Source organism: Prionailurus bengalensis, chromosome B1 (genome assembly GCF_016509475.1).
Source record: "Prionailurus bengalensis isolate Pbe53 chromosome B1, Fcat_Pben_1.1_paternal_pri, whole genome shotgun sequence".
NCBI classification, from domain to species: domain Eukaryota; kingdom Metazoa; phylum Chordata; class Mammalia; order Carnivora; family Felidae; genus Prionailurus; species Prionailurus bengalensis.
In genome coordinates, this window is record NC_057344.1 from 34,661,218 (window position 1) to 34,798,446 (window position 137,229).

The 137,229-nt window shown below is 46.7% G+C and overlaps 1 protein-coding gene and 1 pseudogene across 5 annotated transcripts; one reads left to right on the plus strand and one right to left on the minus strand.

Moving 5' to 3' along the window:
- Positions 1-20,885: 20,885 nt before the first annotated feature.
- Positions 20,886-29,160, plus strand: LOC122468674 (annotated as a pseudogene).
- Positions 29,161-47,335: 18,175 nt separating this feature from the next.
- Positions 47,336-87,500, minus strand: SLC25A37 (solute carrier family 25 member 37). 5 transcript variants are annotated; one of them, XM_043561479.1, is made up of 5 exons: positions 86,736-86,838; positions 61,654-61,779; positions 52,696-52,924; positions 50,592-50,648; positions 47,336-48,513 (listed from the first exon to the last, which is right to left on the minus strand). In XM_043561479.1, the coding sequence occupies exons 3-5, from the start codon at positions 52,916-52,918 to the stop codon at positions 47,993-47,995; spliced, it is 801 nt and encodes a 266-aa protein (XP_043417414.1). In that variant the 5' UTR covers positions 52,919-52,924; positions 61,654-61,779; positions 86,736-86,838; the 3' UTR covers positions 47,336-47,992. The 5 variants fall into 5 exon arrangements, with proteins under 5 accessions (XP_043417414.1, XP_043417393.1, XP_043417405.1 ...); XM_043561458.1 differs by lacking the exon at positions 61,654-61,779 and having other exon boundaries at positions 86,736-87,500; XM_043561470.1 differs by lacking the exons at positions 61,654-61,779; positions 86,736-86,838 and adding an exon at positions 80,192-80,312.
- Between the last annotated feature and the right edge of the window lie 49,729 nt (positions 87,501-137,229).

The window sequence follows — 137,229 nt, forward strand, 5'->3', positions numbered from 1 at the left end:
TTGTACACTCGTTAGTCTGAGAAGCACTGCCTTTAAAGCACAAGAGAACATGTTTCACTTTGCAGCAGGGGAAACAGACACACAGGAAAGTGTTGTGTTTAGAGAAGAGGCGGGGTCGCACTCAGGCCTCCTGAGCTCCAGCCCTCTACTGGCTTTTCCAGTAACCTTTTATTAACTCTGATCTGTTTGATCATCGTAGCACAGCACAGGGACACATGGCCTGAGTCCCTCATTACTTTTAGAGTTCTAAGCCTCCCGGAATCCTCAAGACTTGCAACATCTTTTTTTTTTTTTTTTCAAGACTCCCTGCTCACTTGGGAATGGGGATCCTCAGATGATATCTGACCCAGAGCAGTGGAGGCTCCGGCCCTGGTCCTGCTGAGAGATCCTTCCTGGATTCTAGCTGGCACCCAGGTCTAAGAGCATGAGGACAGGAGGGGTCTCCAGGGCAGACAGAGTCACACGGCATGCACATACATCCTGCTCTTCCATTAGACTTTTTTCTTTACTTGTCTTATTATTATTATTATTACTTTAAGAGAGCACAAGCAGGGCTAGGGGCGGAAAGACAGGGACAGAGGATCCGAAGCGGGCTCTGCGCTGACAGGCTGACAGCAGTGAGCCTAACGCAGGGCTCGAACTCCCAAACCGCGAGATCATGATCTGAGCTGAAGTCAGACACTCAGCCGAGCCACCCAGGTGCTCCTTTACTTATCTTTTTACTTAGGGTTTTAGTATTCTTCTAAGGGCCTCGGCCACCCACTTGGCCTGTCACACAGTCCCCAAGAACTTAACTGTTCTTTGCACTCCTGGTCCCTGCAGACAGATTGTACCATGGAAGGTCTTTCAACTGAAGCTGTTCCGTTATCGTTGGTATCATTTCTCTCAATTACTTTCTATTTCTCTCTTTCCCTCTCTGTCAGATTAAGTACCTTATTAGTACTGCTAGGTGACGTCTAGCCTCCAGGAACAGAGAGGAAGTCTTGAGCCAGAAGTATTGAAGAGGGATCCAGAATTTTTTTTTTTTAATTCAGATGTGCTGTAAAAATCAATGCATCTGTAAAATTCTGGTTATAATGCATCCATTTGAAGTAGCAAGCATCGTCTCACGGTTAACCTGTTCTGCTAGCCGCTTCTCAGAGAAGAGCTGTTCTGTTTTTCTCCTTAGGTTTTCTCATTATCGCTTACTTTCTGACCTCTTTCTCCTCTCCCCTCTCCCCTGCCCACTCTCTCCTTTCCCTCTCCTTCTCTCCCCTCCCCTTCCCACCAGAGGGGACCTCTTTCATTTTCTGTAAGCCGATTATGACTTCCCAAGCTCTCCTTTGTGAGTCCCGGGAAAGAAAGGAAGACAGTGGAAACAGGTGTCCACAGCAGGCTTTCCCAGTGTGAGAGCCCATTCCCAATCAGGGGTTCCTCCATCTACACCCTCCGTCCCTCTGTTCCAGGGGCTGGAGCCCGGGGACCCTGACACTTGGGCACACAGGGGCTGCCGTCTCTCCAGCGGCTGCGTCTCCTTGCTCAGGAAGCCATTGATTTCTGTCCCTGCTCACAGACCGCCCTTCCTGCCCTCCCCACTTCTAGCCGTTTGTCAGGTGGGCAGAAAGACAGAGAAGGAGTTTCTACCCGATACTTTCTATTAGGACAAAAGCCAGGGAAGGAGCAGCGGTCTTGGCCTGAGAGAATAGGGGGTGGTGTCAGAAATGTAAGGAAAGTGTAGACTTTACATTTTTGTGTGACCACCGATCGAGGACACAGAAGGATGCTTGGGTGGCCCCGTGACTTTCTTACAGCCTGCTGGTGCTGGTGAAGAGGAGGATTTAGACTCATATGCGTTTTCTTCTCTCTCTCCTCTCACTTGCTTGGCCTTCCCAGCAAGGAGGGTGTTTTTCCAGAGGAGTCTCAACTCACTGACAATCACGTTACGGGGAATGAGGAGACAGAGGAGACATTCCAAGCCACAGATCTCATTAATTGGATCTGGTGCTTCACCTCTCTGACCCTGAATTCTATTGGACATAAAATTGGGATAATGCCAGTGATCCAATCTGTTGCACAGGGATATTTTCTATGTGTGTGAAAGAATTTTGAGAAGTATAAACTTGCTCGAGGAGTGGAAGGAGCTGCTAACCTCAACTCACCGCTTCGGTGCTCTGTGGATATAAGGTTGGGGATGAATTCTTTACCAGTCAAAGAGTTTACAAATACAATCAGGGAGGTAAGATATAGAGCAATCAATAAAAGCTGATAATACGAGACAGCGTGGAGTAAGGAACGGAGATTTGGTACAGTACAAACGAGTAGCTAGAGACCTACGAGTTGTAAAAAGAAACAAAAACAAAAACACAAAAACACAGATCAAAGAGTGACTTAGGAAGTCCCCTTGAAGAGACAGGAGCTATTAGGGGTTGAATTCTGTCCCCCAAAAAGATACGCTGAAGTCCTACCCCCAAGACATCACATGTGATCTGATCTGGAAAGAGAGCCTTTGCAGAGGTAATTAGTTAAAATAAGGTCACACTGGGTGGGTTCTTTTAATCCACCGTGATCACTATCCTCATAAGGAGGGCAGAGAGAGGGGTGCCTGGGTGGCTCAGTGGCCAACTCTTGGTCTCAGCTCAGGTCATGATCTCACGGTTCATGAGTTTGAGCCCCAGGTAGGTTCTGCACTGAGAGTGTGGAGCCTGCCTGGAATTCTTCCCCCTTCTGTCTCTGCCCCTATCCCACTTGTGCTCTGTCTCTCTCTCTCTCAAAATAAATAAATAAACTTAAAAAAACATTTTTTTACAAAGAAGGGCAGAGAGAAACACAGGGAGAATGCTACTTGAAGACAATACACACACACACACACACACACACACGAACAGAAAGACCATGAGATGAGGAAGACTGCTGGCAACCATGAAGCTAGGAAGAGGCAAGGAAGGGTCCTCCCCCACAGATTTCACAGGGAGCACCGCCAGCCGACACCTTAATCTTAGAGCTCTGGCCTCCGGAACCGTGAGGCTGATTTCTATTGTCTTAATCCACCCAGTGTGGGCGCTTTGTTCAAGCAGCCCTTGGAAACTAAAACAGGAGCTGAACAGGGTCTCGCAAGCTTTGCTGAATTGCCACAGGCAAAGCAGACGAGCAGGAGATTCTTTGTATGACATCGGATCACAGAGGAGTGTTTACCGGTCAAGTTAATCATTTCTCAACATGCTGTCATATACTGGAATACTATCTGTGTTCCACCTGGATAAGATCAGCAAGTTCTATTTTACTATCTAGTAACCCGTATTATCAGAACTTTGCTACCCAATGTATTGGGCTTGGCTGCACAAACCCTCTTTTAAATACTTCTCCTTGCCCTTTATCTATTTATTGTCCATGAAGAGTCACGCTGACCCTGTTTTCATTTTTAAAAAATCAGTGTTTGGCTTTCATGTTGATTGATGCGCAGATCTTAGCGGTACCCAAATTTCCTGATAAATCTTGACATTCAGCTCTAAGGAAAGCAGCATGAGAGCCGCAATAAGAAAGCCCTAAAGCACTCGGAGCACGGTCTGGTACTCAACAGATTTTGCTTCAAGGAAATCCTGTTCTCTGAAGAAGCTGCTACGGTCTGCTGGACCAGTATCCTACCTTGAGAAAGATCTAAGAGCCATATTTACACGTGCAGCTGTCATAGGTCCAAAGTAGCCATTAGTAATGATTCGGTAAATAGAATAACTTCAAATGTCCCTGAATACATATTTGCAGGATAACAGACCATTGGATGAGATGTTCCTCTTTTAAATAAGCCCAGGGGCGCCTGGGTGGCGCAGTCGGTTAAGCGTCCGACTTCAGCCAGGTCACGATCTCACGGTCCGTGAGTTCGAGCCCCGCGTCGGGCTCTGGGCTGATGGCTCAGAGCCTGGAACCTGCTTCCGATTCTGTGTCTCCCTCTCTCTCTGCCCCTCCCCCGTTCATGCTCTGTCTCTCTCTGTCCCAAAAAATAAATAAATGTTGAAAAAAAAAATTAAAAAAAAAATAAGCCCAGTTTTTAAAAAGGAGACTCTGGTTAGGTTACAAGCACACTGGGGAAGGCTGCCCTCATTTCTGTGTGTTACCGGGTAACTTATCGTGGTTGTGTCTGACCACGTCTTGGCATCCTTTGGGCTCTCTAAGGGTGATGTGGACTGGGCAACATTTATTTAATGCAAAGTTCAGGATACTAACCAGTGTTCTAAGCTTAGAGCAGCGGCTTTTGCTTACATGTCCCCAGAGTTAGTAATAGATGTCTATGTGCTACTTGCCTTGTTTCATAAAATCTAACAGAAATCACCCATTTATTTTTTTTTTCAATGTTTATTTATTTTGGGGACAGAGAGAGACAGAGCATGAACGGGGGAGGGGCAGAGAGAGAGGGAGACACAGAATCGGGAAGCAGGCTCCAGGCCCCGAGCCATCAGCCCAGAGCCCCACGCGGGGCTCGAACTCCCGGACCGCGAGATCGTGACCTGAGCTGAAGTCGGACGCTCAATCGACGGCGCCACCCAGGCGCCCCCAGAAATCATCCATTTAAAATACTCAAGTAACCAATGGTCTAATTCAAGCATCACCTATGCATCCTGAAGATTAAGATTTTATAGCCTGGAGCCAGACTGCCTGCAATTCAGCATGCTTGCTCTGAAACCTTGTCCAATTTATTCAACCTTTCTGAACCTCAGTTTCTTCATCAGTAAAATAAGGATGACAGCAGTACGTACCTCCTAGGACTGTTGCGAGGCTTACCTGAGTTGCTGCAGGGTAGGCCTTTAGGGCAGGGTCTGGCATACGGTAAACGCTCAGTGAGTGCTTCTTATGATTTCTTGCTTTTAGCTAAATTATATGAAGTCCAATAAAATATTTTACACTAATCAGAAATTCTACTTGGCAATGGTATGTGTCTCAAACTAATTCTTAGTCATTATTAGTTTATTTCTGAGATGTCTTTTTTTTTAAATGTTTATTTATTATTGAGAGGCAGAGAGAGACAGAGCATGAGCAGGGGAGGGGCAGAGAGAGAGGGAGACACAGAATCGGAAGCAGGCTCCAGGCTCGGAGCTGTCAGTACAGAGCCCGACGTGGGGCTCAAACTCACAAACCGTGAGATCATGACCTGAGCAGAAGTTGGACGCCTAACCAACTGAGCCACTCAGGCGCCCCTTATTTCTGAGATGTCTCTTAACACCTGGTTTATACAAGGGAGAAAAAATAAAAGGGGTCATTGGTGGTAAAAAAAATATTGGAAATCACTGTGTTTGGGTTTTGTTTTTTTTTTTAATTTACATCCAAATTAGTTAGCATATAGTGAAACAATGATTTCAGGAGTAGATTCCTTAATGCCCCTTACCCATTTAGCCCATACCCCCTCCCACAACCCCTCCAGCAACCCTTGGGGTTTTTTTTTTTTAAAGACTATTTTGTTTACATTGTGTTGACACGGCATCCAAAATCATAAAGGGCACGCCCACTCAGAAAACCCAGTCCTTAGAAGCATAATCCTAGTACAATGATAGTGATTTAGTAATCGGACACAGTATCTAATTCTGTCAATTTCCCATTAACATATCCAAAGAGATTCAGAAAACTAAAAATGAAAATGGACACTTAGTAACACTCTAATACTAAAATCTGGGAGGAATCTCCACTAGATTCAGGTTTTTCCTGAAGACAAGGAGAAACTTCCTCATGATGATAAGTGCAAACTGCAAAGCACCAATATCTTTGCATTTTGGATGCAGCATTGAAGGTGCAGACACTGTCCTCATCATTGAAGACTAGAACGCTTTCCTGTCCGCCCCCCAAGCTGAGCCAGGTGTCTCTTTGTTCACTGAGTTCCCAAGACAGCCTCTGCGTTCTTCTATCATATCACTTGCCACATCATACCAATACTATCTGTTTATAGGTCTACGTTTGAATCTAAATTGTAGGAACCGTCTACTAGTCATATCTGCATCTCCAATACCTGGAAGGGAGCTGAACAAAGAGAGAGAGTGAAGAAAGCTCTGGGATACCCAGAGGACTTTCCCTGAGTCGTTGGCTGAATACCTAGCTGCACGTGTGTGAACCGCGATGCCACGTGGATGAGAAAAGAATCGCCAGAAAGCAGCTGACAGAAACACTTTCTAGAGTATAGGCAAAGCTAGAGATAGTTCCTGCTTTGACCAGTCCGGGGCGGGGAGAGACCTCCTAATATGCGAGCATCAGCAGTGCTGTGCTACCCTGGGCTTGTACAAACTTGAGACAGCTGATTGTTACATCTCAGGGATTTTGAGAGCTGTTTGGTGTCACATTGGCAGATTGAAGCTGGCTGTAATAGGAAGTAAACAAACACTGTCAATTGGGTTTTTATTTTTCTTAGAGAACCAGTTGGTAAATATTCACCAGCACATCACTGATCCCGGAGTAGGGTCTTTAGAAAGAACCGTGCTTTAGTAGTTTAGTAAATTTGTCCTAGGAAAAATCTACCCTAGGAAGAAACAAAGACAAAAACAAAAACAAAAACAAAAAAAGGCAAACCTCAAAAGGATCAAACAGACCTACAAGTAACTTCACATTAATGTAACCTCAGTTAAGGTCAGACACTCTTGAAAGTAATAAAACAAAATCCAGCTCTTAACATAATAACATTCATAATAATATGAATAGCCTACATCCATTAAATAAATTTAATTCATTATCAAAAACAGTTTCACAAAGAAAACTCCAGGCCCAAAGGATTTCACTGAATTCTATGAAACAGTTAAGGAGGAAATAAAACCAAGTCTATACAGACTTTTCTAAAAAATAGAATTCAAAATGCTATGAGGCCAACATCACCTTGCTATCAAGATAAGGCAAGAACATCACAAGACATTACGTCACATTACATTACATTATATTACATGACATGACATGACATGACAAGGACACTGTAGACCAATATCCCTCATGAACAGAGATACAAAATGCTCAGCAAAATATTAACAAGTCAAATCCATCAGTCAGTAAGGATAATAATAAATGATAAGCAAGTATTGTTTATCCCAGGAATGTGATGTCAGTCTAACATTTGAAAAATCAATCCATATAATTCACCACATTAACACATTAATGTAAGACTCTGCACCATATGATTCCATTTATATGAAACTCTAGAAAAGACAAACTTGGAATGGCAGGAAGCAGATCAGTGATTGGGATTGGGATGGAAGGAGGGGATAGACTGCAAAGGGGCACAAGGGGGTATAATGGAAATGTTACATTTCTTTTTTTTTTAATTGAAGTATAATTAACACTTAACGTTATATTAGTTGCTGGCGTACAAAATAGTGATGGGAGAAATGTGAAATTCCTTAATAATGGAAGTCATTATGTGACATTGCCAAAATTCATCAAACTGTACATTTAGAATGGAGGGGGTTCGGGGCACCTGGGTGGCTCAGTCAGTTAGGCGTCCACTTTGACTCAGGTCATAATCTTGCAGTTTGTGGGTTTGAGCCCTGCATCGGGCTCTGTGCTGACAGCTCAGAGCCTGGAACCTGCTTTGGATTCTGTGTCTCCTCCTCTCTCTGCCCCTCCCATGCTCATGGTCTGTCTCTCAATAATAAACAAATGTTAAAAAAACTTTAATGGAGGGGTTTCATTTAATGTAAATTGTCCCTCAAAAAAGCTGATATAAACATTTTTTTGGCCCAAATCAGCTTCTATGACCATCTCATTTCCCCAGGTCTCCTCTTTCCCTTCCTTGTTTAGCCCTAGTAATACCTTCGCACACGTCAGCTCTGAATGGTTGGTCCCAATGCCCTGCCACCACCAGAAATGGCAGTCATGGGTTCTCTCAATGGAGAGTGTCCAAGAAAAGGCAAAGCATGGACTTCCAGGCTTTTCTTTCCTCTCCTTCTTCTGTCAAGTGAGTGAAGGCTTGAGGCTGGAACTCTTGATAGACTCTCTTTGGTTCAATTGGAAGCATTCATTTATCCAGTGACATTAAATATGTCAAGGACTGGACTTAGGAGTCAAATGACCAGATTTTAGAACTGGTTCTGTGTGAGCTTGAAGAAGGGAACAAATTGCTTACCATCCTTGGCTGTAATATCATCCTTCAAAAAAGTAAAGATTGATAATTCTTAAAGTGTTTCCAGTAAAATCTGAGTCATTACTTTCCAGAGGCAAGACTTCTACGCATTTACTACTCCCTTTTTACACCATTACTTAGAACCGGTCATCTGCCTTCTATTCATCACTTCAAAAATCATGTCTGTAATATTTTAATGCTCAATTATACTCAGTTTAGTAGCCTTAATATACAATAATACCTCATCCATCTAGCACTCAGAGCTCTCTATTTCTCAATTCTCCAGAATAAAATCAAGGATCAGATAAAAAGCTTTGAAATAGGGAGAAGGACAGGGGCTCTGAGCAGTCTATTCAAAGACTGGAGAATTTTTCTAAAAGAAGAAATCCGTATGTTTACTTAGGGTTAACTCATCGGGTACTTTATATCCAAACCTAGTAAGATTGATTAATTTGTTCTCAAGCCCATGCTAGATAATCATCAGCAAATTAAAAGATACTGACAAGCCAATTACAAGGGAAGGGGTAGAAAAACCATAAAATACAGGTACAATAAAATACAAAGGATTTTATTGTAGAAAGTAAACTGTCCCACACATACTTCCAATAGGTCCCCAGGGAACTACTGGTATTTTGGAGCAAAGTATGATTGCTAATCTCATTAATGCTACTGTCTTATGTTTTAAGAGACAACCTCCCACATGTCCAGAAAACTGGATGGATTTCTCCAGAATGACTCAACCTTGGACAGTTTTGGAAAGTTGATGTTTACTATAGTGTATTTTATTTAGCAGCTGCTTCATACGTGTAAATGTTGTGTTCTTAACCGTACCGAAGATACCTGAGGGGAAGACCAGGTCATATATGTCTCTGTGCCTCCCATACAATCATCTTCATCTATATGGTGAGACCAGTGACACCACCTTCACATGGGTGTCATTTAGGGGAGGGACCCAAATGTCTAGACAGAGCCTGGCACATAGCTGGTCTTCGATTAATGTTGGCGGAATGAATGACGTTAGTGTGTGGTGTGGTTCCAGAAGTACTTGAATTACTATTGATTTAGGGATCCCTGTGCTTTCTTCAAAGCTGCATTACATGCCCGGGAGTGCCATCCTTTGTCTCTAAAAAATTTACCATCTTCCCTACACAAATAATATCTGAAATCCCACAAATTTCCGAAGATTTTCCTGAAAACGTCTGATGGTTTCTCTTCAATCCCATGAGGAGTGGATCGCAAACTCCCATGGCCTTTGATCCTATGCTTTTTTCAAAATGTCCTTGCTCTGGGGAAAAAAACTCAGAATTTCTCTGATCTCTGACTCATATTTGATGGGAATAGTTTATAGATTGGGTTTAAGATCTATATTTTATTTTCTCTTTTCTCTTTCTATGTTCCCATCATATGGTTGTCTTATATTACATGTTTTTAGTGTCCTGGTGAAACGTACCTTCATAATGACTTTTTACAGTTTCCTGTAGCCAATTAGGTGCTTAAAAATAGCTTAAGAAATAGGAATTAGGGGGTCAAGGATCCAAGCACCTCCAAAACAATATTTTCATTGGATGCTTTCTGAAAACAAAATATTTTAGAATGAAAAAAGAGTATTAATTTATGATGGACTCTTCTGTAAAATTCTGGAACAGGTCAACAAGTCTGTTGTGTGTCTCTTATAAAGCTAACGTAGGGCTGTGTGAGGGAGAGGATACCAAAGTGATAGAACCCGACAGAATAATCCAACTTGGGTATTTCATATATTTGTCTTTGTATACATGTGACAATAAAACACATTTTAACCTTGACAAATGCAAGAAAAAAAATACCTCATACAAGACTATGTGTATCAACTTTAGAAATGCTGTGAGTACAGTACCTATGTAGAAAACCCATTTCTTGTCCTGGAGGAGTTGTAGATCTCGGTGGTAAGAGACAAGAGCTACCCAGCTGATGGAGTTTCAAACGAGGTGAAACCATGTGTCGTTTCCAAGTACTAAATGGAGTATTTGCCAAGGAACAAAAAATAGGGCCTATAGAATTTTTCCCTCCAAAAGTGCTTCAAGGTACCCAAAGTATGAGAAAACATCCAAAACCCAAAACCGTCTCTTCCAGGGACCCACTGGTTGAATAACAAGCATTGAAGGAATGTTCCTGGCACCAATAACACCCACCAAGCAGGTGGGAGATAAGGATTCTTAGCCCATCCACTGTGACACAACCACACCACCAAATAAGTTGGGTTATGAGAGATTTTTCAAAGCTTTGTTCCTATTACATCCTTACTTGGATATCGCTTAACACCTCTGTAGAGTCACGGCAGAAACAAACTCAAAGTTAGGCCTGAACATTTGGGCAGATACTGAAACACACTGCAGCTGGAGGATGTTAAATCTGCCATTCTCCCAGAACAAACGACAGCAAGAGATAAGCAAGCAGTCGTGCATATTTATGCTGGAAAATTCTTTTTTTTTTAATATGAAATTTATTGTCAAATTGGTTTCCATACAACACCCAGTGCCCATCCCAACCGGTGCCCTCCGCAGTGCCCAGCACCCACCCTCCCCTCCCTCCCACCCCCTATCAACCCTCAATTTGTTCTCAGTTTTTAAGAGTCTCTTCCGATTTGCCTCCCTCCCTCTCTAACTTTTTTTTCCCCTTCCCCTCCCCCATGGTCTTCTGTTAAGTTTCTCAGGATCCACATAAGAGTGAAAACATCTGGTATCTGTCTTTCTCTGTATGACTTATTTCACTTAGCGTCACACTCTCCAGTTCCATCTACGTTGCTACAAAAGGCCACATTTCATTCTTTCTCATTGCCACTTAGCATTCCATTGTGTATATAAACCACAATTTCTTTATCCATTCATCAGTGGATGGACATTTAGACTCTTTCCATAATTTGGCTATCGTTGTAAGTGTTGCTACAAACATTGGGGTACAAGTGCCCCTATGCATCAGCACTCCTGTATCCCTTGGGTCAATTCCTAGCAGTGCTATTGCTGAGTCATAGGGTAGATCTATTTTTAATTTTTTTGAGGAACCTCCACACTGTTTTCCAGAGCGGCTGCACCAGTTTGCATTCCCACCAACAGTGTAAGAGGGTTCCCGTTTCTCCACATCCTCTGCTGGAAAATTCTTAAAATGTGCACTTATAGGGGGACCTGGGTGGCTCAGTTGGTTGAGCATCTGGCTCTTGATTTCATCTCAGGTCATGGGATGGAGCCCCACATCAGGGTCTGCGCTGAGCATGGAGCCTGCTTGGGATTCTCCCTCCCTCCCTCTCTCTCTCTAAAAAAACAAAACAAAACAAAACAATGTGCACTTATATGTCAGGATATGTGCCAAATTTTCCTACTCAGTGAAAAGCACAGCCACCTTGATATTGGGCAGCATTCTCTTTTCAAGAACTGGTGTGAGATCGGTTTTCACTCTAGGCACAAGAATTTGCAATTAATTAGGATCCTCCAATTTGTACCTGCGGTTTCTGGTTTTAAAAATCAAATTCCAGGACACCTTGGTGGCTCAGTCCGTTGAGCATCTGACTCTTGACTTTGGCTCAGGTCACGATCTAAGGGTTGCGGGATCGAGCTCCACACTGGGCACAGCACTGAAACATGGAGCCTGCTTGGGATTCTCTCTCTCTCCCTCTGCCTCTCTCCCCGACCCACACTCTCTCTCTAAAAGAAAAAAATATATATACTTTTTTTAAAAGAAAATAAAATTCCATGCAGTTTAAATATTATTTGCTTCTCTCAAATCAAGTTTAAAAAACAATAAACACATTAATAAGTGTTCACTCTAATGCTACTAATTCATTGGCCTGCTAATATTTCTAAGATTTCAAATAACAAAAATTATGACTTACCCTGGGATCCCAGAAAATTTGGTAAAAAGTGATTCTCTCTAACTATTACCTTGGAGAGAATAGAATCATAGAATATTAGAGCTCTACATAAGTACTGGGGATTATCAAGTCCCATTTCTTCCTTTTACAGTGGAGATTTTGAGAGATCAGAAGATTATCAAGAAAAAGTCATAGCTAATTAGTGGAAGAATCCCCACGGATGCTTCTACCTTAGTGAACATTCGATGAAACTTTGTTGAATGTCTTGTCTATGCTAAGAACTTGCATGTTCTTGCCTCTGGATTTATCGAGATGGAAACAATTCTTAAGGAGTTTACATTCACATGTACATTCAAGATTGCTTATAGTTGGATCTTAGAAAAATATTTATATTTAATACTTTCTTGGGTTTAAAAAAAAAAGATCTTTCTTAACCACCTTAACTTATGGAGGATGGCAGTAATGTACTTCAGATCCTAGGAACTAAAGAGGATCCTCATTATCCCAATGTGAATTATCCAGGTGTCTGAGCTCTGATGCTGCATAAGGGAGCAAAAGCGGCTTTAAAAGGAAGTTTGGGGGGCACCTGGGTGGCTCAGTCGGTCAAGCATCCAATTCTTGTTTTCAGCTCAGGTCACGATCTCACAGCTCATGGGTTCGAACCCTGCGGTAGGTTCTGCGCTGACAGTGTGGAGCCTGCTTGGGATTCTCTCTCTCTCTCTCTCTCTCTCTCTCTCTCTCTCTCTCTCTCAAAAATAAACAAACTTTAAAAAAAAAAGAAAAGGTTCACTAAATGAATTTCCACTTAAAAATTAGTGCCCACTCAAACATCCCTTCTCACTCAGCACAGTGTTCACCTTCATCCTTTGGGTTACCATTTTTGTTGGCCAGTCTTTGTCTGACTGACCAACACAATGCCGACGGGTTGCAAAATAAAATTGGATCTCTTCCCGAAAGAATTCGTAAAATAAACCAAGTTTATGTTGGAGCACTGCTGAACCACACCCAAAGCTGTCGATCAATGAAGTGCTGCTAGAAACACAATGGTTAATGGAAGAAGAGAAAATAGAATGATGACAAAAGCTACTCCGAAAAAGAACGGTCTGAGTATCCTTGAATTGAGAGAAGACCCTGAGAAAATTAATAACATTCTTGAATATTTTCTCAAAAGCGTTCTTCTTTATAATTGTAGGATGAGACTGAAACAGGAAGTGGAGGCCATTGAATTCTGCTAGCATACCCATCTTTCAGAAAACTCACTCCAAGAGAGAATGAATACTCTGTCATTCTTTGTTCATGCTAAGAATAAAACACTGTTTTCATTTAAATACATGTTTTATATACAAAATAAGATAAACTTGGGGCGCCTGGGTGGCTCAGTCGGTTGAGCGTCCGACTTCGGCTCGGGTCATGACCTCACATTCCGTGAGTTCGAGCCCCACATCAGGCTCTGAGCCCACAGCTCAGAGCCTGGAGCCTGCTTTGGATTCTGTGTCTCCCTCTCTCTCTGCTCCTCCCCTGCTCACTCTCTGTGTGTCTCTCTCTCTCTCTCTCAAACATAAATAAACATTTTAAAAATTATAAAAAGAAAAAAAAGAAACAATACAAGATAAACTTATTTTTAAGAGTTTTAGTTTGATTCTTAGCAACCTACTTCCTGCCACTCTTTGGGAAATTTTCAAGTAGACTCTGCAGCCATGGTTTTCAGTAACGGAGATGAACTGTAATTGTAGAGATGGAGAGAACGTAGAGATTGTAGAGAAAGTGTAGCAACTTTTCTAGGGTCTCACCTCTAGTACTGGCAGCACTGAGCCCATCGATCACCTAACGCTCCCATCGCCCAGAGATTGCTAATCTCTGTGCAAAGAGGTAAAGAATTTGCCTTGCATTGAACATGGCTTTTCAATCAAGGTAAGAATTTGATGGCAGGAGAAGAAGTAAAAGACGCCGAGGAAAGATCTTATGGAAGATCAAGTAAAATTTGTTTTCACTTTACTTTAGCTAAAGAAATGACATGTCTAAAATTGATCCTAATCCTAAACGTACATTCCAGGGATAAGACTTGCCCATTTTAAAGCGTGTTCTGGTGCAATTAAGAGACACACTTAAGATAGGGATTAATCTTGATGGTACTGTTTAGGGTTCTTTTTTAAAGAGAGAGTATACAGGAGGAACCGTGACACTCCCCAGCACCATCGCACCTGCTGCTTTGCTCTTGGAGGAAGTGACAATATAAGGCTTAAAAGGAGGTCACAGGTGTTATGGACTGAATGTTTGTGTCCCCCCAAATTCATATGCTGAAGCCCTAGCCGCCAATGTGATGGTGTTTGGAAGGGGGACCCAAGGGAAGTAATGAGGGTTAGATGAGGTCATGAGGGTGGGGCCTCCATGATGGGATTAGTGCCCTTGTAAGAAGCAGAAGGGGCCCTCAGGCAATCCTGTGCCAGTGCGCTCTTCTGTGTGCACATGTGCGCTCTTGCTCTCTCTCTCTCTCTCTCTCTCTCTCTCTGTCTGAACCGTGAGGACACAGAGGGAAGGCAGCCATCTGCAAGCCAGGAAGTGGGCCATACCAGGAACTGAATCTGCCACCACCTTCCTCTTGGACTTCCCACCCTCCAGAACTTTGGGAAAATAGATGTTTACTGTTTAAGCCACCCGGCTGATGGCATTTGGTTATGGCAGCCTGAACTAAGACGCAAGGTCTCCACACCAGGTTTGGGTTCTCAGTTGGTAGTTTTCCGGAGACCACAATTCCCTTTCTCGTAGATCGAAGGAGACATCAGCATCTGGAGCATCAGGCTAGGAATGTGCTGTCTCTCTCAGAAGGACAGGGACCGGCCTGGCTCTGTATCTCAGAGAATAAGGCACCCCCTGTACCACCTCTGGACTGTGCCCTTGGCACTAGTTGTGTTACTTTAGCCTGCCCGGTAGCCCTTGGACCAGGCCAGTGGCAGCCAGTCTAAACAATAAATACCGAGGCCTCTGCTCTGCCCTTGGGAACACAGAGGTCTCACCTTTGATCATTTTAGGGACTAGCTCCCCAGCTAGGCATCTAGGCAGCCAGGGCATCTGTGGGCTATCAGGCCAGGCTCAGACCTACACAGCGCCCAGGCCTCCAACCCACCAGATCTGCTTGCTCCTCAGCATAGAGCATAAGGGAAATGCAACAATCCGCTCTTGACGATGAAGACTTTGGTGGCTGTGTCATGGTGATAGAGGGAGCCCAGACTGGGTGGATGGAAGGTGACGTTCCTCAGCAGTCCCTGGTGGCTGTTCCATGGAGCTCTGTCAGCTGCAGCCCTTCCCAGGTGTTCGGCCACCTCCCTGTGACGCTGTGCGCAGACGCAGTGCCCGGGGCCAGCAGCAACTCCTAGCAACAGGGCGCGTTCTCCCGATGGTCCTTCCATGCATCCTCATGCCAGTGGTTTCTAGAACCACCGAAGGCCCCGGGACTAGGCTGCACTGCTCTCTCTTAGCATGCCACCAGAGGGTAGCTCCCAAAGGGCCCCTCCCACCCTCACCCCCTCAAACCCCGGGATGGCAGTGGGGCAGCTGGTCTCTGTCTCTGCACAGAAGACACCACCAGCACCACCAAGTTCAGCATACCTAACACGGAGTGCTAGCTCACCCCTCCGTCAGCCGAAACGACCCAATCCTCCAATGCTCATCGCTTTGACCAACGGCAGCGCTAAGGTCATCCACCAGGCCAGAGATCTCTCCCCTCTTTCCTCATAGTCAACTGAGCCAAGACTTCTAGGCTAGAACTCTGTGCTCTTCGCATTCCCTGCTTGGATCTCTAGTCCAACCGGCTTCGTGGATGGCAGCCTTCAACTTGTCTAATTCATTCCCTCCCCAGCCTTATTGATCCATTCCCGCTCATGCTCACTAGTCTCTGGCAGGTCCCCTCTCTTGAAAGTTTTAAATCCAAACACCTCGTAAGACCTTCAGGACACTACACCACCAGAATCTGACCCGGCTCTCCTGAGCCACCTGTCCCATCCCTACCTCACACCTTGCATTCAGGTCTTTTTGGAATATTCCATCTACGTATTCCTGGGATTCACCCTAAATGTCCCTGCTGTGTCCGCTTCCCAGGAAAGGCCCACACTTGCTGCCATGAGCATATCTATTCCAATTCCAGCTGAAAAGCTATAGTGCTTTAGTGAGGTTTTCTGCCATCTTCTCAATCTGAATTTGTATGCTGTTTTCCAAGTTCATGTGTCACTTCGTGAATGACAAGGATGACCCTACATTCCAGGCTTGGGACAGTCCTGGGTTATGTATGATGTTCCTCATTATTTGTTAATAATCCTCTCTTTTTGTTCTCAAAAATTCCCAGATTAGGACACTACATGGTGTGGTCACTCCACATATATAATTCTTATATTCTAAAACTTTGTATTCTAACTATTTACCTATGTATTTATGTCCTTTCCCTCCCTATCCCTAGGTTCAAGGTCAGGAATGGCACCTCTCTCCAGGTTGCCCTTCCCCAGGGCCCAGTCAGTGCCACATAGGAGATAGCCGGTATTATTTATTTTAAGTGCACTTTTTTGGGACTCAAGGGATGAGTGTGATTGGACAAGGCAGAGAGTAGACACATTTTGAAGATTATTATAGTGATAATAGGTATCCAGTAAGATATTCCACGGCAGAAAATATACTTAATTCCCAGTGCATCCCAGACTTAACATGAGGCTTTCCTGATCTGCTGAAGACAGAGCACATGTGAGGTTTCCGAACGTGAATTTCGGACTCTAACTACATGCTAAACACTTAAAGAATAAAGGTTTAAAGGGATGTCCATTTACTGGCCTGCTTTGGATGCCCACATGTCTCAATCCAGTGCTAAATCTAAAGATAAGCAGGAAAAAGAAAAGGAGGAAAAGATGAGACAGTTATTTTAGATGTTAGTGATATGTCATGCATTAATGCATATAAACGCTATTGGAAACTGCACTTTTGTGAATACATAAGTGAGTGTATAACTGTTGAATTCTTGTGTGTGTGTGTGTGTGTGTGTGCACGCGCCTGCATGCACGTGTGTCAGACACACAGTGGGAAGGCCAAAGTCTTGCTCCCACTGTAAGTCCAGTGATCTCCAGTCTTTGTCCTGAGTCTGATTGCAGCCCTCCGGACAAAGATTCTTAAACCTCCTGTAACAAGAACTGCCCTTTGACTCACCTGGAAGGCAATGGATAAAGAAGAAAATCATCAGGGCAGGGGCATGGTGAGGCAAGGATCACAGCACTCTCTGGGGGAAGTGGCTGGTGCTGGGGAAAGGACAACTTTAAGTACAGCAGGGCATGTGTTGGAATTGTTCTCTTGACCAGTCTCTAGGGGTTGACGCTGGGGGCCTAGGGTCATCAGTCTTGGTATTCACATGGAGCAGAGAGCTTTGCAGTCCCATCAAGTTCAAGGTTGTAAAGGTAGAAGGTGGGTTCCACGCTTGCATTCCCCTGTTGGAGCACTGAATGAAAGTGCAGCAAGGCCACGAGAATGCGGAGACCGTTGGTGGCCCCTCGAGATCTGGGGACCCAGCATCACCACAGGACTTTGGGGTAGGTATTCTGGCAGAGAGGATGAAAGCTGCTCTATGAGGTCAGGGCTACTGACAAGGAGGATAAGATGAGCAAATCCAGATGGCCATTCTTGAACCGTTTAAAATCCTAGGAATTCTGAAGGACCAAAGGAAGGCATGAGGGGTTAGAATACCCAAAGTTTTGGGGCGCCTGGGTGGCTCAGTCGGTTAAGCGTCCAACTTCGGCTCAGGTCATGATCTTACAGTTCATGGGCTCGAGCCCCACATCGGGCTCTGTGCTGACAGTGCAGACCCTGGAGCCTGCTTCAGATTCTGTGTTTCCCTCTCTCTCTGCTCCTCCCCCACTTATGCTCTGTCTCTCTCTGTGTCTCAAAAATAAATACATGTTAAAAAAAAAATTTAAAAAAGAATACCCAAAGTTTTGAGGAGGAGATTAAGTTAATGAAATATTGATTTGTTGCAAATATGATGCCTCTGCTGGACACCCCCAACACCAGCTGGTCATTCTTGGGAAACACTGGTGTGTGTGTATAAGACTGGATTTACTGAGTTTATAAGGAGGACACATTCACATCTGGACAGCTGGAAATCCCACTCCTGACTGCTTACATCTTGAGTGTTTTTTAGACAGTGGAGAGAGACGTAGACAGTTTGCTCATCATAGGAACACTCATCAGCTACATTTGGAGAGAAGTTTCACTGATGGAGGAAGTTTCACATCCTGGGGGTTCTGGTCCTGATGACATCCAGAAGAATACCCAGCTTGATGCAGAAGTGACATGAGAACCTTCAGGAAGGCAGAGTAAATGGGTGTTGACGTGATCAGAGGTTCCGAGTTCTAAGGGAGCATCCCAGGATTTAGAAACATTTCTTTCATGTACACCCCTGACAGAGGTATCTGGGGTCTGAAATCCTGCCGTTACAGCCACACTCTATGGGTCTTCAACGCTGTTTGTGACATTTTAGAGTCTTTTTCTGGGTGGAGATTGTTTCTAACAGGTATTGCGTCCGCATGGCTGGGAGACTATAGATGTAACCTCTTAATTGATACACATGAAAGTCTCCCTCCCTCCCCCGACTCCGCACCCCACCCCAGTTGTTGTTGGTTCACGCCACCACCACAGTTGTCCCTCATATTCTGTGTATCTTTCTACCTTCTCTTTTCACACAAACAAGCCATATAAATGCGCATTCTCACCTCCCTCCTATACTCAAAAGTAACATATTGTAGCACTTTGTTTTATTGTTGTGTATTAGTGTGGTTTTTTAAATTAAAACATCTTTTTTCTTAAAAATGGGTGTCTGACCCACTTCCGTATCAGAAGTTTCCCTATTATCAAACAGCTAGATGATATTCCATTGTATGAATGTACCACGATTTTTAAAAGTTTCCTATAACTGTCATTTAGGTTGTATAAAATATCTTGCTGTTACAAATAACTTGCAGGGCACCTGGGCGGTACAGTCGGTTAAGCAACCAACTCTTGATCTCAGCTCAGGTCATGATCTCGCAGTTCGTGAGTTCAAGCCCCGCATCGGGCTCTGTGCTGTCAGTGTGGAGCCTGCTTGGGGTTCTCTCTCTCCCTCTCTTTCTGCGCCTCCCCTGTCCACATCCCATCTCTCTCTAAATAAATAAATAAACTTAAAAAAATTAAAAAATAATAACTGGGCAAGAATGAGTCCAGGAGAAGCTTGTCACAATGGTCATCCTGCATGTAGATCTGAAAAGCAAATTCTCAGAAGTAGATTTGTAATTCTGATAGATATTGTGTGTCTGTGGTGACTTTTTATTTTGTAATCACTTTAGATTTCTAGAGAAGTTACAAAGATAACAGAGTTCCCCTGTTCCTAACAATACTCCATATTTTTTACATACAGACATTGAAAATTTTTTATGTAGTCAACTCTATCCATCTTTGGCTTGTTGTACCAACTTTTGCAGAAAAAAAAAGCTATCTTGTTGAGTTATTTTTCAGTTGCCTCTTTTACACTGAATTCTTTAATTCATCTCAATTTATTTTGGTATATGATATGGAGAGTGATACCTCACTATTTAAGAATTTAATTTTTTCTTTTTTATGAGCATTTCCAAATATCCTAGCATCTTTCATTGGCTAATTCTTCCCTTAATCTTGGGATGCAATTCTGCTCTTATTATATATGAAATTTTTATTCATACTTGGGTTTATTTGTGGGCTTTCTATTCTGTTACACTGATCTGCTTTTAAGCATTGGTACTTTGGGGACAATTTCATATTTAACAATTTTTTTCCACTGGTGTTTTTAGCTGATATTCTTGGGTTTCTAGGGAAGCCATTATGTTTGCTTTGTGTTTCTTTTTTTTTTTTAATTTTTTTTTTCAACGTTTATTTATTTTTGGGACAGAGAGAGACAGAGCATGAACAGGGGAGGGGCAGAGAGAGAGGGAGACACAGAATCAGAAACAGGCTCCAGGCTCTGAGCCATCAGCCTAGAGACTGACGCGGGGCTCGAACTCACGGACCGCGAGATCGTGACCTGGCTGAAGTCGGACGGCCAACCGACTGCGCCACCCAGGCGCCCCATTGCTTTGTGTTTCTTAATAGTGGTAATTTTGTCTCCTTTTTAAAGAATATTTGTTGTGGTGCCTGGCTGGCTCAGTCGGTGGACCATGCAACTCTTGATCTTGGAGTTGTAAGTTTGAGTCCCATGTTGGGTGTAGAGATTACTTAAAAAATAAAATATTTAAAAAGAAAGAAAGAGGGGCGCCTGGGTGGCTCAGTTGGTTGGGCATCCGACTTCAGCTCAGGTCATGATCTCACGGTCCGTGAGTTCGAGCCCCGCATCGGGCTCTGTGCTGATAGCTCAGAGCCTGGAGCCTGTTTCAGATTCTGTGTCTCCCTCTCTCTCTGACCTTCCCTCATTCATACTCTCTCTCTGTCTCAAAAATAAATAAACGTTAAAAAAAAAAAGAAAGAGTATTTATTGCTCTTACTTTCATCCTTTGTTTTATTCCATTGGCCAGAAATGAGAAGGTAGAAAAAACATGGAATCAAGTGTACAAACACCGGGGCTTCACCTCAGAATGAAAGAAGGCCCTTTTCCTTGGGGGCAACAAGGAAGGACAAATAGGTTCAGAGAAGTAGCAAATGAGAAGGCAGGGAGTTGAAGGCCTTCTCCTATGATGGTTCATATCTCTGTGGAGTGGGAGGCAAGACTGTCTTCTTAGAGAGTGTGGATGGTGAGGTAAAGGAAGAGGATGATTGAACATTCTGGGGAGGATGGCAGGGGCATAAGTGTTCTCAGGTTAAGAGCCAGGTTTTAGTTAAAGATGAGATGATAAAAGCAACGATGTGAGAAGAGACGGGACATAAGAGCATGTGTTCTAAACGGGCACTGTAGAAATCTTTAGGAGTGAGAGATGCTATAGAAGTTTGGGGCATGGAAAAGAGGCTCCCACCACTATGGGCATGAGAGCATCGGAGAGGGTAAGTGGTCAGGGAAGTCTCCAACTGGGACCCGGCCAAGGATGACAGGGCTATGCGACATGGACATGTTAGTTGGTGCAAAGTTTCCAAAAGGAGCAAGGTCAGAGTCCCAAGGTGTACAGGCAAGTGTGGAGCTGGAGAGGAGTTGCCACAACAGGAATTGGTTATTCTTCTAAGGGGGTCCCCATCCAGGAGGCTCACAAGCAATAAGTCCCTCTTTGTGTGTTAAAATTCAGCAACCCAAGGACTTCCAGTGCTGGCCAAAACGCAGTGTGCTCACTACAGTCTTTCTACTCTACTGATTACAACAAAAATTCTAGACAAAATAGAAAAAGCAAATACCTGAGGGCTCTGAAAAGGAAATCGTATCAGGCAGATTGGGGAGGGAAGTCCAGACTTAAATGACAGTGACTTTACTGGGTTTTTGTTTGCTCTGTTTTGTTTTCTCCTTCGTCCCCTGGCTTTGACCTGAGGGTGGTCAGAGTTGCTTAAGCTGTACAGCAGGTACAGTTAGCAGAAGTTCTGAGAGAAATCCCTTTTCTGGCCATCAGACCAGGTAAAAGGGCCCCGTGGCCCAGAAAGGGTGGAAGAAACTCTCATTGCTTTCCCTTTCTTTCCTACCCTCATTGCAGAGACAGGACTGGTATGGACAAGAAAACTGGAGAAAGAAGCTTTTCTGATCCTAAGATTGGGACCAAAAAAAGTAGGGACAATCCCTACTATTATCTCCTCTCTTTTCTCTTGCCACGTTTCCCTTACGGTGGCCCCATGACATAGAACTGTGAGCCAGCACAGACGCATTGGGAAGGGGTGTACTAAAACTCTTAGAGACACCTATATTTCTGAGCTACACATGTCTGGAACAGACCAAAAGAAACAGAAAAAGCTTTTAGAACTGAACTATGACATAGACACTAAGTACCAGACTAAACTCTGAGGAGCATATGCATGGGGAAGAGTCACATAGCACAGCAAAGGCTTTGAATAGCAAACTAACATTGGACCCATCACCTGAAGTAGTTGAAAGTGAACTTACGGTCTGAACATAATCAGGTTGATTACCCGTTGAAACAAAATAAATGTTCTTCAGGGGATTTTAATAGGACTCAGAGTCTCACAATGTAATATTTAAAGTGTTCACAATACAATCTGAAATTACCCAACATGCCAGCAATCAGGAAAATATGGCAAATTCTTTTTTTTTTTTTAATTTTTTTTTTCAACGTTTATTTATTTTTGGGACAGAGAGAGACAGAGCATGAATGGGGGAGGGGCAAAGAGAGAGGGAGACACAGAATCGGAAGCAGGCTCCAGGCTCTGAGCCATCAGCCCAGAGCCTGACGCGGGGCTCGAACTCATGGACCGCGAGATCGTGACCTGGCTGAAGTCGGACGCTTAACCGACTACGCCACCCAGGCGCCCCTGCTTTCAAGTTTTTGTCTGATCATTCTAACATTTCAATCATTTGAGGATTGGCATCCATTAATTATATTTTCTTAAGAATTTGCCATATTTGGGGCCCCACAAAGCAGTCTAATAACTATACTTCATGAGATACAGGTATACAGGTTTGAAAAGAACATAAGATAGACATTCTGTCAGAGGAAAAAACCCACTTTTTTAAGAGCCGGAAAGTTTTAGTGTAGGACTAAAAGAAAATAATATCTGAAACAAAGAATTCACTGGATGGGCTCAATAGCAGAATAAAGATGACAAAGGAAAAAGTGAGTGAACGTGAAAATAAATCAATAGTAATTTTCTGATCTTAACAGAAAACATTGTAAAACAAACAAATTGAACTTTAGGTACTTATGGGATATTAAAAGTTCTACATGTAAATCATTGGAATCTCAGAATGAGGGGAGATCAATGCAGAAACAATATTTGAAGAAATAAGGGTGAAAATTTTCTAGATTTTGTAAAGATATATATTTACACATTCAAAAACATCAGTGGGGGCGCCTGGGTGGCTCAGTCGGTAAAGCGTCCAACTTTGGCTCAGGTCATGATCTCACAGTTTGTGAGTTCGAGCCCCGCGTCGGGCTCTGTGCTGACAGCTCAGGGCCTGGAGTCTACTTTGGATTCTGTGTCTCCCTCTCTCTGCCCCTCCCCAACTCATGATCTGTTTCTCTCTCTCCCTCTCTCTCTCTCTCTCTCTCTCAAAAATAAACATTAAAAAATTTCTTAAAAAAAAAATCAGTGAATCCCAAGCAAGACGAAGACGAACTCGATGAAAACCAACAAATCATAATCAAACGGACAAAAACAAAATACCAAAAAAAAAAAAAAAATCTTGAAAACAGCCAGAGAAAATGACATATTGTGTATATGAGACACGAGTCAATGACTGCAAATATCTCACTAGGAACCATGGAGGCCAGAAGACAAGGGAACAGAGAAATGTTCAAAGAGAAGAATTGTCAACCAGGCTTTATGTACATTGAATATATCCCTCAAAGCAAAATAGAGACATTTTCAAATGAAGGAAAACTAAGAATTTGTCACCAGAGGATCTGCTCCACAAGAAATGCTAAAGGAAGTTCTTCCAACTGAAGGGAAATGATAGTGGGGCGCTTGGGTGGCTCTGTCAGTTGAGCTTCCGACTTTGGCTCAGGTCATGATCTTGTGGTCCATGAGTTCGAGCCCCGCGTCAGGCTCTGTGCTGACAGCTCGGACCCTGGAGCCTGTTTCGGGTTGTGTGTCTCCCTCTCTCTCTGCCCATCCCCCACTCACACTCTGTCTTCTCTGTCTCTCTCTTTCAAAACATAAATAAACATAAAAAAAAATGTGAAGGGAAATGATATTAAAGGGAAACCTAGAACTTTGGAAATGAAAAAAAGACGAAGAGCCACAGAAGTTCTAAAAATCTAGATAAACAGACTATTTTTCTTGTCTTAAGTTCTTAAAAATATGTATGATCATTGACAGCAAAAACCATTTCATATTGTTTAGTGCAACTGGAATTGGTGGGGATAGAAATGATGCAGCTCTTTGAGAGAACCATCCAACAGTTTCTTTGAAAGTCAACCAAATGTGTACCACAAACCCCAGCAATCCTGTTCCAAAATATTTACCCTAAGGAAATGAAAACTGTTGAGTATGTAAAAATAATGTGTTGAGTGGTTTTATTTCTAATCACCAAAAACTAAAAGCAATCCAAATGTCCTTCAATTGGCAAGTGGATACAGGAAGCACAGTACATCCATACGGTAGACAATAGTCTACAATTTATATGACATTCTGGAAAACGCAAAACTGTAGAGATGAAGAAGTGTGTCAAGGGTTAGGGGTGGAGGGAGAGGTCGAATGACAAAAGGGCAGCACAAGGGAATTTGGGGGAGTGATGGAACTATTCTGTATCTTGATCATGATGGTGATTACAGGACTCTATGCGTTTCTCAAAACTCGGAACGGAACACCAAGACATTTCATTATCCTTTACGTAAAGCTCTAAATACATTAAAAAAAATTTAGCAGTCTGTTAATGCCTTCTATTTCTAAGGTCTCTCCCTTAAGTCAACATACATATTTCTAAAAGCTGAATGCAGATTGGACTCTTGTAAATTTAAATATGTAAAAATTCACTAAGGGAGCTCCCTTTCAATAAGAATCTTAGTGTGAAATCTTCTGCAAAGTAAACTTGGTAATCTGATACTCAGGATTATCTATGGGAACCAAAGTTCTGAGTTTCATCATCTGATTAAAGGGAGGTAAGTGTGTAACACCAAGTCCATCAACAGATGAATGGATAAAGAAGATGTGGTATATACATACAATGGAGTATTACTCAGCAATCAAAAAGAATGAAATCTTGCCATTTGCAACTACATGGATGGAACTGGAGGGTATTCTGCTAAGCAAAATTAGTCAGAGAAAGACAAAAATCATATGACTTCACTCATATGAGGACTTTAAGATACAAAACAGATGAACATAAGGGAAGGTGAAGCAAAAATAATATAAAAGCAGGGAGGGGGACAAAACAGAAGAGACTCATAAATATGGAGAACAAACTGAGGGTGGCTGGAGGGGTTGTGGGAGGGGGAATGGGCTAAATGGGTAAGGGGCACTAAGGAATCCAGTCCTGAAATCATTGTTGCACTATATGCTAACTAACTTGGATGTAAATTAAAAAAATAAATAAGTTTTTAAGAAATATGTAACACCAAGATTTTTCAGGATCTTCTTTCTTTCTCTATAGTTCTGACCAAGAGTGGGTTGGGTGAGTTATTCTCATAGCCTTTCCCAATGTCACGACTGGAAGAAAGAGTCAGAGCGCACTCAGGCAGTTCATATTCCCCCAGGACCTGCCACTGGAGAAACCCATGCTGTTAACTTATGAAAGAGGACACCAGAAGGAGGGGCCCAGGGGGCCCAGGGGGCCAGGACTCGTCCTTTGTCAAACGGTGCTTGCAGCCAAAGGTCACTGGGGCCTGAGCCCCATTGAGCCGGATCACGGCCACATCCCTGCTCTCACTGTGCCAGCTTCAGAACGCCCAGATATCAAGTGCAAACAGCAACACCATGAGAAGGAGGAAGTCCCCTTTGTCTCAGCTTGGTGGTTAGTGATGTATGTCAGAGATGACACCTGTTCAACAAACCAGGTAAACTTTGCGCACCTTGTTCTGGCTGCCTTCGAGCCTCACAGTTAGCTCAGGTGCTCTGCCCTCCCATTGCACATCCTGGTCACATTTGCTCGGGTCTCACTTTCCCAAGCTGTGTTTCAGGTTCAGTGGTCTTTCAAAAAACTCGGACAGCTCTGCCGTTGCCCCCACTTGGAAAGTGTTCCTCGCTTGGCTCAACAACTTCCTGAAAAAACAAAGGATGCAAATCTCATTGTTACCAATCATGGAGCACGAGAAATGCCTAGGGGAGTTCCCTATAGAGCAAGCCCAGTGTGGCTCCTTCTACAAATTGAAGTCTCCTTTTGTAAAGGAGCGAATCCACCCCTCTACACACACACACACACACACACACACACACCAATTTCTCTAGCTACTAAATCCTTACTGGCACCAAGTGGGGTTTTTATCTGGTGGGGAGTCTCATGGTCACTCTCCTGGCTTCTTAAACTTACCTATGATTTAATACAGTGATTCTGGGAGGCATAAGCCTGAACTGAACTGCTGGATATGAAAACCACTCCCGGGAGCTCCAAGCTCCCGGCAGAAGTATCTCTTCTTCTCTCTGCAGCACACAGCTGCTGCTGCTGGTCTCCTGGCCCCGTCCAGCAGCGCCCACTTCCACAGAAGAAGGTAGTGGCATAACGAAGGGGGGCATACTAAGTAATGCGTGCAGTTAGTAAATAAGAAGACACCGATTGTAATATAAATGCCCTCTCATTGAACCAAAACACAACTAGAGTTTATTTTCTTTTTCTGGGGCTCTCACTCCAACTGGAAGGGATAAATGAACACAACTAAAACGTTAAAATAAAGTCCAGTGTAAGTCCAATTTAATTCGTTAATCATCTTATTATTGGCAAGCCAAAGAGTATCCGCTACAAAGGAAGGTCCAACCCATTCTTCATCTTGTTCCGGGCTCACCCTATGCTATCTGATCTACCCATTGAAGGGGTGTAACAGGTCAGAAGGGCTCATTAACATCCGCAGACCCTGCTTCATCTGGCTGCCCAGCCAGGCTCATCCTTAAGGACCCCGTGACTGGGGCGCCTGGGTGGCGCAGTCGGTTAAGCGTCCGACTTCAGCCAGGTCACGATCTCGCGGTCCGGGAGTTCGAGCCCCGCGTCGGGCTCTGGGTTGATGGCTCAGAGCCTGGAGCCTGTTTCCGATTCTGTGTCTCCCTCTCTCTCTGCCCCTCCCCCGTTCATGCTCTGTCTCTCTCTGTCCCAAAAAAAATAAATAAACGTTGAAAAAAAAATAAAAAAAAAAGACCCCGTGACTGCACCAGCCGTAGGAGCAGACCGGCTTGAACACCTTTATAGGCCGGACTTCCTGTGTCCTCATCCTACATCGAATCGAACATTTTAAATTTACCCACATCCCACACTATATAGGACTTCCACATGGTCACACAAGAACTAGAAGCAGTTAACTCATTGATACAATGTTTTATAGACATGTAATGAAGCAGCCACTTTTGAGTTGGTGTTTTTCTGTTCACAGTTTGAAACGAACACATTTCTTTTTGGGTTCCAAACATTCCCACTGTCCCCTACAAAGCCGGTCCTCTGAACGCAGTGTGTTTAATGCCGACAATGGCCTTGCACAGAGGAACACAGAAATGGCAACGCTGGGCCAAATATGTGTTATGTCCAGCTCAAGATGTCTTCACCAACCATGGGCCAAAATGTTTGAAATGAGGAAGACATCAGATTTCTAACACCTACTGGCCGTCAGTTTAATTTATATTATCTATTCCGTTTTCACAACACTCTTTTGTGTTTAGAATTATCATCCTCCTGTAAAGAGAGGGAAAATAAAGCCCAAAGGTTCTTAGTGACTTGTCCAAGGTCCCAAGGCCACAGAGCAGACTTTTGAACCCAGGGCGCATGGCCCCCAAATCCAGTTTCTGAGTCCCATCTCCTGCAGAAAGTCACAGCTTGTCCTTCCTGACATTTAAAGTTAGAGAAGTGTTGCCAATTTTAAAGATTACTTAATACTCTGTCCTTCGGAGGTCTGCTTACATTTAAAAGCTAAGTCATTCATCTTTTTCCTGTCTTTATCTTTTTGTCCAAAATGACTTTGTTAAGCTCTAAAAGGTACTCCTAATACAAGTGTTGTTTGTTTTTGTTTTGTTTTGTTTTGTTTTGTTTTGTTTTGTTTTGTTTTGTTTTGTTTTAAGGGGCTGGATTCTAATCACCTTCTCTTCTGTCTCTCAGCCTTACCTCTTATGAGGAATTTCTCCACTGGATGCTTACATCACACACCATCTGTTGAACTCATTTGTCACTTGGACCCCAGGGGTCTTATGCTTCTTGCTGTCTCCCTTAGCAGGGGGTCTAGTGGTAAGTTAGCCCTGGTTTCCAATTCCCTCTGCAAAGCTAACCAGTTATGTCACCTTGGGAAAGTCACCCAACTTCAAAGTCTGTTTATAACATGGAAACAATACTTACCCTGTTTAGCTAAAGATGAGAAAGCAAGCTGATGCATACGTAAGTGCTTTGCAATCTAGAAAGACCTACGCACGCATGCAGGGTGGGTGATTAGCCAAAAGTATTGCTGACTGACGCTGACAGGAAACGCAGGTTCCTGGGGTCGTTTGCCAAACTGAGAAAGTTCCTAGACTGTAACAATTTGACTACTACTGTGCTGGGCTTCCCAAGATCACAGCAGGTGAGTGAGCCAATGGATCAGCTATGATGCGACAGCCAGGTCAGTAATTGGGTCCCAGGAGAGCAAGGAAAAAATGTCAGGCGGTTGCACCCTTGTGAGACCCTTGTGAGCCTCCTGGCCCTCTCAAGAAATGAGATTGGAACTCAACCCCTGAGTGGTACTGTCTGATTGCCAAGCACCTAGAATGTTCTGAGAGGTATTGCCAGCACTCAGGCACCTTGCCCTCAGCGCTTACCTTAAGAAGGCATCACAGGTGCAAACACAGATGCCAATACACTAAGAGGGCATTTTGCCGAATCCTTTCTGAAAGCCCCACATTGTCTGAATGAAGAAAGGACTAACGCACGATGAAAACTGGAGGAAATTGAGACAGGGGAACCTGACAGGGAAGGAAGCTCCTCGGCCAGAAGGAAGGGACAGGAAGGGAAAAATCAGATTCTCCAACTAGTAAATCTGGGCTTAACAATTCACCAGGAAAAGGTGACAGTGGGGCGGGGCTGAGAGGCTGTTCACAGAGCAAGTTGAAGATAAATGCCAGAGGACTTGGATCTCAGCTAAAGGACAGTATTCCAGTCACTGAACTCTCAGCAAGTGGACCTTTGGAAAAGTCATGATCATCTTCGAAAAGGTCTTCCTTGTGTGAAAAGTGAACTTTTGCCTCGTCATCCTCTTGAATGATCAGGAAAAGAAATTTCCAGTTCAACCAAGATAAAATGAATTTTTCCACCCTGAGGATCATCCAGGGTCTGTTTGCTCTGCTCGAATTACACACGGAATTCAGGCCACGCAGCAGGTTCAGCGTCTTTCATTTCCTCCAAGCTCACACCTTTCAACTGGATATTTTGAGGGGTAATGATGAGACTATCAGATTTGAAGATATTCTTAATGACCCGTCACAAGGTGAACTAATGGGAGAGCCACACTTGATGGTGGAATCTAAACTGGGTTTACTGTAACCTGTTGGGCTGTGCATGAAAATAAAGGGACAGCACCTTGTTTGTAGTCATCTTGTTACTATGATTTGATGCACACAACATTAAAAGTACTGACACACGAGAAAAAAAAATTCACCAGGAAAATGTTTGCAATGGAAAAAGAATTCCCTCCACAGCCTGACTCCAAATAAAAGCATTGCCACCACCTGTAATAGAATCGCGAGCAAAGAAAGCCACCTGCGCTCAAGGCCCAACACAGCCACACCCCAGTCTGCCCCCCAGTCTAAAACCCACCTCTTTGGGGCGCCTGGGTGGCTCAGTCGGTTGAGCGTCTGACTTCGGCTCGGGTCATGATCTCACAGCTCTGTGGGTTCGAGCCCCACATCGGACTCTGTGCTGACGGTTCGGAACCTGGAGCCTGCTTCGGATTCTGTGTCTCCCTCTCTCTCTGCCCCTAGCCCACTCGCATTCTGTCTCTGTCTCTCTCAAAAATAAATAAACATTAAAAAAAAATTAAAAAATAAATAAATAAAATAAATAAAACCCATCTCCTTGCCCTAGTCTACCTTCTACTCCAGCCAAGCAGCCCTCTTTCGGCTCTTTTCCAAACCTGCAGCTCCAGCTCACCATGGTCCCAGGTCTCCTAGAATGGCCTTCCCTTGACCCGCCCCCCTCAAAGCCAGTGTGCCCCCCAGTGGACAGTGGAAGAAAGAAAAGCAGCCAAGGACGCATTATAAACCTCACACCCACGGGGACCCTCTGAGGAACCATGGAGTGCGTGCCGAGCATTGTCCTAATAAAGAGGAGAGGCCGGGGCCTGTGGCCAAGGAGTCCTGTCTCCTTGGAGGCTTCAACTCCCCCACCTTTGTCCTCCAGGCCATACCTGTCACAGCCGAGTGACTTTCTTCGGCTTCAGAGAAAGCCCCGAGGTAGCTAAGGGTTGTCTCTTTTTCGGTACCATGCATCCCAGGTCATAAGATCTGCCACAATGAGCATGAGTGTGCTTTCCCTATGCAACTAGACTGCAAGCTCCTTGAGTGCAAAGATCCTAAAAGGGGAATAAAAATGATGTAAATGGTTCCGACTGTAAATTAACATGCTCTTGACTAAAAACCTTTGAGATCGTTTCCTCTTTGTTGTTTTAACTTGATGGCATTTTACCAGTTTTTTACGCCTATGCTCTCATTGAAAAATAAAACCCTTGGACCATGTATGGCAAAAACATCAGGGCAAAAACATCATGCATGTGTCTATGACTGCCTTTGGGCTGTAATAAGACAGAAAGAGAAGTGGGGAAATCTTACTTTGGTCTGTCAGATTCTTGCTAACTCTCACTTTGCCCCTCCTTCAATACGCAGGGTGAGAGCAGAGGGCCAAGTGACCTTGGGCAAGTCATTTCACCTCTCTGAGCCTCAACTTCCCCATCTGTAAAGCAGAGATACTAACTGCACTGACATCACAGGGATATTGTCAGTGTTAAACGTGCTGGTGTTTGAAAAGACGCTTGGTAAACTGGAAAAGGCTATTCAAATATCGACCATGATTGGAGCAGGCCTTACTAAGGGACCCTGGTGTGATCAGCCAGGTGGATGGCTTCCTGCTCTGAAAGACCCAGTCAGGCTCTATACCACCTAAGTAAGGCCAGGTGTCCCATATTGCCTGGTATTGTTATCTACATAGGCACCAGGGGTCTTTCTCGGTGTCCTCTCCATGTCCCGCCGTGTACTTTACATTTTGATAGTCCATTAAAAATGGTTCTCAACATCCCCCTGGAGAAGACACAGCCCTCAGCAGGGCCCCAGTGGTCGTGCTGACTCCCCAAGTCGCAACACACATCCCCACCTTGACTTTCTCCATCCGACCTATGCCATAGTTTAGAGTCAGCTTCACTCCAACTCTTCCATGAAACACTTTTCGAGCTTCTTCACCCACGCATTCCATAAGTTTTGTTGTTGTGTTTTGTTGGTTGGTTGGTTTTGAGCACCTACTAAGCGTTAGTACTGTGAGAGGTAAAGGGGGAGTAATGGTGAACCTATCAGGCTTGATCCCTCCCCTCGTGGATCTAGAGACCTTACTCATAATAATGGTCTGGAACGTAGACAGTTGGTCTTGTGAGTTTTTCCCTTACGGTTATTTCTTGCATGTACCTTGTATAGACCCAGCTTGAAAGGTAGATTTAAGTAGGCCTTTTTCATACCCTCCTTCTCATAAGCAAAACGGTATATGTGTGGCACATAGGTCAAAATACTTCGTGCCTCCTCTCTTGGCTGAAAGGCAAAGAAAGACATGGGGAAAGTTCCCAATCTACAATAGGTACTCAACCCAATGATCAATTGCAAAACTTTTAAATGCACGAGCACACCTTGATTCAGATACGACTTACCAGATAAAAAAAGGTTTGCTTCGAGGCCCCTAGACAAACATAAGTTAATGCAATTTCCTTTAGAGATGCTGCCATTTGAAAAATGTTCTGGTACAATAAGCTTCCAGAAGCTGAGCCAGAGGCGGGTTTCCAGTGTGAGGGGTGAGAGGAGATGTGGGATTCCTGCATTAATGAAAATCAGATGCCACCTTGTGGCCAGAAATAAAAATTCAAGAATTCCGTTGGGCAAAAGAACGGATTGCTCTGGGAATCAAATACAGAATTGCATTCTCCAAGAAATCTGCTCTGTCCCAGTAGGGCTAGTGTGTTCCCCCACATTAACCCACAAAGCAATTCTTTGCTCTAATCTATGATGTCTTACAGCCACAGTGCTTAACCATACACATCTGACAACTGCAAGCCTCCTAAAGCCCTCCTGCTGGGCTGTTATTTATTTTCTATTATTATCATTATTTTTTAATCCAGCTGGCTGTCACCTCACCCAAACTCCAGTGTTGGTTAACCCCTGAAAAACTCTCAGGGAAATTCTGGGATCTGAGGAGTAAAGATGACACAGAAGATATCTTCAAGGATATTAGGTGAAAGACAATTTTGTGAGCAAATAAAATTTCAGTAACAAGGGAATGAACGCTTTGCCAAAACTTGTCTACATAGGAAGCAATTTTTAAATATTTTATAATTTATAATATTTATTTTTTGTGATGCTTTATAAATTAAATGTGTACATTTTGTGACATTATTTTAACTTATTTTTCTTTTGTAAAATTGATCGTTTGTGATGGTCTTTAGCCACATATAAGTGACCGATTGTGACAGCATTGCAAAGTTCAGAATTTCTCTAAACTAAGAATTATTCAATAGAAAAAATCAATATAAAATAATCATGCCTTGTGGCAAATATCATTTGGACGACTTTTTTAAGTTTAGAAATGTGTCAATTACAGGGGCACCTGAGTGGCTCAGTCAGTTAAGCGTCCGACTTCGCCTCAGGTCATGAGCTCCTAGTTTGTGAGTTTGAGCCTCATGTTGGGCTCAGTGCTAACGGCTCAGAGCCTGGAGCCCGCTTCGGATTCTGTGTCTCCCTCTCTCTCTGCCCCTTTCCCACTCACACTGTGTCTCTGTTTCTCTGTCTGTCTGTCTGTCTCTCTCAAAAATAAAGAAACATTTAAAAAATTGAAAAAGAAATGCACCAATTACAAAACAGAGACTGTCAGAGTAGATCAAAAACAAGACTCAATTGTATGTTGTCTACAAGCAACCCACTTTACATATACACATATAGATTAAAAGCAAACAGATGGAGAAAGATATACTGTGCAAAATTAATCAAAAGAATAAAGAAATAGCTATGTTAATTTCAGGCAGACAGGACTTCAGAGCAAGGAAAGTTATCAGTCATAAAGAGGGGCATTACAAAATGATTAAGGGATCAGTTTTCCAAGAAGAGAAAACAATCCTTAATGTATGTGTACCTAAAAACAGAGCATCAAAGTACATAAGGCAAAAACTGAAAACGAGAGGAGAGATAGATAAATCCCCTACTACAGTTCGCGGCTTCAATACCCCTCTACCAGAAATAGATCTAGCAAGCAGAAAATCAGTACGGACATAGTTGAACTCAACAACACCATCAACTGGATATAATGTACATCTATAGACTAGTTCAGTCAACAACAGAATGCAAATTCTTCTCAAGCTCACATAGAACATTTACCTAAAGTAGAACACATCCTGGGCCATAAAGCACATTTTCACAGAACTGTAAGAACAGAAATCACACAATGTCTGCTCTCAGACCATAGTGGAATTACCTTAGAAATCAATGACAGAAAGGTAGCTGGAAAATACTTGGAGGTTAGACAACACATTTCTAAATAGCACATGGGCCAAAGAAGAAATCCAAGAGAAATTTTAAAATATTTTGAACTAAATGAAAATTAATTAAAACAATTTATCAAAATTTGTGAGATGGAGTTACAAGAGATCTTATTATACAACATCTGATAAAAGTCTCCATTCAGATAGAGCTGAAAGAAAGTTAGAAGAAACTTCTCTTCCTCATGGCTCTGGGAGGCCCTGCCTGCCAGATCTTAGCTATAGCAGGAGTTGGCACCCTTCACAAGCTGGCTGATTCTCACAAAGGGCATCATGAGCAGGATGATGCTGGGGCTTTTCCAAGGGGCTCTGCAGACCAGAGAGCAGGAGCAGAACAGATAGAAACAGGACACACCACACCATGGACCTCTCTGATGCAGGACAGAAACTCCACAAAGGCAATGTGCTTCCAAAAGACTTCTACAATGACCACCACACCCCAATCAGGCACTACTCACTACCTATGATGCAAAAGTTCTCATCACAACCACTGAGCCTCTGATAACACTAAATCATTACTGAGTGCTTAATAAGTATTCCAAACTTGAAACTCCTAATTTCCCATTGCATCACATTTTCCTCCCTTTTCCCCAGCTTTATCGAGGTATGTTCAGCAAATAAAAATTGTATATATTTAAGGTGAAAAAAAGTGATGGGATGCAGCAAAAGCAGTGTCTAGGGGGAAATTTATAGCACTGGATGCATCTATTAGAAATGAAGAAACTTCTGGGGCACCTGGGTGGTTCAGTCAGTTAAGCGTCCGACTTCAGCTCAGGTCACGATCTTGTGGTCCGTGAGTTCGAGCCCCGCGTCGGGCTCTGGGTTGATGGCTCGGAGCCTGGAGTCTGCTTCCGATTCTGTGTCTCCCTCTCTCTCTGACCCTCCCCCGTCATGGTCTGTCTCTCTCTGTCTCAAAAATAAATAAACGTTAAAAAATAAAATAAAATAAAGCCATCAATTCCACTCTCTGTCATCACTTTAAAAAAAAAAAAAGAAATGAAGAAACTTCTAAAACCAATCATCTAAGTTTCTACCTTAGGAAACTAAAAAAATAAGAGCAAATTAAATCCAAAGTAAGCAGAAGAAAAGAAATAATAAAAATTAAAGCATAATTCAATGAAATAAACTAATCAATAAATAAGAATAGATGAAACTAAAAGCTAGTTCTTTGGAAATTAAGTCTCTAACCAGGTCAACTAAGAAAAAGAGAGAGGACATAGATGACTAATATCGTAAAAAAAAAGAGGAAACATCACTACAGATCCCATGGACATTAAAAGAATAATAAAGCATTACTATGAAAAACTGCATCTCCATAAATTTGATAACCTAGATAAAATGGGCCATTTCCTTGAAAGACACAATCTACCAAAACCCACACAAGAAGAAATAGACTATTGGAATAGACCAAATCTACAAAGAAATTAAATCAATAATTAATAACTTTCCAAAACAGAAAATGCCAGATCCAGGTGGGTTTGCTAGTGAATGTAACCAAACATTTAAGGAATAAATTAAACCAGTTCTCTACCATCTCTCCTAGAAGATAGAAGCAGAGGGAATTCTTCCTAATTCATTCTGTGAGGCCAGTAGTACCCTAATACTAAAACCAGACAAAGATATCACAAGAAAAGGAAACTACAGATTAATGTCTCTCATGAACATAGATGCAAAAATCCTCAACAAAAGTTTAGAAAATAAAATCCAACAATGTATAAAAATAATTATAAACCATGACCAAGCTGGTTCAACATGTGAAAATCAATTAATGTAATATATCACATTACCAGGCTAAAAAAGAAAAATCCCACTGATCATATCAATAGATGCAGAAAAAGCATTTGACAAAATCCAACATTCATTTGTAATAAAAACTCTCAGTTAACAAGGAATAGAGGGGAACTTCCTCCACTAATGAAGAATATCTACAAAAAACCTCCAGCTAATCTCATAATTAATGGTGAGAAACCTGAAGCTTTCCCAATAAGATCAGGATCAAGGCAAAGATGTCTCCTACCACCACTCCTTTATAATATTGTGCTGGAAGCCCTAGCTAATGCAATAAGAGAAGAAAAAGAAATAAAAGCTACACTGATTGGGAAGGAAGGAATAAAAGTGTCTATGTTCACAGATGATGTTACTGCTTGTGCAAAAAACCTGAAAGAATTGATTTTTTAAAACTCCTGGAACTAATAAGTGAGAGAAAGTTTGCAGGGATACATGGTTAATATACAAAAGTCCATCACCTCCCTGTATACCAGCAATGAAAAAAAAGGAATCTGAAATTCAAAACACAATATCATTTACATTAGCAACCCCCAAAATGAAATACTTAGGCCTAAATCTAACAAAATATGTACAAGACCTATCTGAGTTAAACTACAAAACTCTGATGAAGGAAATCAGAGAATTGAATAAGTGGAAGGATATTCTATGTTCATGGATAGGAGGATTCAATACTGTTAAGATGTCAGCTTTTCCCAATGTGATCTATAGATTCAATGCAGTTTCAATCGAAATCCCAAAAAGTTATTTTGTGATATCAACATACTAATTCTGAAGTTCATAGAGACAGGCAAAACCCCAGAATAGCCAATTCAGTATTGAAGGAGAAGAAAGAACAAAGCCAAATGATTGACATGACAAGATTTACTGTAAAGCTACAGTAATCAAGACAGTGTAGTATTGATGAAAGAATACGCAAGTAGGTCAATGAAATGGAATAGGGAGCCCAGAAACAAAACCACTTAAATATAGTCACCTGATCTTTGGCAAAAGCACAAAGGCAGTACAATGGGAAAAAAAAGACAGTCTGTTCAACAATGGTACTAGAACAACTGGACATCCATATGCCCCAAAAGTTATCTAGACACAGACTATACACCCCACCCTTCACAAAAATTAACTCAAAATGGACCATAGGCCTAAATATAAAATGCAAAACTTGGAAAACTCCTCCAAGGTTACATAGGAGAAAACCTAGATGACACTGGGTTTGATGATGACTTTTCAGATGTGACACCAAAGGCACAATCCATGAAAGAAATAGTCAATAAACTGGACTTTATTAAAATTAAAAACTTCTGGAGCACCTGGGTGGCGCAGTCGGTTAAGCATCCGACTTCAGCCAGGTCACGATCTCGCGGTCCGGGAGTTGGAGCCCCGTGTCGGGCTCTGGGCTGATGGCTCAGAGCCTGGAGCCTGTTTCCGATTCTGTGTCTCCCTCTCTCTCTGCCCCTCCCCCGTTCATGCTCTGTCTCTCTCTGTCCCAAAAATAAATAAATGTTGAAAAAAGGAAAATTAAAAATTTCTGCTCTGAGAAGGATGCTTTCAAGAGAATGAAAAGACTAGTCATTGACTGGGAGAAAATATTTCAAAAGACATATCTGACAAATGACTGTTATTCAAAATATACAAAGAGCCCACACAATTCAACAATGAGAAAATAAACAGACCAGTTAAGAAATAGCCCTCAGACCTTAACAGCTCATCAAAAAAAAAAAAAAAAAAAAGATATACAGATAGCAAACAAGTGTATGAAGAGACGCTCCAGATCATGCCATCAGAGAAGTGCAAATTAAGACGAGGTACAAATACACACCCATTAAAATGGCCAAGATCCAGAACACTGACAAGGATGTAAAGCAGCAGCAACTCTCCTTCACTGGTGGGAATGCAAAATGGTACAGCTGGGCGGTTCTTTTGGAGGAACCTTTGGAGGACAGCTGGGCTGTTCCTCACAAAACGAAACATACTCTTACCAAACAATCCAGCAGTCACGTTCTTTTCAAACCAAAAGAGTGAAAAACTATTTCTTTTATTTTTTCAGTTTATTTATTTATTTTGAGAGAGAAAGCGTGAGTGGGGGAGGGGCAGAGAGAGAAACTAGGGAGGGGGGAGAGAGAATCCCAAGCAGGCTCCATGGTGCCAGCACAGTGAGATCATGACCTGAGCTGAAACCAAGAATCAGACGTTTAACCGACTGAGCCAATCAGGTGCCCGTGAAGTTATTTCTACACAGAACACTGCACACGATGTTTATAGCGGCTTTATTTGGAAGCAGCCCAGATGTCTTTCAGTTGGTGAATGGATACATAAACTGTGGTACGTCCAGACAATGGAGTATTATTCAGCATTAAAAAGAATGAGACATCAAAGCCATGCAAATAAATGGAGGAAACTTACATGTATATGAACTAAGTGAAAGAAGCCTCTCTGAAAAGACTACACACTTGACTCCAAGTTATAGGACATTGTAAAAAACGGCAAACTATGGGAACAGTAAATAGATCGGTAGTTGCCAGGGGTTAGGGGAAGGGAGGGGTAAACAGGCAGATCACACCAGATTTTAGACCAACAAAACTACCCCACATGATACTATAACAATGGACACACGTCATTATGTCTGTCCAAACCCATGCGCAACCGCCAAACACAAACCCTGATGTAAATAAACTAAAGTCTTTGGGAGATATTGATGTGTCAGTGTAGGTTCATCAATTGTAACAAATGCACCACTCTGGTGGGATGTTAATAATGAGGGAGGCTGTGCATGGGCAGGGGCAGGTGGTAGATGAAACTCTGTCCTTTCCTCACAGTTTCACTGTGAACCTAAAACTATTCTAAAAAATTAAGTATATAGATACATAAAATTTTAAGCTTAAACGTATAGTCTCTGCAATAAAAAAGAAGCCACAGAAAACCCACATGGTGCCTTCCTAGTCATACACTAGGTGAAAACAAGGGTATTACTACTATTACATTCCCCAAGCTGCAGGCGCTTGATACATTATGACCTATTTTGTTTCAAGCATTGTGCTGAGAGTTCAACACACAGCAACTGGTCCTCAGAATTTAGGTAGACATATAGGCAATTAAATTATTTAATTCCAGTTGTCCAGAGATGTAGCCATTGAAAGCATATGAAAGGGGCGCCTGGGTGGCGCAGTCAGTTAAGCGTCCAACTTCAGCCAGGTCACGATCTCGCGGTCCGAGTTCGAGCCCCGCGTCGGGCTCTGGGCTGATGGCTCAGAGCCTGGAGCCTGTTTCCGATTCTGTGTCTCCCTCTCTCTGCCCCTCCCCCGTTCATGCTCTGTCTCTCTCTGTCCCAAAAATAAATAAACGTTGAAAAAAAAAATTAAAAAAAAAAAAAGAAAGCATATGAAAGAGAAGGATGCAAAGTACACTTACATCCATCCTTTTCCGACACCAAGTTCCTGGATTTCTGTATTTTATTTGTACAGGAAATGAGAAGCAAATGGTGGTAAAGAAAAATGATAATGAATGATTCTTTGTGGCAGGTGGGCTAAAAGGTCGGTGAAGATCCTCTTTCCAATCTCATATAAAAAGCATGTAATCATACTTTAATTACAGACTTAGAGACTGCTTAGAGCCTATATGATATGAATATAAGCTGTTGCAGCTTAAGGAACTATTACAGGACATCTGGCCCAACCCTTTCATTTTGCAGATGAGGAAACTGTAGACCGGAGAGATTAAATGATTTGCCCAAAGCCCCTCAAGATTGCCCAACCAGTCAGCGACCTGCAGGACTGGTGTCCAGGCCTTTACACATGCTGACCCATCTACTGTGTGCGCAATGGTTAAAATGCACCAGACCAAATAAATTACTTCATTATAGCAACAAATAAAATTAACCGCGTATTAGCATTCACTACAAGATAATTGTATGCTTTTCACATATGTTTTTTCTAACTTGCTGATCTTAAAAACAAAAGAGTTCTAGAGGCCAAGGTGGAAACTCAAGACAGCTTCATAAACACAAAGGTTTTGATCTAAGTCATACCAGCAAAAAGTAATCTCTTCAAAATAGGAAGCTGGATCAGATGAAGCATGACGGTAAGACTCTAAGAACATTTGCATATGAGTGCTCTTGGCAACCCTCCCTCATTGGAACACCACCATGAGGCTTAGAACCTCAGCCTCCATTCTGTGTGAAGGAAGTTTTTCTACCATGCAAATAATGGGCTCAGGGTCTGGTATAGTCTTTCCATCTAGAACATTCTTTTTTCCTGGCTGCTCCTCTCAGTATGATTGCTGTTTCAGTACCATGAACCATGAACCCCTTAATGTATAATTTAACCAGATTAAGAGATGAGGTCATACACATACAACTGCCTGGAGATTGTGAATTGACCATAAAGTTTCACTATTATGGACGTAAACTAAACCATGAATAGGATCATTGGAAATGCTAGAACATAAGCAAGTACCAAAGGAAGCTGTTGGCACTTGGGTCTTACCAGCTTTTAGGCTGGTGATGTTTTTTCAGTCTTGGGCCCAAGGTAATTGAACAAAAAGGACATTGCCTTCAATCCTTGGGTATTTTTGTTGCCTGGGACTCTCATGATTGGAAGCACGTACCATAAAGCGGTACTCCTTAAAACCTCGTGAAGCCCAGTGCTACACAAAATTAGGGCATTATGGGTTTTTCAGTAAAGTTTGCACATTATTTTATTACAAATATTACACAGTTACAATTAGGGAAAGGGAGAGAATTTGCCGAAATATTTCACTCACGTGGTTACATTAAGCTCAGAATATGAATCTTGGGATAATATTTGTCGCCTGCCAACCTAAGCTAAAGGCATCCACCAAGAAAATATTCTCACTATTCAGCAGAAAGCCAGAATCCACTTCCACAAATCCATAGACAGATGAGAGCATATGTTCACAGTATTACTCTTCATTTCTTCTTCTTAAGCTACCTCTTCCCTTAAAGGCAGCCACCACAAGGGCCAGTATGACAATAATGAGGAACCCAGATATCCACGGTGCCTCCCTCTGTGGCTCTGGGCCTCATGAAGCTTCGGCTACGTTCTGCTTCATTCAGGAAGAGCTTTCAGCTGTGAGTCCTTCACAACAACAGAAATTCATGAGGACTCGAAAGCAATGACAGGCTTCAATGGCCATGGGTCAAGGACAAAAAACACTGCCAGTATCATCTGGATTTATATTTTTTCTTCGCATAGAGGAGTTTCAGTAAACAGTGAACACAGGCTGGGCTGTCCCTCCTACCATGGCACGTGTGTTCTCTTAGCCCATGGTTCCCCCCAGGTTCCCCACCAACAATGGAAAATACAAGGTCATGACTGCCACGGGTAAATAAGAACATAAGCAAAGAGCTTCCTTACGAAGCTTTGTCAACAGAAACCTGGAATTCTCAAGTGTCACCTCATATCCACATGTTCACCAAAGAAAGCACACATGTTCCCCCAAATAATACTACTTTTAGGAGGCAAGGCTAGAAAAGTAAGCTTGGAATTATTCTCAAATTGTATACACATACTGGGGGTCCGAATTTTAAGTGTCTGGCTGGAGACCCTTCATGAATTTTCCTTCCTTCCCACTAAACTACTAGGATAGCCCGAATGTTCTGCAAATCATTTAACTTCTTGATAGATAGATATCCAGTTTGTTTCCAGCTTTTGACTTTCATGAATAATCCTGGGAAGTGCAGAAGAGAAGTCCTTCTCTGCTTATCACCTTGGGAGGCTACTGGAATTTTTTTTTTTTTTTTTACATTTACTCATTTTTGAGAGATGGAGACAAAGCATGAGTTGGGGAGGGGCAGAGAGAGAGGGAGACACAGAATACGATGCAGCCTCCAGGCTCTGAGCTGTCAGTACAAACTGACTCGAGGCTCGAACTCATGATATGAGATCATGACTGGAGCTGAAGTCGGATGCTCAGCTGACTGAGCCACCCAGGTGCCCCATGGCTACTGGAATATTATGTCAGATACATTAGGAACGGCGGTGGGAGGGAAAGCAGCTGAACTGCAAAGGTGGGGTTTAGAAGGGAACCAGAAAAGGCAAAAGTAAGGAGTGGAAAACAAACCAAGGACAAAGAGGACAAGAGCAAGGAGAAAAATCTGGGAATTTTTAAAAATGGCTTCAGCTATTTTTACATTACAAAGAAGCAGGTAGAACCGATGACCCCTCCCCCGTCGTGGAAGCCTCACCTCTTGGCAACCTTCATCATGTTCTGACCACTCCAGTGTCTCCCAGTTCCTATTTCTCTCATGATTACATTTATTTTTTTTTAATGTTTTATTTTTGAGAAAAAGAGTGCAAGCCGGGGAGGGGCAGAGACGGGGGAGGGACAGAGGATCTAAAATGGGCCCTGTGCTGACAGCAGTGAGCATGATGTGGGGCTCAAACTCCCAAACCGTGAGATCATGACCTGAACCAAAGTCGGACGCTCAACCAATGGAGCCACCCAGGTGCCCCTATTTCTCTCATCATTAAATATGAGCATTCCACAAGGTTCTTGTTCTCTCTCCGGGCTCTCATCTGTGTGCATGGCTTCTTCAGCCATCATACCCCTTCAGGTAATGGTCGAATCCTTAGCCCGGGTTCCAGTTTTTCTCCTGAGCACTGTAATTAATTCTGGGTAGGTATCTCCACCTCCGATGTCCCACAGGCCTTCCAAACGCAACAGGACTTCAGAAGCTTGCTAAATACAATTAACAACGATGGTTGCTCTTATGCAGAATGGGGGAAATGTTAGTTTGGGGGGCTATGGAGACAAGAGTGAATGAACAGCAGTCTCAGTTCTCATGGGGCACCCATTCCGGACAGACGGTAACAAAAGTGCAAAGTGCAAAGTGAGGTAGGCCCCAGCGCTCTAGGCCAGGTGCTGATGACAAAGAGAGAGATCACATTTGATACAAGAATCAGGATGGACCGCAATGGGGTAGTAAGTGCCATCTTCAGGGCACCTTAAAGATAGGACTTGGACGGGCAGAGAAGGGAAGTGGGGAAGAAGCAGGAGAGGGAGGAGGACATTCCAATGAGAAGAAAGTTCTGGAAACACTGACCTGTTCAGGATCTCAAACATCCATCCTGCTATCCTATCCCGTTTCTCTTTATTCCTTTACACAGGAAGCTAAATCGGACACTGGCATATGTTGGGGAGCCTATTCTTAAGTTCAACAGAACCAGAGATGGTAGTAAAGGTGGGTGGCCGGGAGGAAGGCAGGGAAACAGAAGCCAAGAGAGGGAAGCCAAAGAAGCAGCTGTTAGCCAAGAGCTCGGAGCCATGGGCTCGCGCATGCCCAAGGAGAACCAGGACTAGGAGAGCCGGATGGATGTTGAGACAAGGCACCAGCTCGGCCACCACCTGATATTTCTCCCAGCCAGTTCTCCCTCTCGACACCACCCCTGCTCTCAGACAGCAAGTCCTCGTTCTCATCTTGCCCTACAGTCATGCACCTCCCAAGCCCCGCTGATTCCACACTTACCCTCTCATCAGCTGCGCACACTCTGTCCCAGTCGCCCTTGCCTCTTCCCTTCACTATCCCTCTTCTGGGCAATTTCACGGTGGCACCAAAGCGACCGTCTCCTGGCCTCCCCAGTATTCCTTCTCCACTCCATCCTCTCTACTTCCTCCAGATGACTCTTCCTAGAGCCGAGCTCACGGTGTCCTCTGCTCCAAGACCCTTCGTGGCTCCCCGTTACCTACTGACGAAAGGTCAAAGCTGACGGCAGTCAAAGCACCTATTTGCAATTTACCACTAGGGCACCCTGCACAATGCTCAGATGGCTGCAAACTCAGCTGTTTTCCCTACTTGTCCTCATGATTCTTAAGCCACTCACCGCATTCTGCAATCGACTGAAGACAACTCATTTCCCTGCGAGCAGTACTAGCACTCCCTGCTCCCAGAGGTTGTGTCTCTCTCTTGTACAACTCTGGGCTTGCGACATTCTTCTCTGTTTGTTCATTAAGGTCCCTCTTGTGGGTAGTACTGGCGTCTCTCCCGGAAGGGGCAGCTGACCAACTGGAGGCCACGGGAACTCAGACGGAAAGGAGACATAGGCCCAGCAGGAAAGGGAACCCCCTTCCCTTCGTGGCTTTTCTTGGGCTGGAGTGTGAGGAGCGTGGAGGTGCTGGAGAGGACTCCTGAGTGGTGAAGACGGCCTCTGCCACAGGAGGAACCGAGGGGGCCAGCACTAGAAGGCACGCAGGCTGAGCATGACAAGTTTATCTCCTTCCCTTCTCTCGGCACACGTTTACTAAAACACCTGCCACGTGCCAAGAGCTGCGTGCCAGCTGTGGTGGGCTGGGAAGAAAAAGCCCTGATTCATAGCATTTGCCTATTTCTGTGGCTAAACATTCCTACCATTGCCGATTTCAAGCTAGCAATGTGCCAGTACCGAAGGCGAAGCTGGGAAGAAACGCACTGTACGTCACTGGTGGGGACACAGCCGTGAGTAAGAGGCTCAAGTAAGCCGCGGTCGTGGAGTCTGGTCTAACGGCATCTCGTTTCTGTTTTACTTCCACGTCTTCCCTTCTATTCTATGAGCTCAGGCCGGAGAGGGCGGAAGCCACATCTCACGCTTGGCTATTTTCCCCACAGCACCAGGCACGGTGCCCTGCTCGAGGGACACACTGCAGACTGGCGGCAGATGGATGTCGTGGGGGCAGGGATAGGATTGTCTGCCGAATGGATCTGCATGAGCTGCAAACGCATACCGGCCATACCTGCCCCCCATCCCAGCGGAGTACAATCACCCACCAGCCACGGGTGAACTTCGAGTTGGCCTTCGGTAAGATTACACAGCTGCAAGTTTATCTCACGCCTTCTGCGCCCTGTGGCCCCTCTTCCCAGCTCCCGCACCCTTGGCCATGGCTGGTTCTCAGGCCTGCCCTCAGTTGGGACTCTCCTCCCTCGCCAAGGCCTTCGGTGGTGAGGCTGCGAGTAGGTTCCTTGACCTTGAAACCGTGTGAACAGTCAAGACGCGTCCCTGGCTTTTCAAAGGGGTCTGAGACCTCTCTCCACCCTCTCCTACCTCCAGAAAGGGTTTAGTTCTCCGGCTTAACCTATGATGTGTAGGAACTACGTGTGGATTCTGGTCACTTTTGGGTGTTCCAGGAAGACGGGAGGTGGGGAGGTGCATGTATCAGGTACCTGGGCTGAGAGAGAGAGACAAAGAGAGACACACACATACCAGGTACAAGGGCAGAGAGAGAAATAGGCACATGCCAGGTACCAAGGCGGTGCATACCATGTTCTTGCAGCCTGTCACCCTCACACTCCCACACCAGGAAAGAAAACTGCCACCCTCTCCAGCATGGAGAGCAAAGCCAGAGGCAGCTCTTCGCCCTGGCCCCGACATCATAATGTGACCATCCCTGGGCCAGCCAACATGGTAATCTGTTTGCATTTCTCTTCTATTGCGATGTTTATTTATTTTTGAGAAAGAGACCCAAGATCCAAAGCAGGCTCCAGGATCTGAGCTGTCAGCACAAGAGCCTGACGTGGGGCTTGAACCCACAAGCAGCGAGATCATGACCTGAGCTGAAGTTGGACGTTTAACCGACTGAGCCACCCAGCGCCCCCGATCTGCTTCCATTTCTAAGCGAGCGGAAATGGCACTTTCTCTCACAGCCACGGGTCCGGTTTTTAATGAGCGGGGCTGGACAAGGCACCAGCCCCATGGATTAGGCTCCTTCTCTCCGTCCATTCTCCTCTTTTTTCAATATTCCCACCACAGAGCCCACAACACTTCAAAGATCAAGACTTTTATTTTCTCTAGCTCCAGTGTCACCACCGTAGCAGCAAGCCCGAAATATCCCCACGCATGAACGTACATTTGTCCCTGCTCCGAGGAGCTGGCAACACGTGCCGGCAGAAACTCTGCTATTTCCTTCAGGCATTTAGGAAACGACACCTGCTCACTCTCACACATGGTCAGAAGCAGCAGTACCTTCGCCCTCAACAGACACGACCATCCTTAAGTGAAGCTAAATAAAACCTTCCTAGCATAACAATGGGTTGGAGATGCAGCGTTAGGGGGACGGACGTTGGAGGACAGGGCTTGGAGTAAGGCATCATCGTTAAAAAAAAAAAAAAAAAAAAAAAAAACAGAAACAGAAGACACACAGAAGGATGTAGGCCAGTCAGTCGCTAGATTCGATCCAAAGGTAAGAAGACGTAGTCCTGGATTGAAGCTTTATAGCATCTGAAAAGAATCAACTTTTTAATTCTAAGATAATGCTCTGGTCTACAAATGATTGCATCGCAAGTCACGGTCTGGGCTTTAGCGTTCACACCCGTGTGCACGCACAGTTATCGAGCACTGTACTCAAGTGGCATTGCCTGAGTACAATGTCCAAGCACATGCCGTGATCACGCGAAGGTGGTCGTCACTGGGGTGCAGCAAGAACATTTTCCTATTTACTTCTCAATGTCAAAGTCACAGTCTGCACGGGGCAACAATACAAACTCTGGAGCCCAGGGCAAGGAGGAAAGTCAGTTCCCGCAAAACGCAGCCCACTTATATTTGTTTAGTGCTTCACAACCTTCAAAACTCAGAAACATGGCTTATCCAGCCTCACAAAGACACAGTGGGGAAGGCACCATCTCCTAGTCAATCCACGTGTACGGTGAGAGGACAGCCACAGGCCGACTTTCCAGCTCAGCCCCCAGAGCGCTCAAACTCCCTTCCTGCCTCTCCTTGCATCCCAAGGAGATCTCCTAGTGAGGGGAACAGTTTCTTTTCTGAATAACATCGAAAACAAAATCCTGCAAGAGATTAAAGAATATTTTGCAGCCTATCTTACGTGGACAAAAAGTGGTTGGATAATTTAGAATTCTCTCTAGTTTTCTTCCTTTTGCAGAACTTAACAGTAATGCACAGCATGTTCACAGAGGATGTGAACACTTCCCACAGCACCGTGGTCTCCGTGGGCTTTTTGCACCCACAGTGGGGCACAGGCTTGCTGCAGCTGGTTTCCAACTGGTGTGTGTGTGGGGGGGGGGGGGCGGCTAACTCCAAAGTGGACAGGTCAGCAGCGGAGCCCTCCCAGGCCGGGAACACGGTCCTGTTCATGGGGCACAAGTGGGAGCTCCCTGACAGGGCACTCCCCTATCCCTGACCTCAAAATTACCCCTGGAGGCAGTGTGCAGCGTCTCCAGAGGAAAACTGTCCCTGACTTCTTGGCAGGAATAAGAGCCTCCAAAGGGGCCTGGGTCTGAGCCTCAGGGAGCGAGATGCACTACATCGACCGTGCGGAAGGTGAGGGGCAACAGCGTGAAGGCTGAAAATACACGTGCCTCCTGCTCCTTTTTAAAGGGCTCTACAAGGCAATTGCCTCTTCCCTTGGAGAGGGCTGGCAAAGGGCAGTGGGTGCAGGAAACAAAGTTGCACTTTCTTAGTGATAATCTGGCTCAGATGCACCATTTCAGAAAACAAGGCAGTGAGGCCTCCAGTTCTCAGCTGATGCAGACTAAGTGAGGCTGAAGATAGTTCTAGAGAGGCATCTTGACATGTGCATTAGAGTCCGGGCCTCACTTCAGCAGCTGGGTTCAGCCCGAGCGCCTGGCCTCTGTCACTGTGAGGTGAGAGGCTCTGTGACAGGTGAACTAAGGGTGGCAGAGGGATGAACAAATACCATAGACATACTTGCAATGTTTTTAAAAATCCCTAAAATGGCACCAGGAAGCAGATTTAGCCAACACACACACAGACAAGAGTATCTGAAGTGCCAGTTAAAGGCTGAAGCAGAAAGAAGTCCCAGGAATATGGGGTAGGATTTATCCCAGCTGCCCGCCCAACAAGTAAAACGTTGGCATTTCAAGAGCTACCGAGTGCTGGACCAGAGAGAGGCGTTCCCCGTCACTCACCACAAGGAAGGGAATGGTCTCAGTAGGCGTAAGACTAGTCATCCTAACCCTACTGGGGACCACGGTCCTCCAGTGTGACCGTGCCACATTATATATGTGCCACCATTATATACGCATGCGTGCGTGCATACAGCAAGACAAAGTGCCCCAGGGCCAGATCTTTGGTCCTGGAATTTTTAGCACAAAGGTGACTGACTGAACAAAAGGAGAAAAAAACAAAAAGTAGCTGGAAGTAATAGCTCATGATTTCATTTTCCACGTACCTTTTTCCCCCATGAAAAGAGAAATTCAAAATATAAACTTTATTATTTTACATTCAAGTGAAACTTCCATCTGGGGGGCTCCGCACAATTTTAGGCCGCATTCAGCAATTTACCACTTCGGTGCCTTTTTAACTTAACCCGATGGAAGCCTTCAGCCCTCTATTTTTTTTAAAAACAGCTTCATAGTCCCAGCTGTAACACCTATCTGTACACACGCACAGGCACACACACAAATCCAAAAACGTCTACGTAGAAAAATAAAGGATAAACATTATCCATCTATTTTATACTGTGTGCTGGAACTTTTATATACAGAACTCTTTTTTTTCTTTAATGTTTTCAGTCACTGCACATTTTCTCCCCTCTCGTGCGAACTGCGAGCCTAGGGCAGGAGACTGCTACAGTGAGGCAGAAAAGCTACATTCTTGCCAGAGGAAGGGAGACAAAAAGCCATTTCTCGCTTCCCTTCCAGTCTTTCCCCACCTACCACCTCGGATGTCCCTGCGGACGGCCTTCCGGTAAGCGGCTGTCCCCTCCCTCTAAGGCAACAGGGGAGCGGAGGGTCCATCCTGCAAACACCCCGCCAAAATCACCTCGGTGCGAGGACAAGGGAACGGAGGCAGGCAGGGAAAGCCTTTTAAAAATAAAAGATTCTGGAACCACTGCCCACAGCCCATTCCTTTAGTATGGAGTTCGATTCTCCAGCTTGTGCTTGGTGAGGAAGTACTTGAAGAACTCATAGACGGACCAGGAAATGGCAGTGGAGGGCATCTGGTAGATGACGCGGGCCTGCATGCCCTTGAAGTAGCCGGGCAGGCCATTGAGCTGGTACACCATCCGGAAGGCGTTGGCCATGCCCGACAGCCGGCCGCTGATGTTGGCCAGGTTGAGGGCCATGTTCTCCTGCGTGTTGAGGAGGGTCTTGCACACGTCCAGGGGGGTGGTGGCGGCTGCGGCGAGGGCCCCGGCCAGCCCGCCTGAGATGATGTGGGACTGCGGGTTGTAGCCCCGGTGAGGGTTGACTTGCTCCTGCAGGAACTCGTAGGTGATGAAGTGGATGGACTGGAAGGGAATGTTCATGGTCAGCTGAGTGGTGTAGCTCCGGTAGAAGGCCCCCAAGCCCTCGGTCCTCCACACCGTCCAGACGCAGCTGAGGGCCGACCGGTGTGGCGAGTTGTACATCTGCATGCGCTGCTTCACGACTGTGGTCGGGCCGCGGGCAGGCAATGGGTTGGGATCGGCCCCACCCCAGGTCGCAGTGAAATGGGAAGCCAGGCCATAAAGAGAAACAAGCAAGTTTAGACACACTGGTAACAGGTCACGGAGAGCTAGCACACACGCAGCCCCCAGCCTGAGGACCCAGAGCCAGCTCCGGGCACTCCCCGTTTCCAAAGGTGGCCCCAGGCCCCAGCGCCTGGTTTCTCCCGCCTGAATCCTGTTCAGGGTGGTCCCCAAACGAGGCAGCCACTTCAGACTAGATTCACTGATCTGATCCCCCCAGAGCCCGCGGGCCTCCAGCATCACACCCACCACAAAACCGAATCCTGCCCCCCGGTCTCTCCACCCTCCTCCCTCCCGGCTGCTCCCGCATCCTGTCCTTTATTCTCTGTATGTGGTCCGGACTCAGCGTTTCTAGCTTCTGTGTGTCACAGCGCTCTTGGAAGACACACTGGAATTATGTCAGCCCAAATTCAATGACAAAGTCCAATGAAGACCCGGGCAGCTGCTGGTTCAAAGGATGAAGCCAATGAGGGCCAGCTGTGGTCCCTCAGGCCTAAGGGTCTGAATAGCCCCCCACGCACCACCAAATGAACACATACAGTGTGCTGGCTTTACTTTGAAAGAAATGAAGTCCTTAAACCATTATGTCAAAGAGGAGAGAGGGTGCTGAACCTCACTTGTTCCTCCTTTAAAAGTAGAAACAAAATTCTTGCCGGGATGACATGGTCTAGTTAACCGGTCACTCACCAGGTCCCTGTCCACACTGCTTTAAACACATAAAAACAGAAGCCCACCTCCCAGTCTGACCCATCAAGTCCCTGAAGGTCAGAACAAGGAGTCCCTGTCTGCCCGGGCATGGGAGGCAGCAGAGAGCAAATAAGAAATTTCAACCTTAAGAGACAAAAACAGACAAACTCGGAACACAAGACGTGAAAGGCTGACATTTTACCTCTGATTTTTCCCTTCTGGCGAGGGACCATTTTCAGATGGGGGGAAAGGTGGAGAGACTCATACATGTCACACAGAGAACAGCCCAGCTGAGAAGTGGCCCAATACCAGGTCCCAAATCTCCTTGCTGTGTGGACCCGAGTCGGCTAAGGGCTCAAGTCCCCACAGCTGACAACTGTTTCATAGTTTTATAGTGCTCCCAAAATTCAAAATAAAAAAAAAAAGATAATGTGGGAGGAGTTGGCTAAGACGAGATGGCCAAAGGTTAATTCACAAGTAGAGTGATGTGCACGTGGTCGTTCCTAACACTCTTCTCTCTACACTTGTGTTACGTTTCAAAGTGTCCCTAATAATTCCAAATCTCTTTTAAAAAAGTAAATTGAACCAAAGCCCGCATGATGGCCTTTGACGGGTTCCCCTTAAATTTGCCTAGGGTTAATAAAGGTTAACAAGGGCCAGAGGGCGTGTGTGTGTGTGTGCGTGTGTGCGCCCACATGCACCTGTGCGCACGTGCACACATACCCGTACACACAGGTTTTAGAGGAGTGCAAAAGGATCGCCCAGGGAGCTCGTTAAGACAGATTCTCTGGGGCGCCTGGGTGGCTCAGTCGGTTGAGGGCTTGACTTCAGCTCAGGTCATGATCTCACGGTTTGTGGGTTTGGGCCCCATGTCGGGCTCCGTGCTGACAGCTCAGAGCAGCAGCCTGGAGCCTGCTTCAGATTCTGTGTCTCCCCCCCTCTCTCTCCTCCTCCCCACCTCATGCTCTGTCGCTCTCTCTCAAACAAAAATTTTTAACTTAAGAAATTGAAAAAACAGACTCTGTCTATACCCCCAGAGGTTCGGATTTAGCAGGTCTGAGATGGGACTAGAATTGGCATTCCTAACATGGTCCATGGATCACAGTCCCAGTAGCTCTGTGTAAGAGGAACACCATAAGCTCAAATGCTTGCCTCTTTTCAAGGCCTTTGCTAACATGGTAAAGAATTCTCCTACTTATTCTGACTGGAGGCTGGAAGTCCCCTTGCCCGACCTTCTGTCCCCGCCACCACCTTTTTTTCCTGCCCCTTTGCACATCCCCTTCTGCCATTCCCTGGGACCATGAAGCATTACCTTCTGCTGGATTCATTACCGCATCGTGGAGCAGGGTGGCCATACTCCCAGCTATCCCTGCAAAACAAACTCCAGAAAATTACCCTCAGGGACCGGGTGTTCTGAGGAAGTTCCTGGAACCTAAAATCAGATGGAACCCTGCACCGCTTTCTAAGAAGCAAAATCTACAACCAGCTCCACCCAGGTGAGCACAGACTCTTAAAGACATAAAGTGACGATCGAACTGTTGGGGGAAATGGGGAGAAGGTAACACAGGCACAGGTACCCACATTTTCATCTTGCAGATCTGTAGTCAATGCTCGGAAAGGCTAGACCCGCCGATGTTGGATGGTACCCGGAAACCACACTTCGTGGCTTTCTCCAGCAGAAAACTGTCCAGCTTTTAATGCTCCCCTGTCCCTCACCTTTGTCTACAGACTAACTCCCTCTGCCCTTGAGCCAGAGCAATCAAACGGAATGGTATTATGTACACAGCTAAGAGGGGAGAAGAAGTCAGAAAAGACATTTTTAAAAAAAATCCTTAATCAAATCCGGGTGCTTTCAAGAAAACAGGCAGGGGAAGCAGGCATCAGGAAGATCTGCATGCGGCAGATTTCCAGGGTTAGTTGGCAAAGCTAGGATTTGTCTCAGGGACGACAGACCCCATCCGAGGCTCCCATCTGGCCTGGCTTCAAGAACCAGGCACTTCCCAAGTCTGATTGGGGCCTGGAACTTTGCTTTTGGCTCTGGGTTTCCTCCCCAGGCAGGTGCCACTGCCCAGCCAATTAAGACGAGCACCCAAAGGTGGGAGGAATGAGAAATAGCGGGATAACGCTTCAGAAATGCATACACAGCCCCCTTCCCCCTCCGCCCACACTTACGATCACCACCAGAAAGGTCAAAATGCAACCACGGCATACGTCGCAGCGAAGCCGTAACAGCACTGGGCAGAACTGTGTTGCATCAAACCACCGCCACGGGGCTCAGTGACCAAGGGACTAAACGTTACACAAGGCAGTTGCAGCAGAAGTCGAACCCCAAGGCCACGGACTCAGGGACGGCATCAGAGCGTGGCCCGCAGCGCCTGTCTTAATAAATGCAACCAGGGGCCCGTTTTTAAAAAGCGAAACGAATGTCTGCAAACCAGCCGGGGGGGGGGGGGGGTTGTTATTACCAGGGTTTGCTGATGGGGCACTCTCAGTAGAACAAAACGAGAAGGGGAAAGGTTGGCCGCTGGTCACTCTACCTGTCCACTGTCGAAACACGAATTTTGTTAAAGTACACCTTAGGCTGCTCTCCGCAGTCCCCTTCCCCACCCAAACGAAACCCGACAAAAGCCAAACCCACAGGAGAGGTGAAAAGAGCCGCTGAGCTGGGCCCGGGAAAACACGGCTGTGTAGGAGCCCCATGCCAACTCGAGCCCCCGCCCGCCTCTTGCCCTCAAAACAACAAAAGAAAACTCCTCCTCCACAGAGATGCCACTGAGACCAACGGAAGAGAATGGGGGTGAAATTCCCAAATCCCCAGAAGCTTAAGGTGGGAAAGGTCGCCTGTGCTGCCGCAAATCCTTTGTCAGCCATAAAACTTCTTGACCTTTTAAAGCTTAGTTAGATCTTGACGTTGTAGAGACCTGTTGAACCAGTTTTTTAAATAGTCTCAAAGAAGCTGTCCAGATAACTTTTTTTTTTTTTTTTTTTTTTTTTTTGGAATCCAGTATTGAAAAGTTTTGTTTCTAGTCAGGGTTTTTTTTTTTTTTCCTAGATCTGATCATTAAGTGCTTTTGCGTGTTTAAAAAAAAAAAAAAAACACCAAAACAAAACAAACAAAAAAAACCAAAACAAAATGGAAAAACCCACACAACAATGAAAACTGAAACACCTCTGTCACCGACTGTCCCCAGGCTTTAGAAAGCGAAGGAGGGGAACAGAAAAAGCGTGTGCGTGTGTGTGTGTGTGTGTGCATGTGTCTGGGTGTGTGCGCACACACGACTCTAGAGTTCTTTATTCATAAGCAAGCATGGCGGAGATGAGGCGTCAGGCTGCTGGGTCACAGGGAGGAGAGCCCTGGGGAAGGGTCTGTTGAAGGAGAGAGCTCTCTAACTTCCAGACAAACGCTTTCAAAATACCGTTGGCTAGGTGGCTGTTTCCTTGGTGGTGGAAAACGGCATTTAAAGTCCTTTTCATGTTTTCGTAGCAGGCAAAATACAAGGCGTGGGCCGGCCCCGCACCCATCACCATCACGTTGAGGCCTCGCAGGGGCCTCCAGAAGCCTTCAGTCCGAATGATTTTCTTGAGGGCTCCGTAGACGCTGGTGTACTGTGCTTTGGGATCTGGATTCAAACTCTGCATTCGTGTCTAGGGGAGGGCGAGAAAACAAAACGGTGGAAGTTAACAAGGACGGTGAAGAGGAAAAAGAAGACCCGGGGCGGGGAGAAGGAGAGGAAATGGCCCATTTTCAGAGTTCCATAGGATTTCTCGGCAAAGAACACATTTATTCCCTCCTTCCGCCTTCACGTACACACGTGGATTTCGTTATGCCCAGCAAAGGGGGGAAATGGTTGGGGGGGGGCAGGATTGGGAAGAGGCAGATGGCAAGCTGTGTGACCCCTGAGGAATCCCTTAACCTCTCTGGACCTCGGGACCCCCAATTAAAAACAAAAACAAAAACAAAAAACAGGATTCTGGCTAACGTCAAATGAAATCATGTATATGAAACCCTTAACTCAGAGACCTAGTCAAATGGAAGTATTATTATCCTGTGGTTCCCACTCTGGTCCTAAAGCCTGTGTCCTCACTTATCTGGGACCTCCATGGTCTGAATGCTCCTGCTGTTCAGCCCCAAACAGGAATCTCCCAGGGGCCCTCTGGGCTTCATCCCACATCTCCTCTAAATGCACTTCACATTTTGTCTTCTGAAGTTAGCACGTAAATATAAATGGTCTTGTTCATAATTTCTTCCTGTGTATAGCCTTGCCTCCGTGAAGCAGAAGCTCGGCTTTCCCCCATCTTTGTTATCCCTTCAGATTTCCTGGGCACTTGCGTAGGTGTGACAATTAATTACACGTCCATGTAGCAAGACCACAGTACCCACGCTGGCTCCAACTATAGCAAACAGTACTCTAGATGTCGCTATGGAGGCATTTCTTAGGTGTGATTAACATTGAAACCATTAAATCAGACTGAGCAAAACAGATTACCCTCTGTAATATGGTGGGCCTCATCTAATCAGTTGAAAGCCCGAAGAAGAAAAAACAACCTGTTGTCCCCCAAGGAAGAAAGAATTCTGCCTCCAGAAAGTCTCTGGACTGGAGCTCTTCCCTGAATCTCCAGCTGGCCTGCCTTGCAGATTTCAATTCCCCAAGCCTCCATAATCACAACGAGCCAATTCTTTCCACATACACACACACTCTCCCCACCATCGCTCTTATGGCTTGGTCTCTCTGGAGAACCCAGTATCTCCCAGGTGAAAGACCCACCCTGCCTCAGTCCTGCAAAAGCAACAAACAGCACGCCTTCCTCCACTCCCCTCAACACACACACAGCCTAGAGGAAAGGGTCTCCAGTCATTAGCATGGATATCCTACCACACCAAGCAAAATCGTACCCAAACCTAACACGTAAAACTGAAGAATTTCTCTAACTGAGAATGGGGTGAAGGGCCCTGGGCCCATGTCTCAACTCCGAGGCAGAGACAGCCCTACCTCCCCACCCAGCAACTCACGGGCTCAGAGGAACAGCGTGAAAACCAATGATCTAAATTAACGCTCATATGTAGTATTTAAGAAACAAACGAAGGAACAAAGAAAAGAAAACCAGAGAAACAAAAAAGCAGGCCCTTAACTATAAAGAACAAGCTGGTGTGTTCGCCAGAGGGCAGGTGGGCGGAGGGATGGGCGAAGTAAGTGATGGGGATTAAGTGGTGCACTCATCGTGCTGGGCATTGAGTAATGTGTGGAAGGGGTGACTCACTATACGGTACACCTGAAACTAACATAACACTGTGTGTTAATTACGCTTGGATTTTAAAACATAAATCAATAAAATTTTTATTTTAAAACTTAAAAATAGAAAAAATTTTCAAATTCATAGTAATTTTCAGATTTCACCAGCTTGGTAAAAACCACAAAGAAAATGGGCACATCGTGGGCAACTTTTCATTTTGCCAAGAAAGGACATCAAACAGTAATGATGTGAGTGGCAATCACCACTGCCCTCTATTAGGATCATTCTCTACGAGAAAAGCCATTTTTAATGCTTAAAGAAAGCAGAAACAAAAACAAAGACTACCTCTGGTCATAAAACCGTTCTTTAAATTCAATTTAGCTTTATCAAAAATGCACCACTTTAGCCCAGTGAACATACCCCCTGGCCCAGCCAGAGCCGCTGCTGGACACTGGGGCCCACACTCCAGGGGAGTGCCGGGTGGGAATGGACGGGGTCAGTGTCCCTGTGCCTTTCTGTTTGTTTCCTATTCTGACATGTTCCCAAAAGTATCTGAAGAGGCTTAATGATGGAGGATACATTATAAGCAAACAAGAGCAGGGGAAGAGACACACACTTGTCCACCAAGAGGGCACCTGACTCGCAGGGGTGAATACTCCACCTGGCTCGGAATATGCAAAGCGTTTACTCCGGAGGGGGCAGCACTGCTTCTCCAAGGACAACACGGGTTATCTTTTAAATTCTAAAAGACACTTGAAATCGCTCACATTCTAGAGCCTCTCCAAGCTTTAGTTTCCTCTTCTGACAGAATGGTTAAGAAAATTAGAGATCTAGGACCATCATTACTGTAATAGCAAAGGAGGCACCAAGAGGCTACGTAATACGATTCTAGTATATAACCTGCAGACATCTAAGTTCCATGGAGGGGGGTGCTGCAACACCTATTCTGGTGTCTAACTCACACTGGGGGCCCAACAAATATTTGTTGAACAAATGGATGAACAAACAAATGTGTGCAAGTGAGGGTACCAACTGGGGCAACGGGATATGTCGCTTATTTCACGTCCCCCTAAAACATGAGTAGCTTTCCTGGAGTTACCTTTTCCTCCTATCGTCCATTCCCTATTCCCTGTTTTTTTTTTCCTTTTTTAATTTTAGATGGGGGGGAGCAGCACAAGTTGGGGAGAGGGGCAGAGGGAGGACAGAGAGAAAGAGAAAGAGAGAATGAATCCCAAGCAAGCGCCACACTCAGCGTGGAGCCCAACACATGGCTCGATCCCATGAACCCTGAAATCTTGAACGGAGTCAAAATCGAGAGTCAGACACTCAACTGACTGAGCCACCCAGGTGCTCCCATCCTTTCCCTATTGATAACAAGCCCTCATTTTGCTGCATTTCTCAAGCCCAGGTGTGATCTGTTGAGCCACAGGCAGACCAGAAGCAGCCAGTCCCAAGGGGCCTGTCAATAAAGGGTGGCTCCTGTCACTCCCATACCCAGAGGAGAGGTCCTTGGGGATCCAGAAGTCCATTCTCCCCCTTCCCCCACCACCACTCCTAATTTCTGGCCTTGGGCAGCAAGGCTAGCCTATGGTGAAGCTCCTTGGGTCCTAGTGGGTAGCCCCTTATAAGCGGGGGTGGCAGTGTGAGAAACACACAGGACCCAGAGGGAGGAGCTGAGAGGCTGGATTCTGGGCTTGACACGGGCTCCAATGGGGCCAAGTGGCCTTGGCTATGGCATCTCATCTTCTGGTCCTCAGGGTCCTCAACTGGAAAATGCAGGACAGGGTCGGAATAGTGACTGATTACCAGAATCACCAGGAAATGTTTTAAAATGTCTTTCCGGGCACCACTCCAATACACTGATTCAAAACTTTTTTTTTTTTAACTCCCCAGATGATTCTGATCATCACTCAGTTTGGAGAACCACTAAATAAAGGGCCCGCCCAACCCCAGCACTTTCTAGAAACATTCTGTGTCCAGCATTGGCGGAAAGGCAGGCACTTGGGTTAAGTGAGGAGGGGGTGGCTGGGGAGGCAGTGTGTACAGAGGGGAGCAGAGGCAGGAAGCTTCAGGGCCAGCCAATGTGACGTTGTTGGTCTGAACTCCAGCTCTGGGACCTCAAGCGGGTTCCTTAATGTTGGGGCGTGGAATAATCCCCCGGGGAGCTGTTGGCAGCCGGGGTGAGGTAACTGTGGGAAAGACCCAGCCCAGGTTGGCAGGCAACCGTGACCGTTCCTTCTCCCATCCACCCTTTCCATACACGATGATGTCGGGAAGGTTCCTCCCTTACAAAGCCACTCACAGAGGCCAGCCCTCGTAGACTTACAAGGGAAATTCGAGGTTGATTTCTCCCCTCTCCCTTTTTAAGGGGGCGAGGCAGCTGAGGAAGCAGTACTGAACCAAAATGCACCACCCCCTGTGGAAAAGAAAAGGGCAACTGGGTATGTCTGCTCAAGCAGTAGACTTCTCTGTCCCTGGGGCCCAGGGATCTCCTCAAAAAGGCCACGTTTAATGACACATACTTGGGACAGAGACAAGTGGCCCCTGAGCATGGAGCAGGATCCGGTCAAGGCCTCTCTGGGCCCACCGTGGCCAAGTTCCGGGCCAGAGCCACTTCAGTCCTACGGCACCTTCATTTCTTCAACGTGCCCACAGGGAGAGCGCACCCTCGACGGGCACCAGGATGCAGAGAGGAAAAACTGACGGGGAAGTCAGTAACAAAGAATGCAAGGGGCGCCTGGGGGTGGCTCAGTCGGTTAAGCGTCTGACTTCGGCTCAGGTCACGATCTCACGGTTCGTGAGCCCCGCGTCGAGCTCTGTGCTGACAGCTCGGAGCCTGGAGCCTGCTTCGGATTCTGTGTCTCCCTCTCTCTCTCCCCTTCTCCTGCTCGTGTGCACTCCACCCCTCTTGAAAATAAAGAAACTTAAAAAAAAAATAACTAGGAACGTGGGAGATGAGGGGAGAATGACCCATACTGACCGTCCGGGTGCCACGAGGGGGCTCAGGGAAGAGGGAGGAGTGGCCAGCGTGCACCAGTATGGTCTCCGGAGCCCCCTCACAAGGGAGGCTGACGGAAGCCAAGGTGGCCAGGCAGTGGCCAGAGTGGGGGCGACCACCAGTGTAGCCTCTCTTTCTTCTTCAGTGACTCTACTTGTAAAATGTACAACTGAGAGCCAGGCACTGTTTTAGCTTCCTGGGGACCAGAGGAGAAGTTGGGGGTGAGTGGAGACAACCCAAGCGCCCCTCGATGGATGGATGGATAAACAAGTGGTCCACACAGACAACGGAACAGTACTCAGCCTTAAAAGGGAAGGACATTCCTGACACTGGCTCCATTAATGCTGAGGGAAATAAGCCTGTCTCTCTCTCTCTCTCTCTCTCTCTCTCTCTCTCACACACACACACACACACACACACACACACACACACACACTACTGTATGATTCCACATAACAGGAGGTACATGGACTTGTCAAAACCATAGAAACAGAAAGTAGAACGGTGGTTGCCAGGGGAGGGGGAGGGGGAGGGGAAGGGGGTTGTTCAACGGGCACAGCGTTTCACTTTTGCAAGATGTACACACTTGTGCGAACGTACTTTAATGCCAGTGAACTGTATAGCTCAGCAATGGTCAGGATGGTACTTTCACTGTCTGTCACATGTGTTTCACCACAATGTTTTCTTAAGTCAGGGTGTGAGGGTGGAGAGAAGGAAAATGAATGCTGTAGGATCCACAGAGAAAGGGCAGAGATTAAAAAAACGCAACCAAAACAAAGCAAGAAGACGGAGACGGAGAATTTCACCAACTGCCTTTCCTGCCCCGGGTTTCAGTTCCTGCTCAGGCCTGGCTGCGAGGCTCTCCCTTTCTTTATAATAAATCCCCATCCTGCGCATTTTAATTCTCCACACCCTTGGAAGTTCAGAATGCATATGAGCAGATTAAAGGCTCTGGGAAGTCCTTCAGGAAAGTGGCCAGTGGATTCTGTTCCACAAGGCACTTCTTAAACGTTTGTCTTGGGCAACAGAAACCTTATCTCGCAGAATAACCAGTTCCATCTTGGGGAACACACGTTGAGAAAACAGCTGTAGCTGGCGGGGGCCCTGGAAGCAGGAAGCACAGAGATCTGATCCGGGGGTCGGCAGGACCCCCGGGGGCCCAGGCCCAGAGTGGCCGGCAGGAGTAGGCTGGAAGACGGGCCTGAGAGGGGAGCAGCAAGGAAAAAGAGCCCGATGAGCCTCTGGGCCTGTTATTCCAGCACTCCAGCCAGAAATCAGGAGACCTGGGTCTCTGGCCTGGTTCTGCCACTCACTGTGTGACCTGAGCAAGTCTCCCGGAGCTCTAGAAGGGCAATTCTAGATCAGACTCCATACCAATGACACAAAGTCTGTATTTGCATTAAACCAGCTCCATACGCTTCCGGAAAGGCCAGAATGGAGCGAGGGGTCAAGCCCCTTGCCCCAACTACCCCCCTAATAAGACAAATCAGGACGAGCCCGCCTTGTTGGCCTGTTCTCTTCTTGAGAGGAGGCAGGTGGAGAGAGAGCGGAAAATGTGTGCTCTGCCCCAGGTGAGCTCACAGGATCATATGACAGGAGCTGCAGGGGCCCTGGGCAGAGGGCACACGGAGCTCAGCACCTGCCTTTTCAGACAGGAAACTGGCACCCAGTAAGAAAAGCAAAGGGGGCAAGCTGGGCCTGGCAGGGAGACCTCTGCCCTCCCTGGGTCTCCTGCAGAGGATGGCCCAACCCGAGGACCTGTAGCATCACTCGGCCACTGTCCTCCCACCTGCCCCAGATTCCAAGTCCTCCTTCCCACCTGCCCCGGATTCCGAGTCCTCCTTTCTCGGTATTTCTCAACAATAAGGAACAAGTGGGGGGCCCCTGGGGGGCTCAGGCGGTAGAGCATGTGACTCTTGATCTCAGGGTCCTGGGTTCAAGACCCACACTGGGCACAGAGCTTACTTTAACAAGAAGGAAGGAAGGAAGGAAGGAAGGAAGGAAGGAAGGAAGGAAGGAAGGAAGGAAAGAAAGAACGAAAGAAAGAAAGAAAGAAAGAGGAAGAAAGAAAGAAAGAAAGAAAGAAAGAAAGAAAGAAAGAAAGAATATTAAAAAACGCCTGCATCGAAAAACATGCACTTTCAGGATCAGCAGAAGATAATGCGAAATCTACCCATTCATCCATTCAAAAGCATCTGCCAAGCTCCTACTCTGAGGCAGGTGCAGAGACACCGCAGCAACGGGCATGTGAAGGGCTCCCAAGTTCATGGTGTGAACATCACAGCACAACGGGTGGGCACAATGCCCAGACCAGGGCTGCGCCCCAAAAGGCTACGCAGGGGTCTCTGTTCCAGACTTTTCCCAGAGAAAGGAAATTCAGTTCAGGCACCCACTGAATGCCAGGAAAATGCCAAATAGTAATAGCGTCTGCCACCCGGTGTCTGTTGCAGAATCAGCAATCAAACCCGTAAATTTAACTTTATCCCATGCGCCAACTGTTCCCAAGTTGCATGGACAGTCACTAAGTAGAAGCACAGGGAAATGCCTAGTCCAGACTGCAGGTCCCAACTGCAGCCCCCTCCCTATCTTCCGAGCCGCACAGCCAGCCTGCCACAGGTGCACGGCCTCACCCTCCGGCCCAAGGCCCAAATCTCTCCCACTGTCACCCCCTGCCCATCTATGGCACTGTGTACCCCCTGCACTGGGGCCCACTGATGCCACTCCAGCTTCCCGTCCACAACCACACAGGGCAGAGAGTGTCAGGCCAGGAGCCTCTTCCCATACAGGCACACAGATCCCCGCGGGCAGCCGGGAGAGAGAGGCCTTTCTGGCACAGTGCTTTGTCGGGAAAGAACTGCCTTCCGGAATGAAGCCACGGACCTCATCAAGGGCCTAGAGAGTCCTATCCTCACCTGCCAGAATCCTTAGGAGGCACGCACAACAGAGAAGAAACCCAAACCACATCAAGGAGAATCATGCACACACAGTAAAACCTTCAGCACTCGAGTTCAAGACTGCCGATGTTCCGACTCAGAATCTGGGTCCCAACTCGGAATGTCGTCCTTCCATGTTTGACACAGAAGGCGGATGATTGTGCCCCGGCCCTTTGAAAAACACTGTTGAAATCATAACAAAAATGAGACATGACGATGGCCCTCAGTACCATTCCCACGCACACACTAACCAGGAACAGAGCACTGCGGGAAATGCTTCACAGAGAACCATGCTGTTTGTGACAAGCAGAGGCACATCGACGTTTATTCTCCAGTTCAAGATTCCAAATCATGTCTTTTTAAATCTCCCAAACTGGCAAAGGTGTCCACATGAAGAGAATATACCTTGTCTCTCTCTTTTGTTAATCAAAAGGAAAGCTTGATCCTCTTAAAAAGTTTTTTAACGTTTTTCATTTTTGAGAGAGAGAAAGAGACAGGGCATGAGCAGGGGAGGGGCAGACAGAGAGAGGGAGACACAGCATCTGAACCAAGTTCTAGGTTCTGAGCCGTCAGCACACAGCCCCACGCGGGGCTCGAACCCACGGACCACGGGATCATGACCTGAGCCGAAGCCGGATGCCTAACCAACTGAGCCACCCCGGCATCCGTCCCCTTGATCTTCTTCAAGTTTAGGAACCAGCAGGAGAAAAATGACTCCTTCAAAGAAGTCCTTGCCTCCCTCTCCCTTCCCCCCAGATAAAAGGGGGGAAGGAGAAAGAAGCATGTGGTGGTGTGGTGATGGGGAGTTCCAGGCACATACATTCTGAAAGCCCCTGGTGAGAACCAGCATTTTAGAGCAAGAAAAAGGGCTAGTTCATTGTGCCATCGGTCAGAAGAGCGGTACCAAGACGAGGCGGAGAGATGAGTGTGGGTAGGAACACGCGTCTGCATCCATTTCCCTGCCCCCCCCATGGGAAGGTCCAGACTCCCCTCAGCTCCAGGCCACCCAGATGCTCAGGGGAGGTGGGAAGGGAGCAGGCAGGCTCTCTCTCTCTCTCTCTCTCTCTCTCTCTCTCTCACACACACACACACACACACACACACACACACACACGAGACAACAAACCAGCAAGGCAGCTGCTCTGCCTTTTGGCTTACGCCCCACAGGAGGCCCGTTTTCAGAACAGCCACACGCCAACGTTCCTGGTTACCTGCTGCCTCTAAAGTGTGGAGCCTGGCCTGCGGAGCGTTTGAGACATCTCTCATTCATACTCGCCAGACGAAATCCTGAAACCTTCAGGGCCCGTGAGGGGTGTGCTTCGGGGTCACTGCTGTTTCTAGGGATAAAATGACTCAGTATTCAGTAGAAAATACAAATTCCACCAAGACCACCAAAACCAAGTTCCTTGGCCTTCCAGGGAAGGAGCCACAGCACTTCTCCTGAGAACAGGCCACGGCGTGAGGAGTCAGACCCCAGAGCACATCCAACTCAGAAAGGGTAGCCCAAGAGGGGCCATGGGACCTGTACCTAAAGAGAAGAACGGTACCTCAACTGCTAAAAAAAAAAAATGGAGCTGTCTTTACGATCCCTTCTATCACGATTTGACTTTTTGACTTCGTGCATGTGCTACTTTGAAAAATAAAAGGCAAACAGGGCAGGGAGAGGAAGTGAACAATTCTGCCAAGGGGGACGCGACTGTGCGAGTGGCTCTGGGAAACGGGAAGGTATGGCCCAAGGCTATGTTCAAGGGTAAATGCAGAGGTAAGGTGCAGGTGGAGAGGTCGCTCTGGACTCAGGAGGGTGGCTGGGTGCTAGACAATCAATAAACGTTTGCTGAGAGAAAGGCAGGTTGGGGCTGGACGATGGGAACGGCTTGCTCAGGAGCTTGGAATTTACTTTACAGTCAAGTGTTTTCCACGGTTACGTATTGCGCGTGACGGCAGCTACGGAGAGGCACGCAGTAAGCAGTACAGATGGGGTCTCTCGCAGCCGGAGCAGGGATCAGGCCCAGGCAACAGAAGCCCTCCCTACCAGGTCTCATCACAGGCTGGCCTCTCTCCGCTCTCTCCAAAGCCACGGCCACAGGCAAGGCCATCACAAGGCCACCTCACACCCACTGGCAGCGGCGCACCGCATTCCCACATCCCTTCGTCCTAGGAGCTAACCCTGGTCACTCCTGCCCTTCTCTAGAAAACTCTCCAGCAGATGGAGGCAGGGATGAGAGAATCCATGCCTGGCTCAGACCCAATATACCCAGGAAATACTCAAAACATCCAGTTTGCGGCCAGCCCAAAGGATTAAATTATTTCTGCCCTACACATGGGAAAATTCCCAAGATTCCAGGTAACGGGGCTCGGAGTTCATGGACGGGATTGGTGACCCTAGCAAGACGAGCAGGGGCCCAGGGTCCGGCGTTCTAGTCCTACGCCTGATATTAAGGACTATGGTGGCCTTCAACAAGTCAGCTGGCTTCTCTGAGCCCCCAAGCCTCTATTCACAAGATAATTATAGTAATGAAAATCATACCAGCAACTATCTCCATTTTACAAACAAGGAAACTGAGGCACAGAGGGGATAAGCAACTTGCTCCAAGGTCACAGAGTACACACAGGAATGGAAGCCAGGCAGATTGGCTCCAAAGCCATGCTCTGAACCAGGAGGCCACACGACCTCTCCCTGGGGGGTGGACAGTAGGGATCACAGGTGATCTCTAACTACCTTCCTGTCTCTGATGTGCTCTGTTTCTCCTGTCATGCTAAGTCATAAATGTATACTAGTCCTTATGTGTCCGACCTCTTTGAAGAGGGAATAGTACCCTGACTATGTCAAAGTCACCTAAATCTTCACTGCTTAAGACCGCAATGCTCCTTAGGGATCTGTGTCCAGCCTGCCAGCTTACAGACAGTCACAAGCCCAATCACATGGAGCTCACATAGCTTCCCTGTTTCCCATCGCTGGCCATCAGCCTGGCCGCTGATTCCAAGGGGAACAGGGTAATAGGGGCTTGTTCGATACGAACCTGTTGTCACTCAAAAAGAGCTTGAACCATTTGCCCGCCCAGGTTGTGGCCAGGAGGGGCATCTGGATGGATGAAAGCCTGGCGCTCTCTCAGTATTCAAAGGCTAAGACTGAATACTCCAAAGTTCAGGCCGCTTTCAGGGAAGAATTTAATTCACTGCTATTCCCTGGCCTCCCCGGGGCCTCCCTGACTCAGCAGCCTTGTCTATGTCATTGGCTTATAAACACCCCACCTACAAGTAAGAACAAGATGTCAGAGGCAGAACTGAAGGAACGCCTCATTCTCAAAAGTGTTTTATTTTCCTCGTATAGAGGTAAACTCGCTGAAGCACCCTAACGCCACATCAAAGAACAAATTGAATGCAAGAATCCACATGGAAGTACCCTAGAAGAACACAAAGCCACCCCATGGCACCAGGACGACCTGGGTACAGACGAACAGGATGCGGCCACTGATTCTCCACACGACCATTCTGGTCCCTGCTCGCTCCTTCAGCCCTGGCCGCTCCGCCATTGTGGCCTTGCGTGGTGGGGCTCCCTGTGGGCTTTTGTTTGATTTCAGAGTTCTGCCACCCACCTATCCCCCAGCCTCCACTTAGTTTTCCCTAATTAGGAAACAGTTATAGGATTTGCCCAAGCTCCCAGAGCTGGTCACCACTGTGCCAGGACTGGCCAACACTCCCAGACCCAGCCCTGCAACCACACTTTGCTGAAGATTCCAACTGTGGAAATCTCAAAAATACCTTGTTCACCCACCCGCCGGCCTGATGCTCGGATAGTCTCTTGGGGTGCGGAGTTCATCCATTCAATCAACAATGACATTTTGGGCTTCTACTCTAGGCCTGACTCTGTGATTAGCGCCCGAAGACACAAAGATGTCCCCTGTCCCCGACCACCTCACAATCGAAGTCCTATTCTATTTTTCAGCTGTATGCTCTTCGAGGAAGTTACTCAACTTCTCTGAACTTCGGTTCCCTCATCTGTGAAAACCCCGACGTCACGTGCTTCCTGCAATGGATACATGAGAAAACTTTTCAGCGCACAGATCACCTAGCACAGTGCAGGAGGTGCTCCACAAATGTTTATCATCTTAGTCATTATTTTTATAAGGGCTCCAGCGCATTCCTTAACCACCACCTATGTTAACACAAATGGCTTTGAAATCTTAATAAGAACCACCACCAAAAACTGACCTAATCTTGCCAAGAAGGTGTGAGGCTTTTCCTTCCTCCTGCTTGCTGACAAATGGCTGTTTGGCACGAAGGATTTCATTGCAGGTCTGAACTGAACATCAGATGACAGAGTAGGATAGGCCATAAACCACTCCCACAACAGACCCCAGGGTCCCAGAAGGAAGCTGCCAGCCACAGGGCACAGGCGTTGAGGACACCAGGCCACAGTGCCTACGACCACACAAGGTACGGACAGGAGTGAAACCTAACCCCCAGCCCCTCTGATCAGAAAGAGGCTGGGTGGGGGTGCCTGGGTGGCTCAGTCAGTTAAGCATGTAACTCCTCATTTCCGCTCAGGTCATGATCTCACGGGCTTATGAGTTCGAGCCCCACATCAGGCTCTGTACTGGCAACATGCAGCCTGCTTGGAATTCTCTCCCTCCCTCTCTCTCTCTCTCTTTCAAAATAAATAAAATGAATAAGCTGAAGGAAAGAAAGAAAGAAAGAAAGAAAGAAAGAAAGAAAGAAAGAAAGAAAGAAAGAAAGAAAGAAAGAAAGAAAGAGGCTGGAAAAAGCAAGGGGCCTACCCATTCCCACTGGCGTCCAGGCCCACAAGGCCAGCACCGCAGACTCGAGGGCCCCGCCTGGGTCTAAACCCCATTCTGCTGCTTCCTCCTCGTACCTTTGCACCTTTGGCAAATTATTTCATTTCTCTGAGCCTGTTTCCTTATCTGTGAATGGGAGATCATAATAGCACCTATGTCTAACGTCTCTGTGAGGATTAAAGGAAGTAACGAATGAATGAAAAGCCCTTTGCCTGGGGTCTGGCATACAGCTGCTACTGCTCTCATTCATGTCTGGGTTTTTGGATGGTTTTTTTATTTGGGTTTTGTTTTGTTTTGTTTTGTTTTGTTTTGTTTTGTTTTTGGAGAAACAGCGAATTCCTAGGAAGATCTAACTTCTATTCTAATTCCTTCTTAAAATTCTCATTCCCTTGGAGCAGGGTGCCCTCAAGATCAGCCCTGTTCGGGAGCAACCCCCCGCCCCCCACAGTGACTGCACACTGAGACTAGATTACCTGAGTCATCATCTGGACAGCCCGAGCAGCTTACAGTTCTGCTGCCCTCTTAACTGAAGAGAAACTGAGGCCCGGAAAAGCCAGGGGACTTGCCCACAGCACGCACAAGGGATTCTGTCCCTCCCACCCCACTTCCACATTCACCTTTCTTGGCTCTCGGTTTCTAGACTGGACCCGGCTGCTTACATTAATCCTGATTATGTAACAAAGGGAACCTGGGCAGCCTGAAAGCGAGAGGGGAAATCACCAGTGTCAGTTTACAGAGGCGCCAAGGGTCCAAGATGGCAGTGCCTTGGGAGGCTCGCTCACCTGGCCTGGTTACTCAGAAGCAAGGGCGGTTCTGGAGACCTTTAACCAGTGTGAAAGTCTGGGCTGGGCTGAGCAGGAGCCTTAAGTCCCAAGGTTCCCTGACACTGCTGACTGCAGCCCATTTCCTGGAGGTCACCACTGTGGAAAGGGCCCTCCTGTGCTCAAGGACTTGCTCTTCTCTGAACTGCAGGGAAACAACCAGATGGGGCCAAGAGGAACCCGAGAACCCTCTGTGGGCTCTGCCCCCTCTCCTGTGGTCCACCGCCACCCTGCAGGACTTGGGCCCCCACCGTGGGTGTGGGCAGGTGCTCAGGTCCCCCGGATTCCGGAGGATACATCCACGTGGTGCTACAGGGCACAGATGTCTCCACCGAGGATGTCTCACTTTCCTAAACAGGGGCAATCCTCCCAAACCGTGCATTTAAATGTGAGCATGAAGGGACAGAGACCTGTTCCAAGAGTCAGAAGACCTAGGCTCCTGCCCAGCCCTGCCCTCAAATCCCTGAGGAACTGGGAGCAATCTAGCTAACGGGGTATCAGAACAGGTTTCCACCAGAAGGTAAACACCAGAAAGGGTGAGAAATTTCCTCTGTTTCGTTCACGGATCTATTACAGTTGCAAATTATCTGTCAAACGGATAAACGGGAGTTAATAGTGATGTCTCTAAGGATGTCCTTTTTGGCTCACATGGTCTAAATCTACGAAACTGGAAAAGAATCCTTTGAAAAACAAATGTGTGCGGGTGTGTTTTACTTGCAGGGAGATAAATCTATATATCTACCTTACTGGCCATCAGGCCTACTTGCAGCATTAAAACATTTACCTGTATTTGAAAGAAAGAAAGGAAGGAAGGAAGGAAGGAAGGAAGGAAGGAAGGAAGGGAAAGAAAGAAAGAAAGAAAGAAAGAAAGAAAGAAAGAAAGAAAGAAAGAAAGAAAGAAAGAAAATGAAAGAAAGAAAGAAAGAAAGAAAAAAGAAAGAGAAAAAGGAAAGAAAGAAAAAGAAAGAAAGAAAGAAGGAAAGAAAGAAAAAGAAAGAAAGAAGGAAAGAAAAAAGAAAGAAAGAGAAAAAGGAAAGAAAGAAAGAAAGAAAGAAAGAAAGAGAAAGAAAAATGAAAGAGAAAGGAAGAGAAAGAAAGAAAGAAGAAAGAGAAAAAGGAAAGAAAGAAAGAAAAAGAAGGAAAAAGAAAGAAAAAGGAAAGAGAAAGAAAGAAAGAAAGAAGAAAGGGAGGGAGGAAAGGGAAGGAAAAGAAACCAAAAAATGAAATGAAACGCAAGACAAATTGCAAGCCTTGTGTACTGTGGGTAGGAATGTAAAATGGTGCAGCCCCTATGGAAACAGTACAGTGGTTTCCAAAAAAAAAAAAAATTAAAAATAGAATTACCATATGATCCAGCAATCCCACTTCTGGTTTATAACAAAAAAAAATTTTAAAGCAGGGTCCCAAAGACATATTTGCACACCCGTGTGCATAGCAACATTATTCGTAACAGCCAACAGGTAGAAGCCACCCAAACGTCCATCTGTGGGTGAACGGCTGAACAAAATGTGGTATCTTGTACAACACTATCATTCAGCCTTACAAAGGAAGGAACTTCTCACACATGCTACAACATGGATGAACCTTAAGGACACTATGAGACAAGTCAGTCACAAAAAGACAAATACTGTATGATTTCACTTACACGAGGCACCTAGAATAGCCAAATCCAGAGACAGAAAGTGGGATGGGGGCTGCGAAGGGCTGCAGTGGGGTGGGGAATGGGGAGTGGCTGTTTCAAGGGGACAGTTTTACTCTGAGAAGATGAAAACGGTTCTGGAGATTGGTTGCACAACAGTGTGAACGGATTCGACATTACTGAACGACACACTTAAGGGCATTAGGATGGTATTAGACACCTGAAACTAGCATAACACTGTATGGTAATGTCACTGGAATTAAAATTTAAAACTTCATGAAAATGAAAAGAAAGAAAAAACTGTTAAGATGTAAATTTCAGGGGTGCCTGGGTGGCTCGGTCAGTTGAGCGTCTGACTTCGGCTCAGGTCATGATCTCACGGTCCATGAGTTCGAGCCCCGTGTCGGGCTCTGTGCTGACCGCTCAGAGCCTGGAGCCTGTTTCCGATTCTGTATCTCCTTCTCTCTCTGACCCTCCCCCATTCATGCTCTGTCTCTCTCTGTCTCAAAAATAAATAAACGTTAAAAAAAAGATGTAAATTTCACGTTATATGTATTTAACACAACCTTTTTAAAATCCTCGATCTAATCAATAGCTCATTCCACATGCTGTTCACAGTCTGAGATCCTGTCACCATCACGTAATCCTCTAACACCTTTAACCTTCCTCTAACCCCTGAAATAGCGTTTTTTGGTTTGTTTGCTTGCTTGCATGTTTTTGCTAAAGGCAACCAGGGGTCTCAAAGGCACAGCGTGATCCCCTAGACACAGTAATACTTCCGGCTCCAGAGCCCGCCTTGGAAGGAAGCACCCGGAAGGTGAGCCCGGGGACTCCTGGACAGAAGGCAGAAATGGTTAAGATGTAGAATCTGAATCTCCATCCCTTCCCATAGGTGGCCCCCAGCCTCAAGGATGCAGTGGTTCCCTGTTACACTGGCCCATGCCCACCCCAAAAGATAGTATCCCAGGAATCAGTACCCCAACTGCTCAGGCCAAAAACCAGCCAAGTGTTTGTATGTTACGGACCGGGTGACGACACCGATGGCAGGCCATCAGAGCCGGGGAGTGCAGGGGACCCCCTGAGCGCCGTGGGTGATGGCTCTCCTGGAATCCACTCCCGCAGGCCCAGGGAGCCGGGCACCTTGAAGCCCTGCATACAGTTCTCACGTCAAGTGTGGTCCTGTCAGCTTCTGCAACAGCAGCTTCCACACCCTTCACAGAGGCCACACCTTCTAAAGCATGCCCCACTATTAGCCTATTAGCCACAGGAAGAAAAGACTTTTCCAAGCAGCCCTGTCGCCAGCCTTCTCTTGCTCATTTCTCTACTTATAATTACATCAGGTGATGTGTCTGCATGCCTGTCTTCCATTAACAGCCTCATGGCATTTGTGATCTCAGGGCCCTGGCAGTGTGCTTTATGCAACAGACAATCAATACGCGATTGTCGAGAACTCAGAGGTGCACAAAATTTTACCCGCAGGCACATACAAAGTAGGCACTTGAAACCCCGCCGACAGCTGTCTCCGGGCTGTGTCCTGCTATCCACGTGCTGTGTCCTGCAGCACGATCCACATCATCATCTTCTGGGGCCTGCCACATAGAGGGGCAGCCCCATCAGAGCCGAGCTCCAGAGCGTATCCTCAGCATACGCTGGAGGTCTCAGCAGGGCTTCAGGGGAAACTTCCCAGATGTTACTGAAAGCCAGATTTCACACAAATGCTAAGATCAAATTATCTCCATAATGCTGGTTGATTTACAGGTGGGTCGGGTCAGGTCACAGCCGGAGACGATGTTCTCCTGTGCTCTTCACACACCTTGCACACCAGCCAATAACAGAGAAAGAAAACCAAATGCCAGAAACACCAGGCTTGAAGTTCTAAGCGTCTCAGAGGAAAGACACCGAAGGAAACATCCTGAAGATTCACATTCCAGCCTCTGGAACCCACTCACATGCACAAATGTCTGCATGTACAAACTGTTTCATAAGCTTTTGGGGGAGTCATATTTAAGTTTTACTGGATGCCGAAGGGAAGGGCAGGAACCTACAATCATGGGTGAGCTTTCATGGCGACTAAACCCTCATCCTGGAAAAGAGAACTTGGGTGTACGATTCAAACTGAAGCCATCTTAGGGCGCCTGGGTGGCTCAGTCGGTTAAGCGTCCGACTTCGGCTCAGGTCATGATCTCACGGTTCGTGGGTTCGAGCCCCGTGTCAGGCTCTGTGCTTAGAGCACGGAGCCTGGAGCCTCTTTCGGGTGTCTCCCTTTCTCTCTACCCCTCCCCCACTCGCAATCTGTCTCTCTCTCTCTCTCAAAAATAAACAAACATTAAAAAAAATGAAAAAAATATAAGCCAAAGCCATCTGATGAGAAGGGTTTCCAGAAGTGAGAGCACAAGACTGGCACGGGGGACGCGAGTGAATGGCCTGAAAGTGGTAAAACAGCAGGGTTTTTCTCCCCACTCCATAAATGTCGTCAGTGTGCCGACAGGGGTCCTGGGGCTGAGTGGTGCAGGGCAACAGGTCCTTGCCTGCAACGAGTCTGTCGTCTAGCAGGCACAGGCAGAGTAAACCAAAAGTCGCACAAATAAAAAATGGCAAAGCCTAAGGACGCTGAAGGAAAGCAAAAGGACAGCAAAGGCACGAGACCTAATTTATACGTGGGGAGGGGTCCTGGAAGTGACTTGGAAGCCAAGAACTGAGGCTGGGTGAGTCAGGCCAAGTGGAGCTCAGGACAGAGGGGCTACGTGAGGCACAGGTAGTGCAGGTGGGGGGAGGCCAGAGGCCCTGAGAAGGCTGTGTCACTGGCAGCCTGCTGAGTTCCAGGGGATGAGCCCAGAAAGGCACAGAAGGACACAGAGCCCACGGGTGTCCTGAAAACATCATTTTATCCTTCAGTCTGTTCGGTCCTGACCTCCTGCCATGGATTTGCAAACAGAAGAGGAGGAAGAAAGGAGGTGAAGAACACAGGAGAACGTTTCTCATTGTGAAATCCAAATAGGAGTGCCAACCATGAGGAGCAGAGGTGCTCCTGTCACCAGGAGGGGACACGCCTGAGAGCCTCCCTAGTGAGGAACCCCCACCCCAACCTGTCATTTACCACAACGCTCCCCACAAACGGTCGGGTCATCTGGGCTAACTCATCCATGCTTCTGGCAATGCTGTGTGACCTTGGCCATGCCAGCTGACCCCTCAATGACTCAGCTTCCTGGTAGTGAACTTGTAAAAGGTCCCCAGCAGGAAGGAGTCAGAGTCATAAACAGGGCCTTCCAGAAGCATCTGCTACATGTCTCCCCTTGATTCCAGGGTGGGGCTGTGACCATTCAGCATTTCTGGAATTGCCCGAATGAATGGTTTGCAGCCTTTAAGCATTGTACGTGGAGGTTTAAGTAAATCAAACAGACTATAATTTCTAGGCAGGCACTCTGGGATGCAGGGACCCCAAATGGTATATTGGCAGCTGACTCTGGTCCCTGCTCCTCAGCCCCCCTAGCATTCCAGGGCAGGGGTCTTCCGGTGTCCTCCTACAAACAGAAGTGCTTGTCCCTCTATACATTCCAAGTCAAAAGGGGGTGCCCAAAAGTAATACTGCCCCATGGAAATAAAAAGTGGAGGGACACCTGGGTGGCTCAGTCGGTGAAGCGTCCGACTTCGGCTCAGGTCATCATCTCACAGTTCGTGGTTTTGAGCCCTGCGTCAGGCTCTGTGCCGACAGCTCAGAGCCTAGAGCCTGCTTCAGATTCTGGGTCTCCCTCTCTCAGCCCCTTTCCCGCTCACACTCTGTCTCTTTTTCTCAAAAATAAATAAACATTAAAAAAAAAAGAGTGGAAAAAATTTAGAATCTTGCCATTTTACAGATGAAGAAACTGAGACTCGGACAAGTGACATGTTTTTCTCAAGGTCACTCAGCTGGTGGGCCCCTGGTTATCTTAAGCTAATTACAATTCACCCTAAAATACAAATGTTTCATGTGCCTGTGTTCACAAAGAAAAGGCTTTTTTGCCTTGCCTTTTTCTCAGTTCGTTCCCTGCCCTCCAAGCTCAAGTCCTGAGTTGACAAAGTTCTCCCTGTCCCTTAAACTGGCTGCTCACAGATCAGAAATCTGTTTTCAATTTAAAGCAGTTCCTGGTAAAAGTCCAGCTTTGCAGTGACTTTTGGTTCTTAGGGTCTAGAAGAGAATTTCAGAAACTTTCTTGTGACTGGATTATCAGAAAATACAAAAGATCCCTGAAAGAGACACCCACGGGAGGTCTGAAACGAGACTTTCCAACTCAGCGTCAGGGGCAGCACCACCAGCGGGCTCAGCAGCCTGTGGAAGGACAGTAATGGAAGGTGCTACCACCTGAGGCCATCCTGGCTACATCTCCATCACCACAAACTGCACGCACTTCAGCCCCTCCTCCACCTCCTTCGGAAACTTGGAAGATTCTTCTAGAAGCACTGAAGGATCTAGGAGTCTTCCAACGTGTCAATATACTCCTTGTTGTTATTACACCGTTTTTACAGTGAAAAGTCACTTTTGAGGCTGATATTCTTCAAGCTCTAAGTGCCAACCATAAATATTCAGTAATTTGCAAAGCAAGTTCACGTATGCTTCACCCTTCCTGGCCTGCGTGAATACGTGTACGTTAATTCAGTTTATTATCTGAGAAGCCAGGAAAAAGTTTATTATCAAAGATTCCAGGGGGAAAAAATTAACACAATTACATTAAGAGAGAGCTCTCTAGTCTCACGTACTTTTTAGGATTTTAACCATTTCACTGATGGCTCCTGTCCCGACCGGGCACTTTCTATGGTATAACTTGAACCAGGTCAAATCTTGGCTTCTATCCTGACCATTTCTTCTGGATAACAGCTCAGCATTGTCTAACGACACTGAAAAGGCCCACACACGTCCTCCTTCAAAACACTCAGCAAATAGATTTGGTAACAAAGACCTCCTGTGCCAGGGGAATCCGCAGACACAGAAACAGAGGGCTGGCCTTGGGGTCAGCCGATTCTTGTCCATGTCACCGGACTGGCCTTTTACAGAAACAGGACTCAGTTTCCAGAAGCTGCGAGTTCCAGGAGCTTCTGTCTAAACCTGGCCTCATACAGACACCAGGGAAACATTCCTCAAGTTTCAGGCTCTTTATCAAAACTGCCAGAGACTGATGGATGAGCCGAGGGACTGTACTCTGCATTTTATAGGAAGCACCACCACCACCGGAGCCAGAGGGCTAAAAAGGAAAGAGAGGACAGGGTAGAGTGTTCAGCTACATAGTTGCCTTTAAAAAGTGCTAAGGAGGAGCGCCTGGGTGTCTCAGTCGGTTGAGTGTCCGACTTCAGCCCAGGTCATGATCTCGCGGTCCGTGGGTTCGAGCCCCGCATCGGGCTCTGTGCTGACAGCTCGGAGCCCGGAGCCTGTTTCAGATTCTGTGTCTCCCTCTCTCTCTGACCCTCCCCTGTTCGTGCTCTGTCTCTCTCTGTCTCAAAAATAAATAAACATTAAAAAAAATTATTAAAAAGTGCTAAGGAATGACATGAGAAACTGAGTTTCAAGAAAAGGTCCAGGTGCTATGGGGCTCCAGATCAATCTCACTGTTTGTTGAGTCTTTCTCTCATAACCCTACAAACTGTGACCTGTGCCAATAAAGGTCATTCAGGCAAACCCTAAACCTCCACGAGTCATGTGACTGTATTTAATTTTTAGCCACTTCTCTGGCTGCTGCTGCTGCTGGCATTTGCCACTAATGCTACCCATTAATTATGAACCAATTATGAGCAGAAATGCCTTTGACATGACAGCTTTCCTCCCTTCCTCCTGGTTTCCGCCCTCCTCGGGGCTTTAGCGCTGCGGTAAAAGTTCCTACTCAGGGAGGAAAAGCCACCAGGCAGTCGCTGAGTGGGCCAAACGGAATTAAAATCCCAGAACACGGGGGAGGAAAAGAAGAAATTTCAGAAAACAGGGGGAGAAAATTTCAGAGCGGGGGGGCGGGGGGGGGCAGGTCCCCTGTGGAGGCCCAGTGTGGTGACCTCAAACCACAAAAACTGTCTCTGCAGATTCTGCAGTCAGGAGGCTCAGGACAGAATCCCAAAATCAGAGTGTCAGAGGGGTGCGAGTGTCCTGCTTATGGCCAGGCACCTCGGGGACAGGAAGTGACAGCCTAGGGGAGAGAATCACATGGTTTTGTTCGAGTATCTCTGTCTCCTTTGGTCTAGATATGGATACTGAGCCATTGCCCCAAGGGGCCCTTTCCTGACCCTTCTGGATGAGGTTCTGGGCCCCTGAGGACAGGCTCAACACCTCCTACAGGAACGATTCATCCATACGTCTGTCCTCCGGGCCACATAGGGACTTCCGTGGGCAGAGACCGCAGAGGTGTCTCGAGCCTTCTGGCTCCCTCATGCCCAGCACCCGTGCTCACTCTCCACGTGCCCCCCTCCTTAATTAATGTGGTCACCGAGTGAAGTCCAGGGGCCGAAGTTACATTTTTGCAAATGCCTTTCAGCTCTTCCACGTTTCTACGAACCGAGCTGACGCAAGCCCACATTTAGCAAATAAGCCGTGGAGACAGTGACTAAGGAAAGAGACCGACTCAGTTCTTCAGTTAAAGACACGCCCCGGGTTTGCCACACACATACACACGCACCGACGTCTTTCCTTTGGGAAGGCTTCCCTGCTCTGGTCAGACTCCTTAGATCTGCTCGTCAGCTCCTTTCGTCCAGGCTCGTGACGGCCCTGGGACATCCCCGGGACATGCCCCGCTCCAGGGGAGTGGAGCAGTGCAAGCCAGAGGCAAGGCCTGGCGCGTCCCCCTCCCGAGCAGGCCTGGCTGGCAAGCTTCCCACGGGCTGCCGGCGTCTACGGCCAGGCCCCGGGCAAGCGAGGCGCCAGCACTGCCCTCAAAGCGGGCAGCACGAGGAGACGAGGACCGGAGGACCTCGAGACAAAGGCGTCTGTGTCCTACCTCCTTCCCCTCTTACTTTCCTGTGACCACAGTCGTGAACAAACAAGGAAAACCGAGACACGAGGGACCGAGATGGGAAAATCCCCAGCCCCATCTGCCTGGCACGCAAGGAGCGGACTCACTTAAAAAAAAGGACAAGCGAGCACGTAAAATGCGAACCCCCCCCGAGATGAACGGGGCCCGACGTCCCCTGCACGTGGCCTGGTCACTCACTAGCCTCAATCTCAGGAGCCACACGCAGCTCCTCTCCGTGCCAGCCCGAAGGGAGTCAGTGTTGGGTGTGTTGTTTTGAGCATGCTCGGAGTACTACCCGGCGAAAGAGGTGGGAGCAGGCTCCCGCCTGCTGGTCTTTCCTCAACAGATGGGAGACACTGTGTAAGGAGAGAGGTGAAGTGCCTGCGGCCACGCAGCTGCGGCGAATCCTACAGCGGCTGGAAGAAGAGCCCGTATTTTCCATTGCAGGGAGCAAACCTTACCCCTTTAACAGGATCCCAGTCTGATAATAAATACCATGACCTGGCACCTGCAGACAGCTTTATACCTTTTCAGCAGCAGAAAGGCTCGTTCACTGCAAGCCTGGCCATCCTTTCTTCCTGGATGCACTAAGTAGACCTACCAGGAAGGTAAGTCAGGCATCGCTACTCTTCCCCGTGTAAGATAAGAAAACTGCTGCCCTAGATCACGGAACTCTGATGTAGAGCTCATCCCAACAGGCCATCTTTATACCATGATTTGCAAAACGATTCTCAGGCCAGTCCAAATTCAAATCACTATACTGAGCCCAGCTTTTCAACTCCCTGCTGAAAAGAGAAGGTGCCTCTGCAATTCACTCCAGAGAGTGAAGCCACGACTTACCTACAGCAATAACCATTTGTCATCATCCCCTTGCCCTCTGTACTGGAGTAGCTGACCAAAGAACTCCTACGTATGTGTTGGAGCCCTGCATTCCACACCATACTTTCCCTGCTGGCTCTCCCTTAATTCCAATCCCTCCCTCCCAATAACGTGGCTGGGGCCGCATCATCTGCTCCTCTCAGAACCCAGCCCAGGGGCTCTGCTGCCATTAACATGTGAGTCTACTCCCCACCTCACTTGTTGCTGTCACCTGCTCCCTTCCACATTCTCCCCCCTTAGCTCTGGTGTAGCAGAAAATGCTATTTTTCTGAAGCTGAGTTTTCTCATCTGTGAAACGTGAAACAGTACATGCCTTTTCCCACCTTCAAAGGAGAGCTAAGAGAATCAAAAGACAGAATGCAGATCGAAACAATACAAAAATACTGCAATATACAAGTGCAGAAACGACATACAGGCATAGGCAGGCCTTCAAGTAATAACGCTTTTAGAAACGATATAGCAGCTAAAACGAACTGAGTGCTTACCAGGTACCCGACACTATTCTTAACACTCTAGGTGTGTCATAATTCAGTATCATAATTCTCATAGCAACACTGAGGTGGGTCCTGTTATTATCCCTGTTATTACAGATGAGAAAAATTAGGCACAAAGAGGTTTGTCTGGGCACCGTCCCCAGGCAGTCTGGCCCCAGACCCTGCGCTGTTAACCTGAGCTGCTCTCAATCATTAAGTGTATTGCCTCTGATACGATCTGTCATTATCTGGGCAGGTCAGGGTTTAGAAAAGCTGCTCACAAATGGGATCCCACCTGATCCCAGCCCCGTCAAATAGGGAAACAGCAATGTTAGTCTAAGACTATTATTAGGGGAGTCTGGGTGGCTCAGTCAGTTGGTTGACCCTCCAATTCTTGATTTTGGCTCAGGTCATGATCTTACAGTTCCTGAGATTGAGCCCTGTGTCCAGCTCTGCACTGAGAGCTTGGAACCTACTTGGGATTCCCTCTCTCTCTCCCTCTCTCTCTCTCTCTCTCTCTCTCTCTCAATGCCCCTCCCCCACTTGCACATGCACGCTCTCTCAAAATAACTAAACATTTAAAATAAAAAATAGGGGCACCTGGGTGGCTCAGTTGGTTAAGCATCCAACTTCAGCTGAGGTCATGATCTCATGGTCCGTGAGTTTGAGACCCGTGTCGGACTCCGGGCTGATAGCTCAGAGCCTGGAGCCTGCTTTGGATTCTGTGTCTCCCTCTCTCTCCGCCCCTTCCCCGCTCACACTCTGTCTCTCTCTCAAAAATAAATAAACATTAAAAAAAAACTGGGGGAGGGGCACCTGGGTGGCTCAGTCAGTTAAGCATCCAATGTTGGCTCAGGTCATGATCTCATGGTTCATGGGTTCAAGCCCCACGTTGGACTCTGTGCTGACAGCTCAGAGCCTGGAGCCTGCTTCAGATTCTGTGCCTCCCTCTCTCTCTGCCCTTCCCCTGTTCACATTATGTCTCTCTCTCTCTCTCTCTCAAAAATAAGTATTTAAAAATTTTTTAAAATTTCTTAGATAAATAAAATGAAATGAAACATAAAAAGAAAAGACTAGTATTAGTCTATTAGACAAGGAGGCACTAGCCTAGAGAAGTAACGTGGCCAACGTTTCAAAGCTGGCCAATGGCAGGACCAGGACTTAACTTCCTAGGGCCTACCCTGCCCCAATCGGGTGCCCTTTCTAGGGGCCTCAAGGCCAGCACAATCCTGAACGCACACACACCCCTGCCCAAAGGAGCATCTCAAATGTAGCCCTTATAGCCAGACCAGGGAACAAAAAAGCAGTCACTATGAGAGATCAGGGCAGGGCTTTTGTCAGCCAGACCTCGGGTGCCACTGCTCTGTGTCTCTCGCCCGATGCATCCCATGGATCCAGAAGCCCCAGAGAAAGTCCCCTCAAGTGACACAAAGCTGCAGCCCCTCAACTTGACCCAACAAGGGCCAGACATTTCTAAAGCTGTTATGCAATTCTTGCTTCAACCAAGCTGCTGCTGGGATCTCTATTTCAACACGTTTTGTTTTCTCTTCAGAGAGAAAGCATGAATGTGAAACCATAACACCTCTTAGTGACCAGACAACGGCCCTTCCCGACCGTCTGGGATTACTGGTAGGGTGGAGGATGTTTTCAGAGTTATCTTCTGGGAGCCGATTTCAGCTTCCAGAATGACTAATGACCTCAGGAGCAAGGAAGAGGACTGGGGGGACAGGGGGCGGGGGGCGGGTGGTACAACTGAGGGCCACTGTCTCCTCCAGGGGAAGGAGACAATTCAAGATTGCTCAGCAAAGAAGCCCAAAACAATGCTTCCCGGCAGGCTCCAGACCTGCAAGATGGCAGCCTGAGTCCAGAGTCCAGACACCCCAGACCTTGTGCCTATTTGAAAGCAAATACCAAGTTGGGCCATTCTTCTTTTCAGAGAGAGCCAGTCCTGCCACCTTAGCTCAAGATCTAATTATAGGGAGCAATGCCCTGGGAACAGGGGCCGGGACTTATTTTTGTTGCCTGATGTCTAGCACCGAGCCTGGAAGGGAAGGAGCTCAGTAAGTGGGGAATGAAGTGGGTGGCCAGATGAATTAACGGCCTCCCTGGGGGAAACACTGAGACTTGCGAGTTCTGAAAAAAAAAAAAAAAAGACAAAAGGGCTGAGAAAGTCTTTCTGTGGGTAAGATCCACATGGATTCAAAAACCACACACACACACACAAATAAAAGTAAAACTAGCATTTTTTAATAGCATATTTCAAAGCACTTTCGTCCCCACGTCTCTGTAAAACAACCGTGCCTGCATCCGTTCAACCGGTATTCACAGAATAGAATACCTTTATCTGTCTTGCTCTGGCCAGCACGTCAGAGCAGGAGAGGCTCTGGGTATCTGCACACCACCCAAGGTTCAGGCTTTATTCTGAAAGCAACTAGGACAGCTGGGGGAGTGGGTGGAGAGAGACACCATGTGACATGAGAGGCAGCCGATGGGGCCGTGCCTCAGCCCCCTTGTGGGCTCTGCGGCACTTGAAGAACAGGCTGGATTTTCCATTCCAATCAGCTAACCTTACCTTTTAACAGGATCCCAGTTTGATAATGTCATGCCCTGGCACCTGCAGAGAGCTTTATACTTTTTAAATTGTGTTCACTGTTTAAGCGCGGTTCACTGCAAATCTGGCTGCATTTTCTTCTTAGAGGCAGTAACTGGACCTGAAAGGTGGGCAGGACGGGCACTGTGACTCTTCCCTGCTTAAGAAAACTGCAGCCTGCCTAGAAGCTGGAGGCCTCAGAGGTGAGGATGACCAGGAGTGACTGACAGTAATTCATTCAACAAATCCTTAACTGAGCACCTACTATGTGCCGGGTGTGGTTTCTGGCAATGGGAACAAACGAGAGAACAAAAGAGCTAAAAGATTCCCGCCCACCGGGAGCTTACATTCAAATAAGGGGAGACGAACCATAAATAACATATAAATAAATGTACAAAGAATACAAACAATAAATAAAAGTAAAGGGCACTGTGTGTTAGAAGGTAACACACGCGGTGGAGAAAAACAGCGGAGCCCGGCAACGGGGAAGTGGGGGCGGGGAGAGGGAGGGCGTACTCAGTCGTGACTCGGGTGGTCAGGGAAGCCATCACTGCAAAGGAGACAGTGAGTCCCCTGAACCAAGGTGGCCCCAGCGGGAGGGAGAAGAACAAATGAAAGAGCTATCACAGATGCAGAAACGGAAGGGTCCTGGAAACATACAGGGGGAGGGGGGAGAGTGGGCAGAGGCGAGAGGAAAGCTGACCACAGTCGCCACGTTCCTGAGGGAGGGGGCCCAGGCGGGAGCGTGGCCATCATGGACACCGAGACAGCCAAGTGTGCGACATGGCTGTGAGGCAACAGGACAGCCGGCTCCGGGGAAGACGGGACCGGAGACACCAGTCCGCCAACTACGAGTTATCAGGACCCAGGCAGAAACGAAGACACGTGTCCTGAGGGAAGAAAAGGGGATGGTGGGCTGGCTTCCATGGAAGACCACGCGGCTGCCCCACATCAGAGGGGCCAGGAAAACGACGCCTGGATTTATTAGCAAGGAGATCACCAGCAGCTTCCGTGAGGGTGCAGCAGAGCGGTGGGCACAGAGCCAAAGGCCTGGCCGGTGGGGGAGGGGGGGAGGGGGTGGACAGGTGAGGAAGGAGAGGCCGAGTGCCCACGTTCCTCTCACAACGCTTGTTATTTTATGGAGAAAAACCCTCGGGGCACATGGGGTCAAGGTGAGATGTCTGGGGTCTGTCTACTTGTTATTTAAGACGGGACAAGTCTGGGCTGTACCGATGCTTTTAGGAGGGAATCGCTGGTCGGGGGGAGGGCGAAAGATACCGAAACTGAGTTACTCAGGAGACGACCGAAACGACTCCCATCGTGACCATTCATAGAGCACTGGTGCAGCAGACACTGCAGCAAGAGCTTTATCTGCACTGCCTCGTTTAAGTCTGTCCCAGCCTTCTGTCCGGGTAGGCCTCGGCATTAACCTCCCCACTCTGCCGACAAGGAGACTGAGCTGAGACAGGCCCCTAATGTGCCCCAGGTGCAGAGCCAGGACTGAAACGCAGGTGTATGTGGGAGGTCCCCACACACCCCCTTGCCCTAGGCCCGCTGGTTCATCGTTGACAGAGGAAGGGCCCTCTTACCTTAACGACAGTAGGAAGGTGGGGAACGGCACACTGGTTGGAAGGACAGTGACAGGAAGGTGAGCTTGACTGGGGTCCTGGTTTCTCTATGAACTAGAGCAAGCAAGATGCCGCGCAGAGGCTGAAAAAGCAGAGGGATGGGAGTTTGAGAAGCAAGAGCGTGGTCTGGAACGGCTGTTGAGACTGACCAGAACCCACAGCAGGACAGGCTGAGGGCCCCGGAGGCGTGGGCATACACGGCACCAAAGGAGGCAATATGGGGCTTTTCTCCGGAAGGGCTCGGCTGCCCTGTGGGTCGATGGGTCATCCAAGACTGGGGTGTGGGCAGGCAGGTGCGGGAAGAACCGAAGGCAGGAAACGAGAGGCCCCGGGCGTGGATGCATGCAGTGGGTCATAGGCCCCGGTCTGGATGAAGGCGACAGGGACAGGCTGAGAGGGAAGAGAAGAGGCTGAGACCTAGCCCAGTGTGGCCTGGCTGAGACATCTGGACTCAAGACCTCCAGGTGGAAAAGGTGGGGGTTAGGACGAGGCCCCATGGAGGTAGACGCCATCAGCCTGAGGGGCATACAGAACGCAGGGATTTGGATGTTAGTCGGGCAGTGGCCAGGAAGGGACATTCTCGGGTGATGACAGCATTCATTCGCGGTGGGAGCAGTCTGTGGGCCAGATGCCAAAGCCCCGGGGGTGGGGGGGAAGGGGCTGCAAAACCACGTTGGTGCCTATGACCCCCGGGGAGCACTCACTGCACCGCAGGTACTGTCCTCGGTGCTTTAGGGACTTAACCCTCACAGTCACTCACAGGCAGCAGTACCGCCTGCCTCCTTTTCACAAACAGGGAACACAGCACAGACAGGAGAAGGGACTTGCCCAAGGCCACACTAAGGGGAGCCAGGGCCCAGTCCACACAGTCTGGCTCAAGGGTCCCTGCTCCTCACAAGTCCGCCTCCTGCCCCTCAGTGTAAGTCAGGCTGGAGGCGGAGGCGAGCAGGCGACAGGAGAGAAGAGGGAGGAGAGGCTGATAAGAGGCTGGTGGATAACGGTGCCTGGGTCTGAGCTGATGGGAATCCTACAGGAAGGAGCGGCCTCAGGAGAAGGCTGAATTTCTCTCAGCTCAGGCAGGCAGAAGGAGCACAGGGTGAGGCTATGAGGGAGCTTGTTACAAGGAACTTCCGTAGGGTCTGACCGATAACGAGGGAAGAAGAAAGCAATGGACAGCTGGGTCAGGAGAGAGAAAGCAGCAAGAAAGTTAGTGTCTGCCTTTTACAAAGAAATGACACCTCAGAGAAGCTAAGTGTCCTGCCCCAACCAGTAAGTCAAAGACTGGGCTCTGAATCTCCCCAGGATAGTTCTCTGAGGGTGAGACATCCGGCTCAGAAAGAGATGGAGGGAAGGCTTATACAGTTAAAGACAAAGGGATGAGATACTTCTGCCCTATGAGAAATGTCAGCCGTGAACACCCCAGGTGGAGGTGGGGAGGGGAAGGGCCGGCTTAGGGCTCACGGTGCTTCCTGAAGCGCCCGGCAAAAAACAACATGACTGTAGGGATGTGTCTGCAGCCAGCACCCATGAGGCCAGAGGGCTCACTGAGGTTTAAAAAAAGAAAAAGAAAACTCTCTGAGAAGGAAATGTTGGGTACTAGGAGAGATATGAAGAGAGCCAGAATGTTCCGGGGTTTACGAGAGACTGCCAAAGGCTTCATTCAACACACAGAAGCCAGTTCATCCAGTGGGTTGGGGAAGGGCAGCCCAACTGGAGTTGGAAGGGGGGTCAAAAACCCATAAAAAAAAAAAAAAAAGGGAAAGTGGGACTACAGTTGGTCATTGCTCCAAAGAGCAGATGGGACAAAAGTCCTCATGAATGAGATGGCCAAAGGTGGTGAAAACAGGCCCAAATGAAAACCAGGAAAAGGCAGGGGAAGAACACTCCGCAGAGCAACGCCCTCTCTTCCCCTGTGACATGTGCACACCCCTGAGTGCTTTAAAGGACCCAGTCGGTGAAATCCCCCATGAAGCCCCCACTGCCCCTCTCTAGAGGTGAAGGCGCCTTCTCTGCCCACTAGAATCCCAGGGGCGCCCCATGGAGCCCTCTGCCCCAGCCCACCCCTCCCCCACTTCCGGGCAGACGGGGCTGGGTCAGATCCGCCCCCTCCTCCAGCGGCAGGCCTGCAAGGTGCAGATCCCGGCTCTGGGCAGCAGCACGGGTGCTCACGAGGCAGAGAACAGGACCCGAGTTCAAGGGCACTCCTTTCTTGACTCCCTGGCCCTCCCAAATGCACCTTTTAGAAAAGCACCTCCCACTTAAGGACAGAAAAGAACGGAGGGGAGGGACGCGAAGGAGACAAGACAGGAGAAGAGAGACAGAAAAATCATTGTAATTTTCTCGCAAGAACTAGAGCAATTTGGGATTTCACGCCCTTTTGAAGCTGAATGGCATCTACTGAACTGCACTGGGTTTTGAAAGCTCTGACGTGGGTGGGAGGGGACTCTGCCTGAGCACCCTTCCGACCAGTCAGCCTGCACGGCTAGGCCCCGGTGGAGCAAACTCCGGGGTGAGGAATGCCGAGCCCTCCTGGCACCTGCCTGGCTCACTCCTGCTCAGAGCTCAACAAGGCCAGCGACGGAACCACCCCCCCCTCCCTGAGGCCAACCGAGCTTTCCAACGGGCTCAGTACCCACGGGCTCCTAGAGAGAAGCCTGAGCCTCACACCCTAGCCATCAGCGCCACGGGCCCGGCTGGGCAGGAGGCCTTCTCCCAGCAGAGTGAAGGGCAGCATTTCCCTGACTAGCAAAGCAAACGAAGGTCTGAGAAAGGGTCAGCGGAAGTTCCCTCGCTTCAAATCTTTCCTGTTTCCTTTTGCCCCTGCTTTCACCACCACGGGACTCAGCATGGTCTAGAGTGGTGTGCCTAATCTGGATGGAATTTCCTCCTCCACCCACCTGGCATTCTCCCCACGGTCTCGAGCGTTCCCGACCAGGGCTTTTCACCGCCACCCCCACGTGCTGGTCTAGGTGACCATGCCCCTTGCCACTGTGGAGCGCCGGCTAGAGAATCGTGGGGAACCTGCTGCAAAAGTCCCAGTTGGAAAGGAATGAGTCATCGCTACCAGTTGGCAAAAGCCCTGCAGAACCCTCGTGTTCCCTACCTTGGTACGATGCAGGGGCTCAGAACGGATGGGAGGGCAGGGTGGCTGGACCCTTCATGCGTTAGTAAGCACTCACACTCCACCCCTGGGGACTGAGAGAAGAAGGCACAGGAAGAAGCAGTGAAAGTTTGCGGAAGGTCTTCCAAATAATGCTTTAATAATCACAGGCTGTCGCGACTGGAGCTCAAGAGGCATTAGTGCCCATCAGGTTCAGTGTTCTTCATACTTTCTGGGGCCATAAACCCCAGTCGGAAGAGCGTTTTGCACAGCCAGCCAGGGAATACACACACACACACACACACACACACACACACACACACCAATTTCACTAAGCAACACTCTCCTTACTGCATGGCACACGCACTTAAATTCTGAACTCTCACCAATCTGTCTTTCTTAAAATGTTGATGCCATTAATGAGTCACAACGCACAGTTTGAAAAACACAGGTCATTAAAATGACACGGGGGGGGAGGGGATGGGACTTCATGGGAAGGCATAGTGAACATAATACTTTAAGGCATTAGTAAGGCTGGCCTTCTGCCCCTGTGACCACAAAAGCAAGGAGGACAGGCTCAGTGGTGAAAGCGGCCAGCACCAGGTTCCATGATCCCCACCATCTAGGACAGAAAAACTAGAAAAAGCAGGCCCACTCGATACTCTCACTTAATGTCACATGATCAAAGTTCAAACTGTGTGCCTTATAAAATTAAAGAAAACGTTTTCTTCCAACCTACAGTTCACACTGACTTGGCTTCAACCGTGATAATTATTGGGAATGTCAAGTATCATAAAGGAGGACGATGGGTGTTCTGTGTACATACAAAGGGGGACAGGTTAAGAATGGGGAGACATACTGAACTGGTCCACTGCCCCCACTTTCCAATGACAAAACTAAGGCACAGAACAGTGCCTAAGTCATGAAGCAAGTTAGGGGCAGGGCTGCAAACCCGACCTAGGGCTTCTGACTCCATTACTCACAGTCTCCATCACCCAAAACATGTAAGCACACAGTCGAGGTCTCCCCAAATGGAGCATTTTTCCATGACTGAAGCATGGACGCATCCCTGATAGGTCATGCTGGGCACGGACAATTCTGCTGATCTTGGCAGACCTTGGCACTCTGCTGCAGCCCCCCCTGGGCTCATGCGATGACTCATGCCACTTAACTTTCTCTGTGCCTTTTTTCTCAGCTGAAATATGAAAAGAATAATCCTTGCTACCCGCTTCCGGGAAAGTGGTGGTGAAAAGCGAGGTGCTCTAAAAGCAAACCTGCATGCTTAAAAACAGAAGAACTCCTTAATGATTAGCTAACCCAGGTCTTCAGTTTACAGTCAAGCCCCATAAGGCGAGTGACTTATCTACGACAGCCAGACCAGCTCCAGCTACCGCATGCACCCTGTTACCTCTATCCACAGGTGAAAACTGCTAAGTAAAGTAACACTAAGTACACAGTGACATCTGTAGCCAAACAGACAACGTCTACAGGGCAGGAGGAGGGGCAGGGAAAAAACTAAACAGAACACACAACTTAAACATGTAAGACAAATGCCTTTTTAGGGTGTTGAAAAGGGAGTTGAAAAGGCATGACTAATTATTTCTAATCCTAAAGATAAGCTACAGTGATGCGCTAAAGCAAACTCCGCAAAATCTCTGAAACGGTAGAGTTCCTCGATAGAACGTTCATCTCTGAGATGCTGTGGGTCTGGTGCCTGCTCCAATAACACCTCCCTGCCCCTAACTTTTTAGATACTCTGTCCAAAGGCACTGGAGACAACAGCTTCAAATATGGGAAATTTTATTACATGTGAGGGATTCCTTGCTATACAAATGCCACCTGGTACCTGTCCAGGGTCTTCCCTGGAGAAGCTCTGAAAGCCTAAGAAGCAAGATCTCCCCGCTGCCCTCCATAACCCTGGCAGCAAGGACCATGCCCTTCATTCCCTGCTGGGATGCTGAACGAGCCAAAGGTGTGATGGCTCAGGCTCAGCGGCACAGTTTAAGGCTTGGACCTCACCTTTCCTCAAAGGCTCACGCTTTCTCTCACTGCATTGGTGTCTATCTGTCCACTGATGGCTAGCTCTAGGAGAGCTGTCCAGTGCAGGGAAAACCCTCTGAGTCAGACATTCTGGTCCTCACACCTGGGCCAGCATCAGCAAGAAGATAACAGCTGCAGTGAGGGAGCGCTGTGAGCCCTGCCTTTCAAGATAAGTGCCACCAAAGCACACTGGCGCTGAAGTCCGAGGACGCAGGTGGAGTATCAGCCTGGCAGGTTAGTCAGTTCGCTATCTCTTTGCCTCAGTTTCTTCATCTGCCAATCCCTGGGTTGCTGGATGAATTAGTGGAGTTATGCTTACAAAAGTGCAAGATGTCAATACCCGTATTACCTTCCTGCCACTCGGTGTCCTGGATAGGCGGACAGAAGGCAGCTCTCGGTCTAACAGGAAAACTCCTGGCTAACGCTGCCTCCTTGCAGAAATGCATGTAAAACTACCTGGGGAAGTGACGGGTAAACCGAGTGCCTATTACACAACCCACAGTAAGAGTGGTAGAGCTCACGCTCTCCTTGCCTGCCCGCCTCCCTGCAACAAAAAGAGAAGGCAAATGTCAACGCAGGGCTCGCTGCCTCTAGGCTGCTCAGCTGCCCGAACTCCTGGGGAAGAGGTGCAGAAACCCCGTGAGAAGGGGATCACCTAAGGGCGTCGCTGAACCGGTATCTCCAAGAGAGCTGCTAAAGACCAAGAGAACCCCTACCACTCCTACGCCTCCCCAGAAACCCGGGGAGCAGGAGCAGGAGCAGGAGCAGAAGCACACTCGGGCCAGAGGGCGCGCGGCCGAGCCGGAGCCACGTTTCTCCGCGCCAGCGTGGTTAGCGCTTCCCGGCGGCGAGCTCCCTCGGAAACTGCGCACGTGTGGGCAGTCTTGGCCGCCCTGCACGGACCAGAGGACACCTCTCGCCGCGGCTCGGACAGGGGGCGCGCCGGCGGGAGCCACGAAGAGCTGAGACCCCCCGAGCCCTACGGTCGCGTGGGCAGACGTGGTAAGACTGTGCAGAGCTGCAGCGATCGCTTCCTCGCGCACTCCGCCGCCGCCGCCGAGAGCAGGGGCGCTCGCCAGTTCCCCCCGCCGCAGCGCCGCGAGCAGCCCGCGGCGGAGGCAGCGGTGCGGGGCGCCGGCGGGAGCACCCCCGTGGGCAGAGGGGCGCCCCCCGGGGCCCCGGCGCGTGGCGGAAGGAGTGGCGCGCTCGCCGCGAGAGCCGGGGCGCCGGGCCCACGCCCGCCACAGCCCGGAGGAGAGGTGTTTTCGGGGCGCTCCTCCAGGCTGCTCTTGCGCGGGATGCAAACGCACGCGCGCACGCTCCTCTCTCTGCGCCCTCCGTGCCTACAGTCTTCTCGCGCCTCACCTTCACTGAGTCTACCGGGTACATGACCGAGTGCTCCAGGATCCCGGCCATCGCTCCGGCTGTCATGTGGGTGGATAAGGAGGCGCTGGTCGGCAGGTTCTCATAGTCCTCCGACCCGCCGTCCTTGCAGCCGCCGCCGCCGCCATCTCGGCTGTCCCCCTCCATCCTGCGCCCCACAGCCTGGCTCCCTACGCCGCCGCGACGCAGCTCCATCCGCCAGCTCCGCGGGGCGCGGGAGGCTGCAGGAGGTGGGCAGGGAGGGGGAGGGGGCGAAAAACTTCACTTCTTAAAGTGGGAACCACCTCCCCGGTTTTGCGGCGCCTGACGCCATGGCGGGCTGGGGTGGAGCAAAGGGGCCCCAGACACCAATCGCTGGAAAAGAAGAGGCCAGCCGCGGCCCCGCCATTGGTGTGCGGGATAGTGGGGACCCGCCTTCCTGTGTGACGTCACTGTCCAGTGCAAATTTCCAAGCAACCGGACGGGGGCGAGAGAAGACATGGGGGTGTCCCGGGAAGTTGTACTACCTCCAGGGTGCTTCTGCTGCTGCTGCTGCCCTTGGGGCGGGCGGGGCGGAGGGGGGCGGGTGGTCACTGGGCAGCGTCAGCCAGACCGCAAGAGGGACGTGCCCAGGGCTGAAGGGAGATCAGGAACAACTGGTAATCTCCCCCCAGAGCCCGGAGTTTTGCAAACAGTGTTACTCAGCACGCGTTGGCATTCCTAAGGCCTGGAGTGGGGGCAGTTCCTGTGGATGCCATGTATGGAGCAGTTATGATGGCTGGATGGGGGAGGGGGGCACCCGGGGCGGGTGTGTGTGTGTGTGGAGTGAAGTTCTAGAAATGAGGACGCACTGCGCGGTGTCACTGGAGCACCACCTCCTTTTGTGCAACACGAGGGCATATACCGTGGAGGTGACAGAGTTTAGACTCAAGGGCCTGTGCTAAGCTGCTTTGTTGGGGAGAGCGCCCATTTCATCAAAAATTTTTCTCTCACTGAAACACGTAATATAGGGGTAAATTTGTTCTTTTATTCTCACGAAGAGGCTAACGCCACCTTGCCCTGGACTGATCAAGGCATGGGTAGTCATCAGAACGCCTTTCAGCACGTTTTCCTCAAGACTGACAGGCCTGGAAGGTCTTTAGAGGCTGATCTCTGGGTGGGGTGCAGAGTGGCCCCGAGTAATATCTTGCAGCATCGCGTCTACCTGCCTTTGAGGACTCTGCTCTCCTGGTTCTTAAACTCATCCGAAACGGACTCCTTCAAGTGTAACCAGGCTGCTTTATTTCAACCTAAACAATGTTGTCTTGCTCTGTCTGGGGGAAAGGGAGGAATCAGAGAGTAGGAGAATGACCTGTCTTTGGAAGCCTCCATGAAAGCATGGCATCTGCATATCTAAATGTGCTCATTCTGGGGCTTAAGACCTGGCACTTGTAAAGCACCAGACACCTTATCCCGGGAAGCCTTCTGGTCAGGAAAGCTGTGCCTTGAGAGATAGGAAAGGGTGGGGGAGATCCTGAAGATCTGCACCGACTCTGCCCTCACCCTGGTTCCAAGATTCAGGTCACAGCAACCCAGCCCCCCCCCCCCAGGGGTTTTAGGTACAGTGATGTGAGCATTGTCAATTAAGACTTCAAGGCCAAGGGCACCAGTTTCCCATTTTGAGTAGCAGCCAGTAGTAGCCCCCAAGATGAGTGCTAAGGATGTCATAGGTAGAAGAAGCAAGCTCTTTGTTTAGTGATCGCCAGAGAAAAAATTGTTTTTACTGTAGGTGATTTTTAAGAAACGTTCATCAAAAGCTGTTGATACTCATTTAAAAATGATACTTTTGGGGACGCCTGGGTGGCTCAGTCGGTTGAATAACCAACTCTTGATTTCCGCTCAGGTCATGATCCCTGGGTCCGGGGATCGAGCCCCATGTCGGGCTCTGCGCTGTGGAGCCTGCTTAAGATTCTTTCTCTCTGCTCCTCTCCCCTGCTCATGTTCTCTCACGCTCTCTCTCTGAAATAAAATTAATTAATTTTTTAAAAGAATTTTAAATGATACTTTTTAACCAATACATATTTTTGACCCATTGTCCCTTCTGGCAATGTGCCACAAAAGTTTTAATATGCGTAAGCTCTCCTTCAAAATATTATTTATAGTACTAAATAATTGGAAACAACTGAAATGTTCCACTAGAGAGGAATGGATGAGTAAACTATAATTTGTATCTTAGTGGACTATTATGGGACCATTAAAAATTGTGGTTACATTACACCATAAGATGAGAAGTGATTATGATACAATGTTGAGTGAAGAAACAAAACAAAATTATATAAAGATGACATTTACAAAGATGTAAATATGCACATGGACTGAGTGAAGTGGTCATTGTGATAGTGATGTAGGATTGTAGGTATTTTTACTGTATTTTTCAGGCCTAAATAATACTTTTTATTATCTCTATAACTTAAAAAGTGGAAAGAATGAAACTAGAGCACTCTTTTTTAGGAGACAGTCTCCTAATGGATGAGAAGCCTTCTGAACTTGGCAATGGTGATGCTGGTGGAGAGAAGCCACCCTCTGGATGATTAAGAGGAATCTTGGCAAATGTGGACATGCCCATAGTTTCCAGAGACACCAGACCTTTTTTTCTTTGAACTTTTTTTTAATTTTATTTTTAATTTAATTTTATTAAATTTTTTCAAATGTTTTATTTATTTTTGAGAGAGAGAGAGAGAGAAAGAGAGAGAGAGAGAGACGGAGCATGAGTGGGGGAGGAGCAGAGAGAGAGGGAGACACAGAATCCGAAACAGGGTCCAGGCTCTGAGCTGTCAGCACGGAGCCTGATGCGGGGCTCAAACTCACAGACCGCGAGATCAGGACCTGAGCCAAAGCTGGACGCTCAACCGACTGAGCCACCCAGGTGCCCCTATTTTTTATTGTTTAAAATTTACATCCAAATTAGTTAGCCTATAGTGAAACAATGATTTCAGGAGTAGATTCCTTAATGCCCCTAACCCATTTAGCCCATCCCCCCTCCCACAACCCCTCCAGTAACCCTCGGTTTGTTCTCCATATTTATGAGTCTCTTCTGTTTTGTCCCGCTCCCTGTTTTTTTTATATTATTTTTGTTTCCCTGCCCTTATGTGCATCAGTTTTGCAGAGACACCAGACTTTTTAAAATGCCATTAAATAAATGTTAAGCTAGAGCCGTTTAGAGAATCTGGAAAATTTACTATAAGTGTTCAATACTTTTTCTCATCATGTAAGGAAGATATGGTGGTTTGGCACTTAGCATCCATCTTAAACTCCTTCTTGTACTGCAGTGGCCAGAAATTTTTAAACCACATTTATCAGACCCTTGCAGCTAAGAGGCCAGATGTGAGTTTGATTCTGCTAATTAGATGAACTGGAGAGATCTGGGAGGCAGTAAGGAGACAGAAGTCACCTTCCTGCTTCTTTGATGCTTTCTGATGCCTTGCGAGGTCATAAACGCTCCGGCCAGGAGCAGCTGGGGTGGGCAATGGCTTTCCTCTTGCAACAGCACGCCAGTGTCTGGTCACCGGATCCATGGATGTCGGAAGCAATTGTGGCAATGGGAGTGGCAGCAGGAATGATCCCTGAACCATAGCTCCCGTAAGTGGCCTTCCTCACTTACCAACACATGGTGGAGATTCCCCTGGGAAGCCAGTTAGGCAATGTGGATCTGAGAGTTCTCCCTGGAGGCCCAGCCTTGGTTTCAGCTCTAACAATATTGTATATACTAGCAAAAGGGTCTGATAATGAAGGAGCCATTCCTGGACATCAGAATACAGCCACCAGCCCCGGTCCTAGACCGCCGAGAAGGCCTGTTTAGAGGGAGTTGACATCCCAGATGCCATCACCCAGTGCTTTGGCCACCACTGTCAACAAAGAGGGAGCATAGGGACCTGGGAGCAGAGCAGTGATCCTGTCCTGTAGGGTGGGCCTGTTGACTCAAAATGACACGCCGACTCTACTGGATTCTTACATAAAGTTCCTGAGTCTTGAAGTTCTAAGGATGTCATCATACTGCCCTGACCTAACTGGGATCCAAGCTCCATTTAGAAAGGGGAAGCCACAGAGGCTGTATGGTGAAGAGCACGTCATGGATCTGTGTGGCTCTTGCCCTTGGTCGACATGCTTCACGTCTACTTAACACGTGGCGAATGAAACACAGACAAAAATAAAGGGGCACCTGGGGGCTCAGTAGGTTAAGCGTCTGACTCTTGGTTTCAGCTCAGATCACGACCTCACTTTCATGGTTTGAGCCCCGCGTCAGGCTCTGTGCTGACAGCCCAGATCCTGCTTGAGATTCCCTCTCTCCCTCTCTCTCTTTGTCCCTCCCCCACTCATGCTGTCTATGTCTCTCTCAAAATAAGTAAATAAAAACTTAAAAAGAATGCCTGTAAAAAATAAAATCCCATGGCCAAGTATATATAATTTGGGAATACTGAGGGGAAAGAAATGGAAAGGAGTTAACAGTACAGAGGTAAGAGGTCCAGTCTGTCTCCAGAATCTGTCTTTTTTTTTTTTCCACAATAATTGCTCCAGCCCTGGCATCCACCTGCCCACCTATGGAACACACAGACATATTAATGATCCTATCCCGATTTCAGCCAATGCTGTAGCTCCCACCGGGGACACACTTGTCAGGGACGAGGCTCCATGCCTTGGAGTGACCGCAGCTGGAGTGATGCGTCCTAGAACACCATGTGGAGCTGGTGTGGTACCAGGATGGGGGGCTGTGCATTTTGTCTTTGTTTTTCTTGATGTACACCCTTCCGCCTATCCGTTCACTTCAAGTCAAGTTTATATGTTGGAAGGGCTGCAAGGGCCTCTAAATGGAGGGATCCCTCCCTCTTATACGTATATGGCCCCGTATTCCCAGAATCTCTTGCCTTCCCAAGCTCAGCACCGTGTTTCCTAAAAGCTCTATCTGTGATTCGTCCTTTGGGATGAATCCCATAAGATGGAAGAAGAAATGAAGGCAAAAAGCTAGCCTTCCTCTACAGCCCCATGTCCAATAAGGAAGGAGTGAGAGAGAGCCATCAGGCCCAGAGAACACAGAGCTGCTTCACTTTACCAGGCTTTTCTCTTCAAAGGATGGCGATGGGCGAGGGTCAGAGCTAGGGGTTGAATCGGCAGGTTGGGAGAGGAGTGTTGACACCTGCTCTACCTCTCGAGAGCCTGCCCTTTGTTCACACTTCTGCAGATTCTACTGCTGGAGTCCACCGGTGATCATCCATGTGATGTGGCTGGACCCCACCGCTGTGGGACAGTCCCCTGACTCCTGTTCTGTGGATGCCTGGGCCATCCTCTTTAGCAGCTGTCCCACGCACTTGCACTGAGGAGACCCAACCATGCCAGCTGCCCCCTCCCCACATTGCAGGCCACACCGTCTATGCACTGCCCCCATGCCTGCTCTACTCAAGAGCCCATGCCCTAGTGAATGGCTCAGGGCCCCAGAACCGGACAGGGGTTGTGGCGGAGGAGTGCTGAGGCCCCATTGGAAGCAAAGCACTGGCTCAATTCTGGGCGAGAAGTACCACGTCTGTGTGTCCACGTGGGTGGATGCTGGACCATCCATTAGCCGCCCACTGTGATAGCTTCCATCTGTTAGTTTTTCCTTCTCCTCACCTTTCTCCATAAATAGACTCAACTCTCCATGGCTTAAAAAAAAATCCCTCTCCCCTGCTTTACACCTTAAGCGATTGCCCTATCTCTCCCTCCATCCGGAAGTCCCTGAAAGAATAATCTCCCTTTGTCTTTCCATATTCACAATGCACTCACTCCTGAAGCCTCCACATGGTTTCTAACCCCTGCGGTTTTCCAACAGAGGAGCTCTCGAAAAGGTCACCAGTGACCGCAGTTCCAAATCAGCCTGGTCTGGTCCTGACCTCTTGACCTCTGCTTCCTCTAAAATTCCTCCCTCACTTCCTCTCTCTTCTTGCCCTTCCAGCAGTGCCCTCTGCCTCCTCTCTACCTTGCCTTTCTCTCCGCACCCTCTCCTCAGACTTCCTTTCTCCTCTTCCCTGTGGTCCTTTCTTCTATTCCCCCCCTTCCCACTCCCAACCCTGGCTCTGTTTTAATCCTGACCATTCCTCTGCACTCAAGCCCCACATTTTCTTGTGTTTCCCAGACAGTGACATCTGAATATCCCACCTGAACCGAAAGCTCGGGAGGTGTATCAGTGTCCCAGGGCTGCCGTTACAAAGTACCTCAAACTGGGTGGCTTAAAATAACAGAACTGTACTCTCTTACGGTTCTGGAGGCTACAAATCCAAAATCAAGATGTTGGCAAAGCCGCGCTCCCTCCAAAGCCTCTAAGGGAGGATCCGTCCTTGTCTCTTCCTAGTGTCTGGTGGCTCCCGGCTATGCTTGACCTTCTTTGGCTTCTAGATGCATCACTTGGATCTCTGCCTCCATGTCACATAGCGTTCTCCCTGTCTACCATCCAAATTGTCCTCTTCTTATAAGGACACCTGTCATATTGCATTAGGGGCCCATACTGTGCCAGTATGACATCATCGTAGCTTGATTATATCTGACAAAGACCCCACTTCCTAATAAAGTCACATTCATAGGTTTTCAGCAGACATGAATTTAGGAGGGACACTATTCAACTCAGTACAGTGAGGTAGAGAGAGCTGCAAAGAGGGGCAAGTGACCTAGGTTCCAGTCCTAATGTCCTTTGCCCCATTTCCTTTACCTGTGAAAGGAGGGGTTGGGGTCACTGGTGTGCAGACAACTCTATCTCTCTGATCAAAAACTGAACTCATCATCTTTCCTTCTAGTTGGCCACTCCTTCTGATGCCATTTTTATCTGTAATTTACCAAGCAACCAGCTGGCAAGCTTAGTCATCCCTGACTCCTCTCTTTTTCTTTCCTTATTTTAATTGAAGTCTAACCGACATGCAATATCTTACTAGTTTCAGGTGTACGTTATAATGACTTGATATTTTTATACTTTACAAAATGATCCCTACCTTAAGTCTAGTTACCATCAGTCACCACACAAAATTATGACGATATCATTGAGTATATTCCTTCTGCCGTACATGACATCCCGGTGACTTGAATCTTTTATAACTGGAAGTTTGTACCTCTTAATCCCCTTCACCTATGTTGCCTGCTCCCCCACCCCTCCCCACTCTGGTAGTCAACAGTTTGTTTCCTGTGGCTAGGAGTCTGTTTCTGTTTGTTTTGTTTTGTTTTTATTTTTATTTTTTGATACAGTTTTAAAAATTTATTTATTTATTTTGAGATAGCATGAGCAGGGGAAGGGCAGAGAGAGAGGGAGAGAGGATCTGAAGCAGGCTCCACACTGTCAGCGCAGAGCCCCATGTGGGTCTCGAACCCACGAACCACGAGATCATGACTAAGCTGAAATCCAGAGTCGAATGCTTAACCGGATGGGCTACCCAGGTGCCCCTGTTTTGTTTTTTAGATTACACATATACGTGGCCTCTATTATGTTGATGTACCTTCCTTCTATACCCACTTTTTTGAGAGTTTTTAATTAGAAATGGGTGTTGAATTTTGCCAAATGCTTTTTTCTGCAATTATTGAGATGACCATATGATTTTTATCCTTTGTTTTGTTAATGTGGTGTGATTTGTGGATGTGGACCCAACCTTGCATCCCTGGAATAAATCCCTCTTAATCATGGTTTAGGGGGGCGCCTGGGTGGCGCAGTCGGTTAAGCGTCCGACTTCAGCCAGGTCATGATCTCGCGGTCCGTGAGTTCGAGCCCCGCGTCGGGCTCTGGGCTGACGGCTCAGAGCCTGGAGCCTGCTTCCGATTCTGTGTTTCCCTCTCTCTCTGCCCCTCCCCCGTTCATGCTCTCTCTCTCTCTCTCTCTCTGTCCCAAAATAAATAAATAAATGTTGAAAAAAAAAATAATCATGGTTTATGATCCTTTCAATGTGTTGTTGAATTCAGTTTGCTAATATTTTGTTAAGGATTTTTGCATCTATGTTCATCAAGGATATTGGCCTGTGATTTTCTTTCTTGTGTGTTGTCTTTGTCTGGTTTTGGTATCAGGGTAATAACTTGCCTTGAAAAATGAGTTTGGAAGCATTCCCTTCTCTTTAATTTTTTGGAATAATTTGAGAAATATATGCACTAACTTCTTTCTTTTTTTATTTTTTTTAAGTTTACTTATTTATTTTGAGAGAGGGCGCACGGGTGGGGGAGGGACAGAGAGACATAGAGAGAGAATCCCAAGCAGGCCCCCCTCTGGCGGTGCAGAGCCCGATTTGGGGCTCGAACTCACAAACCGTGAGATCATGACCTGAGCTGAAACCAAGAGTCAGACGCTTAACTGACTGAGCCACCCAGGCATCCCTGTACTAACTTCTTTAAATGTTTGATAGGCCTCACCTGTGAAGCCATCCAGTTCTGGGTTTTTGTTTTTGGGAAGTTTCTGATTCAATTTTATTACTTGTGATCAGTCTATTCAGATTTTCCATTTCTTTGTGATTCAATATTGGAGGTTGTATGTTTCTGGGAATTTATCCATTTTTTAAAAATTTTCAAATTTGTTAGCATATCATGGTTCATAGCAGTCTCTTATGATCCTTTGTATTTCTGTGGTGTCAGTTGTAACTTCTCTTTCATTTCTGCTTTTGTTAATTTGGGCCCTCTCTCTTTGTTTCCTGATGAGTCTGGCTAAAAGTTTATCAATTTTTTTATCTTTTCAAAGAACCAGCTTTTAGTTTCATTGCTCTTGCCTATTTTTTTTTTTTTTAGTTTCTATTTCATTTATTTCCTCTTTTATCTTTATTATTTCCTTCCTTTTAACTTTGGGTTTTGTTTGTTCTTCTTCTTCTACTTCCTTTAGATTGTTTAATTGGAATTTTTCTTGTCTCTTGAGGTAGGCCTGTGTCCTATGAATTTCCCTCTTAGAACTGCTTTTGCTGTACCCCACGGATTTTGGAAAGTTGTATTTTCATTTTCATTTGTTTCAAGGTATTTTCTGACTTCTTCTTTGATTTCTTCAATGACCCACTGGTTGTTTAGTAACACCCGTCTCTTTCTTTCCCTCTCAGATCCTATTAGCCATGTGGATATTTGGCCTCTTAAAGAGTATCACTTATAGCTATGGTGACAATATAGTTTATCGTCCAAATTAGGATGATTTTTGAGAGTGAAAAGGGGGCGCCATTAACAACTACACCAGGACAGAAAATATAAACTGAAACTGTCTTGGGAAAACTAGGACATATGATCACCCTGTGTATGGGCAGCCCCTGCTTTCCACCCCCAAACCTTGGTCAACCTGTGGCCCTGTCCCTCCTCTTCTAAGGGAAGACTCTCCATGTCTCCACCTGCTGGAACAGTACTCATTTCTCAGCTCAGACAGCTCTGCTTTCATAAAACCTTATCTGACCCGGAAGAAGTGAGCTGAACCCTGTCACTTTCATGCTTTCTTCATCGCTCTTGCTACCTCTCACTTTTAATGTTTATTTATTTTTGACAGAGAGAGAGAGAGACAGAGTATGAGCTGGGGAGGGGCAGAGAGAGAGGGAGACACAGAATCCGAAATAGGCTCCAGGCTCTGAGCTGTCAGCACAGAGCCCAACGCGGGGCTCGAACTCACAGACCGCGACATCATGACCTGAGCCAAAGTCGGATGCTCAACCGACTGAGCCACCCAGGTGCCCCTCGCTACCTCTCATTTTGCATCGTAGTTCTAGTAGCCATGTCTTAGCTTTCCCCCTACAGTCTAAGTTCTCGAGGATGTAAATTGAGTAGGCAGTCAATATTTGTTAAAGGAGTAAGGGTTTCTTTCAAAAACGTTCCATGTTCTTACATAACATGAAAATATTGCAGATACTCATGGTGTCCAGGAAATTAAAGCACATCCTTCACTTCACATGAGCATAGCTCTGAACACAGTTTGTGAAGAAGAGAAAAAAAAAGTGGCATTTCCTTTTCTTCCAAAGGACATGTCACAAATGCTAAATTAGGTCGCTACTTTCCAGGAACATGAAGTTACAAAGCCCAGGAACTGGAAGAGATCAAGAATGGGATGTAGGCCGTAAATCTCATCTCACGGGTAACAAAAGAGATCCAAAAGGTAAAGCAGATTGTCCCAGGACACAAAAGTGGTTAATGGCAGAACTGGGATCCAAACCCGGGTGTTTCATCCAGTATTCTTTTACTCCACACCTTTGAAATAAACCCTGAGGCTGATAAGATTTACTGCTGCCATTAGTCATATCTCAGACGCCTGTTCTGTAGAAATCAATTGTCATCAGTCCTCCACTCTGGCCAGGTTTGTCTGACACAGCACATTAGCACATGGCCACGTTTGCCAAATTCCACACGTGAGTTTTATGCTGAGCTCTGTACCTCCTGAATAAGAGATCGTGATCCTCTGGACAGTATAGTTACCATTTTCAAACACCTCAAGTAGACTACTGAGCATAGAAGGGTCTTTAAGGGAATATAGGAGATACAGAAAGCATGTGCTTTGGAGACAGATCAGAATTAATTAAATCGATACCTGCTGCTTCCAAGAATTGTCCTGGAGCAAAGCAGCCCCTTTGCAAATTGGAGCACCAACATTGTGATTTTTCATTTGAGTTTCATATTTGTTTTCTCTATCCATAGTATCCTGTTATGCACGGCATGTCTCTCCTGACCTCTAATCACACGTGCGCCTCAAGGGTGGACCTCAGTTTCAGCTGCTGTTGGAGAACACTTGCAGACCAATTGTGAACTTACAGGTGAAAGACACACAAAGGGGCACCTGGGTGGCTCAGCTGGCTGAATGGTTGAGCATCTGACTCTTGGTTTCAGATCAGGTCACGATCTCGCGGTTCGTAGGTTCTAGCCGCAGGTCACGCTCTGTGCTGACAGTGGGGAGCCTGCTTGGGATTCTCTCTCTCTCCCTTTCCTCTCCGCCCCTCTCCTGCTCATGCTCTAAGTAAGTAAGTAAATAAATAAATAAATAAATAAGAAAGACACACAAAAGTGCCCTAGCCACTAGTGAACAAAGCAGGGGCCGGGTTAGTACTCGAGTCTCTCAGTTCAAGGAGAAGTGTTAACCAAGGATAACCAATGGATTTTCCATCTCCACAGTCCCCTTCAGAAATGGAGAGTAGAGGGAAAGGGCCCAGTGAGTGGCCTCGGAGAACAGCCAGTCTGAACCCCTCAGCGATCATCTTGGGAGGGGGAATACCAATATCCGAGGCTCCCAACTTGGTCATGCTTAGAATAACCTGGAAGGTGTGTTTTCCCTAAATTAAAGCTCCGGACTATGGGAAAATCCCACCGCACATAAACGGTGAAGTGTTTCATTTCGCTTTGTTAGTTAGTAGTTAATTAATTAATTTGCTAATTAGTAGTAAAAATATGAAACTCTACTAATTAACTCACTTGATATGAGAAAGACATCCTTCTCAAGTTAGCCCAAATGTAATTCGCAAAATCTTTCTGGGCCGCAGTAAGCCGTGTAACAGTTTTTCCCAAGAAATCTGCCTACCCAGGACAGGTTATCAAAAACCAGACTATTTGGTCAACATAATCAGAAAGAGTAATTTCAGTCTGGTTTTTAAAACTAACTAAACCGATACAACCAATTTGGAAAACTGTCTGACAGCATCTTTTTTTTTTTAATTTTTTTTTCAACGTTTATTTTATTTTTGGGACAGAGAGAGACAGAGCATGAACGGGGAACGGGCAGAGAGAGAGGGAGACACAGAATCGGAAACAGGCTCCAGGCTCTGAGCCATCAGCCCAGAGCCTGACGCGGGGCTCGAACTCACAGACCGCGAGATCATGACCTGGCTGAAGTCGGAGGCTTAACCGACTGCGCCACCCAGGCGCCCCGTGCATCTTCTTTTTTTTTTTTTTTAATTTTTTTTTCAACGTTTATTTATTTTTGGGACAGAGAGAGACAGAGCATGAACGGGAGAGGGGCAGAGAGAGAGGGAGACACAGAATCGGAAACAGGCTCCAGGCTCTGAGCCATCAGCCCAGAGCCGGACGCGGGGCTCCAACTCACGGACCGCGAGATCGTGACCTGGCTGAAGTCGGACGCTTAACCGACTGCGCCACCCAGGCGCCCCCCGTGCATCTTCTAAAGCTGAACATACATATACATAACCTTTGACCCAGCAATTCTACTCCTAATATATACCCAGCAGAAATGTATACTTTGAGTACCAAAACGTACAAAATGTGCATGTACCAAAATGCTCATGGCAGCACAATTCGCCACACAGCCCCCAAATGGAAACAACTCAGATGTCCATCAACAGCAGAATGGACAAATCAGCTCTAGTGTGTTCACACAATGGAATGTTGGGCAGTGGTAAGAATGGATGACGTCTAACTCGAATGCCTCATTCTTAGAGAAAACAATCCAAACCAGCCCCCAATCACTTTGTAAAAAATTTATAGCACCCATTGCTCTGTCAGATTATCTTGTTTGTTTATTCTCTCTCTGCCTTCCCACTATCTCCCTTCTCTCTCTCTCTCTCTCTGTCTCTCTGTCTCTCTCTAACACACACACACACACACACACACACACACACACTGTAAGCTTCAAGAGAACAGACACTGGGTGTCACATCTTCACAGTTGCATTCCCAGTGCTTATGACTGGCACAGAGTCAGCTATGATATGAATGATGTGAATGAATAAAAAAAATGTCACTTCTTCCAGGAAGCCTTCCCTGACCCTGACGGCCCACACATACCTCTCTCCACTGAACTTTCCTGGGATTTGTTTGCCACACCACCCACATGACATTTATCCTTTACTACCTTGCACTGTGCTTTGCTTCAGTACACACCTTAGTCCCCTTCTAAAGTCCCTGGAGAGCAGAATTCTGGCTTATACTCTTTTATATACCAATAAACTAGCCCACAGGAGGCTCCAAACACCCTGCTCGTAACAGGAGAGCAATAAACATGTGCTCAATCTATTGAAGAGGAAGCAGGGCATAGTAGAAAAGGTGAACTTAGAAGTCAGAAGTCCCGACTAGCACTTATTACCTAGCTGTACGTCCTTGGAAAAATTACTTAGCATCTCTGAGTCTAGATTCTCAGTTATAAAATGGGCACAGGAATTCCTACATCATAGGATCAAAACAGAAGTTATATAAAGTAGTATGTGTGTGCGTGTGTGTGTGTGTATTCAAAAATGTCAGTTCCCCTTCAATGTTTGATAAAAGTTTGTCGTCTCTTACTGTAACTGTGGACATATTTCATACAATGCTTATGTTTACCAAAGATCTCCTGTCTGTTAGGCAGCAGCTGATTCTGCTTTTTAAGTATTTTCTTCCCCCACTAAAATGCAAGTGTATAAAATTTTCATCAGAGTGTTTTTTGATGAATGCAAGTGCATAATAAAATCGGGGCATGAACACAACTTGCTAAATTTAATAGGCTTCATTTCAACGTAATACTAAACTGGACCAATTCAAATTCTCACCATTGCTTTCCCACCCACAAAAGTGACTTCAAGAGCAAAGCAGTCTCCCAGAACTCATTAACTTGGTGCAAGGAAGGCATGTTTTACTGCAGCACATTTGAAAAGGTAGAAACCCTCCCATCATCTGCTCTGTGACAGCAGCATGCTCACTTAGCCCCTGTTGTGTCTCCATTCCCAGAGGTTGGTGGCCAAGTCATAGTAAACAATGGCAACTTGTGTCACTCCGGAGAACTTTCTGGCAGTTTTACGCATCTTATCTCATTTGATTCTTAGGGCTGTTATTAGGGGGTCAGATGGAGAAGTACGGGCCGTGTAAGATTATCGTGCGGTCGGGTTGATCTGCAGCTGTCCCCCAAGGATTGGTTAAATGGGGCCTGTATCAGCAAGAAGGGAGGTATGACACAGGACTCTGACCTTGACCGGGTTCAATTCAACTATTTTTTAAAGTCAGCTACTAGAAAAAGTCATGGAATACAACAGACTTATCAACCTCTTAGAAGACATAATACCGGGGGAATGGCTTCCCGGAATGCTAAAAGTCAAGGTTGTTTTTAAAATCTCTAAAAACGTAAAATGCTGCACTTCAATCCTAAACAGGATGGGTATGCTGAACAGGATAGAGCACCCCTGAACTGCTGAATCTTCACATGACTCTGTAGTTGTCTGTGAACTTGGCACAAGCTCCAGTTTCTAGGGCGTTTTCCCTGGCACGCTTCATTTGGATAGCCTCCACTTGTCCTTCCAGCCCCCCTTTAGATGTCATCTCCTCTGGGAAGCCATCCTGATCCCACACCTTCACCTCTAGTTGTTCAGGCTGAAACCCAGGAGTCATCCCAAAGTCCTCCCTGTCATTTATCTAGAAAACCCTGTCTACCAAGAATCATGCCAGCCTACCTCCCAATAGACAACATAGTTGTATTTATCAATTATTAATGCATAATGTGACTTTTGTTACTTATAGTTTTATTATTATGCTTTTGTCTGTCTCCCTCCAATATCACATATGCTTTTTAAGAGAAAAGTCTTTTTTTTTTTTTGGTCCACTGATCATTCTCAAAGTCTAGGATAGTACCTAACACATGACAGGAACCTAATAAGTATTTATTTTTAATAAATGAATGAATGAATGAATGAATGAATGAATGAAGGTGAGTTAGGTGCCCCACTTTTGTGCTCCTATATCACCCTGTAATTTTCTCATCATAAGGCTTGATATGCTGTGGGGCAACTGGGATTTATTTCCACTTAAAAAACATATCTTTTAATTATACGTTTGCCCATGAATAAATTCTAGTTGTCATGTAATGGTTTACTTGTCCGACCATTTCACTAGACTACAAACCACAAAAAGCCCATAGCTGGTCTGCCTGGCTGACTGCTGTGCCCCCAGCTCCGGGCACAGTGCCCTGTGCAGAGAAATAGTACATTTATGGAGTGTCAGGCACACTTCGAATGTTTTACATGCACTAATTCATTCAATGAGTACAACAACCCAATGAGGTGGGTTCGATTTTTACTATTTCACAGATAAGGAAACTGAGACTCCGAGAAATCAAGAAACATGAACGATGGCATCTATGAAGTCTGGCTCTGGAGCTCAAGCTCCAGATGACTGCCCTGAATTGCCTCACCTTTACAAGGCACCCAATAAAACCTATTCAATAAATGAATCAAGGAAATATGGCTGACCAAAAAAAAAAAAAAAAAAAAAAGGCAATGTGCTGCTTGGCTGTGTTAGTAAAGGGTCGAGATAAGAGAGGTTGTAGTCCTGGAATACAGTTCAGGTCAGGTGAGTTGAAGATAATTCCTGTTTGGAAGCAGATCAGTAAATTGAAGTGGGTCTAAAGACCCACACCACAATGGCAAAGCCATCTGAAAATTATGAAATAGCCAGAGACTGCTTAGCTTTTGAGAAGTTGGCAGTGAGGATTCAGGACCTCTTTTCAAATCCAGGGATGCCTGCGGCGCCTGGGTGGCTCATTCGGTTAGTAATCCGACTTCGGATCAGGTCATGATCTCACGGTCCGTGAGTTCGAGCCCTGCATCGGGCTCTGTGCTGATAGCTCGGAGCCTGGAGCCTGTTTTGGATTCTGTGCCTCCCTGTCTGTCTGACCCTCCCCCTGTTCGTGCTCTGTCTCTCTCTGTCTCAAAAATAAACAAACGTTAAAAAAAAAATCCAGGGATTCCTGTGGGCCACTCTCAGGCCATGGGCCCCAAGGGCCGAGCTGGACGGGTGGGTGGAAGTCACAGAAAGGCAGGTTTTCGCTTGCTCTGTGGAGGAATTGGTAGGAAACATTCAAACCCTGAGGGCCCACCAGCAGGTGAATGGATAAACAAAATGTGGTCCACACATACAAAAGAATATTATTCAGCCTTGAAAAGGAAGGGAATTCTGACACAGGCCACAACACGGGTAAACCTTGAAGACATTACGGTAAGTGAAATAAGCCAGTCACAAAGGACAAAAGGATTCCCGTCATTCGAGATATCTCCGGTAGTCAAAAACCACACAGACTGGAAGAACAGTGGTTACCAGGGCCCAAGGGGACAGGAGCCAGAGGAGTTATCGTCTAAAGAGCACAGAGTTTCCATTTGGGATGATGAGAAATTCTGGAGACAGACAGTGGGAAGGCTGCACAACACAGTGAATATGCTTACTGCACTTAAGTGTACTGAATGGTTACTTTGATGTTCTATAAATTTTACCACAACAAAAACAATTAAAGTAAAAAACAAACAAGGAGACAGCGAGACATTGAGCCTCCACCACTGGCAGTGAATAAGCAGCAGCTAGCTATCAGGGAAAATATAGGGGCATTTTTTAAAATGTTTGTTTGTTTGTTTGTTTTTTAATAGATGAAATTTATTGTCAAATTGGTTTCCATACAACACCCAGTGCTCATCCCAAAAGATGCCCTCTTCAATGCCCATCACCTACCCTCTCCCCCCTCCCACCCCCCATCAACCCTCAGTTTGTTCTCAGTTAAATGTTGATTTATTTTTGGGAGAGAGAGAGAGCGCACATGCGTGGGGGGAGGAGCAGAAAGAGAGGGAGACAGAGGATCCAAAGCAGGCTCTGCACTGAAGCCCATTGCGGGCCTTGAACTCATTAACCATGAGATCATGACCTGAGCCGAAGCCGGACACTCAACCAACAGAGCCACCCAGGCACCTCAAGGGGCTTTCTTGAGTTTGGGTGGGAGTTGGACTGGAGAGCCCTTACAATCCCTCGGTCCTTCAGTTCTTGTCTGTTTGCTTTAACATTTATGGGGCACTTGCTGTGCACGGATTAGCTTATGGATGCTACACCACTCCATAAGGCATGACTACCGTAGTCTGCACCTTACAAGTGAGGAAACTGAGGCCAAGAGACCTCCAGTCACTTGCTCAAGGCTTCCCAAGTGCTAAGCATAAGGAAGAAGGGCAGGAATTCCAGAGCCGGCACGTGCTACAGCACATTGACTGCACCACGCGTAGGAGGACACCTAGAGGGTTTCATGACTTCTCATGCTATCTCAGGCTCTTCCAGTGACTCCATGCCGCCTCGCGCTCTTTCCTGCTCTGCCCTGGACCTCAAATGCCCGACGTGGGCATCCCCAGTCAGTCACAGAGGGCACGAAGCTGCCCCCAGGAAGGCACAACCTCGAACGGATTCTGAGGGTGTTGCTATGGCCAGGATGTCTTATGACAGACAGAAAGCCTGGACCGGCATCGGCTGTACCATTATTGCCCTTGAAGGGTCAGTTTTCCTGGGAAATGAGCAAGTGACCTTCTTATGTCCCTCCCAGTTTCTCATGCCACAACTTCCACGTTCCCTTACTTGAAAGCTGATTGTAAATGAGGGTTTGAGAACAAAAGCTCTTGCGTAGACTCAAAGCCCATTTTAATTTTATGAGCGTTGTGCTTTATACTTGCTACAGTCTTTAAATGCTTTGAAGCAGTGTCTAGACCAGCAGGGCCCAATAAAAATGCAACGCATGCCGCATATGTAATTTCAAATTTTCTGGTAGCCACATTAAGAATGTAAAAAGAGGGGGGGCGCCTGGGTGGCTCAGTCGGTTAAGCGTCCAACTTTGGATCCGGTCATGATCTGGTGGCTCACGAGTTCAAGCGCTGCATCTGTGCCGACAGCTCAGAGCCTGGAGCCTGTTTCAGAAACTGTGTCTCCTTCTCTCTCTGCCCCTCTCTTGCTCACACTCTGACGGTCTCTCAAATAACAAATAAACATTAAAAAAATTTAAAAAAGAGGGTCGCCTGGGTGGCTCAGTCGGTTAAGCGTCTGACTCTTTGATTTCGGCTCAGGTCATGATCTCACAGTTGTGAGATCGAGCCCCGCTGGGTGTGGAGCCTGCTGAAGAGTCTCTTCCACTCTGCCCCTCCCCGCAAAAATTTAAAAAATCTAATCTTGAAAAAAAAATTAAAAAGAGAAGGTAAAAAGAAACAGGTGAAACTAATGTTCATAATATGTTTTATTCATCTCAGTTTATCCAAAATCATTATTGATGAGATATTTGACATTCTTTCTCATATTGTCTTTGAAATCTCTGTATGTTTTATACTCCAAGCACATCTCGATTCAGGCTAGGCACCTTTCAAGTGCTTAACAGCTACATGGAGCTGGTGATGACCATTGAGCAGTACAGGTCTAGGCTCTGCTTTTTCAAGGGGTTTGATGGTGAAGAGGAAAGAAGGCGTGTTTTAAGAGGAGCTGGACCCAGTGAGAGTGTTACTTATTACAGAATTCGTGATCACGTACGTTGACTGTGGGGGAGAGAGAAAGAAACTTAACGTGGAAGCAAAACATCATGGTGCCTCATCCAGGAAAATGCTGCGTGAAACTGGGAATGGAGGAGAGAGCTCAAGGGGCAGTGGGATCAAGGCCCGAAGACAGGGGCAAGCTTTGAGGTTGTTGCTGGTTGGGTTCTTCTGTGATTACTTAAAACCGTTTCAGGGGTCCCTGCATGGCTCAGTCAGTTAAGCGTCCAACTCTTGATTTCCATTCAGGTCTTGATCTCGGTTCGTGGGATTGAGGCCCGCCTCGGCTCTGCACTGACAGCACGGAGCCTGCTTGGGATTCATTCTCTCTCCCTCTCTCTCTCTGTCTCTCCCTCTGCCCTACTCTCGCTGTCTCGTCTCTCTCAAAATAAACATTAAAATCATTTCACTCTTTTTATGATCCCTAAGTGTCACCCTTATTCCCTTCCCACCACCCCCTGCTGCTGTTGATTTATCCAGTTGCCACTGTTGTGATATCACAAATGCAGAGCTGAGACTCAAGTCCCTACTCTGCCCCAGGTGCCAGGGCTCTGCTGTGGCACTCGGAACCAATCAGCATTTCCCGCCCCCTTCAGTTTCCTCCTTTCTAAAAGGAGCTATTCTTGAGTCTGTCAACAAATATCCAATAAGTCAACAAGTACCCAATAAGTGCTGATCACTGATCACTGTTCTAGGTGCTTTCTGATCATTGCTTCCTTTTTTTTTTTTTTTAATGCTTATTTATTTATTTTTAAGAGAAAAAGCACAAGCAGGGGAGGGGCAGAGACAGGGAGACACAGAATCTGAAGCAGGCTCCAGGCTCTGGGCTGTCAGCACAGAGCCCCACATGGGGCTCGAACTCACGAACTGTGAGATCATGACCTGAGCCAAAGTCGGACGCTTAACCGACTGAGCCACCCAGGCGCCCCCAGCTTCCTTCTGACTCTAGTTTTTTGCGCCCCGTGATTTTTGGGTGCTGCTTTGTCTGTCACCATGAGGTAGATTTCACAGCCCGAAAATGTCCATTCCCAAGTGACAGCGGAGACTCCTCAGGCTGGTCAGACAGTCCCCAGAGAAAGGGAGAGAAAGTGGCAGAGAAGGGGGGGGAATGGTCACTAACAGGGTGGGTCAAATCTGTGCCCACTACACTCTTCCACTCTGAGCCCCTACTGAGAGGGATTTCCTCAGCATCAGTGGCCTCCTTAGCTGACATTGGAGGTTCTCACCAACATCCACCTAAGCCCTTGGTACTATACAGCACAGCACTGAGAGGGTCAGCGAGAAGGTAAAACAAAACTCCCTAACCTGATCTATCTAGAAGCCTGATTTACGGCGGCCGTCAGTACCTGGGAGCTTGATGATCCTCAAGGCTTTGGCAACGAGGGACAGTTCACTTTCTTCTGAGTGCTAAACTTGAAAATCTACACACAATACGCCGGAGGTGTGCAGTCACTTGAAAGAGAGAAGAGGTTGCCCGGGTCTATAAAATCTGACTGATCATTGGTTGAAAATAGCAATATTTCAATTAAAGAAAGAAAAGGGGCGCCTGGGTGGCTCAGTTGGTTAAACATCAGACTCTCGATTTTTGGCTCAGTGCTGAGTGTGGACCCTGCTTGGAATCCACCCCCCCCACCCCCGCGCCCAAAACGCTCTCTTTCTCTGTCTCTCTGCCCCTTCCCAACTCAGGCTCATGCTTTCTCCCTCTCTCAAAAATAAATAAATAAACTTGAAAAGAAAAAAGAAAAAGGAATGGACCTTGAGGCCATTATGCTCAGTGAAGTGAGTCAGACACAGGAAGACAAATCCTGTGTGATCTCACTTATAAGCAGAATTCACAGAAAAAGAGACTCGATTTGTGGTTCCCAGAGGCCAGGGTAGGGGGTGGGGAGATTGGAGGAAGATGGTCTGAAAGTACAGGCTTGCAGTTATGAGAGAAATAAGTACTCAGGCTGTCGTACGCAACACGACGGCCATAATGACCGCCGCGTGGTCTGTTTGAAAGTTGCTAGTAGAGGAAATCCCAAAAGGAAGACACACATTATTTGTAACTACGTGAAATGATGGCTGTTAACTTCTTGTGGTAAACGTTTCATAATATATGTTTGCCAGTCGCTATGCTGTATGCCCTAAACTTATACAAGGCCGCGTATCAGTGATAACTCAATAAAGCTAAGGGGGAAAGGAATGGGTTAATCAGAAAAGGTTGTTAACGTCTAGAAGTAAAAGCAGACTCACAGATGGAAACGTCAGCGGCACTTGTCTGGACAGAGATGAAGAAAAGAAAGAGGGAACAACCTTCAGTGTCCCATCCTTTGCCAGCCTCTCTGATGCCAGGACCCACAGGTGTGACGACGGCACACCGGTATTTCTGCCTTTGGTGGGATGGTTCTGTAAAGGCCTGAAACCTATTATGAGGTCAAAAAATGTCTGATTCATCTAAATGCCCTGGTTCTGGCTCTGTGCTCAGCAGAGTCACCATCCGGGTCGTCTTTGGGTTTCCACAGGGATTGCCTACGGAGTTGGAACGTGCAAGGCCCCCGTGCATTTATTTCTCAGTGTGTAAATTCACGGGTGACCTGGCATCCTCATTCCACACATTAATCTCGAGTGTTTGATAAATATAGAAACACCTGAGGAGTCAGAGTACCCTTGGGGCACCAACAAAATCGGGTTTCTGAGCCTGGGATTCTGTGGCCCACACCCTGGACTGTGCGGTCAGTCACCACCACCTTAGTGAGTATCACCCAGCAGGAAGTGGCCGTGGCTTATGCATTTGACACATCATCTTTGGACACCTTCTTAGTGCTAGGCATGAACAGAGTGTTGGGGACACCGGACCCCTGCGCTCTTGGAGCCGCTGACATATTTTCTACTGCAGCTCTCAGAGAAGTTAAAACCAACAGCCCTTCCTACCTTTTCTCAAGCCAAAACGCAAACTTTTAAAAAAATATAATATAAATGCAGACTGCAGGAAACTTCTGCAGGCCTGTCCTGTCCTGCCACACCCTTAGGTACTGCTGACATGAGGTTTGTCTTTTAATGAGTGGTTTCCCCTCATGGGCCCCTTCTTGAAACCTGGCTCTGTCTTTGCTGCGTGCTACCTGGACGGGCAAGCAGGAGAGAGCAGCCAAGGCTGTCTGGAGTCGGGGGGTGGGGTGGGGAGGGGTGGGGAGAGATCTGCTGGGAGACAGACAAGGAGCAGTCAGGTGTATGGGCACCCAAGGAAAATCTTCCCTAAGGTTCAAGCCATTACAGAGTACCCAGGGACCCAGCTGGGTCCCACAGCCTTTCTGCGTGATTGTGTCTGGAAGTGTAGGAACAGCAGGGAAGTTGTACACGGTGCCCTTGGTGGGCCCTCAGTGGAAGCTGCTGACCTGCCCATCACTTCTTCGCATTCCATTTTCAACCTCCCAAGGGGCTCCTATAGGGGAGATCTCAGCTGTATTTATCGCCCGTGGACCTGCCAGGTCCTTTTTGGTTGATTAGGAGAGGGATGGGTTCAGCCCATCAGAAACCATCTGCTGTCAGGCCAGAGACACGTGTGTGAAGCCAGATGTCTCCGAGAGGTGGTGGGTATGCTAAGATAAGCCGGGGGGACCTGCCAAGGCGGGCACACCCGTCCCAGGACCCGGGAGAAGAAAGGCTCTTAAACGCGCCACATGAGGTCTGTGTGTTTCCCGAGTTGCTTTGATTGTTCAGAACATTCCACTGCGTGATTGTGGCTTAAAGGACACAAAGCTAACTGTCACACACGGTGGCTAATTGAGGGCACGGCTTTGTGCAGTGACCACTAGCAGTCTGTTTCCTTTTTGTGTTCTCTCGGAGGCCATTTATAAATGGTAGCTACTCTACATAGATCATTTAGAAGCAACACTTCAAGGTGTTGTTGAAACAAAGCAGGACTGCCTAGGAATCGCTTGGTGCTACCATGCAGATTCCCAGGTCCCACTCTCGGAGATTCTGAATTCAGTGGGTCTCAGGTAGGACCCAGGAATCTCTCAGCAACTCTCCTCTCTACACCCACCATGTCTCCTGTGCCCTCATTTATACACCGGGTGATGTGGACAAGAAATCTCAGAGGACTCCACTTTGAGAAAGTCTGTGAAAAAGACACCGGGCTCATAAAGTGAAGGCCTGGATGTAGGAGTAGCTGTGTAACCTTGCAGAAGTCCCTTCACCTCTCTGTGCCTCCACTGCTGTCTGTAGAATGAGGGAACTGATCTTTCGGGTCCTTTCCAGGGCCAATATTCCACAAATTTAAGCATGCTCACTGTGGCCTCCCAAGGCTGTGGGTGTTCCAAAGCTAGAATGGGCAACCCTCAGGCTGAGCTTTACCCTGAAGAGGACCGGTGAGCAAACCACAGAGCTTTGTCCCGACTTCCCACTCGGGATTAGACCTTTGAGGATACTCCCCTGAACACAATACTCCCCCCAAACACCATCCCCTTCCTCCTCGCGTAATTCTGAGCAGGTCCACAGGCGTGATTTATTTTCACCTTTCGGGAAGCTAGACTTGAGGCAGGGCAACAGGCGAAGCTCCACTTTGATTGAAGGAAGATTGAGGCACAGAGAGAGGAAGAAGCCGGGAGACCCTGGCAGCCCGTCTGTCCCAGGCTCCCATGCCTTGTCCCCGCGGCCATCATCCTCAGCATACACGCAGTGCAACCACACTGGCAAACGGCAAGGGCCAGAGATGAACATCACAGCCCCCAGATGCGACTTGGGAACAGGCCGTCTCCTTATGGTAGGATTTCTGTGAGTTTCCGTGGCACGGACACATCGCAGGGGCAACGTGTGCACAGCCCTGCGCTCTTCTGAGTGACAGCACTCCTGAAAGGCACCGGGCACTTTCTCTTACGTGGTTTTATTAGATCTGCTCACCACCAGTGCAGTTAACATCTAATGAGCCATAACTGCCTGCACTCAGAGGGTCGGGATCTAGTGGTGAGTCACCAGCCCTCTGGGTCACAGCAGCATGAAGAAGAAAGAGCAAAGCGCAGAGACCCACTCGTTAAGAAAGGTCTCGATCTGTGATACTTGAGCGTGGTGGCCCTGCTTTATGTCCTCTCACCTTCCCCCTGCCGATTTTGCCCAAAGGAGGCCTGAGATTATAGTTCTGCCCCTGCACCACCTCCCAGCTCCCAGTTTTCTCGGCTGCTTCAGGTTGTTTCTGACAAAGACGTCATTAATGATCACTTGCTGTATCTTGGGAAATTCTTGCACCAACGACAGACTCTTACAGCAAATGCTGTGTGACTCTGGTTTTGGTCTCAGTGTAGGGCTTTTTAGACATTTCATCTTTTGGCCTCTCATTTCTGTGGCAAGAACCCTGTGCCAAGAGCAAAACCTTTGCCCTTGATGGAGATCACCCTGGCAATGAGTGACGCTGTTCTTTTCTCTCCACCTGTCCCACCATCGAGACTTAAGCCATCACTTGAGAACACCACTGAAAACCAGAAGGAAGTAAAAAACAAAACAAGATAAAATAAAATAAAACTAAAATTAATTTCAGTTAAAAAGATGGCATAAAGTTGGTGCCTTCTTTTATTTTAGGGAATCCTCTTAGCGTGAGCCTTGAGCCTCTTAGGCTGATTATTTTACAAAGAACTCCAAGAAGTTAACTTCTAAATTCATGGCGGATTAGAAGGAAAGAGGGTGCTATAGACAGAAAACTGACAGGGTAACTCGCAGCAGTCTTGGGAAATGGCAACACTGGGAAAGCTATAACTAGATGTTCTGTGTTCTGTTTAAAAAGGCAGAGAAGTAGATAAAATATTCTAGAAACAGTTCTACTCCAACTCATTACAATACAAAAAAAAAAATGTAAAAGACATTAAAAGGATATGCCCTCAGCCATCTGAGAAAACTCACTCCCAGAAAGCAGCTATGTTTAACTGTAGTTAAATATTTATCGTCAGTAAGTTGTAAGTCAAGTCAAGTCCTTGCAGTGTGCTGGGTAACAGAACATTGGTGAGTAGAATGCAAGAGCCATTTGCCTAGAATCTCTTGAACCAGGCTTGGCTAAATGAATCCTAGAACCTTTTGCTATACTTCCAAACTTTGGGATTTTTCTAATTTTGTGATAAAACCTGCCATCCTTCCCAAACACAGTGCTGTGTGTCTAAGTCCGGGGGAGGAGGTTTATATTTAAAGGTAACCTGGGGCGCCTGGGTGGCTCAGTCAGTTAAACGTCCGACTTCGGCTCAGGTCATGATCTCACAGTCCATGAGTTCGAGCCCCGTGTCGGGCTCTGTGCTGACTGCTCAGAGCCTGGAGCCTGCTTCGGATTCTGTGTCTCCCTCTCTCTCTGCCCCTCCCCTGCTCACACTCTGTCTGTCTCTTTCACAAATAAACATTAAAAATTAAAAAAAAAAATACAGGTAACCTAAAACTAACTTTTTAAGAATTTTTGAAACTTTCATCAATCTTTGAGAAAAGTAACTGTATTTGGGGTGTCTGGCTGGCTCAGTTGGTAGAGCATGTGACTCTTGACCTCGGGGTTGTGAGTTTGAGCCCCATGTTGGATATAGAGATTACTTAAATTTTTTTTTTAAATAAAAAATGACTGTATTCTTATCACAAATGTGATACATCAACATTGTGGAAATTTTAGAAAATACAGATAAGAAAAAAAAAGTAAAAATCACTTATAGTTTCATTCTAAGAGTTAGGACTGCAAACACAAATCCTTCCAATCTTTTAATTTAATTTAATTTAATCTTTATTTTTTTTTGAGAGAGAGAGAGAGGGGGGAGGCACAGAGGGAAAGGGAGAGAGAGGGAATCATAAGAAGTCTTCATGCCCAGCTAGGAGCCCGAAGCATGGCTCAATCTCACAACTGTGAGATCATGACCTGAGCTGAAATCAGGAGTCTGTCATTTAACTGAGCCACCCAGGCACCCCCCAATCTTTTATTTTTAATTGAACAAGAGATACATTAATACAGGCATCTTTTAAAGAGATACAAAAATACAGGCATCTTTTAAAGAAAACCAGAATATCATATATTAAACCAAATCATCCAATGACCATGTCTCATAATCCCAGGCCCTTCTCTCTATCTAAGTGACCAGCCACTTTTGCGAGTTTGGTGTGTTTCCTTCCAGAGTTTTATAATTATATATAACATATTTTGTGGATTATTTTTACATAAGAGGCATCATACTGTGCAACTTAGCAATCATCTATTGCAACTTATCAATGTTTTGGAAATCTAACTGCGTTAATTTATGAACCAAACTAATTTCTTTCAACTGCTGAGTGGTATTCCATTGTATGGATATACCATATTTAATCATCCTCTCCGCTTTTAGTGGACCCTTAGGATTGTTAACAATTTTTTACTACCTCAAACAATGTTGCAATAAATGTCTTATATATTTTTTCCCACGTCTCTCTATTTTAAATTTCTACAAGGGGAAATTCTGGATCTGAGACTATGCCCACGTTGCCTCCAAAGTGGCTGTGGGTCATATGAAGTGTCCCAGCAGTCTCAGTGACCCTTTGCCCTCCAGACCTGTCAAAGTGGCCAGTTGTAGTAGGTGTAAACCACTCTCTTCACTGTTTTAATTAGTATTTGCCTGACAAAAACTGTTTGAGTGTCTTCTTATAGGTTTGTGGCTATTTATATTTCCTCTTATGTGAATTGTGTATTCATATCCTTTGCTCATCTTTCTAAAGGTTGGGTGTTTTTTTTTTAATATATCTGTTATACTCATTGTTGCATGTATTGCAAATTTTCTCAGCCTCTGGCTTGCCTTTAATATTGTTTGGGGTATCTTTTGTTATATAGTGGAGCTTTGAACAATTCAGGGCTTAGGAGTGAGGACTTCCTCCGTCCCCAGTGGAAAATCTGCATATAATCTGAATCCCCCAAAACTTAACTACTGATACATAGCCTGTGGGTGACCAGAAGTTTTGCTGATAATGTAAACAGCTGATTAACACATATTTTACGTTTTATTGTTACTACATTCTTACAATAAAGTAAGCTACGGAGAAGAGAGAAAATGTTAGGAAAAATCACAAGAATAAGAAAATACAGAGCCACCTGGGTGGCTCAGTCAGTAAAGCATCCAACTCTTGATTTCAGCTCAGGTCATGATCTCACGGTTCGTGAGATCAAGCATGGCATTGGGCTCTGTGCTGACAGCACAAAGTCTGCTTGGGGCTCTCTCTCTCTCTCTCTCTCTCTCTCTCTCTCTCTTTTTCTCGGCTCCTTCCCCTCGCTCATGCTGTCTCTCTCTCTCTCTCAAAATAAATAAACATAAAAAAAAGAAAAAGAAAATACACATATAGTGCTGTACTGTAAGACATCATGTATGAGGGGACCCATGCCCTTCAAATCTGTGCTGTTTAGGGGCCAAGTGCACAGTTCTTTTTCTCATTTACAAGTTAGGTAACATTTACTCAAGAACTTAAGTTGTTTAGCGTTTTACTGTTTGAGTTTTGCTTTCCATGGCCTCTTCAAGGTCTGCCTTTTCCTTGGAGTGTAATGATATTTCCCCTTACTTGTTTCCCCTACTACTTTAGAACTTTCGTTTCGAGGGTTTAGGTTTTTGATTCATCTAGAGTATAATTTTGTGCATCATCTAAGGTAGAGACTTGCTTGCATTTATTTTGTCTACATATAAATACTGATTTGATACAATTCATTAAATAGTTTACTTTTCCCCAGCGCCTTGAAATGTTGTATCATACACCCACTTGCTGCATTGTTCCTAGATTCTTTTCTGAATCATGTTTTATTGACCCAGTTCTATTCGAGTCTTAACCGAAAAATGATACTGATTTACTTGCTCTGCCGCGTGTATGTTTGTTTTAGGCCCTGCCTTTTTTTTTTTACAACCTACTTTTGTCGTACAGCCTGCTTTTTTTACAAAAAAAAAAATGCAACAGGAGAATGGATAAGTTCTGATAATCATACCATGGAATAGTATATAGCAATTTATAGAAGCTAAAGCTATACATATCAACATGGATACATTTCCCAAATATGTTGAATTAAAAAAAAAAAACAAGTAAAAAACAGGTTTCCACACAAATACCATAGAGCATATCATTTATAGAAAGCTCAAAAATGTGTAAAAGGACACTTGATATCGTTTAGGAGTACATATGTAACAAAAACAGGAAATTCATGGAAATGATGGAAACCGAAATCAAGATTAAAGGTGCATCTACCACAAAGCTTGTGAAGGTTAAGCCCCTCACTTACATGGACTCCTTTTGAAGTCCCGTAGTGAAATTTTATTTCATAATTTTGTGTTTTTTTTTTTTTTCTTAAAGAGGCTGGCCTTTCCCAAATCGTGTTAGCTTCAAGCTTATCCTCAGAGTGGGGGAGGGAAGGGGAAGGAGGCAGGAAGGGGAGGGGAGGGAGGAGGAAACAGAGTATCTCCCAAAAGCCTGCTGGCTCCTGGGCGCCTGCCATTCTGCCACCACCGGCTGGCTTTGGGGCCCCTGGGTCTGGAGGCGTATTTACTGTAAACCAGGTGGTAATTGGATGGGATCTGATGTGCTGTTCAGTGCCTTGCGCAGGGCTCCAGGCCTGGAGACACCTAGCAGCAGCCAGCTGACAGCCAACAGTTCCCAGGAGTCCTGCCCGCTGCCACACCTCACGGATGGGTCCATTTCTTCCAGAGAGAAGCTCTCCAGGCCAGAGGCTGCGTGCTTGAGGCTGTGTCCCGGAGGACGATTTGAGACCCCAAAGCACCCTCGAGCTGCAATTCTGCGCCAGGGCTTGAAGCTTCCAGACTAAGTCTTGCTTCTTGTTCAATTAAAAAAAACAAACCGGGGTGCCTGGGTGGCTCAGTCGGTTAAGCGTCCGACTTCAGCCCGGGTCATGATCTCGCCGTGAGTTCGAGCCCCGCGTCGGGCTCTGTGCTGACAGCTCGGAGCCTGGAGCCTGCTTCGGATTCTGTGTCTCCCTCTCTTTCTGCCCCTCCCCTACTCCTGCTCTGTCTGTCCCTGTCTCAGAAATAAATAAACATTAAAAAAAGTTTTTTTTTAAAAACCGACTAGAACAAAATAAATTTACGGCAGTTATTTCAACAACGGCAACAGAAATACACACTCTGGACATCTTTCCACATGGTGAAATACTCTTCAACAACATCTTTCATGGCTACATAGGACATGTCGCTTATTATTAGATCACTTATTGTTAGATGTTTAGATCATTTCCAGTTTCTGCTCAGGGTTGGAACAAATGTTCCTACAGCTCACCCCTGGTGTACAGCCTTAATTATGTCTTCAGAAAAAACTCCCATAACTACACTCCCTTGGCCAAGAGTCTGATTATTTTCAAGGCTTTTGAGATATAGTGCCAACTAGACTTCCAAAAATGTTGCATCAGTTCACCCACACGTCAGGATAGGAGAGTTTTCTTGGCAAATTGAAACCAATGCTAATTATTTACCTTAAAAAAATTGTTCAGGGCACCTGGGTGGCTCAGTTGGCTGAGTGTCAGACTTTGGCTCAGGTCACGATCTCACAGTTGGGTTCGTGAGTTCAAGCCCCACCTCGGCTCGCTGTGTCAGCATAGAGGCCATTCCAGATCTTCTGTCTCCCTCTCTCTGCCCTTCCCTCTCTTGCACTCTCTCAAAAAAAAAAAAAAATTGTTGTTCATTGGACAGACAAAAAATGGAACCTCATAGCTTTAATTCGCCATCAGTTACTAGGCTCGATTGCCTTATGAACATTAGACACTGTTTCTTCTGGGTTGATTTACTACTCGTGTGCTTTGTTCTGTCTTCTATTAGGGCACTCCCCTTTTTCTTACTGATTACAGAGAGCTTCTTATTTATTATGATATTGACTTTTTCATGTGTGTTTTTAACTCTTTTCTGTTCCGTCATTTGCCTTTAAATTTTCTTATTGTAAGTTTTCTGACATGGGTATTTTTAATTAAATATATTAATTTTCTTTTTTTTTTTTAAGGTTTATTTATTTTTGAGACAGAGAGAGACAGAGCATGAACAGGGGAGGGGCAGAGAGAGAGGGAGACACAGAACTGGAAGCAGGCTCCAGACTCTGAGCCATCAGCCCAGAGCCCGACACGGGGCTCGAACTCACGGAGTGTGAGATCGTGACCTGAGCTGAAGTCGGATGCTTAACCGACTGAGCCACCCAGGCGCCCCTAAATATATTAATTTTCTACTTCAGATTCTATCTTTAGTTTTGTTGTGTGTGTTTTTTTTTGTAAGAAAGTCTTTCCCCCCAAATTATGTAAATGTTCACCTATATTTTCCCCCAGTGCTTCCCTAGCTTTATTTGGGGAATGGGACTCTCTTTTTCCTCCCAAAGAGTTAATCATTTCATTAATAAGTCCTCTTTTTCTTACTGATTTTAAATGGGACTTTAATTATATACCGAATTGAGTCTGTTTCTGGACTGTCTTCTGTTTTAATTGATATGTATGTTTCTGGGGCGCCTGAGTGGCTCAGTCGGATGAGCGTCTGGCTCTGGCTCAGGTCATGATCTCACAGTTTGTGGGTTCAAGCCCCGCATTAGGCTCTGTGCTGACAGCTCGGAGCCTGGAGCCAGCTTGGGATTCTGTGTCTCCTTTTCTCTCTGCCCCTCCCCCGCTCATGGTCTGTCTCTGTCTCTCTCTCTCTTTCTCTCAAAAACAAATAAACATTAAAAAAATAAAAAAATTGATATGCATGCTTTTGCCAGCACTTATGTGAATTATTGTAATTATTGTATATGTCATTTCTAGTATTATGGAAACTCTTCATTTCTTTCTTTTCTTTGTTTCAACATTAGTGTGGTTGTACTTGCCTGTGTATTCCTCCAGAATTAGGGCAGTTCTGTTTCTTTTCCCTTTTCTTATAATATTAAGAGTATTAATGCTTTTTCTTAAACTCAGTCAAGGTTATGACCAGAAGATGTGGTTGGAAAAGAGAGGGAAGTTTAAAGAGACACTTACCAGTCCAGATGAGACATTATAGATTTTTTGCTCTAATCATTTCACAAATAACCAGACCTCAAACTCTTCCAGAATGTTCCAGAGCCCTGCCACTTATGGCATAAATGAAAACCTTCTGGGTAAAAGGGAGCCATAGAGAAAATAAAATGACGTATGGGTAGAAGTAAAAGAAAGAAAACAGGACCTGAAATTGAGAGGAACATAAAGGCACGTGACATCAAAATGCTGGATGTAACCCAAAACATTATCCATGGTTTCCATTTGTTCCTCTTCATTCATTTTTTCATTTCTGGAAAAGGAAAAAAAAGTCTAGAAGTTTCTAAGCAGCTACTGAAAATTTTTCATATTATCTCTATATCTAATTCATGAAGTATTGAACTTGCATTTTGGACAGTTACAGCAGCACAGAATCTTTGAGTTAATCTGCCCAATGCAGGAATCCCCCTGCAGCACTTCTAGGAGGAGTGGCTGTTCAGCCTCTGCTTGACTACTGCCGGACCAGGTCCCGGACTCACTGCCTCATTGAGCTCTTCCCATGTTTACAAAGCCTACTTCTTTGAAGGCTCTTGCTGTTATAAGCTCAAAGCCTGTCTCCCGGTATTCCCTCTTCCTTCGCCTCGGTTCTGCCTTTTCAAGCCAACAGAGACCTCGCTGCTTTGAAGGTTCCTCTTCTCCTTCAGTTTTATCTTTCACAGCCTTGTCATTCCTGATTCCTCAAACTAGTCCTTTTAGGACATGGTTCTAGATCTCTCAACATCTTGGTCTTTCCTCTGGAAATGTTGTAAAATAGCCAGCATCTCTTTTACAGGTAAAACACAGGAGTTAACATAATTCTCCAGACTCCATCTGGCCTGTGCAGCAAATTGGGAGCAGCTCATTCCTGACTTGACCTTTTTCTTTTCTTTTCTTTTTTCTTTTCTTTTCTTTTCTTTTTTTAATGAATGCACCTAAGTTACATTCAGGCCTGAGATCACAGACTCAAGCTGGAGCTATTTGGCCTTGTCATCATGAAAATAGCTTAGGCCCTTTGCACATAAGCAAGTGAGCAAATCTCACAGGCAAAGCTGACCCCCTAACAGACTTTGGTGAAATTTGGGAGAGCCAAGAGAAAGGAAAGGCATTGCCATGGAAAAACGGAAGAGTCCAGATGGTGGAATTGTGGGTTCTGTGCCCAGGGAAGATGGGTGCCGGCTGGCCCATGAAGAAGCCCCTGGATGAGTCCCTGTTCCAGGCACAGGCCTGTGTGCTGGCAGAGGAGCACTGCATGACTGAGCTTTTGCACTTTTCAGTCTTGCTCCCTGCTGCTCAGGATTGGTTGGGAGCAGGGCGGGCTTACCTTTCCATCTTGTCCACGGCAGTGCGAGTGCTGGCCTGACGATGCAAAATGGAAATTAATACTCAGGACCCCAGTTACCGAGGGCTTCAGTCAGACCTCCCAGCAGCTTCTCTCTAACCCAAGGAGCACCTAACTCCAGGGATGCCCCTCCTCCCACTGGCCTTTCCGTCCCCAAGAAGACAAGGCCATCAGCGCCCCAGGAGGGCTGGCAGGCGTGGGCAGGAGGCTGCGGTGACTCCACCATTGAGCTGTGACCCTGGGGTATGCCACATCTGGGGGGGCGGGGGCAGATCAAGGAACTGGGGGCCAATCTAGCTGCGCAGATTGGCCGTCTGTTGTTGCCTCCAGATCGGAAAAATCACGCATATTCACAGATGGGCCCTGCCTGAAATCCAGGAGCGGTCTAATTACAGAGCTACGGCTCTCGGTTTTCTCTGTTACCCTAAATCCTGGCATAAACCATAGTGAGTAAGTCAGGAACTAAATAAACACTAGCTTTCAAGGGAGGGAGGCGGCGGTGGAGGACGAGGAGGGTGGGGGAGGGTGGAAGCTCACCGAGCTTCTATTGGTAGAGGAGGATCACGTGATCTGAGGTGCACTAGGATCTTTCTGAGCACACAGTTTCTTCCACTCGCTCATTGTCGGTGGGACCGGCCTCCCTCACCTTTTTGGGGCTTTGTTTCCTATGAATCTGCCTCTTATCATGTCAAATCCATTCGGGAGTAGGTTGCATATATCGTCTTACACTACTATTCTTCCTGGCCAATTAAGTCACCGAGGAAATACAAAGCAGCCTGGTTTGTCTTCACTTTTGCCACCCGATGAGGCACCCTATGAGGCCCTGGGCTCACCCTATGTTATTCGGAGGTGTTGATGTACGGGTGCTTTCTGTCTCTTTGGTTCAGCCAGCCGGAAAGTCTCCCTTTGCAAAGTGGAGCCCAGGGCCAGTGGTTATAAAATAGAGGGGAGTAGAAAAGCTGACAGCATCCCACGTGCGCCCTCTGCCCCAGGCTGGGCCATGAGCCCCAGGCCCCTTGGACGTGAAGAGAGTGACTGGGGACAAAGAGACGCCCTCTTGGGCTCCCCAGTCCGTGCACCCTTCCTCCCCACCTGAGAACTCTAAGCCCTGGGGGGAGGCATACCACACGTGGCCACCTCCCTGACCCACTGAGCTTCCTGTAAGGTTTGGGGCGTTTGCTGAACTGTTACCTTGTGTCAACTTTTTTATTTGTATATCACATCTCTGAAACTCAGCTATACCCCTCACGGGTCATCTCTGGGCTCAAGATGAAAAATAACACCTCCTGAATGAATGAATAAACCCGTAATGGTCACTCCCCTGGTCCACAAGGAGGAGCTGGGCCCTTAGGGGATGTTTCCATGGACTGATCAACACTGATCAAGCACTTCAGAAAGCTGCAGTCAAGAGGTGAGTTTATCTTTATGTTCGACTCTGAATCTTTACACTCTGGGTTGGAATATCCCGCAAAGGTCATTTGTGAACAGTCCAATGATTTGAGATTTATTTTTATTTTTATTTTTATTTTTATTTTTTTATGAAATTTGTTGTCAAGATGGTTTCCATTAATTTGAGATTAAAAAAAAAATGTTTTCCTATGACAACTTTGAAGCCAATGCAAGAGTAGAGACAGTTTCCGTGTATCTACCGCTTAGCTTTAACAAAGTCAACTCTTGGCTGATTTTGTATCACTTATCCCCTGTCTGGTCTGTTTGTTAGGCCCCCTCCCCAACCAGGATGATAAACAAAACACCCCAAACAAAACACATCGTGTCATTTTGTTCCTAACTATGCAGTGCATATGTCTAGAAGATAACTTTTGTTTGAAATAATCACTTCTGTTCTATCATCAAAGTGCTCTGACCTTTGAGGCAGAGCCTAAAGGCTGATGAGCCCCTTCCGATAAGCCCCTGTGAAGCCCCTATTTACTAGCACATGGGACATCATGAGTGCACCAAAATCTTACATATTGCTGTCCACCCTGCCACTCCTCCTCTTTTCCCAGTCATCCGCTGTCAGGAGGACTGGCTTCTTACAAGAGGTGTACATGTATGGATTTGGGAGCAAGTCTGGCTTAGAATCCCAGCTCCACCATTTCCTTGCTCTGTGACCTTTGACAAAATACTCAACCTTTCTGTGCCTCAATTTCCTCATCTGAAGGCGAAGCCAGTTCATAGTATGTGCATACTTGGTAGAGTTGTAAGGATGAAATATACTAAAGCTAACGTGAAGCTCTTAGAACAGCACCTGGTGCATAGAAAGTGCCATGTGTTTGCTTTTATTATTATCCTTTGCTTAGTACATGCATCATCTCCACCAACACCACCTACATCCTGAATTAACTGACAAAAGCAATAACGCATCGTAGTTATTTCTCAAAGTATTTTCGTACATTTCGTCAGGTGCCGTCCTGCCATTATCTAGGACGGTTCAGGGAATTCGGAGATGTTATTGCAGAACAGGGGAGGGCAAAGATTCAGCCACAATTGGCCCTGTTCATGATGAGGAGAAATTAGAACCAAACAAAGTGCTAACAAAGAGAAAGCTCGTTAAAAAAAAAATAAAGCATATTTGTTATAGTCTATCATCATACATAAAAAGAACATTTAATGACATAAAAATTACTCGTGCCGAGTAAAGCGAAAAAGGAGGGGCACCTGGGTGGCTCAGTCAGTTAGGCTTCTGACTCTTGTTTTCAGCTCAGGTCATGATCTCACAGCTTGTGAAATTGAGCCCCGCGTCAGGCTTTGCACTAACAGAATGGAGTCTGCTTGGGATTCTCTCTCTCCTTCTCTCTCTGCCTGTCCCCTGTGCTCACTCGCGCTCTCTCTCTCTCCCTCTCTCAAAATAAATAAACTTTTTTTTTAAAAAAAAGGAAAAAACTGGGGCGCCTGGGTGGCACAGTCGGTTAAGCGTCCGACTTCAGCCAGGTCACGATCTCGCGGTCCGGGAGTTCGAGCCCCGCGTCAGGCTCTGGGCTGATGGCTCAGGGCCTGGAGCCTGTTTCCGATTCTGTGTCTCCCTCTCTCTCTGCCCCTCCCCCGTTCATGCTCTGTCTCTCTCTGTCCCAAAAATAAATAAAAAACGTTGAAAAAAAAAATTAAAAAAAAAAAAAAGGAAAAAACTAAAGTGAAAAAGAAAAGCTACAAAAAGGCATGTAAACTATGAATCCACTATGCTTTTTTTCCCTTCAGGTATATTAGGCTTGTTTAAAAGACTGGAAAAATATACATCAACATACATGTTATTTCTCAGTGGAGTAACAAAAAGTCATTTCTCTTTTCTTGGGTTTGAAATTTCTTTTTTTAAATAAACAGATAACCTTTTTTATTATATTGGTAGCATTTACATTTCTTCATGGCATCGAATAATAATAATAATAGATTGTGTTTGAAATTTCTGGATGCTACATAACGAATATGTATTACATTTACAATAAGGAAAGGTTACCATTTAAAAACAGGGTAAGTAATTGTACCTGCAACATGGTTCAGTTACGTAGAAGATCTATGAAAACAGCAATGTTAATGGGAGAATTGTGGATAATTTTTTCTTTATATTTTTCAGGTTTTTCCAAAAATTTTATTCTGAGAGCACGATGTTGCTTTTAGGTAGATGGTTCATATAGGGAAACTGAGGCACAGTAGGTGGGCAGGAAGTCTCTCTGGCTTCAAACCAGAGCAGGTGTTCAGTCGTTCCCGGAGATGCTCCCTTTTGGGTCTATTCCTGACCTGTGACTTAAGGTCAAGGCTATGACTGTCACATAATAATGGTCTTTAAGCCTCTCCTCTCAGAAGAAATGGACTGCAGGGCCCTGTGTGTTTGGGGTGAGGGTGGGGAGGCTCAGCACCCCTGAAGCATCACCCTGGCCATCTGTAGGGGCAGGAAGCCAGCCCTTAGCTGGGCCACATGGCAGCTGTGCGTCTCCAGATTCTGAGGCCGCAGCCATCTCCCCGCTCCAGATGCCAGCTGTTAGGGAGGAGTAAGCCTTGCAGGCACATGTGTCCATATGTGATAGCAGCCCACCCAGTCCAAATATTTGGGGGCCTCCCTGATCTACCTCCCCGACAAGTGTGTCTAAACCAACACAAAATAGGAATAAAAACAAATAGAGGTAGGGAAAGAAGAAAAAAAATGGGAAAATGAGAGAGAAGTATTTTTCAGATAAAGCAGTTGGATCTGATAACCTAGGAAACAGGCAGAAGGGAGGGTGGTGTGGCCCAAAGGGCAAAGGTGTGGGTTAGAAGTCACTGACCAAGAGTGTCTTTCACCCTCTGCCTCCCTGTATGGTCCAAGGCATGTCCCCTACCTGGCGGAGTGCCTCTTCTGCAAGAGGCAGATGTCACTAAAGGGTAAGAAGGGTTCCTTGCTCCTGGAAGGGGCACCCTGAGTGCATGTTTGGCCAAATACCCAGAGGAAGAGTGGTTGGTTCACGGTCTTCCCACACATGCCTGTTAGGATTTAGTTGTCATTGCCGGACTCACTGCTTCCAGATGCATAGGTGAGGAATTAGCCGATGGCACCCTGGGGAGGCTCCCGCTGGGCTAGCAGGCAGCCCCTGGCCTCTACGTCACAGACAGCAGCAGGTCTGGACCATCTTCAGGGCAGTCAACTCGAAGTGGCTCAGTGGCCCATGGCTGTCCTCCAGCAGGCCCACGCTGCCCAGGAGGACATTCACACACCTGTCCGTTGGCCTCAGAGTAAAGTAGTCTTTTGGGCTCCCCACCCCGCCCCAGCCAAGTGGAATGGAAGGGGGAAAAAAAGTAGCAATGGTCTATTGCCATTAAAATGTTATTTACAGTTCTGGCCGTTCTAAAGATGTCCCTGGGTCACTTACCTGTCTTTGGACAAGAAGAGACTCCAGCAGTGATTTCAAGGCAAGGAAATATGGAAAGAGAGCAACGTTGAAAATGTGAGTAGTAGGAAAGAATCATTCCTCCTTACTCCCTAGCTTCCTAAGTTTTCCTTTAAAATCCCGCCCCCCCCCCCCAACCCTCCCACTGGCATCCGTTTGGCTTTGCAGACTGATTCAGGTTCTAGGACTGGGCATGAGTTGGAGGAGGCTACAACGAAAGAAGAAGACTTGATCCCGGTGATGTCATTCCAGAGGGGGTGACAAAAGCCACTTGGCAGGGTCTTCACTAGAATAGGTCAGACAACAGGTTCTGAACTGAAATATGTTGATATAGTCTATGAGCATGCTCATTCTGAATTAACACCAACCCCCAACAAAACATATAGACAGAATCCTAAAATGGACCCCTGTGGGTAGCAGCCTGTGCCGTTAATGAAGCTGCTGTAGGGGTGGTCCTGTGCCTTAGGATACAGAAGCTATAGGATGACCACTCAGCGTCATGTCTGGACATTAAGGTTTGTTAATGTCCATCTCCAAGCAACAGCAGCTAGGCAGTTTCAAAATAAAAGTATCTGGCAGTGTTTGTATATGTCCTACCCTGAGGATAACACGGAGGGAGAGAAGATAGTTACTGGGACCCCAAATTCACTTCAATAGCGTGCAAGCTGTTTCTGGCAGGGTGCACCTGCAAGTCTCAGATAAACCCCCCCGGGTCCACCCCGCATCTGCTGGGTGTATCCTTTCGATTGACTTAAGACTTCTTTCTCTCTTTTAAAGGTCCAGTTTGAGCCTCATATCTCCGCCTCCTTCTCGGTGACTTCTCCAATTGCTCTTACAATTCCAAGTCGGTATCATTCGGGCCAAACTAGTTCATGATTGATTAATATTTTCTGTTTCGTATTTATGTTCCTGTTGGAGTTCCGGAGAGTGTAGCCGATGACACTTCTGTCAGCGCCCCCGTGGGGCCTACCCGGAGCTGTCACCAGGAAAATAGTGGCAGACACCACTCTAAGTATCCAGAGTTTGTCTGTGTTCTGCTGTTTAACTCACTGTAAGCGAGCCCCCGTGAACATCCGCTTAGTTCCTTCGGAAAGCGGGTGGGTCACACCTAATGATAACCATGACTCTCACCGTAGCCTACGCCAATTCGATGTTTGAATCACATCGTTCAAGTTCATGTTCATCAGCCAAAGGGTTACAATGAAAACCGTCATGATTACAAATAGTCGTTTGTGCAGTCAGTGGTAACTGCACAAGATACGTGTGACAAACAACATCTCTGTGAATAACACGTACACAAGAACACAAACACATCCACAAACGTGAGGCTGAAATCCACATGCTAGCTCCTTCTGGGAGAAGGAGACGCAAACTGTGACTTTTCTTTATATTTACACACCGGTTCCAAAGCTAATGGTTAATATGTTTGCCTCGTTCTAAGATTTAGAAGTATAAGCTATTATATATCATGCATAGGAAATTGATAAATTACATTATGTGCCAAAAAGCTACATATTTCTATGTAGACACCTCTGTTTCAAACGGAAATGTGTAACTGAACAAATAATTCTTCACCAGAATGGAAGTTAACACATAGGCAAGAGCAGTTAACTTGCTAAGTCTTTCCTCCGTGCTAAGACTATTAGTCTTTGTTTCCTGCGTCCTTAGTATACTTCCTTCCTAGATATATTGAGGGGAGGTCAGTCTGAATTAGAAGTCTGATACAGAGCTTTTAAAACTTTCCTTCAAATACATAAACTAAAGTCCCATACCGCCAATATTAAATTAGGCCTTGTCGAGCCCAGGCCAGTACAGTTTTGCCTTTTACTACTAACTTAAAATGATTTTTAATTCAGGGGCGCCTGGGTGGCTCAGTCAGTTAAGCATCCGACTTCAGTTCAGGTCATGATCTCGCGGTTTTTGAGTTCGAGCCCCGGATCGGGCTCTGTGCTGACCGCTCAGAGCCCGGAGCCTGCTTCAGATTCTGTGTCTCCCTCTCTCTGCCCCCATCCCTCCCTCCACCCCTCCACCCCCACCCCACTCCCTCATGCTCTGTGTGTCTCTTTTTGTCTCTCAAAAATAAACATTAAAAAAAATGTTTTTTAATGATTTTGAATTCAAATATCCAAGAGCCAGTCTTGGCTTTGGCATACAATGAATTGCTGTAGATCATTTACATATAAAAGGACACTTTTTAAAGGCTTTAGGTATTCTCTTAAGTGGGTAAGTAGTACTTGTATCAGTTTCCTCTGGATGCTCTAACAAAGGACCACAAAATGGAAGCTTAAAAGAACAAACAGTGTCTTACTGGAGTTCTGGAGGCCAGAAGTCTGAAGTCAGTTTCACTGGACAAGGTGTCGACCTGGAGGGGTCCTTCTGAAGGCTTTCGGGGTGAATGTTTCCTTGCCTTTTCTAGCTTCTGCAGGTGACCTGTGTTCCTTTGTCTCCTAGCCCCTTCCCCCTCACTTCACCCTCTTGCTTCCCCCCTCACCTCTCCTCCTTCCTCGTCTACCTTCTCACCTCCCCCTGGAAGGACCTTGTGATTACAAGGGTCCACCTGGATAAGTCAGACTGATCTCCCCACCTCAGGGCCCTTTATCCATCACTCTTGCAAGTCCCTGTTACCATATAAAGTCCCAGAGATTGGGACACGGACAGCTTTTGCGGTGGCCTTGTTCTCAGGGCATTTACAGTGAGATGGACCAAGGATACACTTCAGACTGTGAAGCCATATGACATCTGAGCCCCACGTCCTGGAATCAGAGGTGGTGCTGGATTGGCAGTGGGAAGATCTGCCACGGCCACAGAAGGGTAGCTGGGGAACAGATGGGTCTGCTTTGAAATCCTGGATCTGACTTACTAACCGGGTGACCTTGGGCAAGTTGCTTAACCAATCTGAGGAGTAACCACAGCTCCCGGGCAGGGCTGTCCCGGAAGAGAAATGAGTTACTGTACGTGAAGTACCTGGCAGAGGAGGTGTTTGGGAAATAGCTGCCCTCCCTTTTAAACCCTGTTTGGCCTTCCTACCATATCCTCAGTGATGAAATTACGCCTGTGATTTTTTTTTTAATTTCTAAAAATTAAAAGCACCTCGCAAATATAGATTCATATGATTATAATAGACAAAGCGAGGTAAGCCTACCCTCTGATCGTCTCTCTCCTAAACTGAGAGCCCAGTGAGGGCATAGAAAGCAATGGTTTTCCATGTCATTAGTTGGAGGGGTGAGTGAAGTCCATGTATAGAAGAGCTCTGGGTATAAAGGGGGCAAAGGGATGAATGAGAAGAAAAAAGAAATATGAGAGAGTGTGGGTTCGCAGGCTCTGAGAAGATAGAAAAGACCATTTGAGCCCACCTTGCCCTGGATATCACACTGGATGATTTAAGCACATCAGTTCCTTGAATTTCAGTGTCCCCACCTGTAAAGTGAGCATTATGAAGAGTATCCCACCTCGCTCTAATTATATACCAATAATAATTTACATACAGATTGAGAAAATGTGTGCACAGTGTCATATAAATGGCGTTTTGGCCCACAAATCTAAAGTGGCCTCATACCCCATTGTTACAAGATATGGTCAGGAGGGGCAAAAACTGTCACCCAGGTTCAAAATGTGCCTTCCATGTCAGCATGGGAAAAACAGGCAACACAACTAAGAAAGAAACTTTGCAACAAAATCTGTCAACAAGCCACTTATCCCCTTCCTCCATAACCAATGCCAACACTTCCTTGTCTAGGACACATCGCGAGCCGTGGACATTTATACCCAGATGCCTTGCAAGGAAGGCATCCTGCCAACTGGGTCCCTCCCTTCTAAGGAAAATGGCTTCTAAATGACAGATTTAGAGGCTGACTGCTCTCAGGACACCCTGTAGTACAGGTAGAAACAAAAGGATCAGAAGCAAGCAGCTTACTTTTCCGTCAGTGCCCAAGAACTAAGGGGAAACCCACATCAGCATGAAGCTCTCTGGTCTTTGTCGGCTACAGAAGCACCTGGAAGTGAGCCTCCTCCCTATACAGGGCCTCCACTGGGTTCATTCTTGGGTGTTAGTCCTATTCTTAGTAACCAGGCAGTTTTCTTCTAAGGATCAAATCTCATGGTTTTCTTTTCTGGCTTTGCTCTAGCTATTTTCCTGGGGACAGTCCTAATCCCTGGGCCCCAGTATCCCCACCTTCTCATTAGGTGGGCTGTGCTTAGTTGATCACAGATAAGTAGGATTTTGTACTTGTGATCTCCTAGTACAACCAGTTCACTTTGCAGAGAAGAAAACTGAGGCCCTGAGAGAGGAAGTGACTTTGCAAAGGTGGCAAGGAGGTTGGATGTGAATTTCTGGTCTTTGCCTTGTCTCCTTAGCCAGCTCCTCTGGAACGCAGGGGCAGGGGCTATGGCTTCCTGCTTTTTGAGTCCCTCCAGGTACCCAGGCCCATAGGTGGGTTGGGGGTAGGGGCGGTTGGAATCTGTAGACACGTATCGGTTGGTGGACCTAATTGATGGAACACAGGATTGGTGTATTGAGTTGGGGAGAAATTGCCAAGAGTGATCCAGACTGTGAAGCAGGTCCACATGGTTCTGAGCAGCCACTTACCAGCTGGGTGACCTTGGTCAAGTTTCTTGACTTCTCTACGTCTCCATATCTTCAACTATAAGATGGCGGTGACCATACCTACTCCACATGGCTTGAAGATTTACTAAGGCTGATAGGCTCAGTAGATAGGAGTTGATTTTTGTTGTGGTTCTTATTACTGTGTGATTACAGTAGGGACAAGCACAGGGTCACTATGGGAGGTGGGGAAACAGCGAAAATGTCATGGAGAGATGTTGGGAAAGCACAAGAAAACCAGTCCCTTGCCACCGCTCCCGAAGTCAGGGAGCACTGCCGGCCTGCAGGAAATTCCGCTGATTCTGGTGGGCGGAGAATGCAAGGCAGCGGGGGAAAGAAGTGACTCCCATTCCTGGTGCACAGAAGACCTTCGGCTCATCCACCCACAGGGATCCTGGGAGCCCCACCACATCACCAGAATGAGTGGGGCCTCCCCTCCGTGTTTCCACTCACGGCCTGAGTGGTAGGTGACCCTTTATAGACAGTTGCCGTCCTCCCTGTGACCAGAGGGGCATAATCCAGGCCAGGGCCCACACTCGACGTGACTTCTCCTCCTAGAAATGGCTCCTCCAGCAAAGCGCTCGGGAGGATGGCAGGCACACGGAGCTCCAGCTGGGCGGGCCACTCAGCTACACGGAAACGGACAGGATGCAGACACAGCTGTGGGGGCAGAATTCCGCTGTCACCCTGGAAGAAAATGGTGACAGAGAGAGAGATGGCTTCCTAAGGAATTGAGGAAATCTCACCTCGGGGGGCAACACAAAGGTACTAATGCCTGGGTTGGCTCATTTCTGGCAGAATGGCCCTGGCTGACAGGTGTGGTTTGGCATGTATGCGTGGCTCTTCCAGTCCCTGGAGTGAGGCCCTCCCCCAGAGGTCAGTCCTGTGGGTGGTCACAACGTGATCATGTTCTCAGTGAACCTCTGCTTATCACTGCAAAAGTGTTACTGACAATTAAGCAGCGAGATAATGACCAAACCGGAGGGATCTGCCATTTTTTGTTTTAAGTTTTTATTGATTTTGAGATAGGGTAGATCAGGGGAGGTGCAGAAAAAGAGGAAGAGAGAGAATCCCAAGCAGGCTCCACACTGTCCATGCAGAGCCCGACGTGGGGCTCGAACTCACGGACTGCGAGATCACGACCTGAGCCAAAACCAAGAGTCAGACGCTTAACCAACTGAGCCACCCAGGCGCTCCGGGGTCTGCCATTTTAATGGGGGCAGAGAAAAGAGGGAAACCAGTAAGATGAAGGAAAGTAGCTCTGGAATCCAGAAGACTTGGGTGTGAGCTCCACCTGTACCACTGCCTTGCACAAGCTGTGCTGCTTTGCCGGAACTCAGTTTTCTCATCTGTGACATGGGAATCATAATCTTTCTCGTCTGCTGTGGTTGTGGTGAGGTCCGAGTGAGATATTTATCTGTAAAGGTACTTGGTTAACGGTAAATGCTATACTCTTGTAGTAGGACATTATTGCTAGCTGTCCCTCTCGAAGTTTATCTCAAGGAGTTTTAAAGTTGGGAAGGGAATTCTCAGCTGTACCTCAGATGACAGAGCTTGGGACAGCCCCGCACCCACCGTGTCGCTTTGGGAGAGTAGGTGCGTCCTCCAGTCTCGGGCCAGGGTAGCCCTTCGGAACTGAACAGCTGTGTGCTTGCTTGAAACCTGAAACCTTCCAACCTGATGGAAATAAAGCCTTTCCATTGAATCAGAGCAAGCCTGCTAAAAACTGCCCCTTTCGGAAGGCAAGGAAGTAACACCTCTGATGGTTGGGTCCCGTGCTGGCCACGGAGCCACTGAGTCATTCCAAAGGTTTCGAGCGGACCCTTTCCCCCCCTGGGTGGCCCGGAGCCTTCAGGACTTCCTGAGTGTGGGAGCAAAATAAGATAATGACTCTACTAGCTTCTTGAGGCTGCCGTGTTGGCATGGCGGTGAGTGTGGCTGAAGGGGAAATGTGTATGCGTGTGCACCCATGTGTGCAGGTGGGGGAGAGAGGGTAGGCAAGAGAAGGGAGGAGGGGGATGAGGCTCATTCGGTCTTCCATTCAAAAGTGCTGTTTGGCAGTTGACCATACATAGGTTCTGTGGCGGATAAGGAAGATGGGGCGAGAGAGAGGGGACATGAGTGGGGGTGGGGGGGGAGGAAAAAGAGCTCAAAAAGGAGGTTATTTGATAGAATATTCTGAGCCGTAGACTCCTGGGCAAGCGGGCAGGCAGGAGGGCCTTCCCCCAGAGAAATCCTGTCAGGGTCTGTGTGGGAAACCTCTCCTGTCAGGTCATTTTACCCTCCTGGGTTTCTTCAACCAAAGACGAACGTACAAGGCAATTCAAAGAGCTCTTGCCTGAAAAGTAGCAGCAGCCCATTCTGATTCCTGACCCTGCGCAGGTGCTCAGCAAACAGAAATGGAAGGCCAGGCATCAGTCCTCCAGGGGAAGCTGAGTCTGGCTCGGAGCCAGTTTCAGAATTTTGAAGCCCAACTCAGAGGCCTGGGACTAACTCTCAAGCGGGAACCCCTTCTACAGATTCAGGAAGGCACTTTGCACACGGACTCTGCAGTGAGGAGGCAGATAGCACGATCCATTTCAGTAATTTCACAGCAAAATGTCCTTCTCTGAGACGTGTGCAGGGCATGCATTAGGCCTTGCTTCACCCATTCTCAGACCCCTACTAGGAGCCTGGGGGGATTCAGCTCCACCCAAATGACCTTTATTGACAATACATCCTGTCTACGGGTAATGCAGTGAGGGCTAGACATACACAAGGAATACAGTCCGTTCCCTGCCCTTCAACAGCTCTCAACTCAAAGGAGAGGGGAAACCCTACCTATTGACAGATGAAGAAACTGAAGCTACATGTGATACCATTAAAACGTTCATTAGTTATTTCCTTCATTCATTTATTCAAACAACTTTTATTCAGTCCACTTGAGGTGCTAGGCCCTGTCCTGGATGCTGGAGGCTGACATAGAGAACAGTCAGGCACATCCTCCCCGTTGTGGGGCAGACCCCCATTGTCACAGACCATGACAAATAAGTGGAACGCTTCGGAATTTAGATTCTGGTGGTGCCCTGGACCCCTGTGACTTGTATCTGTGTGGCTTCAGTTTCATCATATGTACATGCCATTCAGAAATGGCATGTAATGGGAAGGTGCCGGGTGCGTGTGTGTGTCTGTGTGTGTGTGCACAAAACCTCCTGAAATTGCTGCCTCAGATCTCAGGGAGTTCGGGGGAGAAGGATGACTGGAGAATGGTGTGAGAAAAGGCAGCCCCGGCCAGTTTAAGTGATGAAGTGGTACCTGCAAGGAAGAGGTTGGCAGGGAGGACGGTATAGCTGAGAGCATGAGTTGGACATTCAACCTGCATCAAGACAGTGGTCAAGAGCATGGACCAGAGACAGTCAATTAGATCTGCCACTTACTAGCTGTGCAATCTTGAGGAAATGGCCTAATCCCTTTAAATCTCAGCTTTCTGACCTATAAAATGAAGATAACTATGCATATCTCTCAAGGGTGTACAGGCATCATTGTGGGGATTCACTGAAATACTCTCTAATATCAGTGGCGCCTTCTAGGAATTCAGTGAGCTATTGTCATTCGTCAGCATCAACATCGTTATCAAAAGTGTCCCACTGGGAAGGAGTAGCATAAGGTGACAATGAGTGTGCAAGGGGACTTTCCTGGTCAGGGCAGGCCTGAGTGGATCGAAGGCCCCCTCCCTATCTCTCTGGGGATTTCAAGCACTCGTGGGAGAAAACGATATTGTGGACTAGACCTTCAGGGCCCAGGCTGCATCAGACTGGGAGGGAGTATGCTGCACCTGACAGTGAGTGGCTGGGGCCCCAGAGCCCCTGCTCTGGGTGGGGTGGGGCTCTGGGGCCTTTGAAGAAGGACAGCAGTTTATCGGTCTTGTCTCCCCACAACCCCACAAGTAGGTTCCTCAGAAAGAGATAAGCTCAACCCACCAGTCTCCTTCCCAGAGAGCAGGTACTTTTGAGTTTTAAATAACCACATTTTTTTTCCTATTTACACAAATGCTTATATTTGCAAAGTGTAGAAAAGTTAAATAACATTTTATAATGATCCTGAGCCTCACCACCCAAAACAATCACTCTTCTGTAGTCCAGATATTTTTAGTGCTTTATTTTTTGTTTTTTTTTTAAAGGTAAAGTTATAATCAGAATATAATTCTATTCTACTTTCTCACTTAACATTACTTTGTAAGATTTTGCTATTACAGACTTTACCTACAAAATTTTAAGTCTCCCTTTGGTTTTAAATAGATGATGTGTTTTTATCTAATCATTCCTGCACTTTTAGACTGTTTCCAATTTTATACTTTTTAAATAACATCACATTAACATCTTTGGATGCAGCATATTCTGTAACTTGAATTATTTACTTAGATTAAGTCCTCAGAATAGAGTTCATACAGTTAAAGGGCATAAACATTTATAAAGCTTTTAATGTTTTAGGCATCTCAAAATGTCTTCCAGGTTTTCACTAATGTTTATTTATTTTTGAGAGAGAGAGAGAGACAGACAGACAGACAGACAGAATATGAGTGGGTGAGGGGCAGAGAGAGGGAGAGACACAGAATCCGAAGTAGGCTGCAGGCTCCAGGCTCCGAGCTATCAGCACAGAGCTGGACAAGGGGCTCAAACTCACAAACCATGAGATCATGACCTGAGCCAAAGTCGGATGCTTAACCAACTGAGCCAACCAGGCATCCCATGTTTTCCAGTTTTTTAATGGTATATGTAACATTAAAATGTTAAAACATAAAGATAAATAAAGTGAATGGAAAAAATGGGATGGTGCCTGGGTGGTTCCAGTTGGTCGGGCATGTTTAGTCTTGATTTCAGCTCAGGTCATGATCTTGTGGTTCCTGAGATGGAACCCCATGTCGCTGACAGCGCAGAGCCTGCTTGGGATTCTCTTTCTCCCTCTCTCTCTGCCCCTCCCCCACTTGTACACGCTCTCTCTCAAAATAAATAAATAAATAAATAAATAAATAAATAAATAAACAAATATGTAAATAAACTAAAAAAAAATAAAATGAATGGAAAAAATGATGAATAATCCTACCACCCCAAATTAACCACTTTTCACACTTTCATATACTTCCTTCCACATTGCTCAGGGGTCATTTTTTATATAAAGTCATTATTTTCCCAAAAAAATCATTATTTTCACTTATTTCTCCACATCTTTAAGATTCTGTCTACCACATAATTACTGCACAATGGCCCTTTATGTGTGCATGTCATAATTTATATCTTATTGGTGGTTAACGGGATTTTACCCTAATGACTACCTATTATAAACAACACTAACGCAGATGAAAAAGACCACAGCATTCCTGAAGAGGACCCTATCTGGAGGGAGTCATGGAATTATAACCTCAAGCACTCATACATCTCAAGAGATTCACTCATTCAGCACTCTGCAACTAGATTCAAAACCATTTCGATACTGGTTTCACAGATGGAGTATACTGCACTATAGAGCATTGGAGTGACCCGTGCAAGTTCATAGATCTAGTAAGTCTCAGAGATGAGAATTGAAACCTAATGTGTTGGGTCCAATGCTCCTTCCATACACGATTCAATTTGGTCATTTTTGTTCCGAAACATTTTTGTGTTTTGAGCAATTTGAGAGCAAGGTGTGCATAAGGTGGCAATGTGCTAAGGGGGAGCCTGAATAGGATTCATACCAGCCCGAGGGAAGCTCTCTATTGGTGTGTCACATATCTCTGTCCTTGACTTTATGCTGTTCAGCATTTTAATGAAGATGGATAAAGGAGGCTTACCCAAATTTCAAGTAACATATCACTAAGGTGCTGAGAGACAAGAGCAAGGTACAAACTCAGTGGACCTGAAGGGAGGACCCAAACTCTTCCTATTAGAAAGAAGTATAAATATTTATTTTCTTTCCAAAAAGTGGGGAGTTGGGGTGGAGGAGAGGAAACTATATACAGCAAGGGGGAAAATTGACCTTATAGCATGTCTATTAAAAATATTTGAACCTGGGGGCTCCCGGGTGGCTCAGTCAGTTAAGTGTCCAACTTTGGCTCAGGTCATGATCTCACAGTTTGTGGGTTTGAGCCCCATGTTGGGCTCTGTGCTGTCAGCTCAGAGCTGGAGCCTCTTTGGGATTCTGTGTCTCCCTCTCTCTTTGCCCTTCCCCTGTCCATACTCTGTCTCTCTCTCTCTCTCTGTGTGTGTGTGTGTGTGTGTGTGTGTCTCAAAAATGAATAAACATTAAAAAAACATTTTTTTTAATGTTTGAAAATGCATTTAACTCCCCCTGCTTAGTGCTGGCCAAAAATCTAATGTGGGAGCCACCAAGTTGCATAATCCAGGGGGCCCCATTTACATGTACGTCAATGAGACAGCCTTGGATATGGTTGCCAAAAAGCTGCAGTGAATTTAGGCTGCCTTAATAGAACTGCTGGGTCATTAAAGAAATCTTCATGATACTTGTTAAAGACTATAAGGTCAGACTTATTCAGTAGGGACTTCTACAATGGCGTTTTGTAGTAGGGGAGAGAGCTTGGGCTCAACTCCAAATACAACAAGGACAAGTGAAGATTTATAGCCAAGGAGCAGAGGCAGTGGATGGAAAGTTACTAAGACGAAACATGGGGGGTAGAGGGGATTCTGGCTAAACAAACTTGACAGGATTATTGCTGAAGGCAAGCTGGAGTGGTAAGATACTGGTGGTTGGGGGGTGGGGGGGTGAGGGTGGGGGGTGGGGATAAGGAATTTGCCCAGAAATCAAGGGTAGAGAGTTTTCCCTCAACTGATCCAGCAGAATTCTTGCTAAAAAACGAAGCAGAGGTGAACACAGAAGCCCAAGTCCGGGCCTCATGAGAAGAGAGTTCAAAGGTGATGATAAAAGGTCTGAGAAACATGTCATGTTTATCTTTCAGAAGACATTGATTGAATACCTACTATGCACCAGTTAAATAGTACAGGCAACAAAACTAAATTCCTGGCCCAAAGAACTTTGTGTTCTGCTGTCAGTATAGGGAGAGACTAAAAATAAGCTGGTATATGAAAATAAGCAAGATAATTACAGTATGGTAAATACTATGAAGGAAATAAAGGAAGGAAAATTGTATACAGTGGGATATCATCTCTAGAGCAATTAGTGAGGCAGAGGAAAATGAAGTTTGGGGTGTCAGAGACACAGAGGCAACTCAGAAAATGAGGGAGAGGCTGATTGTGTTGAGTGCCGCTGGGAGCACACAGAGCAGAACAGAGGAGTACCCAGAGAATTTGGCAACATGGATGTCATCTGTGGCATAACCCAAGAGCAGCTTTGGCTGGGATACGGAAAATGGAGGCCCAGTTGGGTGGGTTGAAGAAAGAATGGGAGGTGAGGAAGTAGAAACAATCTTTTCTAGAAGTTTTGCTCTGAGTGAGGAAAACAGAATGGGGTGTGGCTAGTGGAGGATATAGAGTCAAGGAAGGATATAGAGTCAAGGAAGGATGTACTTTAAAAGATGGAAGGTATTAGCCCACAATTGTGTACAGATGGGAAGGCTCTAGTAGAGGAAGGGAAAGTGACGATCAGTAGAGAGGGAGGAGAGACACATAACCTTTGAGATGGCAAGTGGAGATGGGTCCAGCGCGTAGGTGGAGGACTTGGCCTTTAATAGAGGCAGGGAGACAGAATGCTTACTACAGAGGAAGCGTTGTAACTGGAAAGAAAATGGAAAATATGAGGTCAGCTGCCAGTAGGCTTGTAGGCTTGGTGGTAGGAAGGTGTTAACCACTTCCATTTTCTGAATGAAAAATGAGCCTGATATTGAGTGGAGCAGAATGCAGGTTTGAGAAATAGGGAAAGCTATGAAGTGAGTGCCTTGGGAAGTGAGAGTCCATACTGATGGGAAACTTAGCAGGACTGCTGGGTGGAACGGAGCATCCATCTGAGGTTCACGCAAGCCTCAGATATTGACTCTGGCTAGCTTGAGCAACAAATCTGTTGGAAGAATGGAGAGAGTTCACGTGGTCATAGGAAAAGCTGAAGGACCAGGGACTCATGGACAGCAGCTGTTGGGATGAGTGGATTCCATCCCTTTACATTCAGATTCCAAGGAGAGAGCAATGGCCAGATTGAGGCGAAGAACGATGATTTTATTGTAAATCTCACCAAGACTGTGCTTAGTGGGAGGGGGAGGGATACTTCATCCAGCAAAACTGTGGTCTTATTACCTAAGGAAGAGGGAAAGGATTCTGGATAGACAAAACCAGATGACCCCTATGTAGTCATGAATTAAAAATAACTAGTTAGGGGTGCCTGGGCAGTTCAGCCAATTAAACCTCTGACTCTTGATTTTGGCTCAGGTCATGATCTCAAAATTTGTGAGTTCCAGCCCCAAATCAGGCTCTGCGCTGACAGTGTGGGGCCTGTTTGGGATTCTCTCTCTCTCCTTCTCTCTCTGCACCTCCCTTGCTCTTGCTCTCTCTCTCCCTCTCAAAAAAATAAACTTAAAAAAAAAAAAAAAACATAAGTAGTAGGATTGTGTGTTTTCCCCAGCAGTACTTTTCTCTGGGGCAAGCTCAAAGAAAGTGTGTCATTGGGATTGAACTAAGTAAGCTTTCTGGAATAAGGAGCTTATTATAGTAATTAGACCTTACACAATCGTGGGAGGAGCTGGGCAAGTAGAAGTCCAAATTTGGAGCTGAAGAATCAGAAAAAAGCCACGATCCAGCCCTGGCACTGGAGAATGAGTAGGCATGTGTAGGAATTCTGGAAGCTAGCCATATCCAGCTGCTGCAGTAGGACCACAAAGGGGGCTGGTGTGGAAGTCCAGGGATGGTTGTTGGTTCTCCACTGTTACTGCATCTGCGAGTTCACACCCAAGTGTCTGGGCTGGGTCTGGTGTCACTGTTGGCCAGCACTGCCAGAAAGTGGGAAGAGAGATCCCGAAAGGGAAAAGTAAGTACAACCCGTACAACCCTCACAACCCTCAGCGTGTAATGGCTGCTATTTCACTCTGCTTCCCAAATCTTGTACAACCTCACTTTTGACCAACTCTAACCTTGAACCATTCGGCAAAAGGGATTCTGGGAAGCAGATCCCAGTGTAAATAAGTCATCAATTAAAAAAAATACAACACGGGGGGCGCCTGCGTGGCTCAGTTGGCTAAGCGACCGACTTTGGCTCAGGTCATGATCTCGCAGTTTGTGAGTTTGAACCCCGCGTTGGGCTCTGTGCTGACAGCTCAGAGCCTGGAGCCTACTTCAGATTCTATGTCTCCCCCTCTCTCTACCCCTCCCCTGCTCATGCTCTGTGTCTCTCTCTCAATAATAAATAAACATTAAAAAAAAAACCATGGTGGGGTGACTCAGTCGGTTGAGCATCTGACTCTTGATTTCAGCTCAGGTCAAGATCTCAGAGTTCGTGGGTTCAAGCCCCATGTGGGGCTCTGTGCTGACCGTGCGGAACCTGCTTGGGATTCTCCCTCTCCCTGTCCCTCTGCCCCTCCCCTGCTTTCATGCTCTCTCTCAAAAATGAGTAAATTAAAAACAAACAAACACGGTGAATG

What these genes read in the sequence shown, in the direction of transcription:
- SLC25A37 (XM_043561458.1), bottom strand. Translation starts at nt 86,948, where the DNA reads ATGGAGCTGCGTCGCGGCGGCGTAGGGAGCCAGGCTGTGGGGCGCAGG. An exon ending in AAACAGCCACCTAGCCAACG is followed by an intron (nt 50,649 to 52,695) that starts GTATTTTGAAAG and finishes TTTGTTTTGCAG; the next exon opens with GGATAGCTGGGAGTATGGCC. An exon ending in GGTAATGAATCCAGCAGAAG is followed by an intron (nt 48,514 to 50,591) that starts GTAATGCTTCAT and finishes GCCCGACCACAG; the next exon opens with TCGTGAAGCAGCGCATGCAG.